Raw genomic sequence first — 131,803 nt, forward strand, 5'->3', positions numbered from 1 at the left:
TAGAAGACCACAGGTAAAGTACCATTTTCATCACATCATATCCAGGGTTTGTACTGTTAAACTGACTTATCACTGTTGATGTTGAACTTGGTCACCAGGCTCTAGATGTCTGTCAGATTTCTAAAGTTACTTTATTCACCCTCCCCTTCCACACTGTTTTCTTTGGAAGAGTTACTCATGCACAGCCCACACTTAATAAAGAGATGGAATATCATTTTTACTTGAAAAAACTGATAAATTGTGATAATGCAGACTTGTGTATTTGGCAGGGATTTTCCTAAAAACGAACCAACTGAGCCTTGGCTGGGTGGCTCAGTTGATTGAAGCGTAGTCTTGTACACCAAAAGGTTGTGGGTTTGATTCCCAGTCAGGGCACATATCTAGGTGGCAGGTTCCATCCTCAGTTTGGGGTACATGTGGGGGAAACTGATTGATGTTTCTCACTCTTGTCCCTCCCTCTCTCTCTCTCTCTCAAAAAAAAAAGGAAAAATCAGTAAAACATACTCTTGGGTGAGAGTTTAAAAAACAAAAATTGCTTTAAAAAGAATAAATTGAGCCTGTCACTTCAAGGATAACAACTGACAGTACTGTTTGCCAATGGCAAAATTTGAGCTTTCAAGCAAAATATTAAAAATTTCAAAACCTACCCTCGCTGGTGTGGCTCAGTGGATTGAGTACCAGCTTTGAACCAAAGGGTCACTAGTTTGATTTCCAGTCAGGGCACATGCCTGGGTTGCAGGCCGACTCCCCAGTTAGGGGTGCACAAGAGGCAACCACATACTGATGTTTGTCCCCCTATTTCTCCCTCCCCTACCCTCTAAAAATATATCTCTAAAAGGGGGAAAAGAAAAAAACTATCTCTTGTTGAGTTTTGGTCTTGAATCAGAGAATATCCACAATAATTTGAAAATATCGAAACATTTCTGCATTTTCAAGTATGGGATAACTGAGGGTAGGTTCTCTCCTTATAATTCAGCCGAATCACACTGGAACAGATTTAATACAGAAGCAGATGAGACTCCAGATATCTTCTAAGCCATACATTTCGGACTTGCAAAAATGTACAATGTTATTCTCACTGCGTTTTGTTTGGAAAATAGGCATCCCACCCCCCAAAAAAAAGTGTTAACATGTAATGGGTTTACCATATTTAAAACAATTACTATTTTTCAGTCTTTCCATTTTAATTTCCAAGTATGGTATCAGTAGATATACCCACTTGAACAAAAGCTCTTTGGGGTCCCCAATGTTTCGAGTACAGTGATCCTGACACCAAGAAAGTTGAGAATTGCTGACCTAGAGCAGCCACAAAATAATACAATTAAAGCCAATAAGTAAAACACAAGAAATATAGGTAGAAAGCAGTACACAAACAGAACAATGCTTGGATGTTGTTACACAAGACATAATGAAGCCATCAGGTGTCAGCTCCCATGAATAGAATCACTGTGAATGTGACCATATAAAAACTCTTCAGCCCTGGCTGGTGTAGCTCAGTGGACTGAGCGCGGGCCTGCAAACCACAGGATCGTGGTTCGATTCCCAGTCAGGGCACATGCCTGGGTTGCAAACCAGTTCCCAGCAGGGGACTCATGAGAGGCAACCATACATTAATATTTCTCTCCTTCTCTCCTTCCCTTCCCCTCTAAAGATAAATAAATAAATAAAATCTGGAAAAAAAAACCCTTCAACACAAAGGGGCTGTAGTAATGATCCACATTTAAGTGGCACTGCCACCAGTTAATTTAGAACTGGTTAAAAATTCTAACCCAAACGCAGTTCAAACTTCTCTCAACTTAGTCACATTCCTGGCAAAATGACTACCCAAAATGTGCAAAGTAAAATGCAACGTGGTATCCTGGACTGGATCCTATTAACAGAAAAGGACAATAGTGGAAAAACCAAGTAACTGTCATTTAATAGTAACATACCAATGTTTGTGAGGACTGACAAATGCAGTGGTTATGTAAAGATGTTATCTAACATCTTCGCAACTTTCCTGTAGGTATAAAATTACCCAAAAGTGTATTTTATACACCGTTAAGCAACGGTTGATAAAGGCAAAAAAAATCCTCACTAACACCAATGATCTGGTGGGACTTTTTAAGGCTGCACAATTCTGGGGCTGGGAGGGCCGTTTCACACCTTCTCAACATCCAACACACCTGGTTCCTGCCTTGTACATGTTGGTGGGTCTCCTATCATTCGTGACAACTTAGAATGCCCACCAAGAGGCACCATCACTGTTTTATACTGTCTTAACAATATACTTAGGGTGTTGCTTACCCAAGGAAGATTTAGAAATTCTAATTAGATCTTGATCTGGAATTAAACGTTTTAAAGTTAAAATAAAAATCAAGTACCTTTCAGGTTTTGTTGTTAATAACCAGAAAAAAAAACCCCAAAATCAGAACTTGAGTGGTTAAGTGTGGCTTTCCTCATTGGACCATGACCTCCATGAAAACAGGGACAATTTAAGTTTTCCAAGTTTGCACTAATCAATATGGCAGCCCCAGAACCATCAGACTATGGGAATGTGGAGTGAAACTATAAATCCAGTTCTTGTTGGTCAGTGTGGTCCAATACACCAAGGTTACAAGTTTGATCCCTGGTCAGGGAACATACAATAACCAACCAATGAATGCATAAATATGTGGAACAGCCCTAACCAGTGTGGCTCCGTTAAGTGGGCATCATCCAACAAAGCCAAGGTTCACCAGTTTGATTCGAGGTCAGGGCACAAGCCTGGGTTTTGGTCCTTGGCTGGGGCATGTTCAGGAGGCAACAGATGTTTCTCTCCCTCTTTCTTCCTTCCCCTATCTGAAAATAAAATCTTTAAAAAAGTAGAACAAATCTGTTTCTCTAAAATGAGTACACAAAAACTTTTAAAATTTTAGTTCCTTGGCTGCACTGGTCCCATTTCAAGCACTCTCTAGCCACATGGGGCCAGCAGCTCACCCCTCTACAGAGTGGACAGGTGACATTGGTCTACCATCACAGCAGTTAAGTTCCATTAGAAGGCCCTTGGGTGGTCTGACATTTGAACTGACACTTCAGTTAAATTTTCTTTTAGATTTTACTTATTTTTAGAGAGACAGGAAGGGAAACATTGACGTGCAAGAGAAACATCAACTAATTGCCTCTCACATGCACCCTATTGGGGACCTGGTTGGCAGCCCAGACATGTGGCCTAACCAGAATTGTACCAGCAACCTTTCAGTTCACAGCCCAGTGCTCAATCCACTAAGCCTTACCAGCCAGGGATAAGGTTAAACTTCCTTTAAAAAACTTTTACTGGCCCTGGCTGGTGTAGCTCAGTGAATTGAGTGCGGGCCTGCGAACCAGACAATCGCGGTTTGATTCCCAGTCAGGGCACATGCCTGGGTTGCAGGCCAGTTTCCCACAGGAACCAGTTCCCAGCAGGGGATGCACGAAAAGCAACCATACATTGATGTTTCTCTCCCTCTCTCCTTCCCTTCCCCTCTAATGATAAAAAAAAACCTTTTACTTAACCCTGGTTGGTGTAGCTCAGTGGATTGAGCACAGGCTACAAACCAAAGGGTCACCAGTTCAATTGCCAATCAGGGCACATGCCTGGATTGCAGGCCAGGTCCCCAACACGGGCCATGTGAGAGGCAACCACACGTTAATGTCTTTCTCCTTCCCTTCCCATCTATAAAAATCTTAAAAAAAAAAAACAAAAAACTTTTACTTACTGACTTTAGATAGAGGAAAGAAAGAGAAACATCAATTTTTGGTTCCAATTCTTCATTCACTGGTTGCTTCCTGCATGCAGCTAAACGGGGGATTGAACCCACAATGTTGGTGTATCAGGTCAGCACTCTAAGCAACTTAGCTATCTGGCCAGGGCTGCGCTAACATTTTGTACCTCAGTATTACCTTTGGTCATGTGTAAGCCCATCCCAGCCTGAATAAACTGAAAAGGAAGTCACGTGGACACACAGTCACCACCATAATCAAATTTATTATTCCAATGGCACTAATACAGCTGGAGGTGCTCATGGTGACATTGCACAAGATTTCCTGCTTTCTAGCTTCTGTCCAAACAGAAATGTCTACCTGCTTGCTCCTTCCCCGATTCTGGGGGAAAATCCACTATGGGCCATTTACCCAAATAAACTTCTTAATGCGTTTAGTTCTTTTTTTTGACATTTAAGTTTCCCTCAAAAATGGAAAAAAATAAAAGTGTTGAGTGTCCCATCCCACCTCCCCCACAGCCAAATAAGTCCCTGTGGCCAGGGCATTCCTGTTGCCTCTGAAATCTTGAAATAAATATTGAACGAAACAGCATCAAGTGTTCATGTTGAGTGATGGCATGGAGTGGCCCCAGAACCTGCCAGGCGAGCAGCCCTGTGTCTGGACAGTCTTGAGGTGCTGGAGAATGAGGGCTTGTTGTGGTTGATCGTGAGCCAGTGTGGGGGGCGGCACCTGGGTGGCAGGCTGCAGGGAGGGCAACCTACAATTTGTCCAGGAAGTTGTCCAGGGCCGGGATGCCTTCCTTCAGGCCTTTGCGCTTGCGTGTCTCGGCCACCACCTGGCTGGGGCGGCTAGTGTTGTCAAAGGGGTCCCCGGGTAGGATCTGCCAGTGGTCAAACACACACTGTGGGAAGGCCTGGCCACCTGTGTTGGACCTCAGGTCAGCGGTGAAGCCTGTGAGGAGAAGCAGGTACAGGGCTCACTGGGCAGCCTGGCTCAGTGCCTTGGCCAATCCCTGAAGGTGGGGTCACTCAAACACACCAGAAGTCAGAGTCCAGACAACCCAGGTCTGATCAGATGTTAAACCACCAACCCTGCTCCTCACCCCAGCCTTAGCAAATGAAGCAATGCTGCCCTAGCTAAGTCTCCACCTGCTCACCCTCAGGATGAGCCTGACCTACTTACTTCTCTGCCAGCCTCAATCTTAACTATCTCATTGAGTCACACACCTGAGATCCTGCTTCGCCCCAAATTCAGTGATTCAGTGATTTAGTGATTTCAGAGGAAATGGACCAAATGCACAGGGGAAGGGAAGGAGTTTGTAGATAATATCCACAGCTTTCATCAGACTCACTTTGGGCCTTGCAAAAGGGGGCAGGAACTGAATCTGTCGTAGACCAGGCTGGCTATAGCGCCAGCAGAGAACAGGTGTTTGAGAGCTACTTAGGGGACACTTACCAAAAGACTCATTAACGGGCAGGTAGGCCTTTACCACAAACATAGGGGTGCCAGCCACCTGGGACTCCTCGAAGACATGGCCCCGCTTTCTGTTCAGGACGCCATAGATACCACCAACCACCTGCTCTGGACACTGTCAGGCAATGAAAGACCATCAGCAGCTGCTAGGCGACACAGGGATCAGTTGCACCAGGATGGCCAGGCCTACCTAACCTACCTGGATTTCCACAAGGTAGATGGGCTCCATGAGCCGGGGCTGGGCTGTCAGCACACTGGCATACAGGCAGCGCCGGGCTGTGGGGATGATCTGGCCACCTCCACGGTGGATGGCGTCAGCATGCAGTGTCACATCGTGGACATCGAAGCGTACGCCCCGCATGTTCTCCTCACACAGTGCCCCCTGCACAGGAAGTGGGCCAAAACATCCATCAAGCTCCTGCTTCTACTGCAGTCCCCCAAGAGGGGCAACATACCAGTCACACAGCTATGCCTATGCCAGCCACCAAGTCTCTGACCGCAGGGACCTAGCATGTTGCCTTGCTCAGCCTTCCCAGGGTACCTATCCCAGGAGAACCATTGGCCTCACTTTGCTAACACAAAAATGAGGATAGGTGATCCCAAGGATCCCCCCAAGTCTGCACAGTGGTGCCCAGACCTGCCAGGACCCCACCGACGAACTCTGACGCTAATGATCTATCATCTGGACAGCCAAGTGACCTCTCACCTCCTTTGTGGCCCACTGGAAGCCAGCCACTACACTGTCCTTGATCTCGTTGAGGTACTGTACACCCTTGGTGATGTCAGTGAGGATATTGGGCCCAGTGCCATCGGGCCCAAAGCACCAAATCTTGCGGGCCTCAGCCACATCCCATTCGTACTTCTCAGCCAGGTATCGGGCCCGCTGCTTGAGCTCCTGGCGGGCCGACACTTCACCCTTGTCAATGTCCTCAGCCAGGCCATCGGGGAAGGGCCGCGCCTTCATGTACAGCCGGTTGTGCTTATTGGGAGACTTGGACAGGCAGAGCACATTCGACTCCTCGCTGACCGTCTCACGGTAGGAGACAACTGGGTCGGATTTCTGCAAAAGGAACATGAGGGTCAGACCCACCTGCAGGAGGTGGTGGCCACCCAGGAAAGGGGTCTCCCACAGAGACTTGAGAAACAGACTGGTAGTGGGCAGTCTGATAAACATCACAACCATTGGCTTGGGTTGGTGACACAAAGCCATGCATGTCTAACTTAGGCACAAATATAAGTTGTGCAAGCCCTTCCCTTGAAAGGGGCTACCCATTGCTAATAGGACTATGAAATCACCCATCTTGTGAAATTCTACGCAGTATTAACTAGAAAAAAAGCAACATGCTAATAGCAGACACTGGCCTGATCCAATTTTGTCATATTTACATAACTTTGTTACATAAACACATAAAAAAGCCATTAACTGAAAACAGACTTCTATGAGAGAAACAAAAAGTTTAAGAGGCTTAACAAGGAGAAAACACATAATGAAGGCCAAAAAAAGGGAAACTTGAGCTCCGTGGAAAAGCAGAGAATGAAAACCAGAGTGCCAGCAACTGAGCCTAAGGCTGCTAAAGGCCCGCACCCTTCAGAAGGTTCTGTGTTTAGAGCATTTGGAAAGCAAATTCCTCACACTCCAACCTCAACACTGTCAAAGATGTGTGAACTGCTGGTTTCCTAGGGAAGTCACCTCATCTGGCAGGCAAGGGGGGAGATGAACGAGGGAATTCTTAGGCCAGCCAGGACATGGGGCCCTGCCAACTCTACACATCCCCCCCACCCTTGGTAATGGGGACATGCCTCACCTTGATAGGAATGCAGGCGTGGTCCTCCTCCAGGTCCTTCAGGCAGATCTCCAAGTGCAGCTCACCAGCCCCAGCAATGATGTGCTCCCCTGACTCCTCAATGATGCACTGAAAGGGGCCGCACATTAGCCCCTAGGCATCCAATTCAGAGAACCACTTGGGGAACCCAGGGGATTGGGAGGGGGAGAGTAGCAAGCTCCAAGCATGCCTTCTAGCTGGAGATTTGGGGGGAAGTTTTCAGGGCCCGTGGGAGGAAGCAAGGGGTCCTGTGAAGCTTTTTGCTGGTTTTCAGCATTACCAACCTACAAAAGAGACCCGTAGTCTATAGCCATCCTGTAGAAACCCAAGACCAGCATTCTGGGACAGTAAACTGCCATTTAAAAGGGCAGCAGCACTGTAAGGGAAAGTATGCACCTAACACACCTGACTTTACCCAGTTTCCATGGGAAATCCCCACTTTTACGAGAGGCCACCCCATCTTTCCAGCTCAGCCACCAACTAATCAATCCTGCAGGTGGTGGTGGTGCCTCCTGCCAGGGTGCTGCCCACCTGCACCATGGGATCTGACTTGGCCAGCCGCTTTAAGCCCTCCACCAGCTTGGGCAGGTCAGCCGGGTTTTTGGCCTCCACGGCAACCCTGACAACAGGGCTCACGCTGAACTTCATCACTCGCATGTTGTGGGCGTGCTCGAAGGTGGTGATGGTGCCTGTTTTCACCAAGAACTGGTCCACACCCACCAAGCCCACAATGTTACCGCAAGGCACATCCTCGATGGGCTCCACGTAACGGCCCATCATCAAGATCGTTCTGAGGGAGACACAAAATGCACCACTGTGATGCCAAGTCCCCGACTGCCTGGAAGACAAGCTCCCTTCCGTCTAGAGTCTGTGGCCATCCCCTCCTGCATTGAGTGGTGGTGTCAAGTCCTCAGGGCGTCAGGCCTTGGCTCTACCCTATAACCCAAGTAACTGTCCCAGTAAGAATCCCAGCTCCTGTGTACCAAAGACAGAATGCCACCGACCCTTCCTACACCTACCCATGCAAGGTTCCACACCCCTGACCCACAGCTATGAAAAGGCAGTAGGTGTGGGCAACCACAGTTCCTGCCTCCTCTCCCTGAGGAGCTGGGGAAGATGCAAGTTCTGTCTTCCCCAGATTAAGGTTGGAGGTGGTGACTGACACAGAACTGATTTTTCTGGGATCAGCACCTGCTGTGTTGTGACAAACCCTGTTGCCACTGCTGGGAATTCAGAAACACCTGCATCCAACTCAGATCTAGGGTTCTACCCTGAGTCTCAGCTGGGGTAGAAAGAGGAATAGTGCCCTGTTTCCTGATGTGCCTCATCCACACAAGCCTCCCTGGGTTGTAAGGGCAAAAGGAGGTGGCTGGGGAGCTCAGCACTATGTCCTGGTAGCACTTCACGTTAACACTCTGAACTCTTATTCCTCCTGCAACTTGGAGCAGGGGAGGGAGGGCTGGGACCAATCCTGGGTCACAAGTGACCAGCCAAGCACTTCACCTCTGGATTGGCTTCAGGTATAGGTCCTCCTTCTTTCCGGGTGTGTAGTTGGGCCCCATGATTCTGACCTTCAGGCCAGTGGACACCAGCCCTGAGAAAACACGGCCGAAGGCGTAGAACCGGCCTTTGTCGGAGGTCGGCACCATTTTGGAAATGTACATCATAAGTGGCCCTTTAGGGTCACAACTTTTAATGCCTGGAAAGAAAGAAAAGAACCTATCAAAGAAGAAACGATGATTCTTTTGGGGGTTCAGCTTTGCAGAATTCTGAAACCCTCAGCTCAACAATGAGCAGTATCCCAGCCATACAGTCAATGGCTGCTCACGGCCCTCTCTGGGGTTCAGGTGAACCTTACATACCCATAGCTGCCTCGTCATCGGGGGGCCCCTCATACAAAAGCTCACAGCGGTACTTCTGCGCTGTCACAGGGGAGGGCAGGTGGATGGTAATCATTTGCAGCAGGGCATCACCAGCAGGCAACCAGCGGCGCATCACAGCCTATAGGAGGGGAGGACACGAGGATCAGCAGAGGGCAGCCTGGGGAAACCCTCGACCCTCAGCATTGCATGCTTATCAAGGTAGCTCAGATGTGTGGTCCTCTAGAAAGGCCATGCAAACACCCAAGGCCTCCTGTCCACCTTTACTGGCAACTGTGCTACAGCTAAGAATGTTTTCAACAGCAGAGGCCGGCCCACCACTGGCAGGGAGCCCCAACAGGGTCTATTGGGAGAACCCCCTGTACTCACCTTTAGAAGTGGTTTGCCTTCTTTGTCCTTATCTTCACTGTCCAACTTGATGTCCAATTTTTCAATCAGTTTTGCTGTCTCCTCTTTGTTGAAAGTCATGATAGCATCAAACACCTGATATTGGGGGGGGAGGGGCAGGGAATAGCAAAGTGGGTTTAGGAACATGCTGTGAAGCCTGAGGCCATGCAGAGCAGAGAGCCACAAGGCCACAAAAATCCTCACCTTACCAGAGAGAACTTGACCCCAAATCAAAGAGTTGGAGACACCTCCCATTAAAATTGAAAAAGCCTATTTTGACTTATTGACCATGAACAAGTTGTAACACACAATCACTTAACTCAGAAGCAGACAATGCAAAGCCCAGACCTTCCTGCCTCAGCTCACCTAACCCACCCCCAGCCTGGGATGCCAATCCCCACTATTGTACTGTCTTGCTTATCTTGTTAGTTGTCAAGGTAAAGCCCTAAGGACTTCACCCTCACTGTTGTGCTGTCTCACCACTTTCCCAACAGTCTCCTTGAACCTGGTCATGCCCAGCCCCACTGTATCTTGCCACAAACAACAGTGGGTCAGGTAGTGGGTCTTCCCAGAGGACACACATCCATCATGCACACGCAGCTGACCTTGAAGATAGGGTCCAGGATAAGTTGGCAGAATGTCCGTGGCAGCTTCTTGCCATCAGGGCTGGTGGCAGACTTGCTGAATTTACCATTGGCTGGATCAAAGTACCTGGTGGGGAAGACCCAACCCAACCAGGTTAGGGGGACCCAGGGTAACCTGGGTAGGCCACAGTAACATGACTAGGCAGACTGACCCCACAGACACTTGGTGGTCCCAAGCCACATCATCAACTCCAAGTCCCTACCCACCCTGCAGGTTTGCTGCAGGAGGCCCTGCTCCCACCCTTTAGGACTCACCGGTCACCCCACAGTTTCTTCATCATGTCCTCTACTTTCTTGGCCCGCTCAGCAGGCCCCAGCTGGCCCTCACCCTTGGCGGCAAATTTGGCCACATACATCTCTGCAAACTGCTTCAGGGTGAAGGCCCAACCATGGAGACCAGACCCAAAGCCAACAGTCCCAAGGACAGGGTCAATCTGAGAGAACAAAAGAAAGCTATCAATGGGGACAGACAGTGAGTGTAGCTACCAAGTCTCTGGGGGCTGTGGGCCTCAGACATCAGATTTCTTCAGCTGCTTTCAGGTCAAAGTGAAGAAATTTTAGTCATCATGTACAGAATGCCCAATTCTGCCTCCATCCCCTCCACCAGCAGGCAGAGCACCCCCACCCCACAGCCTTCCCCAAAAGAGCTAGATAAGGTTGGCTCCAAACACATTCCAGCCCCTTGTCACCTCGACATTCCTGAAAAACCTACTTTCAGGTGGTCCCAAGAAGCCCCAGAAGACCCAACGTGTGGTCCCCCCAGAGCAGCCCCCACTGGAGGTCACAGACTTTCCAGTGTGGGGGAAGAACACAGCCCACCTAGGAGGCAGGATAGGGGGATGCAGTGGGGTGGACAGGAGCTTGTCAAGGGACCCCGACTACAGACGACGGGCAACATACCATGATGTTCCCCATGGGGCCACTCTCGCCCTCTCCGTAAGTGGAGATGATGACGTTGACATTCTCCACAATGCGCTGGAAGGTCTGATAGAGCTCCTCGGGCTCCAGCTGCAGCTCAAGCAGAGCCCGGTCCATCTTGTTCATCATCAGCACAGGCTTGATGCGCTCTGCAATAGCCTGCCTCAGCACCGTCTCTGTCTGCACACACACGCCTGGGGTGAACAGAGGATTTTCATCAGCTAGAGGGAGGACACCCCCAGGTTCCAAACCAGGTGTAAGGAAACCTGCTGCTTACCAGATACACAATCCACTACCACCAAGGCACCATCAGTGACTCGGAGGGCGGCTGTCACCTCTGAAGAAAAGTCCACGTGCCCAGGGGAGTCAATGAGATTGATAAGGAAACCAGAACCATCCTTGCTCTGTTTGATGAAGTTCAAGTCATTCTCTGAGAGCTCATAGAAGAGAGATATGGCCCTAAGAAGATTAGTACAGGTTGGTTGAATGAAAGGCACACCTGTCCCAGTCTCCTAGGCCTGCACTGTCCTCCTGGGATTCCTGCCTAAGGGGATTTAGGAAAGATGCCTGTAACCCCCAAGCAAGGAGGTGATGTGGTTAAAAAAAAAAAAAGACAGACCCACAGTGCCCAGAGTAGACACTGCACTGTCTCCTCTCCCTAGAGGATTGCTCATCCCTAGAGGCAGACATCAGACTACCCATACGAGAGCCATCCCACCCAGAAGCCTCTCTCCACCTTCCACGTACCAGCTGCAAAGGCCCACCTGTCCAGTCCCCCATCTGGATCCACCTAAGCTCAATACACCTGATTTCAAACAGCAACTATGTGACCAGAAACCCAAAACCTTCCCCACCCTTCCCAGCTGAAATGAGTCACAGGGCAGATGAGCAAAGAGAAGCTAAAATTCCCAACTAAAAACAATCAATCAGCAATTCCCATCACTTTGCTTTGGGTACTCACTTCCATTGATAACTGGAGCCAGAAAACTCTCATTGGAAGGGAGAGTGTGCAGGTTAAGAGCATCCTTAGGTGCCAATGGCACCCTCCCAGTCAATGCCAAAAGCCCTTTCCACCCTGGAATGGGTTATCACTAGGTTAAGCCCCCATCACTGTGCATCTCCCACTACCTGCAGAGCTTCCTGTCTCACTGGGTAGAATCGCATCCTTTCACAGTGAAAGTTGAGTCTACTGTCCATTTCTACCCCAGACTCCAGGAGAGCACCTCCCCCCCCCTAGTTCAAAGAGCACTAGGGCTTGCTCACGTTGACTTGATGGTGATGCAACGTTCCTGCTCGTCCTTCCGAGTGTCAGTGAAGCGGGTCTCCCCAGCCCGGGCAGAGGCAATGATACCAGCCTTACACACCAGGGAGTCAGTCAGCGTGGACTTGCCATGGTCCACGTGGGCGATGACTGACATGTTCCGGATGTTGGCTTTCTTGTCCATGATGGCCCGGATCTGATCTACTGTGAAGTTCACCTGGGTGGGAGAGGGGCGCTTGAGGTCCAGAAGGGACCAGGGCTCCAGGAACCGGTTTGGCACTGTGACTTCAACTGCCAGCACCACATCCCGGACTGGGTTAATTCTGGGGCAACCCCAACTCCCCATCTTTCTGCTGACACTTCTTTAAAAATGCAACTTGCCCATCTCTCAAAACCCATACTTTTAATTGTCATTCAGAAGTGACAACCAATTTCCTGTAGATGAGAAACGTGGGCACGCAGCTTAGTAACACAGAAGGTATAAAACTCTCCCCAGCCCCCTCCCTGTTGCCACTGGGATATCACATGCTTTGCCCAACCAAACAGCCCCTTTAAAACCCAAGGTCACCCTTCCACCTGGGGAGGAAGACAAGGCCACCCAACCCTTAAGATTCCTGAATATGTCACCCGGACTGGTGGGAAGCCTGCGTACTGCAAGCGTCCACGTCGTGGCTCCAAGGGCCGGCTTTTCGAAATTGGGCGATACAATAAACAAGCCAGTCAACCGTCAGAAAAAGTACATCTGGGTTGGGCTACCCTCATTTTGCCATTTCTCTATTGCCATGGCCCCCGACAGAAAGTCAAATCCAAACTCCGGGCCGGTGGGTTACGTAAGGCGGCTCCCCGTCTCCCCACTGCTATGGCGGCACCCATTGTCACAGCGTCTGCCACATCATCACACCCCCCAACTCCGCCTCCGCCCCAGCTCCAGCCGAGTCCGGGGGCCCGCAAGGCGGTAGCGTCCCCGGAAGCGAAGAAAAGGCTCCGCAAATACCATGGCGCAGACATGGCGGCCGCCGCTTTCCCCGCCACAGGCCCGCCAGCCCGGCCACCACCAAGTCTCGTTCCTGTCACAGAGGCTCCAGCACTCCAGGCCCGTTCAGCGCCGGCCCGGCAGAGACCCCTCCACCGTTCCAGGCCACCAGCGCGATGGTGTTGCTTACCATGGTGGCGGATGGCGATGGATTCTCCCACGGAGACCCGAAAGATGGGATTCAAGCCCAGGATGCGGCGACAAGGGCGGAAGAGGACGCTGACGTCAACACCCGACATTTTATAGACCGACGCCGGTTGGGCGGATCATATGACTGCGCAGCAGGGGCGGGGCGAAGCATCGCCGCGCGCAAGCGCTTGGGCTTGCTTTCCGAGTTAACTTTTTAGGCGCCGGCGGAGCTGCTCTAGGATACTGACGGAATAGGCATTATGCACCTGGAATTCTGCGGGTCAGAGGACGGCCCGCTATCTGGGGGCATGTCTCTGAGATGCAATACTTAGGTTCACAAAACGAAGAGCGCCGTTTTAGCTGAGAATATTAATCATAGCAACTATACCAGCTTACAAAATGCCAAGCACATTAAAAAGCACATTACAATGTAGATTACCGAAATCAACTTTCTGGTTTTGATATTATATAAAATGATACCACTGGGAGAAGCTGGGGGGAAATTGCTGAAAACCTCTCCAGCAATTTTTGAAACTACCTGTCTATAATTATTTTAAATAATATTTTTAAAAAGCAGCTGCTCGCCCTGGCTGGTGTAGCTCAGTGGATTGAGCACGGGCCTGGGAACCACATGATGGCGGTTCGATTCCCAGTCAGGGCAAGTGCCTGGGTTGCAGGCCAGTTCCCAGCAGGGGACTCATGAGGCAACCATACATTGATATTTCTCTCCTTCTCTCCTTCCCTTCCCTTCTAAAAGATAAATAAGTAAAATCTTTTTTTAAAAAGCAGTTGCTCATTACTCATTATGTCCACAAAGAGCTTGAGTGCCTACTATATACCAGGCAGTGAAATAGGTGCATATATACCTATGCTAGGGGTGAATACATCGGTGAACAAAACATCTTTCTAGTTCCACCACTTTACATGTTCTTACACTAGTTACTCGGGTTTCTCTGTGCCTCAGTTTCATCATCTGCACAATGGGGGTACAGAAAGCAATACTACTTAACTGTTTGGGGAGAATAAAATGAGCTAAATGCAGGTAAAGAGATTAGCACCATGCCCAACTCAGTTCTTAATACACGTCAGCTATTTTAATTAGCTACTATTGCTATTGATAAGACATGTACTTCAGGGGCTGGTTTACCAAGTCTCAGGCACAAGAAGGGCTTTCTTTCCAGTGGTGCAACTTCTCTGTCCATTTCACTTCTTCTCCAGGGGGAGGCGCAGGAAGACTGTTCTGCATTTGTGTCCTCATCTGACCCTAAGAAAAGGTTGTATTTTAGATCTTTGGCTGGAGGGAACAAATCGAATTCAACTCTGTTATCTTTATTCTTTGTAAAGAGCTCAGCTCAATGCCTGGTACACAGTAGGCGCTCAGTAAGTACTTCTTACATCAATAAATAATATTCTCATTAGCTCAAATAAAGCTCTTTGGGTGAATCTTCCCCTAAATTCACTGTCAAAAGGAGAGGGACTGCAGTGCTTTTCCTTTGCTGGGAAAAGGGGAGATGTGCGTCAGCAAGAAAAAAAAAGGGATGCAAATTCAGGTCTGGACACTATAATAAACCTCTGCATTCCTCCCACTCCTCCACCCTCGCAAATGCTTTGCGCATTTTGCTTTGTAAAGTGATGTCCCAGCCCTGATTTCCCTTAATTAAAGACTGCGCCCTGATCCCTGTGGTTCAGTTGGTTGAGCATCGCCGGGCAAAGCAAAAGGTCGCCGATTCCATTCCAGGTCAGGGCACACACCTGACTCATAGGAGAGGCAACAGATGGGTGTTTCTCTCTGACATCGACATTTCTCTCGCTTTCTCCCTCTCCAAATAAATAAAATCTTTAAAAAAAAAAGATTGCTGTCTTCATCCTGCATTTAATACAGAGGGAACAATTTTAGGAGCTTCTCAGTGAGGGGTTTTTGAGGGGTTGGGCTCAGAGTGGTGAAAGGAGTGGCAGCAGACATCAGTCCCACAGACCCGACCTGGGGTCTGTATTTATTTATTTCTATGGACTGATTTGGAGAGAAAGGGAGAGGCTGATCTGTTGTGGCACTTATGCATCCATTGATTGAATGAATGCGCCCTGACCTGGTATCCACCTGCATCCTTGGCGAATGGGGAAGACGCTCTAACCACTGAACTACCTGGCCACAGCCTCAATCTGGGGTCTTTAATCACCGACATCTGTGTTCCTAAAATTTTTTGTGTTAATTTTACAAGGTTAGCACTTGCGCCATTTGATTAGTTTTCAGCAATAGGTATCCAATTTCTCTTTCTTAATAAATTTCTTTCACCTTAAAATTATTTTTAATCTTTAAATGCACCGAGCACCTACTGTGTGTGCTGGACTCCATATTAGGCACTTGACAGCAAATTGGGGCATTTCCGAAAAGAAAGAAAAAAGAAAAGAGGTTTTCATTAAGAGGAGGTTGAATTTCCTCTCAAATGAATAGATTACTTACTGAGAGTATTTAATTTAGTGTAAGTTGCAGAAGCCGGGGACAATTTTAGGGGGAATAGGGAAATTTAAGTCTCACCCCACCACACACAATTACCCTTCATGGAAAGGTGTTCAGGCCCATTGCCACAGGGAGGAGCCAGATGTTGGCTGAGGACCTCTCCCCACCGCCATCCCCAGACCCACATTCAGCAGAAGCCTGGGGAAGGCGCGGGACTTCAGCGGAGTGCAAAAGCAGCCACAGCCTGGTTCAGGGTCTGCAATAGTAAGTACAGGCGGGATGACGGGGTGCGGTGGTAAGAAGGGCGGGGAAGAATCAAGCGAAAAAGTAACCTCTGCAGGGAGGCTCGGCTGCGCATGTGCTTCCTGCGGCCAGGGAGGGCTCAGAAGCGGCTACAGCGGCCCCTACTGACTAGCTGCAGTCACTGCAGCCTCCTGGATTAGATTCGGCCACCACCCTTAAAATCAATTAATTCACTAAACCTCCCTACACCGTGGGCTTTGGGTGGGCTTATTTATGGAGGAGAAAACTGGGGCTCAGAGAAGTTATGTGATTTGCTCAAGGCTACCCAGCTAAGAAGAGCCAGAAACCAGTGACTCAAAAAGGCATGGTTTAGAGGTAATATGTACAGTGGAATTTATTCAGCCTTGAAAAGGAGAAATTCAGACATGCTACAACATGGATGAACCTTGACGGATGTAATGCCCAAAGAAATAAGCCAGTCACAGAAGGACAAATACTGTGTGATTCCACTTATAAGCGGTCCCTAGAGGAGTCAAACTCAGGAGACAGAAAGTAGATGGTGAGTGCCAGGGGTTGGGGGAGGAGGAATGGGCAGTTAATCTTTAATGGGAACAGTTTCAGTTTGGGAAGATGAGAAAGTTCTGGAAGATGAGAAAGTGGAGACAGTTGCACAAAAATTTGAATGTACTTAATACACTAAAATTGTAAACTTAAAGTGGTTAAAATGAAAATTTTTATGTTAAACATATTTTACCACAATAAAAAGGGCATGGTTTAATCAGGGAGTAACTCTGCTTCATTGCTAGTTCCTACATGTATTTCTGATTTTGTTGACCCAAACCAGACTACCTGAGTTTAAATTCTGGTTCTTCCCTCACTGGTTGTGTGACCTTGGGCAAGTTACACAACCTTTATAGCCTCAGATTCTGCATTTAAAATATTCAAGAGAATACCACAAGTGGTGTCAGTAATGCTAAAAGCCCATGATGCCAAATCTAGACTTAATACCTGATCTAATTGAGTTTCAGCCTTTCCCAGAAATGTAATTTTAATCAACCAGCCTGGAATTTCCTGGTCAAGCACTGTAAGGTAATCTTTCATGAGCCCTCTCCATTCCACATAAAAAGAAGAGGCAATCTGCATGGTAAAAATGTTTCCCCTTTTCTTCCTCCTCCAAAAAATGTCCCAGCCCAAAATAATCCTTCCTTTTTGTTTGTGAATATCCCTTGCTCCATCCTTCCTCCTATAAAACTTTCCATTTAAACATTTAAAATTTTAATTTGCTTTAGAGAGAGAGGAGGGGAAGGGGGCGAGAGAGATCCATTTCTTGTTCCACATATTTCATACATGTATTGGTTGATTCGTGTATGGGCCCAGAGATTAAACTTACAACCTTGGTGTATCTGGACAACGCTCTAACCAACTGAGCTACCTGGCAGAGGCAAAACCTTCCATTTTGCACATCAACCTCAAAGCACCCTTTGAAGCACCCTTTTACTTGCTAAACGGAGTGCTTCCTGATTCATGAATCACTTAATGGAGCCAATTTGGTCTTCAAATTTACTCAGTTGAATTCTACTTTTTAACAAAAATACTGAATAATACTTTTCCCTGTGCATACAGGAGTGAGGAGTGGAGATCCCAATAAAAAGAACTCCTGATGCATCCTGCTGTAAGCTTTGCCCTACATCAGTGGATCTCACTTGGAGTGACCCTGCCCCCAGTAGACACTGGGTGGTGTCTGGGGACACCTGTGGTTGTCACAAAGGGAGTACTCCTGGTATAAAGTGGGCAGAAATTAGAGAGACTGCTCAACACCCTACAGTGCCTGGGCTGCACCCCCCTCACAGAGAATAATCTTGCCCTGAATGTCCATGGTGCTGAGGTTGAGAAAAAGCCCATATGTGTTTATTTCTTTGAAATAATATGCTCACCCTGGAGGGTGTAGTTCAGTGGGTGAAGCATCAGCCTGCAAACCAAGAGGTCACTGGTTTGATTTCCAGTTGGGCACATGCCTAGGTTTTGGGCCAAGTTCCCAGCTGAGGGCATGTGAGAGGCAATCAGTCTATGTTTCTCTCACACATCAATGTTTTTCTATCTCTCTTTCTCCCTTTCTCCCTCCCTTCCCTTGTCTCTAAAAATAAATAAAATATTTTTAAAATAAAAATAAAATAATATGCTCAAATTTTTGACAGTGTGGATGGTATTCATTCGCCCAGCACATTTAATGTGCACCTCCTGTCTGCCGCCACACATTGACTGAGGTGCTAGAGACACAGGACAAGCTTCTCTATCCTGCTAGAGGCAGGACCATGCCTGCAGAGTTGGAGAAATAAGAAGGGTGCCCCTATGATTGCAAAGAGTGGGAGTGACAGAGTAAGCAAGGGCAGAGAGGGACTTGGGCATGTGTTGTAGAAACTGCGGGCTTTGGAAAGACTTTGGCTTTTAACCCAGGGAGGTGAGACCTGTAGAGCTGTGGTTAGAGGAGGGTGAGACATAAGGTGCTCCCAGACACCCTCTGGTGGCTGTTTCTAAGACTGTCTGTGGGGCAAGTACAGAAGGGACTGTGCCGGTCCAGGTGGGAGATGATGGCACCTGGACCCAGGTGGCCCTCATGGAGCAGGTAAGAAGTGGGCTGATTTACAAAAGATTTTGAACGATGGAACAGACAGGTTTGGCTGATGTGTTGGATGTGAGGGTTGAGAGGAGAAGTCTAAGCTGACTTCAAGATTTTGGCCCAAAGAAGGTGAAGGATGGAGCTTTCATCAGCTGAGATGGCGAAAGGAGCAGGTTTGGCAGGGAAGATGGAAAGAAGGCTCAGTAGTAGCATGAATGTGAAACAGGGTGAAGAGCCCACATGCAGATACAAGGGCAGCTAGACAAGGAGTCCAGAGCTGACAGGGAGGCCAGGTGCTGCAGGCGTAGATTTCTCCGTCATGTTAGGATTGCAGGAGATGGAATACATGTTGCAGGAGTCCATTTACATGAAATGTGCAGAACCGCCAAATCTTTAGAGACAGACTGGATTTGGGGTTGCCAGGAGCTGGGAAGGGGGTTAGAGAATTACTGCTAAGGGGGATGGCGTTTCCTTTTGGGGTGACTGAAATGTTTTAAAATTAGAATGCGGTGCCCTGACCAGTGTGGCTCAGTTGCTTGGACATTGTCCCACAAAGTGAAAGGCTGTGGGTTTGATTCCCAGTCAGGGATTATGCCTGGGTTGTGGGTTCTATCCCAAGCAAGGCATGCCCAAGAAGCAACCAATCACTTTCCTCTCTCACATGTTTCTCACCCTCTCTTTCTCCCTCCCTTCCTCTCTAAAAATAAATACATAAAACAAAACAAAAATAAAAATAAAAACATAAAATATTTTTAAAATTTCAAATGTGGTCCTATCAAAATTCTTTATGTGAATATCAAATTAAAACCTCTTGGCCTTGGCTGGTTTGGCTCAGTGGATTGAGCGGGGGCTGCAGACCGGGGAGTGGGAGGGTCTCACCAGTTCAATTCCCAGTCAGGGCACATGCCTGGGTTGAAGGCCTGGTTAAGGGGTGTGCAAGGGGCAACCACACATTGATATTTCTCTCCTTCTCTTCCTCTCTCTCTAAAAATGAATAAATAAAATCTTTTAAAAAACACACACACAGGAAACAAACCTCTTGCCCTTGCCAGTGTGGCTCAGTTGTTTGGAGTGTCGTCCCATAACTGAAAGGTTGCAAGTTCCATTCCCAGTCAGGGCACATATCTAGGTTGCAGGTTCGATCCCTGGTTGGGGTGAGTACTGGAGGCAACCAATTGGTGTTTCTCACATCGATGTTTTTCTCTCTCCTTTCCTCTTTCTCTAAAAGCAATGAAGGTGGGGGGAGGGAGGTGTAAGGGAACTAAATGTAATGAAAAAATACAATAAAGATTAAACTTTTAAAAAAGCAATAAAGGTGCCCTGGCCAGTGTAGCTCAGTGGATTGAGCATGGGCCTGCAAACCACACGATTGCGGTTCGATTCCCAGTCAGGGCACATGCCTGGGTTGCAGGCCAGTTCCCAGCAGGGGACACACGAGAGGCAACCATACACTGATATTTCTCTCCCTCTCTCCTTCCCTTCTCCTCTAAAGATAAATAAATAAAATCTTTAAAAAAATAAAATATTTAAAAAAGCAATAAAGGTGTTTTGGATATTTAAATTGGTGGACAGTTAAGTAAAATAGGTTGCCCTCCCTAATGTGGGTGGGCCTCATCTAATCAGTTGAAGGCCTCAATAGAACAAAAAGACTGACTTCTTCCAGCAAGATGAAACTCTGCTAGCAGATGGCCTTCAGACTTGAACTGCAACTTCAGCTGTTCCCTGGGTTTGCATATGCAGGTGCATGTCTTTTTATGTACTTGTTCTAGTAAATAAATAAACTTGGCAAGTCACTTAACCACCCAAGACCTCAGTTTTCTCATATGTAAATTGGAACCAAGAATAGTACCTATTTCTTGGGGTTCGCTGTCATGAGAGTGAAATGGTAACATGTTAAGTGCTTAAAACAGGGCATGACAGTATTAGCTAGTATTATTATCATCACTCTTACTGTTATTTCCTTGGGAAGTGGAATTGGTGGGTTAAAGGCTGACATCCTTTTTCTAAACGGCAATCAACCCAGCCATTTTCTACATCAGCTCCTTTACATACTTTCTGTATATCTTTGTCACTTAAAAAAAAGAAAAGCTAATCACCTGGAACAAGTAGAATATTTGAGCTCCGCTGCCCGTGGGCAGTGGGGAGCCACAGAGAGCTCTTAAGCAGGACTAGGTTCCCGTTACTGAAGATTCCAAAAGGTTACTGTGGCTGAGAAGGCAGATAGCGGCGGGGTGGAGGACGCCGCACGCAAGGTTGAGGGATGTAGGAACTCCAGAGGTCCCACACTTCTCCTCCTGGGGCCAGCCAGTGGGTGCAAACCTGGATCTCTCTGCCGCGTCAGGACCCGGATGTGCAGTGCGCGGGGCTTGCTGCCCGCCAAAGCAGCACCGCGCCTCGCTGCAAGGCGCCGCACTGCACTCACTGGCGGCCGCAGTGCTGGGTTAACGGGCTCCGCCCCCTACGCTGCCCGCCGGGCATCCTGGAACACACTTGGCGATCGCTTCACCTAAGGGTCCACGGCTCCTGGCTGCACTGTGGTGGCCGCCCCGCTCCTTCTCTCCTTCCCTCCCTCCCTCCCTCCCTCCTTCTACAAGACCCAGCACTCGTCCCTAGTAATGCTAGGTTCATACCTCTTTAAGAAGCTAGACGCGACCAGGGGTGGGCGTGGTGGCCGCTAGCGAAAGGGGGCACCGTCGGGCCGCCCAGATTGGCCCAAGGCCCGGGCGGCGGCTAGGGGCCTGCGCAGTACGCAGCGGCGCGCGCTGTCGGGGAGGGGAAGAAGGGCGTGCGGGTGCTAATTGGCTGCGGCGACCGCCCCGCCCGCGAGTGGCGGGCGGTCACGTGACGCGACGGCTGGGGGCTCCCGGCGCGGGGGACGCTGGTGGCCAAGATGGCGGCGGAGCTGGTTGAGGCCAAAGTGAGTGAGCGGCAGCGGTGCCGGTCTGGGCGGGCGGGCGAGGGGGCGGGAGCCGAGCGGCGAGCCGAGGTCTGCGCGTTCCGCTTGGGATCCCACGGCGCCGCCCGCCCGCAGCTCGGCTCCCAGCCCCCTCTCTCGCCCCCGGCCCCGGGGCTCCGGGTGTGGGAGGGGGGCGGGGAATTCGGGGGGCGGGGCCCCCAAACCTCACCCCAGTCTGTGCTCCTGGGATCGGCCCCGGCTTGAGGCGGGGTTCTTCCCACTCCAGCTTGAGCCGTTAGGGTCTGGGTCTCTCTAGACACGAGCATTGGGCCGCGCCTCCCAGCTTGAAGCACAATCTCCCGGGACAGCATGATGGGTTGGGCTCCTTGTCCCCTCTTCTCCCATAGCTGGGGTCCGTGGTCTTTGGCCTGGGGGAGTGTCTTCGCCTCACCGCCCCTCGTGGTTCAGAGAGCTGGCATCTGGGTCTCAGCTTCCCCGTCCTGCAGGCCAAGCTGAGGTTGGCGATTCCTTGCTCAGAAGGGTCTCCTGACCCTTTTACCACCGCTCCCACCATCTGGGGTAATGACCCAGGGTCCTGAACCGCCCCCAAACACAACGTGTGCTCTTCGGGTCTCTACCCCAGGCTGGAATTTAGTGCCCCTGTTAGGATCCCGAGTGTGTCCCAGAGCCCCGCCCCCTCTTCTCGCCCCGGGAGTGGACGCGGTGTTAACTGAGCTTGCCCTGCTCCCCGGGACGGAGTCCTTATCCCTGTTCTCAGTCCAGAGTCTTCCTAACTCCCATCTCTTCGTCTTGGGTACCAAGCGCTGCCTTATTCCTCCCTCTTTCCTCTCAGGACACCATCTCTGGTGTCCTGCTTCTCTGAGGTTTTGGGCTCTGTCCTGAGGAAACCAAATCTCACACCCGCAGTATCAGACGCCAGTTTGAAATCTTCGATTCTTCTGATGCTTCTGTATATTCTGCTCCCAAGTGAGTCTACTTCTCGGATGAGGCGCCCTCCCCACACTGGTTCCAGAACCTCTGTTTTAGATCCCTTTATGCACCCAGCTCTGGCTTCTGAGCCCTTCTCTTCTTTTCTCTGGTCTCTTGTATTGATTTTTGGAGGGTCCCGGCTGGTTCCAGGGTAGGCAGGTCTGTTTCTGCAGGATAGCTCCTGGTGCCTCTCCCTATACTCCAGTTTAGGGTCCAGGTTTCACATCCCACAGCTACCATCCTTTCTTTTAGCTTGGGATCCCTTTTAACTCTCTTGGGACTGAGCTGGGATCATCCCAACCCCAGGCATGAGTCTTCTTTCAGATGCCTCCCCTAGGTCAGGCTTCAGAACCCTTGCCCCAACTAGATTAGGGTTTTTCCAGTTCTTCCCTGAGAAGTCAAGGACAGTTATCCCAGGGGAGTTCTTCACAGGTCGGAGGCACTGCCCCCAACGGCTTTCTGGTCTCCCCTACCCACGGTCCTGACCTGTGTTTTTCTCTCACTCCTCCCTCTCCTGACATCTCCCTTCTGGAATCTGAAATACAGTCCTCTAGGTTCTATGATTATAGGGTATTACCCTTCCTTCACTCCAGAGTGCCCCCATACCTATGCCACCCACACCTCTTCCCTTCTCTGGGGTTTGGAGAAATTGAGACTTGTCCTGGAGATGTGGAGGTCTAAACTTGGCAAGTCTAAGGTGGCAACCTGTAGGCCTGAACTTCTCTGGAGCCCCAAAACATAACCTTGAGAGGCTATCACTGTGACTCTGTCCCACGCTCCTCTCCCCAGCCAGAGGGTAGGGTCTGAAATCTTTTTTATACATCCAGGGCCTTGAAATACGATCTGATGAACTCTACTTGACCCTCTGGTGGCTTGGGGCCCCCCACCCTTAAATAGTCAATTAAATTAAGTGGATTCTTTTTCCAGATTCTCTAAAACACTAGCCTCTGGTCAGGGGGGCAGGTGGGGCTTGAGGCTGCAGCACCACTTGCTCCACCCTAGGGAGTTTTCTATCTTTTCAGTCTCTTGCTGTCACTGTGGCGCACCTTCCATACAATTGAAATGCGCACACACCCCTTCCCCTTTCAGGTGCTTTCCTAACTTTCCATATTAAGAGCTGGAGATTTTGTCTTTTGGGATGCAAAGCAGGCTGGTCCTAGGGGAAAATGTGGGATTATTGATAAACTTGGAAATCTGAGACTCTTAACCCAACCTCCCAGAGACAGGTGAAGAGGTGGTGTCAGCTGGTGAACTCCTGGAGATACCATGTAGCATTTTGTACCCATCTTCCATTTCCTGGAGAGAGCGGTAGGTCTTAACTTTCCTCTTGCGCTTATGCTTGAGAGGAGTTAAGCTAAGCTCAGCGTCTCTATCTAGGTTGATCTCTCTCTGTGCAGCTAGTTGTGACTCTGGCAGCCCTTGGGGCCTGGTGCTGTTTATAAACACAGATCTGAGGAAGTGATTTGCAAGTGCTTGGGGCTTCTTCCTGAGTGCTTATGCCCCTCTTGCAACCCCCCTCACTCCCAAATGTTAAGAGCAGGTTCCTCCGTGGTGGCAGCTGCTGAGAAATTCTAGCGGCAGCTTGAGGGGTGTGTTCCAGACTGGTGGTGCCACAGCTCCAGATATCCGGTCTGATGAAAGAGACTAGGCCTCTGGTGGTGGTGACTACAGGGTTGCGGGGGCGGGGGGGGGGGGGGCTTCCAGGGGCAGTATGGCATCAGGAGATGTGGTGTGGTCAGACTTGGCAAGGCCTAGCCCACCTGCCTGTGGCTCCACAGCAGGCCATCAGCTTCCACAAGACAGCGCCTCTCCCCTCGCAGGCCTTGGGCCTCTTCCAGAAGAAACATCTTTGCAAGCCTTTTTTTCTCTGCTCAAGGTAGGACGTCAGGCTGAGGGAGGTGAAGCCTCTATGTTTCAAAGCATTCCGGGCACTCTGAGGGCCAGCAGGCTGCTTAGGTCCTGAGGTTGGGTTGTGTTAAGGAGTGAGGGTCCTCCCAGCCCTCCACATAGCTGGGTGTGAGTGGAAGTTCCAAATGCCAGCCCTGTCATTGCCACACAGAGAGGCCTTGGGCCAGCCACTTCCCAGTGAGAGCCTCAGTTTTCTCACCTGCATAATATTCACAGGTCCTTGTGAAATAAATGACCTCGAAAGGCCCTTGTGGTACTTGGCACATAGTAGACATTCCACGGCTGTAGTGCAGGAGTAAGATAAAGACCCTGCATCAGGAAAATGCTCCCCCTGAGATTTTGCAAGCAGGACAGGACAACCACATCTACCATAAGCAGGGGCCTGGTGATATACCCCTAGAAGGATCTTAGAGATGACAGATGGGAGCCCGAAACACAGAAAGGCCTGACAGCAGGCCCCAGGTCGCCTGGAACCTAGTGTGGAAACTGGATTTGAACCCAGGGCTCCTGATTCAGATTCCACACCTCACCCTTAAATAGCCAGGACGTGGGAAACACCAGAGCCTCCTGGCATCGAGGCTGCTGCATAAACTTCTGCAGGGTTCCCACCCACCTCCGACAGTCAAAATTTCTCAGATTGAATATGAGCGATTTATTGGTTTCTTGAGGTGCTGTCCTGCGGCATGCTCGCCAGCTTTTCATATTCACTCTTGTCACTTATACTGTTTTTTCCCTTGCCCTCCAGAAGTGTCTTTTTCCAACTACATTTCATTCATCACAGGCCAGCTTCAGGGCCCAGCGTGGGTGGTCTGAAACCCTTTTGGCCCATCCCTCGGGGACACTTTGCTTATGAACCATATTGGGGAATTCTCATTGGTGTTCCAGAGTTTCACAGAGGGAATGGCGATTCCCTGCTCAGAAGGGTCTCCTGACCCTTTTACCATTGCTCCCACCATCTGGGGTGATGGCACCTCCAGGCAGCCCCAAAGAGAATATGGGGATCAGCTGAGCTCTCGTGTGTGGTTTGATTTAGTTGGGACCCTGCCAGACCTCATTCATCACTTTGCCACAGCTCAGTTAAAAGCTTCTCCAGCTGCTGGATTCCAAGAGCCTTCTTCTCAGACCCATGGTTTTTGGGGGGGTTTTGTTTGCTTTCATTGGTTATTTAGAGAGAGAGAAACATTGATTTATTGTTCCACTTATGCATTCATTGGTTGCTTCTTATATGTGCCCTCACCAGAGATCTCACCCACAGCCTTGGCGTATGGGGACGACACTCTAACCAACTGAGCTACCTGGCCAAGGCAGACCAATGGTTTTTAATCAGCGCTGATCCCGCCCCCAGTGAATACTGGAAGATGCTGTTTATGATCATCATAACTGGGTTTTGGGGATGCTCCTGGCATCAAGTGGGTGGGGACCAGGGATGCTGCTTAACACCCCACAATGTCCAGGACACCCCCACAGGAACATTCCAGCTTCCATGTCCACATTGCTCAGGTAGAGAATGCCTGCCAGAATGGTCAGCTAAGGTGCTCAGCTGTAGGTCAGTGCAGGGGCAGTATAGGAGAGGAACAGCCCCTGGCATCAGAGTCGGGCCTGAGTTTGAATGTAACATGAAGTAACGTGAAGCTCTCACCAACCTGGCAGGGGTGTTTTAAGGGTCAAAATATATAATGACATGTCCAGCTTAGTCCCTCCCCAGGTGATTGGTATTGAGCTGTGACTGTCATCCTCTAGCAAAGAGAAAACGTGTCTGTGTCGGACATTGGTTGCGTGTTTATTCTACTTTACATGAGTTAATTCATCAGATCCTCCCATATCCTGATGAAGTGGTTCCTGTCATCCTCCCCAGAGAACAGGCTGAGGGTCAGAAAGGCCGTGTATTCTCTGTTAGGGACACTGTTGAGCTGTTTACGGGTAAAGCAAGATTCCCAGTTCCTGCCTTAGGGATGCTTTTAGGCCTGAAGATGTGAAAAGAGAACCTAAAATAGAAGGTGGTGGGGGGCAGTCAGGAACTTCTGCTGTGTTGGCGGTGCTGAAGGAGGTTGGAGGAGGAGGAGGAGGGCAGCAGGGCTGAGCTGGGAGGTGGCATCATGGGAAAGGTGAGCTGGTAGTGGAGGTGGGTCCAAGCCCAGGACAATGAGGCTGATGCCAAAGCCACCTCCTCCTTGCTTCCCACCCCTCCCAGCCAAAAAGAAGGGGGCAGAGGGAGGGTGGGATCTTGTGGCAGCCAACAAGGTCTCAAACTGTTATCCCCCCCACTCTGGGCCCAGGCAGCTCCAGGGAAGCCCCACACCTTGATGGTGGCCCCTGACTCTGGTGGCCTTTGCCTCTGAGCATGTGTGTCTGGTTGCTCTTCTTAGAACATGGTGATGAGCTTCCGAGTCTCCGACCTTCAGATGCTCCTGGGTTTCGTCGGCAGGAGTAAGAGTGGACTTAAACACGAACTTGTCACCCGGGCCCTTCAGCTGGTCCAGTTTGACTGTAGCCCTGAGCTGTTCAAGAAGATTAAGGAGCTCTATGAGACACGCTATGCCAAGAAGAGCTCGGAGCCCGTATCCCAGCCCCACCGGCCCCTGGACCCCCTGACCATGCACTCGACCTACGACCGGGCCAGCACAGTGCCCAGGACTCCCCTCACAGGCCCCAACATTGACTACCCTGTGCTCTATGGGAAGTACTTAAATGGACTCGGACGGTTACCTGCCAAGACCCTCAAGCCAGAAGTGCGCCTGGTAAAGCTGCCCTTCTTTAACATGCTAGATGAATTGCTGAAGCCCACCGAACTGGGTGAGTCCATCACCTCCCTTGGGGGTCCTGCCTTCCAAGTTCTCCTGTTGCCTGTGGCCAGCCACGTGACCAACCTGGAGTATTTTCTGAAAAGCAGCAAGGGCCAAGGGGCAGCAGAAGTCTTGTCCCTCCTAGGAACCACAGGTGCCACCTTTGGGTCTTTAGATTAGTGACCTAGAGCCACATAACAAATTTCCCAGATACCAGCAGCTTAAAACAACCAAGGGTCCCAGTTTCCAAGAGTCAGAACTCTGGGGTGCCCTAGCTGGGTGTTTCTGACTCATAGCCCCTCATAAGGTGTCATCCAGGGCTGGGGAGTGAGTGTTGGCCTCAGGTGCTGTCTGAGCTCAGGCTGGAAAAGGCTGGCCAGCCACAGCTTCCTAAGCCTCCAGGGCTCCAAACGGAATGCCCTCAGCCTGTGATTAACACTCAGATTGTCCTTGAGACCCCTGCATTCATTCACTCACTCATTCGTTTACTTGCTCACTCACACAGTGTATATTTGAACTCCCTCTTCCCCATAAATAATGCGGAGCAGACAAAGCCTCCCTGCCCTGTAGAGGTTCTCTTGTCAGGGTGCCCGAGCCTGTGCCACCACTATAGGTCCTGTCACCCCCTGCACCTGATCCTGTTCAACCCGTACATCTTTACTCACCACCTACTGCATGCCAGGAGCAGGCGAGCAGGCACTGGTCGTGAGTTGGTCCCTGGGTGCTGTCGCAGAGGTTGTGATCCCTTTACACCTCTGCCCCTCATGCCCCTGGCTGCTTGGTTCATTCCCCTCTACCCTGCTGACCTAGCATTCTCCCTTGCTCAGCCAGGGGGCACCTCTGGGGAGAGGGGAGGGGATGAAGGTGCCTCTCTCCTCCGACTTACAGACCTTGGGCTTTGTGAAGTTGGGCCAGAGGGTCTGTGGTTCTAAGTGAGGCCACAGGAGGTGGAAGAAGGAGTTGCTGGGGGACCCGGCCCTAGGGTCTGAGGCATTCCACTGCTTTCTCTCTGATGTGAGGAGGTGTTTCTCGATAGGCCCCCAGATGGGGACCAGGTTGGCCCAGCAGCACCTATCATGGGGTTGATGTAGTAGTGCTGGACCTAAGGCCCCTTCCTGAGTTCCCCCAGAACAACTTCCCCTGTTTCTATTCTTCGACCGCTCCCTAGATGCTGGAGCCTACCCACCACCACACTAGTGGGTTCTCTGTAAGGTTTTGGAGTCCTGAAAACTGGCTGGCTAGCTGATCCTAAAGGTTAAGCTGACATTTCAGACTCTAGAATGATCTTCGTAATGGGGAGGCTGGGTTTTCACTGGAAAGCTGCAGGGCAGGCTTGGCACTGGGGGGGGGGGATGGGACTGGAGGTGACTTTGAACTTAGGCTGGCTGGCGGCCTCTCATCCCCTGCCTGGACCATGCATGAGCTTCCTTCCTGTACTGCAAGCCTGCAGTCACTCCCACCCCACAATGCACTGCTTTGCCCTGAGCCCCCTGGGACCCCAGTCACCTGATCTCCGGGAGAGTCTGCTCCCCTGTCTACATCAGAAATTACTCTGCTGGTGGCTCAGAACAAAGAGGCCGACCCCGCCCTGCCTCTGCTTCTACCCACTCACCTGCCCCTGTCCCAGGGTGTACCTGTTTCTTGGAGTCCCATTTTCTCAGGGACCTTAGGGGCTGCTTGGATTCCTAGGGAGAGGCCTCACGGAGCACAGGCCCTGGTCCTGAAGCACTCTGGTCCCCTCTGTCCCCAGACCAGTAGTAGTCCACTCACCTTACACCTTGGTGCCTCCCCATGTGAATTCTGCCGCACTGGCCTTGCCCCAGAACCATTTCAGGGGCTGTGGCTCCGCCAGCTTCCTTTTACCCCTAGCCACCACCTGCCAGCCACAACAAGGCCCACATACTCTGGTCTGTTCCCCCAGAAGAGCTGCCGAAATGGCTCCTAATGGAGCCTGTGCCAGGACAGTAGACATAAATCCCAGGGAGTGGAATGTTCGGAGTGGGTAGTAGGAGGGTAAGAATAGAGCCACAGCCCTGGCTGGTGTGGGTCAGTGGATTGAGTGCCGGCCTGCAAGCCAAAGAGTTGCCGGTTTGATTCCCAGTCAGGGCACATGCCTGGGTCGCAGGCCAGGTCCCCAGATGGGGGCGTGCAAGAGGCAACCAAACATTGCCTCTCTTTCTGCCTCCCTTCCCCTCTCTTTTATAAATAGTTACTTATTTATCCTTATTATAAGAATAAATAAATAAGAATAGAGATTTTATTTATTATAAGAATAAATAAATAAAATCTGAAAAAGAAAAAAAAAAGAATGGAGCCACAGACCCGGAGCTGGGAGAATCTGAGGAGACAGATGATCCACTCCAGTGGGGGCAGGGGCTGGTGCCAGAAAGGTCAGGAGACTGGCCCAGGGTCACACAGCATTGCTTGGAAGGGGCTCTGGGGCTGTGTACTCAACCATCTTCCTATGTCTCACCCTTCCCTGCACCATCGGTGCATTTCTGCAAGGAGGAACCTGTTCTGAACCACACAAAGGTTCAGGACCTCAGGCCTCCTGTCTGCATGAGGGGCCCATTTGTCTTCCCCTTCCTAACTGGACAGGTTGGTGGCCAGGCTCCCAGGGCAGGGGCACTTGCTTCCAGACTGCAACAGAGTTCATAGAGACCAGGAACACGGTTCCGAGTCATGCTGTTTCAGCTTGGGATTCATTAGGCATCTTCTGGCCTAATGGTCCCCCTAGCCCAGCCACTGGGATATCTGGCCAGAGTCTGACTAGGAAGGCCCAGACCTCCCCATCAGGGTTGGGGGGTGTAGGGAGGCCATCAGGAGACTTTCAGGCAGAAGGGAGGCTCCCCAGCCTCACTGTGTGGGCCACTCAGCCTGCCCCCATTGCCACCTGGTGTCCTGACAACTCCAGGTGCTCCCTAGATGTGGTCAGCGCACAAGTGGCTGAGAGCTGCTGGTCTGGGACCAACCCCATTGTTTAGGGCAGTGGCCTCCAACCTTTTTTGGCACCAGGGACCAGGTTCATGGAAGACAATTTTTCCATGGTCCAGGGTGGCAGGCATGGTTTCAGGATGACTCAAGGACATTACATTAAAGCTCACCTTCTGCTGGGTAGCCTGGTCCCTAACAGACCAAGACTAGTACCAGTCCATGGCCTGGAGCTTCAGGGACCTCTGGTTTAGGGCACACAGATGTCCTTCATCCAGCCTGAGCCCTTTGGCCAGCATTGCCTAACCAACAAAAAAGTAGTGAGGTCTCTGGCCTGGCACATTTTGCAAGGAAGCTGCATTAGGGGGGATTAAATGGTGCTGGGTGCAGAATGTTCTGATTGGGGAATGCAGGGTCTTTAGGGGGCTGTCAGTATCAGGAGTCCCTTACTGTGCATTTGTGGAGAGGTTGCCATCAGGAAGGCTTCCTGGAGGAGGTGGCATCTCTCTCCATACCTGAGGGGTGAGTAGTAATAAACTGGACAAAGAAAGGAGCATGGGAGTATGTTCCAGTCAGAGGCCCAGTGATGAGAGAAGGCTTGTGAATGGAGGCCATTGTGACTAGAAAGTGATGTGGCAGAGGAGGGAGGGAGGGCAAACAGAGGCCAAAAAACATGAGAAGGTTGGGCCAGCGGGAAGCGTGGGGACCATCCCGAGGCGAGGGCTTTGGACTTGGTGAAGGTCTCATGAGATTTTCCTGGGTCTTGTTTTCTCAAGTCCTTTCTGAGGCAGGTATGATGATCCCTGAGGCGCAAGGCCTGCCTGCCATCCCACAGCCAGCTGTGGGGCCCATCCTGTACCGTGGGAGCTGAGACCTTCGCAGGGCATGTTCCCAGTCCTAGGCTTCCCACACACAGGCCTCCAGCCAGTGAGATGGGAGACCAGTCCCATTTATTTATTGATTTTTTAGAGGGGAGAAGAAGAGAGACAGAGAAACGTTGATTTGTTGCTCCATTTATTTATGCATTCATGGGTTGATTCTTGTATGTGCCCTGACCGGGGATTAAATCTTCAACTCGGTGTATTGAGATGATGCTCTGACCACCTGAGCTATACAGCAGAGCAAACTTTTCTTTTTATTTAAAGTTTTGTAAAATTCTACGTTCACCATAGAAAACATGGGGTAAGAGCAGAGACACCCACTGTGGCTGAGCCCACTGGAGCATCCCTGCTGGTGCTATAGGCTTGCCGCCACCTTCTCTCCACAGCGCGATCCTGCAAAGACGTGACTGCACCGTGCTGCTGTTTTATTGCACTCCTCACCCCAGTCCATGGTGGGCCTCTGCTCAAGTCCTAAAGGATTTTTTGCTGATGCAGCATGCAAGGCTGTCTGGCAGCCTGGGGTGGAGGTGGATGGCATGGACTTGGTTGGTCCATGTCTCCAGTCTAGCCCAGGGGCTGGTTCCCAGAGTAGTTGGAGTAGGGGGTTCCTTCCCTTTAGTTGGGGGTTGGGAGGGGGGCGGCAGTGCAGAGGCTTGTGGGCCTGGGAGGGGATGTGCATCCGCAGCTACCCAGCTTACAGCAGTGTGGGTAAGCACTTGTTGGTTCAGTTGGTGTCCATAATGCACCAAGATACCTGCACATTGTGTTGATTCTTATGAGGTAGAGGTTTTGGAGAAAAATGGAGGAGGGAAGGAAGTGGGAAGCACCAGAATTTTGAGGGTAGGGTATGGGGTGGCATTTGTGCAAATCTAAAAGGTACCAAGGAAAAAAGAAACACCAAGAAAGTGGAAATCATTAAGGAAGGGATGGTCTAGAAGAAGGGATGGTGCATGCAGAGACCCCAGGGCATGTACTTGGCAGGTGGGACAATAAGGAGGAGGTCATCGTAGCCCCTGTGGAATCCCACAGGGGTGGGCAGAACACCCTCCTGAGACCCTGTGCAGCAGATGGTGAGCCCCAGAGCCTGGAGACAGTGAGGGGAATTTATGCTGATCACAGCGGGCAGCCCTGGCTGGTGGCTCAGCTGGTTGGAGTGTCCTGTGCACCAGAAGGCTGTGAATTCGATTCCTGGTCAGGGCACATACCCAGGTTTTGGGTCCAATCCCTGGTGGGAGTGTGTATGGAAGGCAACCGATTGATGCCTCTCTTTTCTCCTCCCCTTTTCTTTCTCTCTCTTAAGAACAATAAGCATGTCCTCCGGTGAGGGTTAAAAAAAGGAGAATAGATGGTGGCGGGGGAAGGGAGAGCACCGACAGGACTAGCTGAGGAGTTGATGGGTGCGAGGACGTGACAAGAGTTGTGGATGCTGCCCACATCTCAGCCCTGAATGGCAGAAAGTGGGGCTGGTGAAGGCCCAGGTTTGGGGGCCCCTCAGCCTCCTCCAATGGTGTGGGATGTGCCTTATCCCAGCTGAGGTGGCAGCTCACCCCCCTCCTGGCTTCCTGGGGAAGCAGTCAGCCGCCCCAGGCCAGTGACAAAGCTGAAAGACAGCATGCAATCCTCACAGCTGCCTCAACTAGAAACAGAAGGCCTTCCAGGAGAGGGACCCTGGATTCTGGTCTTTCCACCACCAGCTTGTTGCCTTATTTTCAGACCTCCCTGGCCAGTGGGTGGCTCCTAAGAAGTTTGCTGGGGTCCTTTTCCCTTCCTTCTTGGGGAACACTGTAAGGTGGGGTCTGGTATCATTGACTTTTCCACCTAGCCTTGGCAGCCTAGCTCAGATATTGTGAGCCATCCCCCATAAATAATTGCCCCTAGGCTCTTTGGACAGTTCTGAGGTGTCTGCAGGTGACCTGCCAGCATCCTCATAGCCAATTAGGTGGCCCTCTTCAGGGTCCCAACTAGGGCCCACAACAGACAAGCATGAATGGCCTCAGTGTGGCAGTTGCAGCAGCCATGGCCTTGGCTGTGCCCCTTGAGAAGTGGGCCCTGTGCACGAAGAACACTTCTAGGCTTGGGCCTGGATGGGGCTGCGTGGTCCCTCGCAGCTGGGGTGCAAACCCAGGTGGTCTGGCTTCTAAACTGGAACTTGTTTTAAGTTTGAATCATATTTGCTTAAATGAGTTGCCTGATGTAGTTTAGAATTCAGAAGGTTCTGAGGCAGGGGTTGGCTCCCACCTAGGGTCTAAATCTAAAAGGTACCAAGGGGGTGGCTCCCACCACCTAGGGTGGGAGCCAACCCCACTGACTGCCTTTTTTCTGAAAGCAAGTTGTATTGGTGCCTGGCCGTGCTCATTTGTACATTTCTGGCCTCTGGCAGCTTCCATGGTACGAAGCAGAGTAGAGACATCAAGGCAGAGAACTTGTGGCTCAAAAAAGCGAAAAATATTTAGACTCCAGCTCTTTATAGAACAGTCTGCCCACTCCTGTTCTGAAGGATTTGCTGTACAAATTTTAAAAGCTCCTTCTTACCTTTCCCAACCACTCTGAGGCTACAGTGGTGGCCAGTTCTCACACCCCCTCCTTCAGAGATGTCTCTTGCACAGATAAGCCAGTGTGCACTTGCACAGACCCCCTTTCTCTGGTTGCACAAGTAGCAGCGTGATAAGCACACGGTTCTACTGCTGCTGTTTTCACATTACCAAAGCACTTTTGAGGTTACTCCTTATCACAATACGGAGCGGTAATCCTTTGCTGTGCGTTTTTACAGTTGCATAGTATTCCTTTGTATGAGACACCCCCCCCCCGCCCCCCCCCCCCNCCCCCCCCCCCCCCCCCCCCCCCCCCCCGGCCAAGCATATCCTAACCATACCACATGAGCAGGCATTTAGGTGGTTAACAGCCTTCTGCTGATGGAACCATTCTGAGTAATGTATGACTGGGAGCATTTGTTACCAGGTGGATGTGGGTGTGTCCACACTGATGAGCACATGCTCACTGGATGTGCCAGAACAGCTGTTTGAGGTAGAGGCAGAGTTGTTTCTTGCCGGTGTCTTACAGACCCGAGAACAGGCTGGTCCAAGGGCATGTGTCCTGTCTGTGCTGTACCCTCCCATCCCAACACAGTTCTTCTGCCCTAGTCAAGCAGTTCTCAGGTTTCCCAAATAGACCCCTGGACCCCACAGGGATGAGAAGGCCACCTGAGAGTGGCCCTTAGTGGAGGAGACGGGGTGAATGGGAAGTGTTCCCTGAACCATAGGCTGCCAAACAGGGGCAGGACCCCTCTCATCCTTACCCCTGGTGGCTCTGCCTGGTCAGAACTCAGCCTCCCATTTCCTGCTTCTCAGCCTGAAGAGGGCTCGGCAGTAGAAAGGACCGTGTCTGTGGCTGGCACTCTCAACAGGGACCACGTGTGCCCCTGACCCCGTGTTTATCTTCAGTCCCACAGAACAATGAGAAGCTTCAAGAGAGCCCGTGCATCTTCGCACTGACGCCCAGACAGGTGGAGCTGATCAGGAACTCCAGGTGCTCTGGGCCCCACCCTCTGCTGACCTCCAGGGCTAAGTAGTGGTGGGTGTGGTCTCAGGTGGCCTACACAAGCATTTAGCCAGATCTGGGGCAGACCCTGGGTTCCCACCCTACCCCACTCCCGATCCCTGTGCACAGTCAGCATACTTACCACTTTTGGCCCACAGTCCCAAGAGGTGGGCCAGTGTCCCTTTCAACAAGGTCTGTCCTTTCAGCAATGCTGACCTCAGGACCAGGTCAGTCTCTGAGGGGGGGCGTCCCAGGCACTGCCGGTGGCTAAGCAATTTCCCTGGCCCCTACTTACTTGGTGCCAGGAGCACCCCCAGTTATGGTGACCACAGATGTCCTCAGATTTGGCCAGTGTCCCCTGGGGCAGTCACACAGGTAAGGACACTGGGCTGTCCCCAGGTCTCCAGCTCCTCTCTCTGAGGCTCTCTGTCTCCAGCTGAGACCGCGGTCACCTGCGGAGCAGCTGCTCATCGGGCACTCGGCATATACCAGGCCTGTGCTCACCAGCTTGCTTAATACCCACACCAGACCCCACCTTGTCCAGAGAGAGGGACTCAATGCCCCAAGTTACCAGTGAGTAAATGGCAGGAGAGAACATTCTGGGTGGCACCTGCTGGCCTTCAGTTGTCAAGGGAGGTAGCAGATTAGGTTGCCTAGGTAGCAGGTTAGGCTGACTGGCTAGCCCAAGAGAGGCCAGAGGTCAGCTGGGTAAAAGGTTGGCGTGGCGTGCTAGGCTCACTCCCACCTCACTGATCCCTCCTTTCCTCTCCTTCCCCGTGGTTTCCTTGGGGCACAGAGAACTGCAGCCTGGGGTCAAGGCCGTGCAGGTCGTTCTAAGGTAAGCGCAGGTGTGCCAGCCTCCAAGGGAACCCTTGGCCACTTCCCCCCCTGCTCGATGGCTATAGCCCTGCCATGTCCTACCCCAAGTGTGTCTCAGCCAGGCCCCCCTCCCTCGTAACAGTCCTTCTGAGACTCCTGGCTAGAAGTGGAGTCTCTTTTTCCCTTCTTGCTGGCTGGGCAAGCCTGTGGACATACCACCATTCTTTCCCACTCAGGCCAGACACGGAGCCCTGAGACCCCCACGTGTATAGCCCAGCATTGTGATCTACCCCTTAGGCCAGACATGGCCCCAGTCTGTCATCCCGCCTCTCTCAGGGACCCTTTTCCTGTCCTCGGCCCCCATGGTCCCCATTGTCATTGCAGAATCTGTTACTCAGACACCAGCAGCCCTCAGGAGGACCAGTACCCGCCCAACATTGCTGTGAAGGTCAACCACAGCTACTGTTCAGTCCCGGTGAGCGGGCTCCCCGGGCCGTTCCAAATCTACTGTGAGGGGTAGCGCGCGTGGAGGGAGGGCCAGGGACACCGACCATCTGTGGTGGCTGAGCCTCCATCTGCTCCCAGGGCTACTACCCCTCGAATAAGCCTGGAGTGGAACCCAAAAGGCCCTGCCGCCCCATCAACCTCACCCACCTCATGTACCTGTCCTCAGCCACCAACCGAATCACCGTCACCTGGGGGAACTATGGCAAGGTGAGTGGGGCGGGTGCTGCCCACTTGCTCACCCCTCAGTCCTGCCACTCCTACCAGCCTCTGCTCATTCTGCCTGTCCCACGCAACCCTGATGCCCCTCGCACTCTACTCTCAGAGTTACTCGGTGGCCTTATATTTGGTGCGGCAACTGACCTCCTCAGAGCTGCTGCAGAGGTTGAAAACCGTCGGGGTCAAGCATCCGGAGCTGTGCAAGGCGCTGGGTGAGAACGGTGGCGCCTTCCCCTTGGTGACCCAGGGTGGCGGTCTGGGCTCTGTCACGGCCGGCCCTCCCTTTGCTGGCTGGACGTGAGAAGTTTGTTGTCTTGTGGCCCTTTGCTGGCACGGAGACAGGGAGCAGAGAGTGGATTCATGGTTGGAGGTACGTGGGGGGCGACTCAGGGCTGACCAGGAATGCTGAGACCAATCGTTTTTCCTTTAACATCAAAAAATGTAGACCTGGCTAGTGTGGCTCAGTGGATTGAGCACTGGCCTGCGAATCAAAAGGTCACTGGTTTGACTCCTGGTCAGAGCACACGCCTGGGTTACGGGCCAGCTCCCCAGTTGGGGCGTGTGTGAGAGGTGACCAATCTATTTATCTCTCGCATGTTTCTCTTTTTCTTGCTCTCACCTTCTCTCTCTAAATGTAAATAAATATTTTTCTTAACTGTGTGGAGGGACGGACATACAGCATTAAATAAAACCACGATCAAAACTGGCAGCCACATCCCAGAGCTGGTTCTGTCTCTTCCTGTGTCCCTGCGCCAAGGGCTGCCCAGCCCATGGCTTGTGCTCGCTCAGGAATTCCTCCACTCAGTAGCTTTGTGGTGTCAGGCAAGTCACTGGCTCTCTGATCACTGTGATGACTTCTAACTGATGCTATCTGAGTAGTGGGGACACTGAGGAACAGAGTCAGGGCTTTATTACCCCAAGGCCTCAGTCTGTGCACCCTGCTCTGTCACCTTTCTCTTCCCTCAAAGGGCCTGCCCTTCAACCCCCAGGCCCACCTGCTGTGTCTCCCTGTGGAGACAATGGCCAGCTTGATCAGAGTGCCTTTGGGCCAGGGGCAGGGCTCATACTGCTCCAGCGACCCACAGGGTAGGGCACTTAGAGGCCTGGCTTGACTCCTCAGTGAGGAGCCAGGAGCCTTGCAGCACTGCGGGCCAGAGGGGCGGATGCGCTAGCCCAGGCCCCTGACCAGCAGATTTTCTCCCTGGAGGAAGCCCCTGGCTTCCCTCCCATGGCCAGCCCCCAAGCTGGGCACCATCACAGCGGTGCTTCTAGTCACAACTGGCAAGTCCTGGGGTTATTTTTGTTGTGGTGTTTTTTTAATCTCATTTGAACTCTTTCTTATGCACACACCCTCTCTCCGTCGGGAGCAGCCAAGCCTTGCTTCAAAATCCAGTGCACACTGCATCCATTTTAGTTGCCCAGGGTCTTTTTAATGAGGCTGAGGCCTCTGCACCCACCATTAGAACTTGTTAACCAGAGACAGAACGTTGTGGGGGAATTTAAGCTGAGATGTGATTGGCTATGTGCTCACCCCTAGCCCCAGCCTCCTGTGGCAGGGGAGAGGAGGCCTAGAGGAAGGGACAAAGGAGTCACCATGTGCGGAGCAGTTCTGGTTCAAGCAGGGCAGCTTCCACTCTGCGGGACTCAGGGTCCATTTGCCCGGAGCTGTCTGGGGACAGAGTCTAACTGCATGTACCCCTGAGGTTTGTCCACCTGTCTCCCTGCCTTTGAAAGCAAACCATGCAAGGAAAGGAAAGGAGGGAGACTGAGCACCCCATGCAGGCTGGTCCCAGGCCTGCGCTGGGTGCATTTCCTTTCAGTCTTTTTTCCAGCATCACATTCATCACATTCATCACATTCATGACATTCATGAAGGGGGCTTTGAGTGCTGTCGTGAGCATGTTTCCGTATTGTATGTGGCTTTGTGGTAGCACCTCAATGTTTTCCTTTATAAGAGAAGTAACATTTGGTTGTTCAGGGGAAGCTGTCTGTTGCTCTTCCACTTGTAGGGCTCATGGTGGGTGCCCTTGGCCCGGGATGTTGGTGCTCCTTAGTGGGCACTGCCTCAGGACAGGAGCCCTGCCCCCCCACCTAGGCTTTAGGGATGTTTTTCATCGGAATTAACAGAGGCACAGTGGGCAGCCCTGTTGGTGGTTGTGTGTTGCCTGGATCTTTCCAGAAAAGATCTTTCCTGTGGGTTGTAAAAAGCCCCAGCAGGGTGGGCTTATTGGGGAGTTGGTGTCTCAGGGGTGTGCCCAGGTTGTTGTATCAGGAATAACTGTGGCTTCTACCCAGGTTGCCTCCCCACTGGCTCCACAGGTGCCTCTGCCCCTTCCCCACTAACACTAGCTGCCCCTCCTCCACAGTCAAAGAGAAGCTTCGCCTGGACCCTGACAGTGAGATTGCCACCACCGGTGTGCGGGTCTCCCTTATCTGCCCCGTGAGTCATTGTGATGGTCTCCCTTCCCTCACTGCGCATTATGTGGGGGCTGCCTGGGGTGGGTGGTGCCTGGCTAGGCAGCCAGCTCACACCCCCTTCCCCTTGCCCCAGCTGGTAAAGATGCGGCTGTCTGTGCCCTGCCGGGCGGAGACCTGTGCCCACCTGCAGTGCTTCGACGCCGTCTTCTACCTCCAGATGAACGAGAAGAAGCCTACTTGGATGTGCCCAGTGTGCGACAAACCAGCCCCTTATGACCAGCTCATCATAGACGGGTGAGTTGCTGAGGCACAGGGGAACCGCACTACCTGCTGGGCTGCACTGGATTCGCCCTTTGCAGCTCTGGGCCTCTGGAGTAATGAGCAGCACAGCCGTGCAACTTAGAAGCCTCTGTACCTTTTGGCAGCTTCCAAAGTCCCAGGTTGCAAAGAAAGGTAGGACTTTCAGGGCTTTTGCTGTGCAGGTGGCAGCAGTATAGCTTAGGGTTCAGGTGTGGGGCTCTGGATCCAGGAGGTCCACTCTTCCCAGGGTGACCTTGTGTTCTTGGAGGCTGTTGGCCCCACATGATACAGGGGTCTAAGAACCCTCACCTCCAGGCTGATGCACGATTCAGGGTGTGCTTCCTGAAGTTTGTTCAGTGCAACCTTGGTCATGTCCTCTGTAGAAAGGTGAAAAGGGCACGTGTCTTCCCCCAAATCTGGTTACATCCCACTTGTTCCCTTTCTGGATGTCACTGGTGTGTGGCCAGGCTATCCCCCAGCCTAACAGGCAAGCCCTCCCCATGCCACAAGGGGACAAGGGGCAAAAGGCCATTCTCCCCAAAAGGGAAACTTCACTTAGGTCTTAAGTTTCCAGAAACCGAGCCCAGCACCTGACTGAGCAGCTCCTGCCAGGACCTGGCCACACCCACCCGTCCCCAGAGTCCGGAGTGGGTAGGGAGAGGTGGCAACCTAGATAGGAGCTGGTGTGCTGGCACCCACCTTTGGACCCACCAGCCCTTGAAGGTTGAGATACATAGCTTGGGGGTGTGTGCACACATTAGGGATGGGAATGATACCCCTTGACCTACAAGGGCTGGGCACAAATTTGTACCCACATTTAAGCACTCATCTCTGGTCACCATGCTCAGGGTCTTGCCAGCCCTCCCAACTGTCCCAGGAGGTGGGCCTTGATCATCCCCACCTTACAGGTAGAGAAACTGAGGCTCAGGGAGGGAGTGCAGCTGCTGGCTTGGGACCTGCAGGTAGCCAGGCCAGGACTCCAACCCAGGTCCAGCCAACTCTGAGCCTGGGTCCCATCCCCGGAGGGGCCAAGCCACAGCCTCCTATGCTGTCCAGCCTCAGTGGAATGAGGAGGCCCTTGGGGCTGGGCATAAGGACTGGGCCTGAATAGCAGCTCTGTTTCCAGCCTGGCAGCTGTGCAGCCCAGCACTTGCCTTCCCTCCCCCAACAGGCCTGAGTGGGTCACTCAGGCTCGGGTGGTGGCAGCTCTGGCAGGGCCAGGGACAGTGGCTCTGCCCGAAACAGACCATGATCCCAGCAAGCCCGGGGGGCCTGGTGCAGCTTGAGAGCCTTGCTGGAGGGTTTTGGTTTGTGTAATTATTTTTTTAGACTGCTACCTGTCCCTCCCTGGCCCTGAAAGAGGTGATATGGCCCCCAAAAGACTTCGTCTCTCATACTTACCTGGCAGGGGAGATACCATGATCACAAAGACTTCGCCTCAGACCCTGTCATTAGGGAACTTCCACCTGAGTGGGGGGGATGGGAGGAACTGAGCCGGACACATACAGTTCTGTTGTTTATATTCTGCCTGGAGGAGGAAGAGGAGCTATAGAGTAGGGCTTTGGGGAGTGAGTAGGAGTTCCAGGTAGAGCGGTGCATTGCAGGTGACCCTGGGGTGGTGAGTCTGTGAGCATGGCGATGGAAAGGAGGCCTCAGGGTAGGGGTGGCAAGGACCCCATCAGCCCCAGAGGGTGTCCTGGAGCAGGATAGCCTTCCTCCTGTGTGACTATGACCTAGGTGGTCAAATTCACTTGGAAACAGGTACATCTTTGACACTGAACGAATGCTGAGGGCCGTGGCAGCCCATTGCCACTGCAGCCTGTGCATTCCCTGCACCCGGCCTAGCCTGGGCATTAGCTATTCCGCAGGTCCTCCCAGCTGCTGCTGGTGGTGGGTGCTATGCCTACTTCATCCTGCCTTGGGGGTAGGGAGGGGAGACCAAGGCCCTGTAGCCAGGAAGTGGCAGGGATCAGGACTGGGACCCAGGATTGTTGCCACCTGGTCTTACGACCTCAGGGAACTCACTTGCCTTCCCCCAGTTTCTCAATCTATAAAATTGGCCTGGCTGTCAGTACCTTAGCAGCCACTACCCGGAGACACATCACACCTTGCCAAGCCTGGCTCACGGCGTGCTCTGGGAGACGCTGTTGTCTGTGGAGTGAGGAGGCCCCACTTCTGCCCCTGCTCTGCCCACAGCCTCTCCTGGGGGCTTTGAGCAGCATGTACTGCCTTCCAGACTTCATTTTTCTTATCTGTAAAAATGAGGGCAGCACAGAATCAGGGCGTGAGAGTGGGGATCACTCAGCTAGAGGGCCAAATGGGTAAGACCCTGCTGCTGCCAGTCCCCCCAGCCCCATGCTCTTAAGGAATTGGAGGGTGCGCTGTCCCCATGCCATGAGTGAGCCACTGAAGGCCCTCAAGCAATTTGGCAGATCCTCCCAGAGGGCCCAGCTTATACATGCCCATGTAGCTGAGAGGCCAGGTGGCCCCCCTCCCTAGGACGTCAAGGCACTGGGTCCTGGCTGGTGCTTTTCTGAAGCCACTGGCAAAGCCAGAAGTGGCTTAGCAAGCATCCCGCCAGAATCCAGGGGAGCAGTGACGAGAGCAGGGTGTGGCTCAGCCAGCCTAGGAATCACCCCTGCTTTGTCTCCCCTTGCTCCCGCCCAGGCTCCTCTCCAAGATCTTGAGTGAGTGCGAGGATGCAGACGAGATCGAGTACCTGGTGGACGGCTCGTGGTGCCCAATCCGCGCCGAGAAGGAGCGTAGCTGCAGCCCCCAGTGCCCCATCCTCGTGCTTGGTGAGTCCCTGGCCCAGGCCCCCAGCCACCCCGTTGTTTGCCACAATCTCTATTCTGGGGATTTGGTGATTTCTGAGTTTGACTTGTGTCCTGCCATGTGGCATTTTCATCTAAAACACAGTCACCCCAGCCCTTCCTGGCGTGTGTGGCTCAGTGGCTTGAGTGCTGTCCCACAAACCAAAGGGTCTCTGGTTCTGTTCCCAGCCAGGGCACATGCCCGGGTTTTGGGCCAGGTCCCCATTTGGGTATGTGCACGAGGCAGCTAATCAATTTTCTCTCACACACTAATGTTTCTTTTCTTCTCTTTCTCCCTCTCTTCCTCCTTTCAAAAAATAATTATATTATAAAGTCTTTTTATAAGTAATAAATAAATAAAATAACAGCCACCCAAATGAAGAAAGACAAAGGAGAAAGGAAACCAAAAAGGAAAAGCAAATCACCCTGGCCTGGTAGTTAGGTTGGTTGGAGCATTGTCCAGATACACCAAGGTTTCGGGTTCAGTCCCTGGTTGGAGCACATACAGGAAGCAGCCAATGAATGCATAGATGGAACAGCAAATTGAAGTTTTCCTTTCTTTTTCCCATCCCCCTCTTCTCCCTCTAAAATCAATAAATAAAATAAAAATAAACCCAGTAGTATAAAAAATAAAAATAAAAGGAAAAAACCACAGCCGGCCTGGTGGAGTTGACCCCCAGAGTGTAACAGGCCAGGGCTCAGAACCGTGCACTGCAGGCAGCACGCAGCTACTGAACGCCTGCTGTGTGCCGGCTCCTCTACAGGGCACGCCCCGAAGTTGGGGCCTCTATGTGGGGCAACAGTGGCATCCCAGGAGGGGTCCCTGTCCCTTGCCACCGTGTTTCCCCATTCCAGGGTCAGCAGTTGTCCTGAGCATCTGTTCCTGTCTCCCTCAGGCACCTCAGATGCCAATGGGCTGCTGTCCAGCCCCAACGTCAACGGTGGCAGTGGCAGCATGCTCGGGGGCTCTGGTGGTGGAGGCAGCACGGTGGGCACCGCTGAGAATGGGAAACCGGGAGCTGACGTGGTGGACCTCACGCTGGATAGCTCCTCATCCTCAGAGGAAGAGGAGGACGAGGAGGAAGATGAGGAGGATGAGGACGAGGATGGCCCCCGGCCCAAGCGCCGCTGCCCTTTCCAGAAGGGCCTGGTGTCGGCCTGCTGACCACTCACCACCACCAACTGGCTGGATACTCAACTTTCCTGGTGCTTACCATGCAGAGGGGGCACAGGCGGGCCTTGGGGTGCAGAGGGAGGAGTGATTTTTTCCTTTTTATTGTTCATATGGTTTTCCACCCCTTTCCCTGGACCCTGGCACCTGTACCTCTGGACTCTCCTATTGGAGGATTAAAAAGTAAAATCAAAAAAAAATGTAGAAAAAAGAAAAATTAACTCCCCCCCACAAACTCTTACAAACAAGGTAAGGCACCCACCCGTACAGCTGCTTCCCCAGCTGGAGTCAGAGCCCATAAAAGGGGTGGGCAGGACACTGCACCCTCTTGGGTGCCCCGCCTTTTCGATGACCATTCCAGCTGGTGCAGAGGGACCTGGGGTTGGTGGGGCAGCAGGGAGGACTGAGGTGGCAGCCGCAACTTGGACATTCATCTCTTTCTTTGCTTTTCTTCTTTCTGCGAACTGTCCTCTTGCCCAGAGACCCTGCAATGGGCCTCTGAGCAGTGAGCTTTTTAGCCAAGAAGCCATGGAGTGGGTTGGGGTGGGGAGAGGGGTGGTGGGGGCATGGGCTGGTGGGTGGGGTCTCGGGCGGGCTAGGGAGGGTTTAGCCACAGATGTGTTGTATTTTTGAAAGTGCAATAACTTGGTATTTTGAAGACCCAGCATGTGGCCAGGACCCCCTTCAAGGTGGGGGCTTCAGGGTGTGGCACCGTGTGGCGTGGGGGGGTCTCAGTTTTTTAGCCAGCTACCTCTGTATCTCCAATTCAGGTTAACTTCCCTACGGAACAGCTCAGATGTCCACAGGTGCCGCCGCCGGGAAGGTGGCCACCTCCAAGGGGCAGCAGGAACTCCTGCCCCGTCCTCTTGATTTTGGGGTGGTTCCTTCCCCTCTTCTTGCTCTTGGGTTTTCCGACGGGTACGAGGCCTGCCCTGCACCCCCATCCCCTCGCTCCCGGAGCCTCATACTCGTCTTCCAACAGGACTGGGCTGAGGGCCACCCTTCAGCAGTCTGATTGGCCTCGGGGGTCCAGCAACCACAGGGCTTCTGTAGCCCACCCCAGATGCCTCCAGGCACTCACGGCTGGGTGCTTGCCCTACCACCCAACATCCTTGCCCCGTTGGAGGCCACGCTTCCCCAGACCACCTCTACCTGCCCTCCCCCCTCCTCCCTCCCCCCTCCCCAGCCCTTGAATAATTTTCCTTTGTGTAAACAGAACTCTACTAGTCAGGAAGCAATATCATTTCAGGTCTGAAGACAAAAGGGACATAAATCTGGTTGAGGGCAAATTCAGTTTTACTGTATAAACTCAGTTGCGCAGTCCAGCCCCTCTCCATCAGCACTGGCAACTGAGGGCCGCTGTTTTCTAATATTTGTATTCTAATTTAATTGTTTTTTAAAAACACAAATAAAATGGTCAAGGTGAAGCCACCGAGGCATCCACTTCTCTGTGCGTCTGAGGTGTCAGCTGGGGATGAGGGGACCAAAGGGCCAAAATACCTCCCGTCCACAGTTCCCTTGTGCTGTGTGATGTTTAGGGTTCAACAGGTGCCATGTTTAGTCAGATGAGGGAGATTACACTTCAAACCGCCTGGCCCAGTGTCCTCCTACTGGGCCTGGCAAGGCAGGCAGCTCCTAAAAAAATGCTCCATGTCATATCACCAGAGAAATGCAAATCACAACCACTAGGAGAGCTAGAATCAAGGACAGTGAAGGACCAGTGCTGGCAAGGACAAGGAGGACCTGGGACCACAGGATGGTGCAGCTGCTGTGGTAACAGTTGGGCAGTTCCAAAAACTCAGGTGTGGCCTCACCTTCCGACCCCACAGTTCCACCCAAGGGAAATGTGAAAACCTGTCTTCTCATGAGAAGTGCAGGAGTCATCCCAGCAGCTTTACAATAGCTAGAAGGTGGGAACAAGCCCAGTGTCCGATCAATTAAAAAGTGGATAAAATGTGGCCTGTCTATGCACTGAAATATTACTCAGAGGTAAAGGAGTGGAAAGGCCGTAAAAAGCACACTCGCTGCAGTGTGATGGACCTTGAAAACACAATGGTCAGTGAGAGGAGCCAGACATAAACAGCCACACTGGTCCAATGTATGTGACCTGTGAACAGGTGAGTCCACAGACAGGAAGTGGGTCAGTGAATGTCAGGGGCTGGGGGAGGCGGGGGAGGAGGGACTGCTGATGGAGATGGGGCTTGTTTTGGCGGTGGAGTGTCCTGAAACGAGACGGTGACCGTGGCTGTACTACTCTTCAGTGTGCTACCGCTTCCGGTGTTACGGAGTGAATAGTATTATTATGCAGGTTAACTCAGACACCGAGGCCTCTCCCTCAGGGGCAGGGATGAGGGAGTGTGAGTGAGGAGGCCTCACAAACACAGTGGCTGCTGGACCTTCTTCCATTGCTGTCCTGATCAGAGGCCTCCATTCTCCCTGTGGCTGCTCAGGTCCCTGTGGTGCCTGGCTGTGGAACCACTGGTCCCCTACCCCCACTCAGCCTGAATTGGAGACCTGGGTTCCCATGTCTGTCATGTGATCCCGTAAGGTCAGACCTTGCCACTGAAGGAGGACACCCGGAGCCTGTACCAAACCCTCCCCAAACCCTGCACTCGGCAGTGTTTCCTGCCCAGGACCAGGCAGGGCCCCACACCTTCCCTGTGGCTGCTATGGAAGAGCCCACTTCCCGGAGAGTCATGCTTGTCCTCTCCCAGGCCATTACCAATGGTCATCTGTGTGCTTTTTGTGCCCTTCTGTCACCCGCCCCAACTCTGGGAGGCCTCGCTGACCTGAGCTCGACTGGGCAATAAGAGGGAAGAGGTCCCTCTTCTCATGGCCCTGGAAATGGCTATGTTGGTGACCCCAACCCAGAGATGGGGGGCTGCAGCCCACAACTTTCCTCCCCAGTGTGTGAGCTCCAACCTGGGTATGTAGGGGAGCAGCCTGCTTAGTTTCTTGATCAGGTCACTGAGGCCCAATGTGGGACTGTACCTTGGAGGTCTCTGGCAGACTTGGGGTTCCCCAGTGAAGGTCACCCTGCCCAAGGCCTCTAGCAACCTTGTAGTTGGAGGTGACCAAGGAACCCACCCAGCAAGTTCTCCTTGTCTGTCCTTACCATGCCTCAGCCCCTTCCTGGAGCCACCTGCCCTTGTCTGAGGGTGTTACCTCCTCTGTAGGGGTGCAGGCCCCAGCACTGCCAGACACCTACCCCACCCTGGAGCCCAGAGGCTCAGTCACTGTATCCAGGCCCCTCCCTTCCCTGCTCCACCCCCAGGGCTGACAGGAAGGGTGAAGCTGATGAGCACTGGGTCCTCTGAAACCCAAGTTGGGGGCCCCCAAGTGATGTAAACCAGATGTCCAACCCACGTGGAAGGGGCCCCTAAACCCTCCATCCCCACTCCCCAGGTTCCCTCCAACAAAACACAGAACATCAAAATCAGGCAAATGAGGCAGCAGCGGTCGTAACAGGCTGCGTTTAGTGGTTTTTTTATGTACAAGAAAAATGATTTTTATGTCCGGTTTTTCATCATCTTTTGTCTTTGTTTTTATTACCTTTAAAGCTTCTCCCCCCACCCCCCAAAAGTGCATTTTTATCATTTTTTTAAATCTCCCACATTTTATAAAGACTCTCAAATACAGTCTATGGAATGTCTGTGCTCTGTGCCCGTGACCCCCCATTCACCAGGCCTGGTCCCCCAAAGTCCAAGGCACCTTGTGTCTGGGCCTGGGTGGGGTTGGAGGGTACCTGGGCATCAGGACCCCTGGCTGTGGCCTCCAGGCAGCCACAGCCATGGGGTGGGGGTCTCCCCAGCCCCCTCACCTCCTGGTCCTGCCCCCTACCCCACTATGAAAATTTATATATTTAGTGCGAGCCAGTCTTAACTCTGAGGTTACGACTCCTAGGCGCCCAGGCCCCCTGGCCCTGACCCGCCCCGCGCCGGCCAACACCGCCACTCCAGGAAGGCTGCTTCCTCAGCTTAAATAACTTTTTAAAATAAAACTGCAAATATAAATATCTTTCTTTCTCAAAAAATAGGATTTTTGCTTTTTTTGTTGGTTTTTTAATTTTTTTTTTCTTTTCACTCTCTCTGTCTCACCTCCTACAATCCTGGCCACCTGGATGGCCTCGGCTCTGGAGGGCCCTGGCCTCTGCCTCAGTCCCCCATGTGCGACACAGATGACGGGTCTCAGTAGTGCAGGCTCCCCAGAAGACCCTGGATGGGACTGGAGGACCCTCCCTTCCCACCTGAGACCCCTCTCAGAAAGAAGCAGAGGGACAGCCCTGTAAAAACAGGGCAACAAGACGAGGTGGCCACATGGGGTTCCTGGGCGGGCCGCCCAAGGGGGCAGACTTTGGTATGGCCCGTGGAGCCTGGCTGGACACAGGCCCACACCCACGCCAGGCTGGGCCTCGTCCAGCACTTTACATTCACTGGTTTTTAAATTATTATTTTTTTTTGGCCTTTTTTTTCTTTTAATCTCAAAAGGCGGGGTCAGGGTCAGGGTCAGGGTCGTGGTCAGGGTAGGGGGGCTAGGCAGGGAGCAGCAGCAAGGATGTTCACCTTCCCCTCCAGGTCCTGCAGGCTGGAGAGCACCCCAGGTGGGGGCTCCAGGCCCCATCCTGCCAGGCCCACCACCCCCGCTGCAGAGCTCGCCCCGGAGCCTCCACCTGAGCCCCCCAGCCTGGACCTCATTCTCACACACACGCGCGCACACATCCACGCAACTTCACCAAGATGATGGAAAGAACAATTTCACTTTCTTTTTTCTTTTTTGTACCAGGCAGTTAAAAAACACCCCGAAAAAAAGAAAACACAAAAAAACCCCAAACAACCAAACAAAAAAACTGCTTGCTGTGTCCTTTCCGACCAGTCAGCACGTTCCCCCTCAGATATTGTTTTGTTTCCTGAAACGTGAGAATTCAGCAGTATCTTTGGCAACACTTTATCACAACCTTAATTTAAAGAATAAAAATAAAATCGATCCACATCTATATACAGTATGTGATTGCGCGGAATTGAAGGCTGGGCTGGGCAGGTAGGGGTCCCAGTTCTGGGCCCATGCAGATGCTGTGGCCCCTGGGACAGGCTGGCGGGCAGCAGAAGAGGGGTTAAGGCGGAGTGGGTGGGCAGGGCTGCGGAAGCTGGGGTTTAGTGCAATTCCCAAGGAGCTTTGTGTTAAAGTGTGCTCGGCGGGGTTCAGCCCATGCCCCCACCATAGTCCCAGAGGCCTCGACTCCCCCAAGTCCAGTCACCCCCACTGGCCAGGACGACAGCTGTAGTTTTTCAGTTGGTTTTATTGCAAGGAGGTGTGTGGGTAGGAGGAGAGGGCTATCCCCTCAGGGTACCTCTCTGGGAGCTGGGGTAGGGTGGGGGGGGGGCCCTGGCTTGGGTGCTTGAGCTCTGTGCTTGACCTCCACAGACGGTCCTCTGAAAAGAGCTCTCCCCGTGATGCTGGGGTGTGAATGAGGCCACGCGGCCCTGGGCTCCCTTGCCACCCCCCTCAGGCGGGGGGGTTCCTGAGACATTTTTGTGGGGCTGAAGGGCTGGGGGAGGCCGGGAGTAGACGAAAACTATCCTGTAGAAACAATGATGAATGTTGCCTTCTTAAAAAGCTTCCCTTTAAAAAAAGAAAATGAAATAGATGAGAAGACTGGGTTTGTCACAGAGCAAAGGGGCACCAGGAGACAGACCAGCGACTAGAGGGGGGGAGCAGGGGCACCCTCCCCACCTCGGGCTTTGACGAGGAAGATCTCAGCTCAGCAGGATGTGCCTATGTACAGGGTCCCAGACTAGGCGTTGCATATGCAGAAGGGGCGAAGGTGCCCTGGCCTCTGGCAACATAGTCTCCCCTGCCCTGGCCCCAGTCCGTGGCCTGTGGCTCGGTGAACACCGGGCCTTTGGGGAGCCAGAGGCTGGGGGAGGGAGGTGCCAGCCCCCAGATGACAGTCAGTGCCTTTGAGTAAAAAGAGGGGTGCCCGGGGGGTGTAAGGCCCTGGAGGAGGGGCCCCCGTCACCAACCTCGACAGGGATGGCATACCCAAGATGGCAGCTTTTCGGTGGCCACGAGGAAAGGTGGCCATGTTGGAAGGCGGAAAGCCAGGAAGCAGCGAGGGTAAGGGGAGAGCAAGGTTGGGGGTCAAGTGCAGGGCTGGGGAGACTGGGTTGCTCTGGCTGGTTGGAAGGCCAGCCCTTTCTTGGGCCCATCCCTGAGCTAGGGAATCAGTAAGGAGGGTCCCCGCAAACACGGGTGGCCATTGTATGGCTAGTGGGTAACGAGACATCTCTAATCAGAACCAAAAAGGGGGCAGAATGGGAGGGAACAAGGGACATGGCAGAAACACAACCCCCCGCAGCCCCGCCTGCCAGGCAGAGACCCGTGGTGAAGCACGGGCTCCCTCAGAGGACCTTGCCCTCGCCCACGGCCTTCCTGACTTTTCTCACCTCGGGGGACAGAAGTGGGTTCTACATCTGGTGGTGGGGTTTTTGTTATTTTGTACAAAAATAAATCAGCTTTTAGGAATTTCTTTTTGCTCGCTCTCTCTCTCTCTCTCTCTCTCTCTCATTTTTTTTGTCTTTTCAACTTTTCATAGAAGTTGGTTGCAACTTGTAAACATGTTTTTAAATTAAGATATAGTACCCGTTCTGTTACAAAGTGCCGAGACTTCTATCTGTGGTTGGTTGTTTTTTTTTTTTCCTTTCATTTTGTAAAATCTTTTTATTGCTTTTGTGACACTGGAACTTCTGGACTCCTCCCCCCCCATCCCTGCCACCGTAAGGCCCTGGGCTCCCTCTGCCCTTGGCTGTCTCACCCCACACCTGCTCCTCTGAGAAAAAGTATATATTTTAATATATATATCTCTCTCTATATATATAAATTTTGTTTTTAAGGAGGAAAAGAGGGAAAAACAACCTAAAAAGTGCTTTAAAAAATTGGGAGAGGGTTCAAGGGAGAGGTGAGGAGAGGAGAGGGTAAAGACAAGTTCTGAATCTCCAAACTCTGCGTGGGGATCTAGGTGGCCTGGTCAGGGGGGACACAGATGGAGGTGGTCGGGGCACTCTAAGCTGTGGCTTCCAGGTGCCCCACTGGTTTTAAGTGCCACGGAAGAAGGTAGCAGGAGCCCCTGGGAGCCACCTGGTGCCCCCTCTTCCCTCGTCTTCTCCCCTTTCCCCACACCTGGAAATAAATAGATTTCTGTCGCAGTGGCCAGGAGATAGAGGAGACCACAGGCAAGGATAGGAGGTGACGAGACCATAGGGGAGATCACGGGGAAGACCCCCACTTATTAAGTGCCCTGAGGAAGGAGGGTGGGGGGAAGGGCGGGGACCGATTTAACGTCCACTCACAGCAGACAGAAATCATTTAAGGTCTTATCTGAAAGACTCATAAAAACCAGCAAGGGGAAAAAAACTAAAGCCCACCCTGGCCCCACCCTCCCCACCCCCTACAGCAGCCCAATTCCCTGCCTGGGGCCTGGGGCCCTGCCCAGGTCTCGGATGGGACCCCAGACCCCATGCTGGGGGCACCTGGGGGGAGGAGGGAACTCAGAACCCTCGTGTCCCATAAACTCCAAACCAAGCCCCAAAACCCACTGATGGGATAGGGGGAAGGGGAGCTGGGAGGTGGAGGGCAAGAGTCCCCGTGAAGGGAGAGAACATCATGAAAGAGAAAAATCTGAGAAAAGCACTATCCTAGATTCTGTGACGCTTCATATATATATATATATATATATATATATATATATATATATATCTGTATATATATATATATCTCGATATAGATATCTGCATATAGATAGATTTTCTTTTTGTATGTTTTTTAGGGGGTGGTGGGTGATTTCTCTCTCTTTCTCTTTCTTTCTGTCTCTTGGGTTTCTGTTTTTTCTTTTTGGTTTTCAGGCGAGTCCAGCCGCAAAGCTGCCATCAGCAGGGGTCCCAGTGGCCCCGTCGCCACCCCCTCTGCCAGCGCCTGCTACATTCAACCTGCCCAGGCCATCAGGGCTGGCCTCCTCCTCGTCCTCGTCCTCGTCCTTAAAGTGCTTCTCCTGGCCATTGCGCCGGGCCTCAGGGGAGCCGGGTGGGGCAGGGGCACTGGGCAGCGCAGTGGCCCCAGGGCTGGGGTCAGGTCCCCCCAGCCCCCCGCTTCGGACACGGGGCTTGCGGCCACGGCGCGAAGGAACACCATTGCAGCCGTCCTTCTTGAGGTGTCTGTGCAGGTGGTCGGAGCGGACGAAGGTCTTGCAGCAGCTGTCACACTGGTAGGGCCGCAGGCCCGTATGTACGCGCATGTGGTTTTTCAGGTCGTAGTTGTGGGCGAAGGCCGCCCCGCACTGCTGGCACAGGTACGGCTTCTCACCTGTGTGCTTCCTCATGTGCACCTTGAGCTTGTCCTGCCTGTGGATGGGGTGAGGGTCAGCGGGCACTGGGCCATGCCCCCTCCCGAGACAACCCCTTGACCCCTGCTGGCCTTGAGGTTGATACTGTGACTCTTTCAGAAAGGCAGGCTGTGGCTAGGGGCAGTCCTGAGAGACCCCCTCAGGGGGTCTGAAAAGGGCCTTGGACCCTGCCTGCTGTGGGACCTTGGACCCTGCTTGCTGTGTGGCCTTGGGCAAAAGGCTAAACCTCTCTGAATTCCTCTTCTTATCCATAGAAGGAAGAAGAAAACAGGCCTCCTGCCTGGGGCTCTGCCAAGTCTCCCAGGGGCCCTGCCCAGACCACTGCATGGGGCCAGGTCACAGAGAGGACGGCAGGGACTCTGACAGTGCCAAGCACTACACAGAGATGTCCCAGTTGAGGCTCAGAGAGGGGAAGTGACTTGCACTGAGCTGCACAGTGGGTCAGGGGCTGTGCCAAGTTGGGGTGGAGGTGGAATCAACTCCGGTTTCGTCACCCCAAGCCCCGGCCCGGGTAATTATAGCCCCTGCCACCACAGGCCCCGCTTACTCAACTCTCTAGTGTGACTCAGAGGGGCCCCTGGGCCTGGAGGAAGGGGTGGGGGCTGGGGACCTAGGCCAGGGACAGAAAGAAGCCAGGTGGGCCTGTGGGAGAAGACAGACCTGGCCTGGTGTCTCTCTCTCTCTGTGCCTCAGTTTCCCTGACTTGCAAATGGGATCAGCCCTGGGTTAGGACTGGTGTGGCCAAGAGAACTCCAGGTCAGAGTGAAACAGCCTGAGGCCCATGGTGGGGGGTCACAGGTCAGCCTGTTCCCCTCTCCAGATCCTGGCTTGCTGTGCCCTCACCAAGCTGTTCCTCACAGGACAGGGACCCCTGAGGGCAAAGCCTACAGTCAACTCCATACCCCCATCTGGAAGAGGGCCCCCCCACAAACTACCAGAACCACAATCTCACCAAAGCAGTGGGCCAGGCCACCAACTGCACTGCCTGCATTCCGGGTGGTGTCCTTTGCCCCCGCCTGGCACTCTAGATCCCTAGAATCCAGGCCACACCCTCCTTGCCTGGCCTGCTGGGGAAGGGTCTAGGGGTCAGCCCCCAGTCCTGTCCCCATGGGGCAGAACTAGGAAGCTGGGACAATGGCTTCTTTCTTCAGTATGGGTAGGTGTGGCTGGGGGAACCCCAGGGTGGGTGGGGGTAGGGGGTGGTGCTTAGTCACCCAGCCTGGACAGGCCCCTACACGTCAGCCCCCTGCCCCCACTAGGCTGGCCCACAAGGCCCAGCCGGCTACCTCTGGACTTCTAAGACGGAATCACAAATTTCCTCCAGCCTAGCCCAGCCTCAAACTCCTGCCCCAGGACCAAGCCCTGTGGCTCTTCTGCCAATTCCCCTCCCCTGGCCACAGTGATCCTCCAAGCTCAACTGGTCTCAGAACCTTTGCACTGGCTGTTCTTCTGCCCTTCCCTTTCCCCACAACTCTCTCCCTCCCCTCCTTCAGGTCTCAGCTCTGCTCACAGCAGCACCCACGGCCAACCCCCTTGTTCTCGTTCTCTTCCTCCCTAGCGTGTTCCACCAGCTAGTGTTATCAATTCTGAGGTTATATCTCACACATGCTCCGTCGGCCCCATGGGGATTTTCGGCCTGTCTCTATTTTTGCATCCCTAGCATCTAGATCAGGGCCTGGCACCTGGCAGGTGCATACATGTTGGCCGAATGAAGCTAGTTCCCAGGCTCACAGGAGATGTAAAGTGACTCAAACCACCAGAGCTCTCTGCTTCCTATTTGGCTGTGGGCCTCTCCCAAGGCAAAAATTCGCCCCCAGTCTGAAGAACTGTCCATGGAAAAAGAAGGGTGAATGCTGGTGTTCTTCATTCCAGCCTCCTGCAGCACCACCTGGCACGTTTTAGATTCTGTGCGGTCATCTGGTTTAGTGCCTGCACTCTCCCCACCCAAAGGCTGCTCTCGAGGGGCACATGGGGGATGTCCTGAAATGAAGGTGTCATTCCAGGGCAGGGCAGCACTGCCTTTGTCCACAGAAGCAGAGAGAGAGAGAGAGAGGGAGGGAGGGAGGGAATGTGTGTGTGTGTACAGGAGGGAGCTCGCACATGGCTGCAGTTTGGGCAGAGAACCCAGCAAACCCACCACCACTCTCAGTCCCCTGCCACAGTGGCACAGGCTCACCTGGTGAACCGGACCTTGCAGATGTTGCACTCATAGGGCTTCTCACCAGTGTGGGTCCGGATATGCCGTGGCAGCTTGCCAGCGCCCTGGATGACCTTCTCACAGATGGGGCACTTCTGGAAGGCCTTGGCCCGGATCTTCTTCTCCACCTTCTGCGACCACGCTGGGTAGACGTCGCTGTCGTGGGTACTGCTGAAGTACTTCAGGTAGTAGTCCACGACCCCCTTATCATCTGCCCTCGATTCCTCATCACTGTCCCCCGCGGCTGCCGACCCTGCCCGTCCCACCGACGACATCATCTGCTGTAGCAGTGTGCTGGCCGCAAGCCCATCTGCATCAGTCCCATCGCCGTCCTCCCCCTCGGCTGTTCCCGACAGGAAGCCGGGAGAGTCTCCTGGCTCCGGGGCTGCCTCTGACAGAGAGGCCACCTCCTCCTCCCCACCCCGGCCATAGTGACCGTTCTGCGTGGCAGCAGCCGTTGGGGCCACAGGGGGTGGAAAGAGGCCCCCAGCTGGGTTGTCTTCATCCCGCTCTGGCCACAGACCTGGGTTGCTGTCGCCCTCGTCTCCATCCCCAGCTGGAGGACGTTCAGCTGGGGGGCCAGGCCCATAGAAGTCCAAGCCATTGCAGTCACCTGCAGCCACAGCAGCCACAGCGGCGGCCATAGCCTCCTTGGTGGCATCCAGGTCATCATCGGATGTGCCAAAGGCAGACCACGGGAAGTTGGCAGCGGCGGCAGCTGCAGAGGGGGGCAGACTGTTCATGGGGTTACTCTGGAAGAACTCGAGGTACTCCTTGGCACGGAGGAGATTTCGCTGATCAATTTGATCTACCATGTCCAGCTGCCCGGTGTCAGTGCCCACATCGGCCGCCAGGATCTGCCTGTCAAGGAGGTCAGCACAGACGTGGCTCACAGCAGGGATCTCCAACAATCGGGCGGCACTGAGGATGTCACCCACGTTGGCTGTGCTGACAGTCAGCGTGGCCGTATAGGCAAAGTCCATGAGGGCTGTGAGTGCCTCGGCACTGACAAAGTCGATCTCGTACACGTTTTGCTGGTCTACCACAGCGCCCGATGTGAACAGCTTCTTAAAGTACTGGCTACAGGCTGCCAGCACTGAGCGGTGTGTGGGAAACTCTCGGCCCTCCACCAGGATCACCACGTCACACAGCAGGCCTTGCGTCCGCTGCTCGTTGAGCCCACTCAGAATGTCACTGCTGTGGTCGGGGAACGGAATCCCAATGGGGCCGTCCACGCCGCCAGCCATCTTCTGTGCCGAGACCTGCAGCACCGAGGAAGAAGGGGTGGTTGAGTATGCAGGGCCACTACCAGTGTTTGAGACCCTCAGGGTAGTGCCCCACCTTGCCCTCCCAGCCTCAGTTTCTCCAGGTGTGCACCAGGGCAGTCCATGTCTAGTTCTACATTAGATTGCAGAATGTAAGATTACGCTGGCGAAACCCACAGTGGGTGCTTAAGAGATGAACGCTGGCACCTACTCCTCCACTAGAGGGCTCAAAGAAGTGCCCATCCAAAGGGAAATTTGAGGTGATAAAGGAACATACAGTAGGTGCTCAATAAAAGCCCCAACACAGGCTGTTTCTTAGTGAATCTGAGCTCAGCCTTCTACCCATGCCCCCTAAGCTAGTACCCCCTAAGAGGCCACGGTGGTGATCTTAACAAGGCTCTCATGGTGTGCTGTCATGCCAAGCCCCCTGCATTCCCACAGGCAGCACAGTCTCTACTGAAGAAGAAGACAAGGCTCAGGGAGAGCAGCCCATGTACCCAAGGCCCCGTAGTGGTGCCCCAGCTAAACCCAGGGCATCTGACCTGAGAGCTAGTACCCAACCAGCCTGTCCATCCCCACCAGGCCTGACGCACACTGCAGCCTCAGGGTGAGATCTAGTTCTCTGGGGGGGGGGGGGGGGCTCTTGAGACAGTAGGAAGAGGCAAGAACCCCGCTGGTGTCATTGGGACTATGGGTTTGCCTTGGCGTGGTGTGGCAATGACTCTGAAGGACAAACCCCTTTCTATCCCACTGGAGCCCCCAGGACTCGTCTTGGCCCTGGAAAGGAGTAATGCGGGGAAGCAGGCTACCAACTGATGCTCCCTCCCCTGCTACCCCTGCTGACTCTGTCAAGAAGCTTCCTGCTTGTCCAGCACTCTCCAATTATCAGCACCCTTCTCCACTGCACAGCCAGGACAAGGCCCTGCCACTTTCCAGGCCTCAATCTCCCCATCTGTCAAATGGGCAGAGACCTTTGGAAGAGCCAGGCCGCTGAGAACTGTCTGTCCCACCCCTCTCCCCGCCCCTCCTTTTTTCCGCCTTCTCCTGGGTTGTGACTCATCCACCCACTGGGCGCTTGTGCAACCCTCTGGCTCCTGTCCCCACCCCTCCACCCTCTCTGGGGAGCCCCCAGTCGTCCCAAGCCACCCAACACAACCCACATTCCTCCAGGCCCAGCCAGTCAGCTCTCGGGCCAGAGCTCCTGGAAGGCACAGAGCAAGCTGAGTTGGGTCTTCCTTAGCCTCCCAAGGACCCCAGGACATCCCCCCTCAACCCCTCCCAGCCAAGTGGCCCAGCCCAGCACAAGGCCAGGACAGGACTGTGCAGACCCAGGGCTGTCCTGCTGAGAGTGGGATTCAGGTAGTCAGCCTGGCACGTGAGCCCAGGGTTGGTGCAGCCCAGCACAAGGCCAGGATGGGAGTGTGCCGACTGAAGGCCACCCTGGGAGTGGGATCCAGGCCTTTGGGCTGACACAGAGGCCTTTGTGCAGTGGGGCGGGCAGGCAGGCACTACACTTCCCAGGATGTCTCTCTCTAAGGCCTGCCCTCTTTCCCGGAGACTGCACCAGCTGCTCCACTCCTGGCGGCTCACCCCTCTGTTCCACCAGCCCTTGGTGGTGGCAGTGGTGGTGTGTGTGCACGCGCACGCATGTACATGCAAGGAGTGGGGGTCAGCGCAGCTGTGGCTGCTGGGAGCAGGAGGATGGAGGTCAACCCTCCTTGAGGCTCTGCCATCAAGGAGCCCCCTGTGGTAGCTTCCACCCCCTGCCACCATCTGCCGTCTGGTCCCTGGCTCTGGGGAGTAAGTGGGCAGATGGGGCTCTGGATCAGACAGGCCTCGGCCCCTCCTCATCTGCCCCTCCCCATCCAGGCCACCAATGCAACAAGATGGTTAGCCTGGCCCTGCTTGCCATTGCTCCCCAGGTGCCCCTAAGTTCCCCTTGGACCTTGAGCTGTCTCCAGCTGCCTCAAGGTTGGGACCTGAAATAGTTCAGGTGATTCACCCCCTCCCATGAGCAACTGAGAGCACCAGGCCAGGGGGCTGGCACAGCCCTACTTTAAGTGTTAAGATGCCCAGGCTTCCACTTTGCCAGAAGAAAAGGAGCAAGCTTGGTCTTTGAGCCTGACATGGGGCACTGGTCTCCACCAGCTGGGTACAGTGTACCATGTGCAAAAGACCTGAGTGTCCATGTCCCTGTCTTCTCCCAGGAGACTCTATTTCTCCAGATAATCAATAGACTCCCTCCTCAAAGGACAAGGTCTGGGGATGCGCCAGCTAAGAAAAGTCCCCATGAGAGAAGCAGGAGTCCCTATTTTACAGATGAGAAAACCAAGGCTCAGAGACTTATGGAATCCCACCCAAGGGTACTATCAAGGTTGATCCATGGGTTCTGGGGTCCAGGAGCTGGTAAGAGGTGAGAGGCTGGCCCCCAACCCACCCTTGCCATGGAAACTAAACTGGCTCTGCAGACACTTAACCCACATTCTCCCCAGGAACATATCCCATCTGCCTGCCAGGCCCAGGGCCACCACCCACCAGCGTCTCTCAAGCCTCTCCCTCTAATAAGAAGGCAGAAGAGCCTATTAGATGGGAAAAGGAATAGGGCTGAACCCTCTTGGTGGGTCAGGTGGGGCCGGCCTGGAAGTAAAACACTGAGTGCCCTGGCACCAGACACCTAGCACGTATCCCATAAGTAGTGGTTTCCTTGGTATTGACAATCCAACAAAACTTCTCCAGAAAGCCCCTCCCCCTCAACAGCCAGTGCTAGGGTCTCCTGAGCTCAGGCCCACACCCACCTGTGCTCATCACAACTCCATCTCCCAGATCACCTGCCCTGGGGCCTCTGAGTTGATCTGACAGGCCTAGGGGCAGGCCTCAGCAGGCTCCTCCTGAGCTGGAGGTGGGGTGCCCTCCTCCCTATGGGCCACCCCTAGGCCCTCCTGCTGGGCCCTCCCCTGGGTGGCGCGTAGTAGGAACACAGCATTCAACCAGATGAAAGCTACGGCGGGAGAGAACCCACACCCAGCCCCACCCACTGCCAGACAACACATGCAGGACCACGGGACACTGCTGGTCCCACCTCCCAACGAACTTAGGATCACTCACTGAAGCTTCTTTCCAAGGATGGCCAGGACCCAGGCTGGCTTTCAGCCCTCCACGGGGGCCTCCTCTGTACCTGGGAATTTTCAGGAGCTAACCAGGCACTTTCATTTTATCCTCTCCACTATAAAACTCTGGGCTTTACAGACGAGAGGCTTGGAGAGATGACCAGACCAGCTGGTGGGGACTTAAGACTCTCTGACTTGAAGCAGCCTCAGCTGCTGCCACTCAACTGCTGGGCCACTGGGGTGAGGTCAAGAATGCCTTGACCTGGTACCAGAAGCAGCAGGTGCCACCCAGGAAGGACCCCAAGATCGCAGGAAGGTGATCCTAGGCATTGGAACGGCAAAGGCAAAGACCTGATGGCGGGTACCTGGGAGAAGGGACCCAAGGAAGGAGTAGACTTTCCAAGGTCAGGCACAAGGTGAGGGTTGGGACTGGGCCTCCTCCACCCACCCACACTCCTCAGGTAATCGCCACCCAAAGCCTTTCTGGAGGAATGTCTATGACAGGGATAGCTTCACAAGGGGTCAAGACCCCTGTACCCATAAAGAATATGAAAAGAAACCAAAAAGACATTAAATACCAACTATGTGTCATGCATGGGCAGCCCAGATCCAAACCCCAGCTCCTCCACTTCCGAGCTGGGGTGACCTTGGGCAAGAGGGAGCGCCTCTCTGTGCCTCAGTTTCCTCGGGGGTTGTTACAGTGGCAAGGGGGTTGGAGGTGCTTTAAGTCCAGAGTCCCACTCTTACACATTCAGCAAATGTTGCCTGGGGACCTACTGTGTGCTAGTGTCCCCAACAAGGCTGTTCACCTCCCCCCTTGTGGATGAGGGGTTTTTTGAACTTCACCACCTACTGTGCCAAGAAGTGGGTTGTGGTGTACGAGGAAGAAGCCAGGGGAGTGAAACCAGGCCCAGAGAGGGTGGGCAGCTGGCCCAAGGTCACACAGCAAGTCTGGTATCCAGGTTCAGCTGCCAGGCCCACACCCAGCTGCCCCCGTCACCTCCCAGGCACACAGCCTGTGTTGCAAGGTTGGTCCTGACGGGTTACCCTACCCTGACTTGGTGCCAATCCCCGCCTGGCCCAATATCTGGACAAGGGTTTAATGAGACAGGAATTCAGTGTCCCAACTGGGGGGTGGGCACCAAAGGCTCAGGGTGGCTGCTGGCTGCCCATCGCCAGCCCTCCCCCTGTCCTCACAGGCCTCCCTCTGGCCAGAAATCAGCAAACAGGCCCTCGGCCATTTTATGTGTCCATTTATTGCCCTAAATGGGGAGGGGCTTCCTGCCCCAGCCTTAAAGGGCCAGAGGCAGGAAGATTGCAGGTCCAGTGGGAAGTGTGTGTGCTGGGGAGCGGGTGAGGATGAGGTCATGGGGACCCCGCTGACCCCCAACTCATGGGTGGGACTCAGGCTCACCCTGTTCCCACGCTTTGAGTGCTGTCATGCGCCAGGAAGTACAGCCCAAGAATGGGTTCCATGAGGAAGCCCCAGGAAGAGAGCCATTCAGGGTGAGGTGGAAGGAATGAGCTTCCCGTCACTGAAGTAAGCAAAGCCAGGATTCAAAGAATCCCATCACTGTCTACCCTGCCCTTGCTCAGGCTGCACCTGCTTATCCTGCTTATCCCAGATGACCATGGGAAGTTGGGCGACCTCTAGGAGTCCTGCTCCTCTCTGCCTCCAGGCCTCTCCCTCCCTCCCCTAAGGCCTGCTTGTCACCTGGAACACTGGCACAAACCCTACCTCCACCCCCAGCCTGAGTAGGTGCAGGGCTCTGACTGGAAACTACAAAGGGGTGCTCAGCCTCTTGGGGCCCCAGTGTCCTATGCCCATAAATCCGGCCCATTCCCTCACATCAAACATCCTGATGGGAGATGGGACCAGGCCTTATTTTCCAGTTAAACCAGAAAGATGTGGGTGGGGATGCTTCTACTCAGTGGCCATCCAGCCTGCTGGGAGGACAGATGGAGGTGCTGGTCCTTTGGCCACGCTCCTCAGAAGTGCCAGATTCTCCAGGTGGCACCTACACTTTGGTGCTCCAAGCTTGGGCCTCGAGCCCTAAGGGCAACAGAGGTCTGACCTCAATCATCTCCACATCCCTTCTCACAGCTCTGAGAGCAGGGTCTGTAATGGAGGCGCCATGTTACAGGTCAGAAAACTAAGGGAAAGTGACTCGCCCAGGCTTACACAGCAGAGCTAGATTTGAACACAGGCCACCTGGCTCCGTCCTGCCTAACTAGTCCTCCCAGGGCTCCTTCCCCTTCCCCCACACACTGCCCCCAGGTACCAGCAGGTGACTAAATCCCCCACCCTGGGGACCTTGAAGCTGAGGACAGCTTATTCCCACACCCCCTCAGAGCTGCCTTATGATGGCCTAAAAAAGGGAGAGGCTTGCCAGAGGTCACACAGGCCGCCTGGGGCAGGGCTGGAGTCCAGCCAACACCTATGAATTCAGGGAAGGGGCCCTGACCCCAAGGGGCACCAGCACAGGAATGCAGGAGGGGCTCCCACAGGCCCTGACTCTGCACTGCAGTGGCTCAACAAACGTTCCTGAGGAATCACTGAGGAAATCCTGACAATGACATTTCTAGGCTGAAGATAATCTCCCCATTGTGCTGATGGGAAAATTCAAGGTGGCAGGGCAAAGTGACCTCCCTCGGTGGACCTCAGGTACAGCCAAGGGCAGGGCTAGGACTGAACCACAGTGGCCCCCACCCAAGCTTGTTCCTCTGGTCCCCCTCTGCCCAGGGCTACTGCAGAGCAATCCATGGTCTCTCAGGTACCCAGCCTGCACATACTCCCAACAGAATCCCTGCCGCACCCTGAGCGGACCTAGGTGTTTCCTCCATGAGAGGAAAGAAAACAGGCAGATCTGCAGGCACCACCTGGGGGGACCCTACAACAAGCCCATGTTACAGGGGAAGCGGGAGACAACACTAGGGCTTCAAGAGGCCAACAGGCATATCCAAGGTCACGAAGCAAGTGCCCTGGCACTGGAAAGCCCAGCAGCTACCCTCCTAGGACTGGCTCAGCTTCAGAGGGACTGGCCCTGAGTCCTACCCTCTTGTGAGGTGACCTCCTCAGGTGTAATGGGTCATAAAACCCAGAGCCCTGCCCATCTCCGGTGGCCAAGGTGCCAAGGTGCAGGGCTGTGGCTTGGGGGGAGCAAGAAAGGGCCTAGAAGGTCTTAAAGGTGCCTACCAGGGAAGGCTGGGAAACAGAACTGTAACTCATGCTGTGTGACCTTGGGCACCTCAGGCCCTCTCTGAGCCCCATTATTCTCTTTGGACAAAGAGTTTAATAAGTTCCAGGGAGGCTCTGTTTGGCCAACAGGTACCTGCTGTCAAACTCCGGGCCCTGTGGAAGACAGGTGGGCAGGTGCCTCTTGGGTAGGGCACAGGGAGGACTTTGAACAAGGCCACATGGGAAGGCAGACCACAGGGGTCAGGCGCAGCTTTAGCTGGGTGACCTTGGGCTGCTCTCTGCTTCCCCCAGGGCCTGTCTCCCCTGCTGAACAAGGCATCCTCTCTGAGGTTTGCTTTAAGTCCCCAAGTTCCAACACTCATGTTCGGCCTCCCCTCTAGGCCTCAGTTTCCTCAAATGTTGATGGGGACTGCCACCAGCCTGACCCAGCTGCGGGTCAGAGGGCCCCAGGAAAAGAAGGGAAGTGAAAAAGCAAACACAAGACTTGCTGCTGCCCTGGAACCTTCCCCACCGGACAAAGGCTGAGCTCTGCTGGGTCTCAGTCTCCCACACAGAGAAAGGGATGCATGGACTCCCTGCAGCCACCCAGGCAGCTTCTCCTAGGGCCTCTGCTGAGAGTTGTGTGGCTCCTGGCACAGCCTGGGTGCTGACTGGCCACTCGGCAGCCAATCAGAATTGAACAATAAATACCCCCCCAAAGTGGCCCACGAATTAAAATTTCAGTGTCCCCGATGGCTCCTCTTTCTTCATTAGGCATGCGGATCCCAGGGCTTCGCTCTTCCAGCCACCGGCTCCTGCCCCCCCCCCCTTTATCCCCCAGGCTCTCGTCTCCACAGCGATGGCTGGCGGTAAACAGAGACCCGAGCCCAGCTGATAAGTGCCTGGCATGCTCTAGGGGGCATGGTCTAGAGGCCCCACCCAAAGTGGTCCTGGGGGGCAAAGTCCTCCCCCACCCCCGCCCTGGCCTGGAGCAGCAGGGCCCAGCCTGGACTACCAGGACCTCTCCCAAGACCAGCTCTGCCAATAGGAAGTAACTGGCTGGTCCTGGGGAGGCCCCCACCCCAGTGTGGGAGCGGCACACTCTGGGTTACGCCCTGGCCCTGTTGGGTGGGTAGGGTGGGGGGGATTTATGGAATCCTAGACCTCCTCTCCCTCTCTTAGGCCAACCTGCCAGGCAGCTGGCAGGGAAAGGGGAAGCAAACCAGGCCTGCCACCCATGGGTGAGCCAGGTGGGCACACCCGGGGAAGGGGCGCCAACAGCTCTCTCACTTCCGCCACCTGGCTGGGGGGAAAGAGGAGTTGCCGATCTCCCAACTGCTGGCTGCATTCCCCAAACATTTAGTGGGTGCCCACTGGGTGCCCCGGCCTGGTTGGACAGTAGTCTCTTGCTGCGGTCCACCAGGCTACCCGGCAAGCGCGGGCAGTGCCTCCCAGAACCCGCAAAGGCCTGATCCCAGGGGTGCGGGGGGGCACCTAGCTCCAGCACTTGGCTCAGGCCCCTGACTGGTTCCCAGGCCCCTCGCTGGGGGAGGGGGCTGGTTCCTAGACTGGAGAGGCAGGTAGAGAGGGAGGGAGCTAGATCCCACCAGCTCACCCCTCCTCTGCCCGGGCTCAGGGTTCGCACGTGGTGGTGGCGTCAAGGGAAAGGAGGGGGGTCCGGGCCAGAGGAGACAGGGTCACGCGCTTTGGGGGCGCGGGCGGTGCATAGGCGTGCTTTCTGTCCCCTTTCCCAGGGCCGGGGCAGTGCAGCGGCGCGGGCAGGCCGAGGGGCCAAGCCGGTCCCCCCACCCAGGGATGAGTCAGGCCCGGGCAGGAGCAGGAAGCGGCCCCCTCCCCCGCGCCGGCCGCAGCGCGCGGCCCCCGCCCCAGCCTGCGGGCCCCCGCCGCACCGCCCGAGCAGGGGGTTCCTACCTCCTTCCCAGGTCAGCGGCGAGGGGGCCCGGCCCCGGCGGCGGCGGTGGCGGCGGCTGGGCAAGCTTCCTCCGAGGGGCCGGGAGACGGCAGTGAGCCTGGCCCCGCGCCACCCCCCGCCGCCGGCGGCCAATCCCCACCCGGACTGGGGGGAGGGTGATGCAAATTACCCCGGATCTGGGTCCGCCCGCCCGCCTCCCCCACGCATGGGCCCAGCCTGCACTAGGCCGCGCATCCCCGGGCTCGCCTGCGCCGCGCGGCCACCACGGCCGCCGCCCTCCCCGGGGAACACCGGGTGGGTGACTCCCCCCTCACCGGGGTAGGGGGCCGAGGGGGGGGCTGGGGACGGTTACACAACCAGGCAGGGAGGGGCCCCGGGGCGGGAAGGGGGCCGGCCCGCGGGCCGCGCAGCCGGAAGCCGGGGACAGCCACCGGCCCCCGGCAAGGGGAGCCTGGCTTCAGGCCCCGCCCCGGAGCCTGCTGGGTCTGCCCCAGCGCCGCACCGCGCAATCCGCCAGCGTCCATTGGCTCGCCGGCCCGCCGCTCACCGCCCCTCCTCCGCACCGCCCCTACCCGCGGGCCGCGGCCGGCCGCCGGCGCAGCGCGCCCTGGGACTTGTAGTACGAGCCGCCTACCACCTACCTGCCACAAGTAGCAGGAAGACTACGACACCCAGAAGACCCTGCGGACGCGCCCGCCCACCCGGACACCCCACCCCTCCCCCCTCCTCAGCAAGCCCCCCTCCCTGTTTTTCAGCCCCCTCCCCCCGTACCCCATGGAGCTCAATCCTAGCCAACTCCAACGTATAGACGCAGCATGGAATAGGCCCCTGGGCCGGGGAGAGCGCCCCCAGTACCCAGCAACAAACTTAGCACGCGACGCGCCCCCCTTCTCCCCACGCCGGCTCCCCCCACCCTCAATGCAGCCCCGCTTCCCCTCCCCCGCTCTCCGCGCGCCTGGGAGCCCCGAAAAGCCATGCACCCGGGGTGGTGGGGGTAGGCGGTTGGCGCACAAGCCCATGCACTTCGCCCCCAATTCCCCATCCCGGGCGGCGCCCCCTCCCCGGGTTCGGGATCCAGGGCGCCTGGAGCCTCCAAGCAGCTGCCAACCACCCCCTCCTCTGAAACTTGCGGAACGTCCCTGGCTCCTCGGATCTCCCCTTCCCGAGAGGGCAGGGGTGGGCGCAGAGCCCCCGGCTTGTCCCCACCCTATACTCTGTGCTGGGGGCCGCGCCTGGCGCTGACTTACCTCGCGGGGCCGGGCCGGGCCGGGGCGCACGGGGCCGGGGCTCGGAGTTCGGACTAGGCTCCTCAGCCACTCGCCTCCGGGGTCCGCGTCTCGCTCTCCCCCTCGCTCGCCCTCCCCTCGTCTCTCCCTCGCTCCGGCGGCGGCGGCGTCACTGCCCCTACAGTAACTGTACAGTACAGCCAAAGCCCCGTATGATGCTCGCGACTCCCTTCCTGGTTTCTCCGAGGGCAAGAGGGGTCCTCCCTTGTCTTAAAGGTGCCGCAGCCGCCGGCCCCCCGCCCCCCCGCGCCCAGCCCGCACCACCCCCCCCCCGGCTTCGGAGGCCAGAACAGGCTCGGCAGGTCCCCTCTTGCCACGTCTCTGCCCTCCCGTGGGGTTTCGCCCGCTGCGCTGGGGAGACCGGGTTGTTATTAGGTTTTGTCAAGTTGGGGGGGGGGTCCAGCCCGCCCCCAACGCGCCCCCCTCCTCTGACCTCTCCGCCCCACTGCGCGGCGCCGTGCCAGCTTGCCAGCTTATCTGGCCCCAGAGCTCCCCGGGGCGCGGGGGGAGCGGGCCCCCCGGGGTGGAGGGGGGTGGGGGCCTCCAGATAAACAGGCCCCCAGCCTCTGCGCAGGGGAGGGTGCGGGGGGGGCGCGGGCTTTGCCCCCGACGCCTGGGGCGTGGCAGGCTGGCAGCGGGGGTGGGGAGGGCTGTGCGCACTGCTAGGACGGACACCGGCGTGGGTCGCGGCTGCCCCGGCAGCTGGGGTTGAGTGGGGGGCGGCAGGGTGGGGATTCTGGGCCGGCTCCTGGCCCTCCCCGGGCCTCGTTTTGCCCAACCGTAGAAGGGACCCGGGGCGGGCTTTTGGGTGACAGCTCGGGTCCGCCAGGCTCCTGGGTCCCTAAATGAAATAGTCAACCTGCCCGCCCGCGATTATATAAAGGAGTTGCCTCCGCCCGCTGCGCCAGAGGCGTAGCGGGGGAAAGGGTTGGCGAGGGGCGGGTTGGACGGTTGTTTTCCAGGCTTTCCGAGTTCCCCCACCCAACTGTGGGCTGCTGGGCGGGACAGGGACCCGGCACCGGACGCCTGGGTTCTGCGTGCTGCTCCCGAAAGGGTCTGCGTGGCTCCGGAGGGGCGGAGGTGGGGAGTGGGGAGGCGTTGGCTTAGCCAACTTTTTTTTCCCCTATTTCTCCCACTTCCTCCCTGGTCGTGGGAGAGGTCTGGCGGGGGAGGGGGGAGGGGTAGGAGGGGACAGTGGTGAGAACAGTCTGACCCGGCCCGGCCGCTGCCCACTACACACAGTAGGCTCCCGAGGAAGGGGCTGGCTGTTGTGATCAGCAGCTTGGGGGGCTTCGGGCCTCAGTTTCCCTTTCCTCATTCCCTCGGACTGAGAGGGTTAGCACCTGCTTTATAGCTGCCGTTTACTGAGCGCTTCTGGAATGGCTGGCTCTGTCCGGGATTCCTTTACCTCCATTCTAACATCTAACCGCATTATCATTATCACTAGTTATTATCATTATTACCACCATTAACTTACAGGCAGGAAACTTCCACTAACCGAAGGTGAAATGGACCCAGTCTCACCTTCTCTGACTTCAAAGTTTTCGTCCCCCACCCCACCCAGCACTTTATTGCCTCTTCATACAAGGTGTTAAAAAGCGCCTTTAAACTCCCAAAAAGGTTGAAATGGCTTTTGTAATAATTTGGCTTCAAGGAGAACCCCATGAGCACCCCCCCCCCAGAAGAAGTAATAGCCCCGCGACTGGAAGCCTTAAACCAGCCCCAATTAGATGGGAAGGCACTGAGGGAGGGGCCGGCGGACACAGGGAGAGGGTGGAACTGAAGGACTTTGCTCTAACGACCCTGCTCGGCTTGTAAGTCCTGCTTCCTTCCTTAAACCACCCTGCTATCACCCTCGGGACTAAAAGGGCCAAGTAGAAACATTATTTGCAGGTCTCAGGATTGCGCTTGGACTCCTGCAGATAACCCAAGCTCAGGCCTTAGTCCAAAATGGTCTTACTCCCCTGTTATAAGCTCTTAGGAGGGGGCCAGTTGCCCCAGGACCACCACCCAACCTCAGGCACCTTGCATTGGTTCTCCACACTTGATAACCTAACTCAGAAAGGGGAGGGAACTCCTGGGTAAAGTTGACATTGAATCTTGATTACACCCTGGGGAAAAAGCAGGGGTCTTAGGATTTCTACCGTACATTTGAGGAAACTGAGGCCCAGAGAGGGACCATGAGCAAGGACATTGGAACCTGAATTGACCTGGCTCTGGACCCTGCCAGAGGGGCTTGGGGGTGAGTCCTTCAGGAAAGGCCAGGATGGCGAACCCCTACTCCATGCCCACTCCTGCCGGGCAGTTAAAACAAAAGGAGGGAGGGAGGTAAAGATTCGTCCTGACACCCATGCCTCAGTCCCTACTCCCCCCACCCACAAAAAAAGATCAAGTGGATACTATTTTACAACCTAGTAAGGTATAAAAGTTTGAGTTACTGTGTGACCTAGGACAGGTTACATAGCCTCTCTTATTTTCAGCCTTTTGGAGACAGTAATGGTAGAGACTTCCTAGGGTTGTAAGAAGGGAGAAACAAGATAGTACGTGTAACATAATTGAATAGCACAGTACCTACAGGAGGGAAGTCCTCGATACATAATAGATATGAGTATGTTGTCATTGTTATTGTTACAATTACTATCTGAGCAGACATGAAAACATTTCCAAAAATGGAAAATTGACACACACCCAAGGCATTTTGACCTCCTCAGCAGACCCTATAAGATGCTTGGCTACAGGTACCTGGAATGTGTCAGGACCAGCTCCATCTTAGCAAGAAAGCAATATAAAAATTGACAACCACTTGAAATTTGTCTCCAAACAGATTTATTCCAGGGTGAGTAGTATCTCCAGCTCTCATTTGCTGAGTTCCACTTTTTCGTGTTACATTAGTCCGTTTGTGTAGCTCAGGTTATCATCCCTGATGCACAAATGAAGACACGGAGGCTCAAAGAGAATGCACAACCAAAAACACACAGCATGCAAGTAGAAAAACTTGAATTCGAGTTATGTTGGCTATGTTGCAGTTATATACTATTTTTATCACTTTATTTTATAAAGATTTTATTTATTTTTGGAGGGGGGAGGGAGAAAGAGAGGGAGAGAAACCAATGTGCGAGAAAGATACATCATTTGGTGTGTTATCCCTTGCACACCCCCAGCGAGGGACCTGGCCCCCAATTAGGGGCCTGGCCCGCAACCCAGGCATGTGCCCTGACTGGGAATTGAACCAGCAACCCTTTCAGTTCACAGGCCAGCACCCAGTCCACTACTAAGCCACATCAGCCAGGGGTTGATATATAATGTTTAAACAGATAATTCTTGTCACCATAAACAGGAGTTGCTTCTGTAGTAATGAAACAGAGGGCATAGGGAGCAGGGTGGGAGAGCTTTGAATTTTGTATCATGCATGCATTACTTATAATAAAATAAAATATCATTAAAGTAGCATTCCTTAACTTGTGTGCTTCAAAGGTCACCATCAAGAAAGTGAAAGAAAACCCCACAGAATGGGAGAAAATATTTGCAAATCATAGATCTGATAAGGGTATACTACTTAGAATATATAAAGAAATCCTGTGTCCTAACCACTATGCTATATACCTGAAACTAATACAAAATAATATTGGCTGTAAACTGTAATTGAAAAAATAAAATTTAAAAAAGAAACCTTGAACTCAACAATAAAAACACAACCAAAAATTTTTAAATATAGTTTATTGATTATGCCATTACAGTTGTCCCATTTTCCCCCCTTTACTCCCCTCTACCCTGTACACCCCCTCCCACCCACATTCTCCTCCTTTAGTTCATATGCATGGGTTGTGCATATAAATTCTTTGGCTTCTACATTTCCTATACTATACTTACCCTCACCCTGTCTATTTTCTACCTATCATCTATGCTACTTATTCTCTGTACCTTTTCCCTCTCTCTCCTCCCCCCACTCCCCTGTTGCTAAACCTCTATGTGATCTCCATTTCTGTGGTTCTGTTCCTGTTCTAATTGTTTGCTTAGTTGCTTTTCTTTTTGTTTTAGGTGTGGTTGTTAGTAATTGTGAATATGCTGTCATTTTACTGTACATGTTTTTTATCTTCTTTTTCCAAATTTTTTTAAGCTTTTATTTATTTTTAGAGACAGGGAAGAGAGGGAGAAAGAGAGGGAGAGAAACATCAATGTGTGGTTGCCTCTTGCATGCTCCCTACTGGGACCTGGCCCACAACCCAGGCATGTGCCCTGAGTGGGAATTGAACCCGAGACCTGAGGCCCACACTCAGTACACTGAACTACACCAGCTAAAAAATTTAGGGCACAACCAAAATTTTTTAAATGGGCAAAGGATTTGAATAGACTCTATTTCCAAAAAATGCAAGTTGCCAATAAAGCTCGTAAAAAGTTGCCCAACATCTTTAGTCATTAGGGAAACGCAAATCAAACCAGGAGGAGACACCACTTGTACCCTACTAAGGCAGCTGGAATAAAAAAGATAGACACTAACAAGTGTTGGTGAGGATGGGGAGGGGCTGGAGCCCCTGCACACACCTAGTGGGGATGGAAAAAGATGCAGGTGCTGTGGAAAACAGTCTGGCGGTTCCTCAGGAGGTGAACCGGGGTGATCATCTGACTCAGAAACCCCACTCCTAGGTACCCACTAACCCAAGAGAAATGAAAACATCTGTCTGCACAAAACGTACATAAGGCACACGTATAAAGGACTCATGGACGAAGACAATGGGGAGGGGTGGGTAGGATGGTGGAGAGTAATTGGGGGGGTAAAAAATGGGGACAACTGTGCCCTGGCTGGTGTGGCTCAGTGGATTGAGCGCAGGCCTGCGAGCCACACGATCGCGGTTCGATTCCCAGTCAGGGCACGTGCCTGGGTTGCGGGCCGGTTCCCAGTGGGGGACTCACCAGGGGCAACCATGCATTGATGTTTCTCTCCTTCTCTCCTTCCTTTCCTCTCTAAAGATAAGTAAATAAAATCTTTAAAAAAAATGGGGACAACTGTAATTGAACACAATAAAAAGAAAGAAAGGAAAAAAACTTTCTACATAAAAAAACTTTCTACATAAGTATCCATAACAGTACTATCCATAATAGCCAAAAATTAGAAACAGTCCAAATGTCTGTTCATCAACGAATGCATGTATAAACAGAATGTGGCCCATCCGTATGTTGGAATATTACTCAGCCATTTACTCAGCCATGAAGAGGAGCAGCACTCACTACAACATGGGTGGGCCTTGAAAACATAATTCTCAGTGAGAGGAACCAGACAGAAAAGTCACACAGTGTGCGATTCCATGTATGTGAAACGTCCAGAACAGGCACATCCACAGAGACAGGGTGTGGATCAGTGGTTGCTAGGAAGCTGAGAGGTGTTGGGAGGGGAAATGGGGTGACTGCTACTGATCGTGAAGTTTACTTTTGGGGTGTTAAAGATGCTCTGATGTTAGATGGCAGTGGTGGTTGCACAACGTTGTGAATACACTACAAACCACTGAATTAGACACTTTAACATGGTGGATTGTACAGCATGCGAATTATATTTCAATTAAAAATTATATAAAACATTACTACTTTTTGACTTGCAGCTTGCAACACTCGTATCTTCACTGTCTTATTTAATTTTCAAAATTCCTAAGCTACTTTAAGAACTTTATGAGTCAAAGTTACTACAGAGGATCACGTAGATGCTGGCACTGCAGATGGGTCTGAAACCCAGGTCTCCTGGAGTGGATGTGTTTGCTGCACACACACACAATCCTGCTTTTGTCATTTAGCCCTCCGTCAAAACGCTGAAGATGGGGGTAGTTTTTAGAGGTTTCAGCCACTGGTGTAGCTCTGAATTGAGCACGGGCTGCGAACCAAAGGGTCGCCGGTTTGATTCCCAGCCAGGGCACAGGCCTGGGTTGCACACCAGGTCCCCAGTGGGAACCATGTGAGAGGCAACCACACACTAATGTTTTTCTCCCTCTCTTTCTCCCTCCCTTCCCCTCTGTCTAAAAATAAATAAATAAAATTTAAAAAAATATTGCTTTGAAAAAATAAAGTTTTCAAACTTCTTGGATGATCCAGGTTGACTTCCCGAGAGTCCCTCCCTCTGTGGGGATCACCTGGAAGGAACTCCCAGTGATCTCTGGGCAGGAGAGAGTTCACGTTGCTCCAGACCTGAGGCTCCCAGCTGAGTTTGCAAGGGGGACCCTGCTATTTTCCTTCCTAGACTTCAGCACCCCCACAGTCTAAGAATTTTCAATGCTCCCATACATGCTGGTATTTCTTAAAACCAGTTCTTTTCTTCTAATCCTGCTGCCCAGGTTCCTCTCTGGGTCCAGACCTCAGTGGCTGGTGCCACATCCCCTTCTCATGCGTACAGAGCAGCCCCAGAACAAGGGCAAAGTGTCCTTGAGCACTTGGACCCAATGTCTTTAGGGTTTTCAATGGGTATTGACAGTTCTCTCAACGGCGGCTGGAGAGGGGATCGGGGAAGGGGCCTCTTCTGGCTGCTGTGGCTAAAGGTCCAGGGGGCTCACAGCTCAAGGTGTTCAAAGCACTGGGGCAAGGGCCCAGGGGAGCCTGCTCAGTGGTATTCCTGGAGGACGTTCGGAGAAAGGGAGCTGAGGGTAAGTGTTCCAGTTTTGAAAAAGGGAGGGACACAGGCAGGTTCTAGAACCCAGGGATGTGGACCCCATGATCATTCTAGAACATTCTATTCAGCAGTTGGTCTGGCTAGAAGACCACATAGCCAGCCCTGAGCACCTCCTACAGGCTATGTCCCTGGTCTTCAGCTTCCATTCTAGTAGAAGATAAAGATAATAAACAAAGAGACAAATAAAATAATTTCAGACAATTATCAGTGAGTGAAATGACAGCAGTTAACCAGAAGCATTGAACAGACAGTGAGCAGGGCCTGGAGACTGTCCTTTTAATTTTAATTTTTTTAATGAACATGTGTCAAAATATTTTATCTCACTCAATATTTATTTATTAATGAGGGGACAAGTAAGATGCTACAAAAGGTTCAAATGAAAGTTCTAAGAACGTATACAGGCAGATGAGGAATGCTGGAATGAATTTACAAACAGAAGCAAAACGCGACTGTGCACATTTCATCTGTATTTCTGTGGGCAAGAATGATGGTCATTGTCACTATTTTTCTACAAGTTACACAATTGAAAAATGGCTCAGAGACCCCGCAGAATCAGACATCTAGTTTTGTCTAGGGGCTAGATCTTTTAAAAAAAAATGGTCACCAGGGACAATTCTTCAAGGAGCTGGTATTTGAGCATAGACCTGAATGAGAATCTGGGGACAGGTTCCCAGGTGTGAGGAACCAGGAGGGTAAAGGCCTGAAGCGGGACTGAGCTTGGTGAGGGAAAATCAGCCAGGAGGCCAATTCGGCTGCTGCAGCAGGGGATTCACGGGGCAGTGCACGGGCAGCTGCTGCAGGCCTGGCAAGTGCCTGGGGCTTTTTATGAAGTGTCATGGAGTCAGCCTTGAAAAGGATAGACTGGCTGACACGATGTGGATGAACCTTGAGGACGTTATGCTCAGGGAAAGGCAGTCACAGAAGGGCAATACCATTTGATTCCACTCACGTGAGGTCCCTAGAGGAGTCAGATCCCTAGGGACAAGAAGTAGATGGTGGGGGGCCAGGGACAGGGAGAGGGGATGGGAGTAAGTATGTAATGGGAGCAGAGTGTCAGTTTGGGAAGGTGAGAAAGTTCTGGAGACAGACGGGGGTGGGGGTGGCAGGGCGAGGGATGACGGTGTGAGTGCACCCAGTGCCAGGGAATGGTGTACATAAGAATGGGTAAGCCCTGACTGGTGTAGCTCAGTTTGTTGGGAGTTGTCCCCCAAAGGTCTCTGGTTTGACTCCTGGTCAGGGCACATGCCTGGGTTGTGGGGCCAATGTCCAGTCAGAGCGTGTGGGAGAAGCAGCTGATCAATGATCCTCTCATACATCTCTCTTCTCTTTTTCCCTCTCCTAAAAAAAAAAGTAAATAAATAAAATCTTCTAAAAGTGGTTAAGATGGTGAATTTTATGCATAATTTACCAAAATAAAAAATTAGGGTTCTAATTAAAAAAAAGACTAAAAGAAAAGAAAAGAAACCACATCAGGTCGGTGTTTTTCACTTGGCAAGTGAAGGTGCGAGGAAGAAAGGAACACACAGCCGACCTACCACCCACAGCAGCAGGAGCAAGTGGCTGCCCGCTCAGCCTCTGGCGTCAGACCCTTCAAATCCTGTTGTGACCACTTATAGGTGAATCGCTGATTTGGTGGGCAGGAACTCTGCAGGTGGCAGATGTCCAATAAACCTGGAATTTGTGCACAGGTACAAAGGAGGCCAGGTGAGGTGCCGGAAGCCCCTCTGATTTTCCTTTCAGTAGAAACCTCCTCCCATCCAGGCCCCTCCCAGGTCCTGGGGCTCTTTCCAAAATGTGCTCTCAGGCAGAGCCAGCACTCCCCGGGGTGGCCAAACCAGGTGTGCAAGTATTGAAATCCTTCAGTGCTCCTTGGCAAATCGCAGCTATACGGAGCATCTGAGTGCCACCCTGAGCCCTACCCTGGGACACCCTCTGAGCATCCCAGGAAAGATATTCTCTGAGAAGCAGACACTTTGTGCAGCCTCTGAACGCACAGTGGTTGGGTAGATGCCTGGTCTACCGGGGGGTGGGGGTGGGGGTGGCACGCCTCACTTCAGAGGCTACTCAGACTTGTCCAGAAGGTGGAAGAAGGCAGAGCTATTCTGGTGCTGTGGCTGCCCCTGACTGCAACAACAGCTCAGAATTCCCACCCATGCAATGGGCTCTTCCAGCCTGAAGCTGGCAGTTCCCACCTAGTTCAGGCCCCTCTCTCCATCTTTGCACTGTAATCTGGGACCCCACCTCCCACCCAACTTCCAGGATGGACAGTGGCTCTCAGGGGTCTCTCAGAACCTCAGGAGTCCTCCAAAGGTAGGGGGCCAGCCTGCCTACCTTTGGGGCCTGGCTCAGAGCTCTGTCCCCACTACAATCTCTGTGACCTTACCCTACACTACAGAAATTTGCTGAGGGCAGTGGGTTGTCAGGACTGGGGGTGCTCCTGGCATCAAGTGGATGGAGGTCAGGGATGTTCCTCAACACCCCACAGTGTCCAGGATGGCCCAACCCCAGAGAATGATCCGGTCCCAGATGTCCAAAGGAGAACTATGGCATGAGTCTAACTTCAATCCTGCCTGCTGCAAACCATGCCTGCTTGCTTCCCCCCTCTCTGTGCTCTGAGAGGAAGAAAACTGCTGCCTGGGGTCCTCTGCACAACCCAGCATTGGAGCCATCGAGCTGCCTTACCCATCCCCCCCCCCTCAGTGGCCTGTCTCCACTCTAGAAGGGCCTTGGCTTGCCATCTGTGCAATGGGCCCTTATAGCCTGAAGCTGGGTAACCAGTAGAGATGGCCCCTGGTTGTCTTCACCCAGAGAGACCCCAAATGAACAAGTCCACTGTCCCATTGCTATTCATAAATGGCATATCCCGGTGACACTCAGAATGGTGGGGACCCACAACCAGGAAAGGCAGTGGGAAAAGTGGAAGGGGTAATGTGGAAGCACTTCTGGTCCACCCGCCCGCCCCCGCCTGGTCCTCTCTTTGTTCTCAAACCACTGAAATTTAAAAAGCAACTCCTCCCCCCCACCTCCCGCCCCCCCCCCCCNCCCCCCCCCCCCCCCCCCCCCCCCCCCCCCCCCCGCCCTCCATCCCACTGCCTGCCGCGTGGCTGGCCGGAGGAGTGCATGCTCTCTCCTTCTCCCTCCCCTGCAGGCGGCAGCCAGGCAGCAGCTTCAGTTTCACTTTGGTGTCACCGGTTTCACTGTCAGGCCCAGGAGAGAAAGAAGGAAGGGGGGGCAGGCTGTGTCAGGTGCAGCCTCCATCCACCCCAGTTCCCTTAGGGCCACTTACTTCCTTTCTTGACCTTCCTCTGGCCTGGGCATTCATGGAGTCAAGGTCAAGTTCACTTTGCATGCTCTTGGTCGGGGCAAATAACGTCTTGGTTTAGGCTCCTTTTCCTGTGCTCCATGCCCCTCACAAAAATGGAGCTGAGAATCATGTAGAGGTGCTGGGAAGATCAAAGTCTTACTGACTAGGGCCAGAGAATGTCAAGAACAGTCCCAAAATGTACCCAGTGGAAGGGGGCGGAGCAAGGTCCAAGGCTGAACAGGATGTCAGCTTCATTTACCCAGCGAGGGACCCTTGGCCTAGAAACCACCAGGAAGGAGCTTCATGTGTCCTGAGTCTAGGGCCTGGGTTCCAGTGACAGTGCGCCTTGAGGCTGCCTGCCGTGGCTTGGGGCTCTGCAGTCTGGCAGAGACTCCGGCTAGAAGCCCAGCTGCTGTGCCAGCTTCCCAGCACACCCGCTTGTCTCTGTGTTTTCACCTGTGTGATGGGTGCGGCCTTGCTCCCCTGCCCCACCCCGACCTGGGCCCTACAGGACGGGGGTCTACAGCCTGGTAGACAGATCCACTGCCATCTAAGCCTGCCTGAGAGCTACGTAAGGGCAGGAACCAGGTCCATTCACACCTCTCCGTTGCACGCAGCTCAGGACCTGATTAAGGGCTAGCCAGACAGGACTGGAGAGTCATCACCCTGAGGATGTCAATCAGCTCCTGGGGGACAGTGTGTGTGTGTACATACATGAGAGGGTGGTTTTGGGTTTTTTTAATAATACCTTTCTTACGGGCCTGCGAACCAGAGGATCGAGGTTCGATTCCCAGTCAGGGCACATGCCTGGGTTGCAGGCTGGTTCCCTGCAGGCCAACTCCCAGCAGGGGACGCACGAAAGGCAACCATACATTGATGTTCTTTCCCTCTCCTTCTCCTCTAAAGATAAATAAATAAATAAATAAAATCTTTAAAAAAAAAGAGGACACTCTTAACCAACTGAGCCACAAATTTGAAAAAAAAAAACCTTTCTTGAGATATTATTCCCATACTAGACAGTTCACACACTTAAAGTTTGCAATTCAGTGGTTTTCAGCACATTCACAGCATTGTGTAACCATCACCACTGTCTAATGCCAGAAGATTCTCGTTTCACCAAAAGAAGCCCTATCCCCATCAGCAGTCACTCCCAGTCCCCCCTGCACAGCTCCTGGCAACCTGGAATCCACTTCCTGTCTCCATGGATGATGTGCCTGTCCTGGGTGTGTCACAGGTACGGAGTCACACACTGTGTGGCCTTTTGTGGCTGGCTTCTCTCACTGCGAGTTAAGTGTCCAAGGTCCATCTACGGTGCCGCGAGTGTCAGCTCCACTTCTTTCCATGGCTGAGTGCTATCCCCGCCTGTGGATGTTTTGTTAATTCATTCATCCGTCGGTGGACACAGGTTGTTCCCAGTTTGGGCTACTGTGAATCATGCCGCCATGAGGGCGGGCTTTAAGGGAACAAAAACAGGTATTGATCAGCGCACATCCACACACAAACGATGTATGTACAGTATTTTCCAGGGGCAAGAGGAGTACCCAGCAGAGGCAGCGTGGCACCAGCCTCTCAGAGTCTCTGCTGGGCTCTAGGAAAACCCTACCCCCACTTCCAACCAGGTTGGCCCAACTGTGAGCCTGGGAATTCCAAACACAAGACTGAGGGCTTCCAGAAGCTCCACGGAAGGACCAGTAGGGCTGGGAGCTCGGCTCTGGAAAATGGCCCCACCCCTTTAAAGAGGAGGATCGCTGGGCTGGGGGTGGGCAAGCCAAAGGGCTTGCCCTTTGAAAAGGGGAGGAGAAGGAAGGGGAGGGAACAGATGAGAAAATAGGGGAAGGGAGAGGAGAGAGTGGGAGGGGAAGGAGGGCAGGGGAGAGGCTGCCTCCAAATCCCAGGTGGGCGGGCAGCCTTCCTGCACCTGTGCCTCTGGTCTCCCGCCTCCCCTTGGGCGGGGAGCCCCCTGGGCAGGGGAGGAGAAAGGGGAGTCGCACAGGATCCGATACTGTCACCCCAGAGTCACTTCCTGCTCTTTAATGTGAGGGTGAAGACAGGAGACAGAGCACCTCGGGGTTTAGGCATCCCTCCCGCCGTGGGAGGTGGGGCCGCCCCAGCCCCGCCCCACGGAGCTTCACCCCACCCCGCCCCCGTCTTGGGACCTCAGGCCACATCCTTGCTAACTCATCTCCTTGCCCCGGGGCTCTGAGCATCCCTGCGTAGTCCCCAACACTTTACGGGCCAGCCAGACCCCAGGAATTCTGATTCCCGTAGCGCGCCCCGCCCACCCCCCACCCCCACCCCCCCGCCCCAGCTCTAGGTGCCGTCCCTGGAGGAGACTGTGTCCAGCTTCTCCTCCTGTGCTCACTGGCCATTTGCGTGTCACGGTTAGGGAGATGCCCATTCACATCCACTGCCCACTTTTTAATTGGGGCGATTGGTTGCCAGGTCCTCCCAAACAGGATTTGCAAGTATTTTCTCTCACCGTGTGGGGTGTCTTTTCACTCTCTTGTTGCACCCAAGTTTTTTTTGTTTGTTTGAAAGATTTTACTTATTTATTTTTAGGGAGAGGGGAAGGGAGGGAGAAAGAGAGGGAAAGAAACATTGATGTGGGAGAGGCACATCCATCAGTTGCCTCCCTCAGGCCCCCAGCTGGGGACCTGGCCTGCAACCCAGGCATGTGCCCAGACTGGGAATTGAACTGGTGACTTTTCAATTTGCAGACTAGCACTCAATTCACTGAGCCCCACCAGTCAGGGCACACTCAAGTTTTAAATTTTGACTAAGCCCAAGTTCACCGTTTTTTTTTTTTTTTTCATTTGCTGCTTATTCCTCTGTATCATGTTGAAGAACCACTGCCAAGTTTAAGGCCATGAGACTAAGACTATGGGGGAAAGTTAGAGCGGCAGCTGTGATGAGGGTTTACTGTGGAGGTCTGGCAGCCTTTGGCATTCCAAAGTGGAGAATATTTGTCCTGAGCCTGAGGTTTGAGCAGGAGTTGGGGTAGGATGCAAGAGAGCACCTTCTAGAACTGGGAATAGCAGGTGCAAAGACAGGAAGGCAAGAGTAGGTGAAAGGCTTGTATTTCCCCCTCCCTCTGCTTCTTCCCAAGGACCCCTGGGCAACCCCTACCCCACCCTGGGTCCCCACGGAGGTGGGAAGGAGATCTGAGTAAGGGGGGAGGGGTAGGCCATTACTGGGAGGACAGCAAATGCCAGCCATCCCCTTTAGTCTGTGATAACCTCTGTGGCAGAGCAGGGTGCTGAGGCCCATGGGGGCGTGAGTTCCCTAAGCTGCAGAGCCAGGGGGCAACGTCGATGCTAGACCAGGCGGTCTAGCTCCTGCTACCTGGGGTGGGTATCATGGGGGAGGAGACAGGCCGAGTCCCTCTCTCACCTGAGGCCTCTCTGATTCTCCAGGTGCTTCTCTGTGGGCCTCCCTCTGTCCCTTGGGAAGCCTGGGCAGAAACCTGAAACTCAGGCCTCCATTTAGACTGCCGTGAGGCCCAGGCCTCTCCCTTCCAACCTCCTTCCTCCTCCAGAGCCTCCCTATTGTTTCCATGGGGACTGCAGAACAAGCAGGTCCTCCACCTACCTGGCCAGTAGTTCAAGGTTTGGCTTCCAGCCTTGGGTGGCCTGCCTGGGGCTCATACACCTGGCCAGCTACCAGCCCGGAGGGGCAGAGAAGGGGGCTGGAGGCCCCACTGGCTTCGGACTTCCTTCCCCTTCCTCACACCAGCACCCCCTCAAACCCAGCTTTCTGGGAAACACTGTCACAGCTTCCTCTGAACCCTGTTAACCTGCGGGCACAGAGCAGGAGAGGGAGGCCCAGTTCTGCCTCCCCTACCAAAGGCTTCCTGTCCTACTCAGCACTCACCTCCTCCCCTGTGGCCAGCTGAGCACAGTCTCCCAACTGCCCACCTTGGAGAAGATTCTGGGATGTCCCTGCCCACACCCTCCTGCCACATGGTGTCCTAGGGTGTAGACACAGAAAGCCCGGTGGCTTCCAGCAGGGCTGCCCCAGAGACACACAAGGTAGGGTCCGACTTCTGCTTCTGCGTGACTGTGCCCTCCTACAGCATCACATTTGAAAAGCCGTTCAAATGCCTGGCGAAACCAGGCATTCTCTCCTGAGCGCCGTGGGCACTGGGCCGGGCCACTTTCTGTAGAGGGCTGTGCCTGGCACTGTGGGGTGTGGAGCAGCATCCCTGGCCCCCAGCCACCTGATGCCAGGAGCACCCCAAGTCATGACAGCCACAGATGTCCCCAGACATCACCCAGTGTCTGGGTGAAGAGGGTAGGATTCATCCCCACTGAGACCCTGTGGGCCAATGACAGCTGGGAGAAGACAGAGCACAGAAAGGATGCACACGTGGCCACATGTGCCACTGGAGATGTGGTGGGTCCAAACACATGTACTATGAGGGCAAAACCTCCTATTACAGGCTTCGTAATAAAGAAAACCAGCCCTGGCTGGTGGGGCTCAGTGGATTGAGCACTGGCCTCTGAGCCAAAGGGGTCGCTGGTTCAATTCCCAGTCAGGGCACCTGCCTGGGTGGTGGGCCAGGTCCCTAGTAGGGGGCACAGGAGAGGCAACCACACGTTAATTTTTCTCTCCTTCTCTTTCCCCCTCCCTCCTCCTCTCTCTAAAAATAAAATCTTTACTGAAAAGAATAAGTGAGAACTTATTCTTAAAAACAAAGTATCACAGTTTTCACATGGATTACAGGGTGAAAGTGGTTATACCTTGGCTCTGTGGGTTAAAGAGAGCACACCACCAAATTACCTTCCCCTGTTTCTTTCTGCTGCAGCTGCTAGAAAACTGAAATTGCCGAAACTGCATGGATCAGTCCACTGGTTCTGCAGCCCTTTTCCTCATGATTTTCCCCACTCTGCTCTACCCTGTAACATTTGTTATGCTCACAGAAGAAAATGCAACCCACCCAGGGGCTGGGCTGAACTAGCCTGAGAATTCCACAGGATGAAGGTGGTGGCATCACTTAATAAATCAACTATTTGGATAGATTGGCCCCGTCACATCTAATGGAGCCAAGTGATCAGCCATTCTGTGGATCACCACTGGGCTGTTGCAGCGACTACTCATGGTTGTAAGGCACAAGCACCACAGAAAGGAACCATGTGGGGACACAGGGGTCAGCACATGGTCATGTAAAGTACTGCCAAGCTGCACTCTTGTATCCACAACACACTTGAGACTTTCTTCTTGCAAATCAAGCACCAAAACCTTCCCATGTAAAACAACGAAATAAATTTTAAAAACCCATTATGCAAGATTCTAAAGCTTACCAATCTGTTCCCTTATTTTTTACTTTTGGACAGAGGTCACACAGAGGGGTGCTGAGGGTCATAGGGGTTGCCACGTCCACGCACCTTCCCCAACATGGTGGTTGTGTCATCTCTTGTACTTGGCTGTCCTGGGGTTATTTATTTTTAAAGATTTTGTTTATTTTTAAAGACGGGAAGGGAGGGAGAGAGGGAGAGAAATATCAATGTGTGGTTGCCTCTTGTGTGCCCCACACTGGGGATCTGGCCTGCCACCTAGGCAGGTGCCCTGACTGGGAATTGAACCAGCAACGCTTTGGTTTGCAGGCCAGCACTCAACCCACTAATCCACACTAGCCACGGCTATCCTGGGTTTTTAAAGAACAGCCATGAGAAATCTCAACACAGGCACACATTCGTTCACTCCTGAGAACCAGGGCAGAGGCCTGATGACAACTTCTGCCTGGACCCCTACATGTCAAGAGACCCCACAACCAAGGGCAGTCACGAGTTCTACGAAAGAGCTTGCCTTCTTGCAAGAGAACCCATGGCTTACACTGCTGGGACGGGGTGCGGGTCCCGGGTCTGCAGCCACCTGTGGCCAGGCAGCTGGGGGCAGCCAGGCCTGGGCTGAGAACTGCGGCGGCTGTGCTGTCAAACCAGAGGGTGCCAAAGTCTGGGGCTGTTCCCAGGGAAAGGGGGGCAAGACACCCGGAAACCCATCTGGCAGTGACTCAGACACACTCTGGTGTGACCCCCACTCTCCAGGAGCCTGGTTCCAATGCAGAGCAGCAAGAGAAAGAGCTTGCTTCTGTCCAGACCCTTCCAGACATGCCAGCAGATCCTGGCAAAAGCAACAGTACAGCACAGAGCAGAGCGGCCCGTGTCATTGGGGGTTGAGGGTCTTGGTGGCAGCGCCTAGATCTCTCAATGCTTATGGAGGTACCCACTTTCAAACCATCCCCCTCCAATCTCTACTAACCCCGAATCTCATCCCTAGCTTCCTTCCAACCCCCATCAATGTGGCCTATTACTCCTTGTAAATGGTAGCTGGTTCCACACTAATGGCCTGAGGTGGACAGGACAGGCCCAAAGATGTGACCATCTGTGACCACCAGCTCCAGGCAGCCTCAGGCCAAGACTGAGTCGAGGCTCACACATCAGGGCCCCTTTCCCCTTCTGAGGATGGCCACAAGGGAGCTGGGTTACTCACAGAGCAACACCTTCATAACTTTCGGTTACCTTTTTATTCTTTTCTAAGTCAGGTGAGACTTTGGGGAGAACACTATGAAGTGGCAGAACCCGGGAAAACTGGTTGAAAGAACCACCAACTTGCCTTTTCTTTGGTGTCCACAGGGAAAAAAATGGGGGACTAGGCAGTCTCCTTAAGAAAAGGGTCCAGCAGTTCCCACAGGGCCACAAGCCCCTGCCCTCTGCAGCACCTTCTCCAGAAAGCCCGGGCCAGCTTGGATCGCCCACAACCTGCTCAGTGGGCCCTTCCCCTAAGACCTGCCACAGATAAGTATCAGCTTGTTTCACGCCATCAGGAAGTATTGAGGGGGCGGCAGACAGCTTTAACATCTTCAGTTCGGAGGGGAACCTGGCCTCCCCAACTTCCTACTGTCTGAGCCCTGAAGGCAGAAAGGCTGACCACCCCACCAGACACGGGACCAAGACAACCTCCTGCCACTGTTTTACTTACAACCAGCTATGCACGAACAGTTCAAGGGCCCAGAAGAGTGACATGCTCTGGGTGGTCACTCTTGGTTCACTCCAGGGGAGCAGAGTTGACGGAGGGTGCCACCCGCCCACATCTGCAGGCGAGGGGAGCACAGGCCTTATCTACCGGATCAGCTGGGGGTTTCAACCACACCAACAGCTTGGAAACCCAACACTTCCTTTCTGCTGAGTCGAGTGGCAGCTTTGCCGCCACTATGAGGACTTGAATTGACTGTTCCTAAGGCACAGGAGAGGACAGGGACCCCTCTGGGGCAGGTCATACCCTGCTGATGACAGGCAGGGTTGCCTGTACCAGGCTGTATGACAGGAGGCAGCAGTGCCCGGGGGGAAGTGGACCTCATGACAACCAACCAGCTGACTGCTCTTTGGGGCTGCTGAGGGGCACCTTTCAGGGGGCAGGTGTCAGGAAAGGGGGTGACACACAGAAACACAAGGCAGGGCTTCCTGTTTTGTTGAAAGATGTCAATGTCTTGGGGTTCCCTCTGAGGCTTCGTCCCTTTGCAAAAAGGGCGAAGCCAGTTCCCGACGCCACCCCGACCCCAATTTCTCTGTGGCCCGGCTGGCTGGGGGCGAGGGCTGCCTCAAGGGACAGTGTTCTTCCTGGGGTGGGACCAGAGGCTGACACCCAAAGAACAAATGGAACAAGTACAGTGGGCTTGGTTTGCGTTTTCTTTCCCTGTTTTGTTTTGTGTTTTTAAACCTAAGTAAGCAGGTTCTGTGAGACAACATGGGCAGTGTCACCCTTCCCCCGAGAGCAGAGGGCCCTCGGCTGGGACAGGTAGAAGTGAATGTGCCGCTGTGTGCACGTCGTCTCCTCCAAGGCTTGGCAGGAGAGGGCAGGGAGGAGCCAGTCTGTCCTGGGCGGGAGGGAAGTAGACAGGATTCGGACAGATTGCCTGCTGCACCCATCACACGGCAGTACGCGTAGGCGTGCTGGGCTGGTTCAGACGCAGCGTTTTACACAACCAGCCAGCAAAATCCACTTCTTCCACCTCGGACCGTTTGATGAAGCCATGATTCTGAAAGGGAAAAAGAGGTGTTGTGAACAGCCCCGTGTCTGCAGGGAGGGGGAAGGGACCAGGCTTCTGCTCAGACCTGGCAGGCCATCTGAGACTAAAACCCCAAAAGCCAAAGAAAAAAGTCCTCCAGTGCAGGGGGACACACTTGAGACACAGAGAGAAAGCAAACCCAGAGCAGGGAGGTGCCGTGCCCGAAGCCACCCAGATGTAGCACAGGGTCTCAGGAGAGAGGGAGACTGCCACTAGCCCCTTGGAACCCAGGTCTCTGCCTCAGCACTACTGTCACTGGGGCCAGGTGAGTCCCTGTGGGGGGCTGTCCTAGGTATTCTGGAGTGGCCACCCAGCATGTCTGGCCCCCACCCACTCAATAACAGGAGTATCCCTAGTTGTGACAAACACAGATGTCAACAGACATGACCTAGTGTCCCCTGCAGGCAGAATCGCTCCAGATTGAGACCATATGATCTGGAATGGAACTGCCTGTGAGGGTCCAAGTCCTTGCAAGTACCATCCAGTATGGCTGCCCCAGCCACAAGAGGCTCCTGGGCCCTTTAAATATGGCTCGTGAGGCTAAAGGATGGGTTTGTGCATCCATTTCGTTTTAAGTCATTTAATTTTGGGGGTCCTAGCAGGAACAGCAGAACACTAGAGCTTCTTGGTGGTGGGATGGGTAGGGCGAGTGGAGGCTTTCCTGACCAGGGTGAGCCTGGAGGGGTGGCCCAGGGCAGGAGGGCAGGGCTCCGGAGTCCATGGAGGTAGTCTTCCCACGTGACATCAAGACCTCTACTGCTGCCTGCATTTTTTTTTTTAATTAAAAAAAAAAATCCTGCCCTGGCTGGTATGGCTCAGTGGATTAAGCATCGACCTGTAAACCATAGGGCCACTGGTTTGATTCCCAGTCAGAGCACATGCTTGGGTTGCAAGCCAGGTCCCCACTAGGGGATACATGAGAGGCAACCACACATTGATTGATGTTTCTCTCCTTTTCTTTCTTCCACTCTTCCCCTCTGTCTAAAAATAAATAAATAAAATCTTTATAAAATAAAAAATCCTCATCGAGGACATATTTTTATTGATTTTTAGATTAAGGAGAGAAAGAAAAAGAGAGAAACATTGATCAGTTGTCTCCCATACATCCCTCAACTCTATACATAACCCATAACCTAGTTATATGCCCAGACTGGGAATCAAACCCACAACCTTTTGATGTATGGGATGATGCTCCAATCAGCTGAGGCACCTCGCCAGGGCCCCAACTGCTGCCTCTTATGTAAAGTGGGGGCAGGCAAGACCACCCTCGTCTTCCTGAAGGTTGGTCCAGGTTTGGGTGAAAAGCCAAAGGAGGGAACAGAACTCCTGTGGCCTCTAGGGCAACAGGAACAGTGGGTGCAAAGCTGGCCCCAAGCAGCAGAGTTTCCTCAGGCACAGAGATACCTGGAAGGCTGCCCTGCACAGCGCAAAGGGGAAAGCTGGGGAGGGGAAGCACTAAGCACTAGTGGGGATTTCAACATGAACATGTTTCTCTATTTCGTGTTTGTATCTTTTACAGTGGCCGTGGGTTTCTTGTGTCACGCACACCCCTCCCTCAAAGTGCTCCTGGTTAGGCTTCCTATCCTGACCACGGCAAAACAGTGACAACAACAACAAAACAGTGACAACTTAGCCTGTTGCACAACTAACATCGCGGTGGGATTAGACGCGGTGCCGGGCCTTCTCAGAGGAGGTGCTGCAGGCAAGCCTGAAGAGGGGCAGGAAGCGTCCCCTAGGGAGAAGCAGCAACCTGTGCAAAGGTCCTGAGAGGGGGAGGTGAGTTTCAGTGGCCAACTTGGTTTTCAAGGACACTGAAAGGTGTGGGACGTGAATGGAAGGCACCAACGCTATGGCCTCCCTGACCTGTGGGGGACTTTACAAGCCCACGGTGGGAGTGGCCCAGGAGACTTAGAGCCCATCATTTTCCAGAAACAATCCCACCCAGGCATCGCTGAAGTCCTTATGTTCCCCTAAGGGCTGAGGGGGCAGAGACTGCTCTGGATCATCCCCACTGTGGACAAGGAGGCTCACGGGGTCCTCCAGCACCCCATGGCAAAAGCTGGGTCAGGAGGCCCAGCCAGGGTCTTCCTTTCCTGAGGAAGTGGAAGGAGCCCTGGGTGGCAGCCCGCACCCCCAGTGATCCCAGAATCCGAAGCATCACTCACCATGAGCATCTTCAGATCCGCTCGCTCGGCTGGGTTCTTAATGAGGCTAGTGGTTCCATGAGGCGGGGCAACAAGATGGAACATGGGGAGACAAGACAGAGCAGTTATTTGGTGGCCATGGGGACCTGATGTCACTCTGCTGCCTGGTCTCCAGGGGCGAGGGCTCCAGCACTGCCCTGTGGCGTAAGGGCAGGACGCCTTAGGCAGGGGTCTGAGGCCAGGACAAGAGGGAAAGGGGGTGAAGGTGGGGAAACCCCCAGCTGCTGCTAAGTCAGAGGCCCAGCAGCAACCGCAGCTCCGTTTCCAGTAAAACCCCCAAAGTCTGGGAGTCCGATCATCAAAATGGAACTTTTTCCTCCAAAAAAGCAGAACTGCCTAAATGCAGCTGCTCAAAGCAGCTTGGGTGAATGGTAGTTCTTCAAACACAGAGAAAACCTTGCGTGGATATAGAAATGTTCACACGGATAAAGGATAACTGGATCTGGGCCACATGGCACTGGCCAGAGGTCATACAAAACGCCAGTAGCACCTTCACCACCAGGCAGGTTTGCAGCTGCGAGTCATGCAGTCCCCAGATGGCAGCCAGCCCTGACAGGCTGGATGGCCCTAAAGGTAAGTAGGGTGGTCCTGGCCCCTCTCTCCTGGTCTCTGGCCCGAGGCCTTTCTTCAGAGGGTGGGATCATCCAGAGCAGATGACCATTTCCCAGAATCTGGCTAAAAAGGTTCATCTAGAAGCTGGTGGGCAGCAGGACTTGAGGGCTTAGGGGAGTGTGCTGGCCCAAGATGGGAACAGGTTTACTTCCAAAGTGCCTGTGATGCCGGTTCACTCTGGGAGGGGGATGAGCTGGAGATGGCCACTGAATAGTGACTCAGCAGCCTTAGAAAGGGAATCTGGGCTCTCAGGTAACCACAGGTGTCCTACCGGATGCTGCCACCCACCCAGCATTCCTGAGGCTTGGAAGAGGGGTCTGGCTGGGGCCGCTTAGGAAGAATGCATATAGGTTGATGGCCGGGAGTGTTGGTGGCCCTCCCACCCCTCCCACTCCAGGGGGCAGAGGGACTTCTGAGAAATTGGCACCCAGCCTGCCCACCCAAGACTGCACTGAAGGCTGTGGCACGTTACCATTTATTCACAAACTCCTGGAAGTCCTGGGTGAAGACACCACTGGGCAGCTTAGGAGGGGGCTGTGGGAGAGAGCAGACAGGTGGGAGTCAGATGCTCACGATGACCCTGGAGCCGCAGAGCAGACTTCCCAGCCCTGTGTATGAGGGCAGCATGGCACTCAGGGACCCTCAGGACATGCCTCTCCCAACACGTCCCTTCACCCTGCAAGAGGTGGAGGGGGCACCCATCTCCTCTGCCACCAGCTCTAACCTGACCTGCCACCAGCTCTAACCGGGCAGTCCAACCAGGTTAGACTCTCCTAGGGTTTTTTTTTTTTTTTAAACTACACCATTCATTCTTTATTCTTTTTTTTTAAAGATTTTATTTATTTATTTATATTTAGAGGGGAAGGAGAGAGGGAGAGAAACATCAATGTATGGTTGCCTTTCGTGCGTCCCCTGCTGGGAGTTGGCCTGCAGGGAACTGGCCTGCAACCCAGGCATGTGCCCTGACTGGGAATCGAACCGCGATCATCTGGTTCACAGGTCCGTGCTCAATCCACTGAGCTACACCAGCCAGGGCTCCTAGGGTTTTCTTTGGAATGCTCTCATTTGGGGGTCACACTGGTTCCACAGCGAAGGAGAGCAGGGCTCCCCCTTATTTTATGGACGAGAGTGCTCTCACACTGTCTGAGCCACCTACCTCTGTGTGTGCCCTTTTTTTTTTAATCCTCACCCAAGGAAATTGTTTTTTGCTTCTAGAGAGACGAGAAAGGAAGGTACAAAGAGATAGTGGGGGAGGTGGGGGGCAGAGAGAGGGACAGAGAGACACTGATGTAAAAGAGGAATGCTCATTTGTTGCCTTCCTGTAGCCCCCTGACCAGGTGGGCAAACCCTCAGCCTGGGCATGTGCCCTGACTAGGAGTTGAACCCATGACATTTGGTCTACAAGACAACCCTACAACTAAGTGAGCCACACCGGCCCTAGCCTGTGGGTATCTGAATGAGATGTGGGTCTAGACCCAGAGGGTAGCTAGTTACAGGGTTTTGGGCCTGAAAGCTGGGGGAGCCTACGGAGCCTGGCCTGCCACACACGTCCCAGGGTGGGGACAGTCAGGGGCAGGACCAGGACCCTGTCGGAGAGGCCGTGGGCAGAGACCATCTGAGTGAAAACCACAGGGCCTCCTCCTTAGCAGCGTCCACCTCCCCAGTCCCAGCACCCAGCCGTCCCACTCAGGGGGGGAGGCACTCACTGGGTGGCACTGTCAGGTACAGGCAGAGCTGTCACCAGGTACCCCACCCTGTCCTATCTCCACTGAAGGCTCGCCTTGACAGTCTCAGGCCAAGCCCCACAGCATGGGCAGCCTGGCCGCCCTACTTCTCTGCCCTGACTCAGAGGGCCACTGAAAACACATGTCAGCCCAGCAGCCCAAAGGAGATGACCAGACCTCGCCGAGAGGGAGGCTTCAGGGCAAGGCCCTGCTCTGCCTCCTCCATCCTAGCTGTAAATCGCTAAGGGGCTATCTCCACCCTCAAGCCTCAACTTACCCGTCAGTACAATGGTACTATTCACACCACCCCTCCAGGTGCTCTGTGCTTCCTTCCCAGAGGGGAGGGCACACCCTGACTTTCCTTGAGGAAGTAGGACTGACTATTTACGACTTCACCCACATGGGCTCCAAGATGCTCAGAGATGCTGTCTCAGGGTGACAGCACTCTGGGAGCGGCCCAGCTCCTTGGCCCAAACCCTTGGTACTGGCCTTGGAGGGGGCTGTGGTGGGAATTCTGGCTTCATCTCTAAAAACACAAAAACTTGTCCATAAGGGAAGGGTGGATTTCTGAAGTATGGCCAGAAGTAAGGCCATGTGTTTTTACACCTGATAACCTCCTACTGAAAAAGAACGGTCTCCACCCTGGCTGGTGTGGCTCAGTGGATTGAGCACGGACTGCGAACCAAAGGGTGGCAGGTTCGATTCCCAGTCAGGGAACATGCCTGGGTTGCAGGCCAGGTCTCCAGTATGGGGCATTCGAGAGGCAACCACACATTAATGTTTCTCTCCCTCTTTCTCCCTCCCTTCCCCTCTAAAAACAAACTTGTTTTAAAAAAAAGAACTGTCTGACTCTCCCTATGGCTCCCTTCCCAACAAAATCCAGTCTATACATTCTCCTCTTTTTGGGAATGCATTCCTGCAGGAACAGTGTAATTCTGTCCGCACGATGACATGCTTTCAGTACTCACCTCATTCACAATATAGTCCAGCAGTTCGAAGATAGCCATAGCTGGCCGGCTGTCCACCCCATGACCTGCCCAGGGGAGAAAAAGAAATGGGGGTGAGATGGGCAAGTGGCTGGCGTGTTTCCGTTGGGCATTAAGGTCTGAGCATGCGGAATAAGCCAGGTACTCTTCTGCCCACACTGACCTCAACTGGGGAAGGCTCCCCTGGCCTGGCTACGAAGTTCACTTTCTGGGAAAGTAACTTCACTCCTAATGAATTAAAAAACAAAATAAAGCACCAAAATGAAGAGGCACATTATCTGAGCAGCCAGACATTTGGCATGGTGCTGTGTCCAGGTTGTGTCAACGTCACAGCCCTGTGCTTAGCGGCACATAGGCGCAGCGCTCGGTGGTGGTGGTTTACTGATTGCAAGCAGCGTGGCCCTGTACAGGTGGTACAGAGCACCAGGTGTCGACAGCAATCGCTCTAGACGCACCCCAGGAGGGGTGGTGGGCTGGGGGTGGCTGACCTGTCCTAGACTCGGCTGGCCAGGTCTGGGTTTGGCATTTGGACTTTTGCCTTCTGTCCTGTCCTAAAATGGGCATGAGGGCTGGGGCAGGGGCTGAAGAAGGTACTGGCAGGTCAAGGTGGCTGGGCATGACCCACTTGTCTCAGCTGGGAAGGGGCTGGAGGAGAACACCAAGGAGGCCATTTGAGAATTGGATGGGGAGGCACAGAGGCAAAGCCTAAGCACACCAATGGGGGCAAGATTCTCCCCCACAGAGGAAATCAAGCCACCCTGGCAATCTGAGTGTGGCCCCAGTAAAGGGGAAGGTCTGGATCTGAAAATACCGTGAACATCATCATCTGACAGTGCAGGTGTCCCTTAATGGTGAAAGGACACAAAACGTGGTCCATCCATACAGAGGAGTCTTATTTGGCCATGAAAAGCAGTGAAGCACTCACTGCCTTAGCTGGTGTGGCTCAGTGGACTGACCACCAGCCTTAGAACCAATGGGTCACCTGTTCGATTCCCAGTCAGGGCACAGGAGAAGCAATCACAGCTAATGTTTATCTCCCTCTCTTTCTCCCTCCCTTCCCCTCTCTCTAAAAATAAATAAATAAAATATTTAAAAAATATGTTTTGTTTAAAAAAGGAGTGAAGCACTGACACTTGCTAGAACATGGATGAACCCTGAAAACATGATGCTCGCCCTGGCGATGTGGCTGAGTGGATTGAGCATTCATTGGTCTGCAAAACTGAAAGGTTGCCGGTTCAATTCCCGGTCAGGACAAGAGGCATCCAATCGATGTCTCTTCCACTCTTTCTTCCCCTTTCTCTAAAAATAAATAAGTAACATCTTCAAAAGAAAAAGAAAAAACAATGCTCAGTGAGAGAAGCCAGACACAAAGGCCCACACACTGCAGGACTCCGTTTACGTGACTCCGTTTACGAAAGACATCCAGAACTCAGAGACAGCAAGTAGACCTGTGGCTGCCAGGGGTGGAGGGGGGTAGAGATGGGGTTTCCTTTTGGGGTGATGGGGAATATTCTGGAATTAGATAGAGGTGATGGTTGGATAACCTCCATGGGGATATCAAAATCCACTGAATTATATAATTATATGCTTGAAAAGAGTGAATCATATGCTACTTTATTCTATCTCAATAAAACTGTTATGAAACCAACTGAGCACAGTCCATTGTATGTTCTTTTGGACTCTCATTTAACTTGACTCCCTTCCTGTCAAGTGTTGTTCCCAGGTTACGGCTGATCTGTGGCCCCCCCTACCCCCCTACTCAAAGTGACGGAAGCACCAGAGCATCAGCCTGCACTCCTTAGCCCGCTGCCTCACTGGTGGCTACCCCTTAGCTACTGCCTTACAGCTGGCCACTGAGAACTGTTTGGGAGTCCAGTGCCCCCTCTAGCCTCCTGTTCCTTCCCATGCTGTGCTGCCTGTGTGTCCAACAAACCATCCAAGGAAATTCTGAGTCAAGTTCCCTTCAATTTTGGGTCTCGCAGGAAAGCTTGGCCCAAACACAGCAGAATGTTCCGGGCAGCAGCTAGGCAGTGGGCATACATTCATTCATTGGACAAGCCTTTTGGCCTTTCTGTACGCTTGGATATTTTTGTAATAAAATGTTGGAAAAACCAACCCAACCAGTGGCTTGGCTGAGGGGCTGGTTTCTAGATCCCACCAGCTGGTAACAACAGGTGCAGCTGTCCCAGATGGCACAGGTCAGGAGTGCTGCTTCCAGCACGTCCCTAAAAGCCTTGGGACTATCTAAGGACTGCTGACTGCAGTTAGCAAGACCCAGGGGTCAGGTGGTGCCAAGAGGGGCCAGAGGGGAGGCAGCTGCCATGGCATTCCCTGCACAGGTCACTGCCCATCCAAACTGGAAAGGCCAGACTTAGGCCGTACCACTGATGGGGCGTCCGGGGGGTCTTGGGCGTGGTGAGATGCTGTGAGGCTCTCCTTCTGCCCCATCAACCATGGGCCGGCCAAATATGGCCTCCAGCTCCTTGGCATCCGGCGGGGGGATGGGGTACCTTCCGATGGACAACTCTACCAGGGACAGGCCCATGCTCCAGATGTCCGACTGCACCGAGTAGTGCGTGCCTTGCAACCGCTCCGGCTGTCGGGTAAGACAGGGAAGAAAGGTCCAAAAGGAGAGAGGTGAACACTGCCACCTGCGGTGGCTCACTGGGCCAGGGGTGGCATCTGAGTGTCTCTCTACTGCCCCCTCTCAGCCCATCCTGACCCCTGCCACCCCCACAGAGACCAGAGCGATTCTGTTTCCTCCCTCCACCCACCTTGGGAGACAGAAGCTTCCATCTGGGACTGGAAGCAGCCCTTAAAACCCCCACACAAACCCTTGGCACTTTTGGAAAAGGATGACTGTCCCAAGAAAGACAGAAATTCCAAGACTAGAGTCTTTTTTTCAAAAATTCCAAGACTAAATTTCAGAATTTGCTCCAATCATCACCCAGATGTGTCCTAAAATGTGTCCCCTGAGGGCTAGTTTCTCGGCTCGGAAGTTAACTGACTACTCTCCTTGACTGGATTTCTATTACCAGTGGGAAGGAGCCAGGTAGGCATTCCCAGAGACAAACCTGGGTGAGAACATGGTGGAAATGACAATTTTGGAGAGAAGAAATCCAGCAAAGAAAGAAGACAGTATATCATGAGGACATGCAGGCTTTTGGAAAAGCTTCTGGAAAATGGGGAAGAGCCAATGGGAGAGGGAGGAAGATGTAGCAGGCAATGTTAAAATGCCTCTCGGAGGACTTACAGACATGTAGGATCGAGTTCCCACGAAGGAGTTAGCCATGGAGTCGATGAGCTGCCCGCTCACCCCAAAATCACACAGCTTGATCTCCCCTCTGGAGTTGACGAGGATGTTAGACGGTTTCACATCTGAGAGCAGAGCTAATGGTGAGGCATGGCTCAGGCCCACCCGCCGACTCCAGTGCCCAGGAGGGGCTCCTGTGCATCTTACCTCGGTGCATGATTTGGTGCTTTTCCCGGAGATACGCCAGGCCCCGGAGAACCTGCCAGGGGGTCACAGGGTAGGAGGTCAGCAGGGCGAGCACTGTGGGGGAGCCTCCTTGGACAGGCCTATGGGCCAGGTCTGAGCAGTGACAGAGTGTGGGATGAGCTCAGAGAACCCGTTTCCAGACGGGGACAAGCAAGAGAAGAGGCAAAGTGATGGCAGTGCCACCCGAACTGGTGGGTACAGATGCCGACCTCACTGATTCTCACACAACTGCCTGCCTACCCACCCACTCACGAAGCAGCCACTGCCATCCCCTCCACGTCCGGGGAGGGGCTGAGGCCCAGGGAAGCCGAGACAAGACCTGACACACTGTTAGGTTGTGTGTATCCAGCTAGCCACCCTGCCTCACAAGGGGGGCCCCACCCAATACGCATCATCTGTCGAGTGCTTTGGTATCAGGGCTGTGCTGAGGACCTTCCCCAGACTGACAGAGTAAAGGGTGTGGTGGCTGTCACCAAGTCAGAGAGGAAACACTCAAGATACTGCTCTGGGGGATGCTGTGTGCCTGGGATAACACTAGGGTCCTGGCACCTATATGGGGCAGGAAAGCATTGCTCCTATTTTATGGGCAAAGGGATGCCCCTGTTCAGTACCATAACTGGTGGAGACTGGCGTCAGCACTGTCCTTCTTTGCAGGAGGTGAGGTGACACACACCACCGGCCTCGTGGAGAGGGCAGAACAAGAATAAAGCAACCTAGCACGGGGTTAGGAGCACATGCCCGCTCCCAGTGCTGCGCTGGCTAGGGGAATGGCGCCTGCACACTCACCGCAATGCTGACCTTCCCCAGGATCTCTTCTGGAATTCTCTTGGCTTCTTTCAATACCTGGTCCAGAGAGCCGCCATCCTGGGGGCAGCACATGAGAAAGAAAGCAAGTGCTTTGAGCAGGCGGCCGGGTGGGACCACTGCAGAGATGAATCCCAGAGGGATGCTCAAGTGACAGGTAGAAAGACGCAGCATTTCCTTGGTTCCCGGAGAGCTGACGCCTGACTTGCTCCACGGGAAACAGGGGCCAGACCACAGCTAAAGGCAACCCTTGGCCTCAGGACAGCGTGTCTAGTACAGAAGAGGAAAGAGTACCTGCATGCTCCTCGTGACTCAGCTATCCTGAGGTTGCCACTACGGCAGCAGGCCCAGCCACCAGGCTTGCAAAGGAAACCACCTCAAGGGTGTATGAGATAGACCTATCAACTTCTGGGCCTGGGTTCTTGTCACAGCCCCAAGTGGGACAGGGACTGAGAGCAAAGGTGATGCCCACAAGCGCCCACCATAGGAGAAAGGCAGCCAAGCAGACTGGCCTTTCCCCTGCCACCCCCCCTGCCTAGTTAGGAAGGGACCTGCTGTCTCGGGGGCACAGAGGACACCTGGGGATGATAGCTCTGCCCCTTTCCTTAGGTCTTCTCCTGTGCTTGCCACCATCACGCAGGGGACTGATCTGTAAAGGACCTGACACAGGTCATCCCAGTTGCTCCTCCCCCCGACCTCACCCTGGGCGTAGCCCCTAATCCACCTGACAATGAGGAAATAACAGAAATAACAGTCTTGTGAAAGGCTGCCTGGCAACAAATCTGGAGACCAAAACTCAGGGTGTTGCTGGCGCTGGCTGGATGCCTCCTCAGAGGTGGGGCTCTGAGGATACGCCTGCCAGGCCCCCTAGGACTTTAGGTGGACATGGCCAAACTCCGACATGGTGCCAGGGCCTGCCTTGTTCTCCTCCGCACTCCAGAGAGGAAAGGAGAGCCTAGGCTCAGGGGTTAAGCAAGGACATCACTTGAACTGGCAGACAAGTGGCCGCAGAACCTGCATCCCCTCTACTGCGCTGCTCTAGGAGCCCCACAGGTGCCACTTCTTTGGGATACCTTCTGTTTCCCTTGGGGGCGGGGAGAAGCCTCTGAGACACCCCAGTCTACCCTCTCTGGCACTCTAGCTGTGCCCGTGGTGGACAGATCCAGAAAACCCAATGCACTTTGAAGCTTCAAGAATGTGTGACTCTGTCAACAAGTAAGGGACCCAAATTTGTAGAGGGTGGGTGTGGTCGAGGAGGGACCCAGGAAGGTGAGCCTCCTCTGACCAGGGTGCCCAGCCCGCTCCGCTCTACCTGCAGGGCGAGACGGAAATTCCTTCTATTCTTCTCATTTCTTGTTTTATCAATCAACCTTAAAAGAATTAAAAAAGATTTTTAAACTGGAATCCCTGTTCCTTAACACAGATCCTTTCGTTCTGCATTTTCATAGGTGTGTGACGCTCACTGAATAAGGGCTCGCAGGGAGGACATTGCCAGGGAGGCTACGGTGGGCCAGGCAGCGGGCCGGGGTCTCAGGAGTTAACACAAAGCATCTCCGTGAAGGACACTACTGCTCACTCTACAGGTGTCCCCCTTGGCACTGTGAACCCTGGGGCTGGGCCATTATCTGTAGGGGTTGTCCTGGATCCTGTGGGGTGTCAAGCAGCATCCCTGACCTCCACCAACATCTCCCTAGTTGTGACAATGTCCCCAGGCCCCCTGGTCTACAGCTAAGAAGGTAACTCATTCACTCAAGTCACATGCACAGGATGTGGTGCAGGAGATGTCACAACTAGGTCTTTTTGACCCCAAATCTATCTTTGTGCATGACCAGACAGTTTCACTTTGTGTACATGTGTTTTAAATGTTCTTAAAATCTTACTTTTATCAAGCAGGTGGTACATGAATGTGTATTTTAATAAAAATTTAAGTGTAACTAAGTGACACTCTGATCCCCCAGTGACTCCACTTGCCTCCCCCAAAGTGTGACTTACAGTGTTCCAGATCCTTCTGCACATTTGCATACACATCCATATGCACATAGAAACAGAGTTTTAAATATATACGTAAGTGGGTTCATATCATGCATCTTTTCCCGGTTGGGGATTTTCTAATTTGGTTCACATGGGCTGATTTTGTTTCTACTGCAGAGCGGCCCAGTGGCATTCCTTTGCTGTCCCCTACTGATGATGGGTTTGATATTTCATTATTACAGAAAGAGGGGCCACATTCTTCAGTGGGTTTGACTAGAGCCCCTTAGTGGTAAGCAGCTCCCCAGTTACTCTGCCCTGAGATACCTGCTGTCCCCTGGGTCTATGCCTGAGCTTCCCCGCTAAGACTCAGGCCACCCGGAAACTGCCAGCCCTGCTGTCCCCAAGCCCCAAAGGCCAACGCACTCTGGCTAGATGAGGCATAATGTTCTCTGCTGAATCTGGGCTTTATTATCAATGAGGGATCTTTTCTCGAAATCTGCCACTGGAACCTGCCCAAGGATAAACAAGCGCAAACTCCCACATGGCCCTGGGCAGACATGGAGCCTTGGCCTCCACCCGGGAATGGTTCCACAACGTGGGATACTGATCAGGTGGGATGTCACCATGGTGAAAAAAGAGAAATGAAAGTGACAGAAAAAAATGGAAAAATGACCCCAGTGACAATGGTGGTATTTACTCAACATCCAGTGTGACCAGGACCAGGGGAAGGCACTACCTCCACCTTTCGCTTGATGGGCAAGAAGGGGTGAGAATCCCATCCAGAGCCACGTGCTGAGAGGTGGGCAGTGGGGCTCAGGCCTTACACCAGGGTGCTGTCTCCACCGCCATGTGGAGTGCCCCACAATGTGGCACAGGAACACACGAAGAAATGTCCCACCAAGAGAGAAAACCTACCACACACGTATCAATTCTGGACGGGTTTATTTGATGTGAAAATACTAAGGAGTATTGATAGCAAAGGCCCTTCCTGCCTTCCTCACCAAGCCCCCCTCTTTAAGCTCATCTCAACCCTGAAAATCAGTGACCTCCGAGTTTTGTGGAGCATAACTCCGATCAGGGGAGAGCACAGGCCTCGACTTAGCTTGTCTTTTCACTGAGGCATTATATAGTTGTTCTGTCCTGGTACGCTTGGTACAAAAGTGAACAAAAAAAAATCCAACTAGGAACTTTTAAAGGATGAGCACAATAAATAAACAGAATGGCTAGTACCAGCCCTCTGCCTCCTGGTGGCTCGGACTGAGTGCTGCTGGGGTACGTTCACCAAGAACAGAAGCGGGAACAGGGGCTGCCAAACTGTGCCACTCCCCCTTTTATGCAGGAAAGAGGTCCCTTCAAATTCTTTCTCTCTCTCTCTTTTAAGGATTTTATTTGCTTACTTTTAGAGAGAGGGGAAGAGAGAAAGAGAGGGAGAGAACATCAGTGTATGAGAGACACAGGTTGCCTCTCACAGGGCCCCCAACCATAGACCTGGCTTGCAACCCAGGCATATGCCCTGACTGGGAATTGAACCAGCAACCTTTCAGTTCACAGGCTGGTGCTCAGTCCACTGAACCACACCAGCCAGGGCTCAAATTCTCATGATGTTCAGGGAGACTAGGCAGGGGTGGCCAAGAGCACAGGAGAGAAGAGAAGGAGGGGGAGAGGGAGAGCAGGAAGGGGAGGAAGGAGGAGGAGTTACAGTAGAGAGGCTCCCAACAGACCACAGAGTGACTTCCGTCCTTTCCCTACTTGATTCTTGTCTGCACAGTGACTTTGCCCTGCAGACAGGCAGATAGAATCTCCCTCTCCCAGGTGAGGAATGGGGCTCCTGCAGGCCTGGTGGGGATCTTGAGGCTGGGTAGGGGCAAAGCAGGAGGACAAGGAGTGCCTTCTAGCGGGCACTCCCTCCCAGCTGTCAGCCGTTACCCCATTAAGCCCCCTCACAATGCATTTGCGCAGGTACTTGCTCAAATTTGTTTCCTGCCTTCATTACAAAACTGTCACGGGTAGCACATTTGCAAGACATAACCGAAGCTGTCACTGAAGCTATGGTCCCTAAAGCCATGCTGCATCCTGGTTTTGCAAGGGCTCTGCCAGGCTGGAGCCCGTCATCCAGCGAGGGAGCAGGCAGTCTGGTACCCGATCAACTGGGCTCTGCAGAGGGTCAGAGGCATTTCCCCTCGAGGCCTTCAGCCCTGACCACTTCTGCTTTTGTTACAACCAATCCCACCCATTTTCGAGCTTCAAGACCAGAGTTTCTTAACCAGGGGGTGCAGCTGACTTCACTCTGGTGGTTTGAAAAAAAGATGGGTGCCTACACTCCACCCCAGAGCTTCTAATTCCACAGATCTGAGCTAGATGTAAACCCAGGCTTTATCTTTAAAACAGCTCCATGGCCCTGGCTGGGTATCTCAGTTGGTTAGAGTGTTGTCCTGATAGACCACAGTCACGGGTTTGATGGCCAGGCAGGACATATACAAGAAGCAACCAAGGAATGCACAAATAAGTGGAATGACAAATCGATGTCTGTCTCTGTCTTTCTCCCCCTTCTCTAAACACAAAATGAAATACCCCCAGCTCCCAAACAGCTGTACACATACTCTCTTCAGAAGGCATTTTGGAGACATTGATCAAAATTTCAATTGCATGCATCCCTGGGCCCTACAGTTCCACTGGTACCACTTTATCTCTCAGGGATGTTTGCTTCTGCGCAAGAACATTTGAGGCATCATCATTCCAAATGGGATAGGAACTTCAGTGTCCACAAATAAAAGAGCTTATTAATAAATTCCCTTACAGGTATATGTGGGTGCCAGAACACTAAACAGTAGCAAAAAAGAGCTAGCCAGCTCTCTATATGCCGATAGGAAAGGATTTGCACCTTGTACCCAATGAAGGAGGGAAGCTGGGAGGAGGGCGTCTGGTGTGTAAGAGCAAAGGACTCTATACATATATTTAACCTGCCACTGACTAGCTCCAGGAGGATTGCCCTGGAAAGAGGGGCGCTGTGGTCTCTGAGGACAGAACTCTGAGGAACACAGGCAGGGGAATCTCCTTTCACAGGCTGCCTTCTCATTCTACGTGAACCATTTATCCTGTCACGCCTCCCTGGCTGTAAGCCCAGGTGGCTCTGGGAACAGCGGTTTGGCTCTGGGAACAGTGGCTAGGCCCTGGGTACAGGGTGCCCCACTGCACTCACCATGTGCTCCATGCAGATGCTAATCTCCCCATCGCTGTAGAAGGACCCATAGAAGCCCACGATGTACGGGGAGTTACACTCGTGCAGCACCTGCAGCTCACGGATGATCTGGTTCCGGATGGCGGGCTTGATCTCCAGATGAATCAGCTGTAAGGAAATGGGGAGCGGGTTTAGGAGCAGGCTGCTGAGTAGTACTAGGGAGGGAGAGGGGGCACTTCAGCTCTCTGCCCTTGAGNTAATCTCCCCATCGCTGTAGAAGGACCCATAGAAGCCCACGATGTACGGGGAGTTACACTCGTGCAGCACCTGCAGCTCACGGATGATCTGGTTCCGGATGGCGGGCTTGATCTCCAGATGAATCAGCTGTAAGGAAATGGGGAGCGGGTTTAGGAGCAGGCTGCTGAGGGGTACTAGGGAGGGAGAGGGGGCACTTCAGCTCTCTGCCCTTGAGGTGCTCATAACCACATTAAAGATCAATCAGCAAACCACTTATAGGTATCTATCTACCTAGGAGAACTGAAAGCACATATCCATGCACACACTTGTACGTGTGTTCACAGCACTGTGATTCACAACTGCTAATATATGGAAGCAATACAAGTGTCCACAAACTGGTGAATAAACAAACAAAATGTGGGCCATCTACACACTGGAATATTACTCAACCATGAAAAAGAGGGCACTGACACCTGCTGCAAGGTGGATGGACCTTGAAAACATGCTCAGTGAGAGAAGCCAGACACAGAAGACCACAGAGAGTGTGATTCTGCTTATGTGAATTGTCCACAACAGGCAGATCCAGGGACAGGAAGTAGATTTACGGTTGCTAGGGGCTGGGGCTTCTTTTAAGGAGTGATGGAAACGTTCTAAAACTGGTCCTGGAAATGAATGTGCAATGCTGTGAATATACTAAAAACACTAAATTATATACTCTAAAAGGCTAAATGTTCTATTAAGTGAATTACATCTCAATAAAGCTGTTAAAAACAAACAAATAAACCATCAACAGAGCAAACATTTTTCAATTAGTTACAGGGGAAGCTCTGTTCAGAGTTTTCTTCCCACCAAATCTTTTGAAGGGCTAGCCTTTCCCAGGACCAAGCCCAGGGAATGGAATGGCAAGGGACTACTTCACCTCTGCTCAGTCCCTCATTCAAGGGTGGGTTTCTCTGGAGCCCTTCCCACCTCCAGGCTACAGACAAAGGCAGAGAGCCTCTGGTCACCTCCAGAGGATCCTAGCTTCCCTTCCACCTGAGTTCAAGCCTGCAGCCAGGATTGTCACCAAATTCATTACATCTCAAAAGGCGAGAAATAAAAGGACCACCTGGAGACATTCAGAAAAGGCAGTGGACAAAATGCCAAGAGCAGCACTTAACTACAAACCCTAAGCAAGCCAAGATCCACCGCCCAGCAAAACAGAGTGAAGGCTGAGGGTCTAGGTCCTGGCTACTTAGAGTCCTTGATGTATCATTGGCCACTGTGATGAGAAAAAGGGGTGATTTATACCCTTTTGTCAGAGAGGCGAGCCCATCACAGGCATCTGGAAATGACTGCCATCAATTCAACAGACATTTATATAGTTGGTTACAAGGGTCAGTGATGAGGAGAAAGATGGCAGAGATGACCCTGGTCAGAGACACACCAGCAGGAGGTAAGAGAGGCAGGTGACACAAGCCCAGTTATGGTAAGGTGCCCCAATGGAGGAATCATGGAGAGGTGATCTAAGACTCAGGTGACACAGGGACCAGTGCTCCAGAAAGAGGGACAAAGAGTTGGCTGTTTGAGGGCACAACGGGGTGTGTACCAAGTTTGGGAACGGGGGCAGCAAAGGGTATTATGTGGGGAGCTCCACCTGCTCATAGACCCATGCCAATGACCCCTGCAACCTTGAGAACTGTAGGTCCTAGAAGCAGGGTGCCTGGTGGCCCGGCCATGCCCAGGCAGTGCCTCCTTGACTGGGGCCCTCCAGCCCTCAGGGCCTGTCAGGCATTTGCTTATTTACCCAACCCTAGCCCGCAGAGCCCAGCCTGCAGAGCCCAGCCCTGGCTATGCTCCCTGGGACACTGCACACCCCCCATGGCCACCCCCAGGGCAGCAATCACACCAGAAGTCCAGCACACTCTCTCCTCCAGTGGGACCGCACCTGCGAGATGCCCGACATGCGTATGTACACATGCTTTGAGAAGGTGAGATGCTGGATCTGAAAATGAAGTTCTGAGGTTTGTGTGGAAGGTGGGAGGCTGATGGATGGGCAGTGCAGGATGATGGAACTCTGTGCTGTCCAACAGAAATACACCATGAGCCACACATGTAATTTAAGAATCCTTTAGTTGCCCTGGCTGGTGTGGCTCAGTGGATTGAGCAGGGGCCTGAGAACCACATGATCACGGTTTGATTCCCAGTCGGGGCGCATGCCTGGGTTGCGGGCCAGTCCCCAGCAGGGGACTCACGAGAGGCAACCATACGTTGATGTTTCTCTCCTTCCCTTCCCCTCTAAAAATAAATAAATAAAACATTAAAAAAAAAAGGAATCCTTTAGTTGCCCTGGCTGGTGTAGCTCAGTGGATTGAGCGTGGGCCTGTGAACCAGGGAATTGTGGTTCGATTCCAAGTCAAGGCACATGCCTGGGTTGCAGGCCAGTTCCCAGCAGGGGACACACCAGAGACAACCATACACTGATATTTCTCTCCCTCTCTCTTTCCCTTCCCCTCTAAAGATAAATAAATAAAATCTTTAAAAAAAAAAAGAATCCTTTAGTTGCCATATTAATAAAGTAAAAAGAAGCAGGTGAAATGAAGTTTTCATGTCTTTTAACTCAATGCAACACATCAAAGGAATAATGACATATAATCAACATAAAATATTAATGAGTTGTGGTTTCTTTGGCACACATATAGCATGCCTTGATTCAAACAAAACTGCATTTCAGGGGCTCAGTAGCTGTTCTCGATCAAGAACTTGAAAGGTGCCAGAGATGAATCAGTAGCAGAAGAGTGAGCACCCACCAGGCTTTTAGAGGAGAAGAGGAAGGGGTTGACAAAACTGGGCAGAACTGGACGGGATCCCAGAGGTCCTGGAAGCCTGGCGTTGGGTGAATGTGAAATAAGGCCCCGAGGCTTTTGGGAAAGATGTGGTAGAGAGGGAACGTGAGGGTTGCTGCTATGTGGTCTATTTCAATGGGTCCACCACATTTGGGGCTTATAAAGCAAAGCTTCTGGATCGAACAGGAGCCACCCCTGGGAGTGTGCAAAGAAAGAGTAGGAATGGGAAGATAGGGGCACGTTTCTGAGCACGTGTGTCACAATCTACCCTGATGATAACCCTGGTGTGTGTGTGGGGCGGCAGTAACGGCCCTCCCTGCACTGATTAGCAAGTTCAGGTTCTGAGACACTGAATTTTGATCCCAGGGACACACAGCTGGTGAACGGTCAGGTCAGGACTGGGCCTGACCCTATGCTCTTTCACTGCACCATTCCAGGGCCAAGCGAGCCCCAGCTGCTGGTTAAATCAGAATGGTGTTGGGAGTTCAAACCAAACACCAAGACTGTCTAGGAGTTTAAGGCAGTTTCTATAGCAGGATAGGGGATCTGAGCTAGGAACAGGGGTGGGGGGAACAAACTAGGCCAAGAGAGACAGCGGTTCTGGAGGCAAAGCCCTGACAGCTTCCACAGGGTCAGAGTCAGCCACAAAGGTTCAAACCCAATTCAGATAAGACGCAACCCAACCTCAGTTTTCTCACCTGTAAAATGAAGCGGTTGCTCCACTTATTTATTTGGTTGCCCCATTTACATGAGAACACGTGTCAAGGTTCTAGAGCTGGCTTTGATACAGGGCAATCACTTGAAAGACGGTAGCTAGTATTATTATGTGGCCTTGGGCGGGTCACATGACCTTCACGATAGAAGCAAGCGCACATTCCTCTGCTCTAAGTAGAGGGCAGGGTGGTCAAGGGAGCCATGTGTATGTAACAAACATGTGAAACTCTGTGAAAATCTCCCCTGGCCCAAGCCATCACACAGAAGTTTTGTTCCTAGGGCCCTCAGAAGGACATACAAGTAGGAGAGCCGTGCTGAGTACAGAAAACATTCATGAACAAGCCTGACTGTAGAAATAGACCGGTTTTCTCAGGGCCTTACCGAACTGGTCTTGCTGCTTCCCCGGCCCGCCCTACTGGTTAGGATGATCCTTTGACAATCACAAAGGCTGGAGGGACGCTGGCCCACAGAACAGGAGTCCCACAGAGCAGGAGTCATATGGGCATCCAGGAGCTCCACCCAGACTTCACCCTCACACCTGCTGGCAGGCCGCCTTCAGAGATCTGATAATCCTACACACTCACAATGTGTGGAATTCATCCCAGTCTTCCTGGGAAATTCGTAATTCCAACCAGGGTGGCAGAGAAAAGACCGAGGCCACTGTTTCTAAAAAACCATTTTGTCTCATCAGTTTTGCCATGTGCCCTCAGGTGAATAAAGGCAACAAGCCTCACGAGTGCACTGGCACTTCAGATGGATTAAAAGGAGCCTCGGACCCCCAGAGACCAGTCCAGGGCTCCTGAGCCACAGGGAATTACAGCCTGGGACCACCAATCGCCGAGATAGCCTTCTTGTTCAATGTTATTTGCCAAATGCCTGCAACCGCTCATGTTGTTCAAAATAAACTAAGAAAGTTTATTTTGAAAGAATTAAAGCAGCACAGGAAAGTTGCAAAAACTGTAGAGTCTCACATGATCTTCACCCAGTCCCTCCCAAGAGCAACATCTTCCGCGACTGAAGGGCCATACCAGAAGCTGGCATGGGGACAGCACTGCTCCCTCAACTGCAGAACTCGTCTGTCCCCTTTTTAAACTCCTAAGTCTTACTTTGCAGGCTGTCATAAAGCTGTAGACAGACTCTTGGGCTCATGTTTGTACAGGGCACATCGGGACGCCTAAAACACCTCAGCTGGGCCAAGAGAGCCCCTAGGTCCCAGATATAAACTCTGACCAGTACTCTTCTCAAGTCCCTCCTCCCTGTCACAGTCAGAACCTCACATCTGCCTTTTATTCCTGGTGCTTCAGGCAATGGCAGACCAGAGCCTTCTGGGGCTGCTCTGGTTTTGAAAAGGCTGCCTGCATTAAGGGGACAGAAATAGGTTCCAGGAGGGAGGGCAGTGCTCTAGCGGCAGGAGAAATAGCTACAGAGCTAAGTCCCAATGGAAACCAAGCACACCATTCCCAGGAAAGGTGGAACTCGTGCTGATCCACTGGGCCTGGGGTGGTCAGGTTTCCGAGAATACAATTGGGAAATGACAGGACAGTGGGCTTCCAGGAAGAGGCGGCTTTCTAAGTCTGAAAGAACGTGACTGTATGACCTAAACAATTTATCAACATGAAGTTCCCTCAGTTATGTGTTTAGGAGCCTGTGTCCTCAGAAGGTCACACCCTCCCCTTCTCACTCCATACATCTTCCCAGGGTTATTCCCGAATGTTTAGTAGGACACTGCATCAGGCACCCAGACAAGGCAGGCCAAAGCCTGGTCTGGTCAAACACAAGTCTAGATGTCACTGTGAAGGTATTTTTTAGATGTAATTTAACAGGGAAATCCTAAGAATCCAAGAGAGGCAGGTGACCCTCCCAGAAGTGGGCAGCCTCATCCAATCAGTTGAAGGCCTGAAGAAAAATGACAGAGGTCATTCTGCCTCCAGCTGGCCTTTGGACTTGAGCTGCAACATCAGCTCTTCCCTGGGTCTCCAGCCTGCTGGCCTGCCCTGCACATTTCACACTTGCCATGATCGAACAAGCCAGTCCCTTAACATGGCTCCCCCCAACACTGCCTCCGTACCCTCGAGGTTCTGCTTATCTGCAGAACTCTGACTCATACAGGTGGTTTAGTTACCCCACTGCCCAGGGACCATCGCAGTGAAGGCCCTGCCCTGGGCCTGCAGTCCTTCCTCCTGGTTGTGAATTGAGGGTGACGCCAACTCTAAGGGGACTTGAATCTCCCCCCTTCTTTCCAAAAATTCCACTCACTTTCTGGGAATCTGAATTCAAGCCATCCCCAAAGGCAAAAGTCAGTGATGGAAGGGAAGAGCTGCTTGAGGCAAGCCAGCAATGCCACATTCTAATTAGAAGCTGAGCTCATTTTTGGGATCGAGAACCCACCGCTGATGGGAGGGCTTCTGAGCCCAGGAGCCAGTCAGAAGACAGAGGCTGGCACCTTTCAAGCTGCTCTCGTTTCTAGGGGGACCTGCCCCCGCCAGATGCTGCCCACAGAGCACAGGGACAGAATGCCTGCCTTGCCACTGGCCACCTCTCACCTTTCTTGCCATGATGAGGCCTGAAGGTCTGTGCTGGACCTTGGTGACGACTCCACCGTTCCCGGCTCCCAGCTCTGAGATCCTTTCGAAGTCATCATCCTTGAGCTCCCCAACCTTGGCCTTCTGGGTGAGGAAGGCTTCTAGCCGCTTCTTCTGCTGCTCGTCAAGCTCTAGCTCCTCTAGCTTCTTCTGGAGGTCCACCAAGTTTGCTCTGCAGAGACCAAGAACATGGGTTAGTGAAGAGCGTCCGAGTTGCTGAAATGACTCAACCTGAGCTAAGGCTACCGTGTGGTCGCTGAGTGCCAGGCCCTGCATTTGCAACCAGGAGGATGCAGAGATGAATCAGACTTGATTCTTGGGCTTGAGAGGTTGATGATCTAGCAGAAAAGACAGACCACCTGCAGATACACAGCTGCCCAGAGGAGAAGGCTGACTCCCCGAGAATTGAGGATACCACCTCTTTCTCTGCTCACAAAGGTTAGGAGACCTCAGATCCTGGAGGACCAGCTCTGGTTCAATGGCTTTGGTATCAGACTGAGGAGCCCTCCTTCCTGATGGAAGGGCTCCCAACCACACTGGAAGGAGACACGGAACTGGGGAAAAAATGAACGGGCATCAGGTGAGTGAAGGCCCAGGCCAGGATACCTGTCTTCACGAGGATAAGAGGGCAAACTCATGTTTTAAATTATATTTTATTGTCTAGCCCTGGCTGGTGTAGTTCAGTGGATTGATCGAGGTTCGATTCCCAGTTAGGGCATATGCCTGGGTTGTGGGCCAGTTCCCAGCAGGGGACTCACGAGAGGCAACCATACATTGATGTTTCTCTCCTTCTCTCCTTTCTAAAGATAAATAAATAAAATCTTTAAAAAAATTATATTTTATTGTCTAAGCTAAATACAGCTGTCTGAATTCCCCCCCCCCTTTACACCCCCATTAGGAAGAACAACCTCATTTTCAGTGGTCTCAGAGCAAAGAGCAAAGAGCAAGAACCAATGGGCAGAAGATAGAAGTTGTAATTTACATGAATTATGCATGGACTCTGGGGAAGAAAAAGAGGGGCCTGATTTAAACAGTGTAGATAATTCCAGAGCATTCCACTCAACCAGCACACTCTTGTTATACCCTGAGCACTACTATACTACACATTAGGCATTCACACACACACGCATTCCTGGGCCTAGTTATTTTAAAACCCACATGTACACTGCACTTTACCGAGTGATTCAAGGAACTTTGAAAGGAAATTTCAACAATCAGCTATTTTCACTAGTGCCTTGAGTTTGAGACAAATCCTGGAGTAAAACACAGCTCCCTGCAACAAGCAGGTGGACTTTTGCTCAATGAACACAAGAACTAACCCAGTGTTATCTAAAAGCTAGGACAACAATGTGCAATTTAAAATTTACAGCCACGTTAAAAAAAATATACAAGTGAAATTATTTAAATATATTTGATTTGACCCATCAAAAATATAATAAATTTCCATATGCAATAAATATAAACAAATGACAAATATTTACTTTACTTTTTTTCATATTAAGTCTCTGAAATCGAGGATGTATGTTATACTTACAGCTGCCCTGAATTTGGACAAGCCACATTTCAAGTGGCTACTGTGCCAGAGAGTGAGTGCAGCTCTGAGAAAAGTCTCTATAGGAGAATGGGCCACCTTGGACGGTCCTCGGCCAGCAATTCCTTAGGGTGACTGCCCACCCAGGGAATATCTCATACTGGAGACCTAAGCAAGGGACTGAAGGGGGAGCCTGGATGTTCTCTCAGGAACTTTCCAATCCTAAAGTGACTGTAACTTGCCTACAATTTAAAGAGGTTCAAGCAAAGGGGCACACAGGCCAGGAACTAGATGACCTGCCATTGGGTGATGTCAACTGGGCTGCTACTGCAAAGAGGTGGCTGAGGCAGTGGGTGGGTGTCATTTCCTAAGCAAGTACCAGAGCTTTGTAAATACCATCACACCATCTTGTTTAATTCTCAGGATCCCCCTGGGAGGTGGATCTCTTGTAGACCCAGCCCACATATATGGGAATAGGTCCAGAGAGGTTAAGTAACTAGCCTGAGGGTCACAGTGCAAGGAAGTGGCAGTGTCTAGAATCAAACCTGTATCCTCCCTGATTGCACAGTGTGTGCTCATAGCCTCTGCTCTTCACAGTGTCCCCCTGAGCCAAGAATGAGGGCCTAGTAGGTGTTCCCTAAATGCCTGCTGAACTGAGACCTCGACGAAAAAGGAATGAGAAGGACACTGATGGACGGAAGAGGGAAGGCGAAGAATGAATGGATGCGACACAGCTCCCTTCACTGGAGGGTTGAGAGACGACTTTTGAGACCAGACTCTGGAAGGTCTCCAGCACTGCCCTATGACATCCACAATGTATTCTAGAGTCAGCTGATTAATCCATTTTAAATTTAATGGCAAGTCAACTGTGGTTATAAAAAACCCTGGAATCCCAATGGCTGGCTTCCTCCACTAGGGAAATTCTTAAAGGGATGGAAATCAGACACCAGATAGAAAAGAATATGAAGAAAGAACGACCTTGTAAGAAGAAGAGTAGACTTTTGAATATAAGGAACACGTCCCCACATTGAATTATGTGCTTGGAGACAGAAAGACATCAATACGCACAGCAAGGCTCACCTCCTATCCCTTGCCCAGGCTGCAGAAGGTCAAGCCCCTGGAGAGGCACCAGACACTTACCATTTGCCCATCACAACTGGTTCTCATGGTGGTCACACCACAAATACAGCAAAGGGACCCCAGCCAGGGGCCTCTGGGACTGTCCTGCTCTGCTCCACCAGGCAGAACAGGAAAGGGGAGGCTACAGGGATTTCTGGGGCCAAGCAGTCACCCTAGCATGACCTCGTTTTCCCTGACGGTAAGGTTCTGCTGTCATGTAACCTCACCACCCTGGGATGCTCCTTTCTCTGTCCCCTTCCCCACAGATCCTCCTGTCTCCCTTAGTTGTTTCAGAGCCTCAAATCTCTTGCACTTCTCCAGCCCCTGGAAGTTTTGCTGATCCATTCAATCCAGAATCTCCGCTTATCTGCTGTCTGGGGTCCCAGCAGGCTCCCAATTCTTTCCTCTGCATCTCCTATTTACCCCTACATCCCTATCCCCCAAATTCTCCTCACTCCCTGCTTCCCCAGGCCTCTGGGTTTCCTCACCACTCTCCCCAGCTTCAGGGGCTTCTCCCCTGCCCCCAACTAGCAGGATCTTCTCAGGCTTCCTTCCCCCCAAATTCCTTCAGAGCTCCCCACCCCACTCCTCAGGGATCCCTTCCACATCTTCGTCTCTCAGGCAAACCTTTGCCTTCATCTTGTGTGGACTTCCTCACCCCAGGGACCTCATTCACCCTGCCCTGAGAATGCAAGGACCCCCTCCCTCCACCTCACCGTTCAGGGACTCCGGGCCTTTGATTTCACTACCAGGGACCGCTTGACCCACCCTCTCTCCTCAGGAGCCCTCCTCCCAATCACTACCCTGAATTCATTACTTAGGGACACCGAACTCCATTCTCACTGCTCAGAGGCCCCACACCCCATTTTTTCTACAGGGACCTCATTTCACCCCCATTCACTACTCAGGGACCCCCTCACCAAAATTTCACTATTTAGGGCCCTTCACCCCCTCTTTTCCCCACAGGAACCTCCCCTCACTCCGACCTCACTACCAGGACTACCCCTCCCCCCGCACTTCATCACTCAAGAACTCCACCTCTTCCACTCCAACCTCTCCCCTCTCAGACCCTCTCCACCCCACGTCACCACCAAAGGGGGCCCGCCCCTCCCCCGTCCTCACCCCGCCCTGGCTCACTCACTCGGACGCGCCCTCGCTGGTGGGGGACGGGCCCTCGGCGATGGTGGGGTTGATGGTGAGCGCCGGCAGCACCGGCTTCCTCCGGGCCAGCATCGGGGCTCCGCGAGCCGGCGGCAGCGGCGCCTCTAGCCGGGGCCCATAGGGGGCGGGCCGGGAGCGGGCGGCGCCGACAGGATACTGGAGCTGAGGCCGCGGCCTAGGCTGGCGCCGAGGCAGCGAGGGCCGAAGGCGTTGCTGACGAGGGCCGACAGGCACCAAGGAGCGCTGGGGCTGAGGCCGACGAGCCGAAGCCTGTGCCGAGGCCCGACCGAAGCTGACGCTGCAGCGGAGCTCGGGAGGCGGACCTTGGGGAAGGGGAGCGACGAGATCGCGGGCCGTCCTCTCGCGAGACCCGAGGCCAGGAGCCGCTCAGGGCCCGCCCAGTCCTTCGCCAGGCTTAGCAGTACTAGCGCGAAGCCGCCTTCCCGAAGGGAAAAGGGGAGGAGACCTACGGAGGCTGTGCGGGGAGCCTGCGCGCTCGCTAGCCTCTCACCGCCCCGTGCGCGTGCCCCTGGGGTGCTGGGCGGGGCGGAGGGGCCTCAGGTGAAGGCGAGGTGAAAAGGCGGCGGTGGGGGGTGAAGAGCTCAAGCAGGTGAGTGGGGCAGCGGTTCCACCCTCAGGTCCGAGTGGGTGCCGGGTCAGAACTACAGGAGCCACGAGAAGCTCCACAAGTTGTGGGAGACCCGGAGTCAACTGAAGTCTTTTTGGGCCAATTATGGGCACATACACACAATGCCCACTAAATCGTAATTAATCCCATTCATTTGTGGAAGGTGTTTTTAAAACATTTTTTTCCATTTTTATTTTTAAAAGTATTTAGCCCTGGCTGGTGTAGCTCAGTGGATTGAGCACGGGCCTGCAAACCAGAGGATTGCGGTTCGATTCCCAGTCAGGGCACATGCCTGGGTTGCAGGCCGGTTCCTTGCAGGCCAACTACCAGCAGAGGATGCACGAAAGGCAACCATACATTGGTGTTTCTCTCCCTCTCTCCTTCCCCTCTACATATAAATAAATAAATAAAATCTTTTTAAAAATATTTATTTATTTATTTATTTATTTATAGAGGGGAAGGGAAGAAGAAAGGGAGAGAAATATCAATGTATGGTTGCCTCTCGTGAGTCCCCTGCTGGACACTGGCTTGCAACCCAGGCCTGTGCCCTGACTGGGAATCAAACTGTGATCATGTGGTTCGCAGGCCTGTGCTTAATCCACTGAGCTACACCAGCCAGGGCTTAAAACATTTTTATTATGGTAAAATATGTAACATAAAATTGAACATTTTAAATCATTTTAAAAGATTTTTTTATTTATTTTTAGAGAGAGGGGAAGAGAAGGAGAAAGAGGGAGAGAAATCTCAGTGTGTGGTTGCCTCTTGCCCGCCGTTACTGAAGACCTGGCCTGCAACAAAGGCATGTGCCCTGACTGGGAATCAACTGCGATCCTTTGGTTTGCAACCTGTCCTCACTCCACCTAGTACACCAGCCAGGGCCATTTTAAATCATTTTTAAACCTACAGTTCAGTGGCATTAAGCTCATTCACATTGTTGTGCAAACATCACCATCATCAACTTCCAGAACTTTTCCATCTTCCTAAACTGCCACTCTTCCCCCATTAAACACACTGCCCCCAGCCCCCTGGCGCTCACCTTCTTTCTGTCTCTATGAATCTCTTCTAGGGACCTCATAAAACTGGAGTCACCCACTATCTGTCCTGTTGTGACTGGTTTATTTCACTCAGCATATGTCCTCAAGGACATATGTCCTCAATGTCCTCAAGGTTCCTCCACAGGGTTGTAGCAGGTGTCAGAGTTTCCTTCCTTTTTAAGACTGAATAGTATTCCATTGTATGGATGGACCCCAATCTGTTGATTTATTCATCCTTTGGTAGACCTTTGAGGTTTCCCACCTTTTGGCTATTGTGAATAATGCTATGAACATGAGTGTACAAATATCTGTTCAAATCCCTGCTTTCAATTCATTTGGGTATCTCTCTAGAAATGGAATTGCTAGATCATATGGTAATTCTATATTTAATTTTTTTTTAAAGATTTTATTTATTTATCTTTAGAGAGGAAGGGAAGGAGAGAAGGAGAGAAATATCAATGTATGGTTGCCTCTTGTGTGTCCCCTGCTGGGAACTGGCCTGCAACCCAGGCCTGTGCCCTGACTGGGAATCGAACCTTGGTCATGTGGTTCGCAGGCCCGAGCTCAATCCACTGAGCTACACCAGCCAGGGCTATATTTAATTTTTAAAGGAACCACTATACTGTTTCCCACAGTGGCTGCACCATTGCATGAGAAAGATTATTTTTAACACTAATTTTTAAAAAGATTTTATTTACCTTTAGAGGGGAAGGGAAGGATAGAGGGAGAGAAATGTCAATGTATGGTTGCCTCTCATGAGTCCTTTGCTGGGAACTGGCCCGCAACCCAGGCATGTGCCCTGACTGGGAATCGAACCGGGATCGTCTTGTTCGCAGGCCTGTGCTCAATCCACTGAGCTACGCCAGCCAGGGGTTAGCACTAATTTTTTAAGAGAATGAAGTTTGTGGCACAGAATAAAGGACAGTCATTTAAATGGGGAAAAAAAGTTGACTTTATGTAAAATCGACCACATTGCTTTTCTTTTGTCATGTCTCTGGCATCAGTGTATATTTTATGGTGGGTTGTATCTTTGGGAACCACGTGGGAAAAACGAAAGGAAAACTCAGTCAACAGTCTCTTCCAAGGTCCAGCCCAGGTCCCCTGGTCTCCCTGGCTCAGCCCTGCTCACTCTCTGTCCAGCTGCCCCTCAGTTATTCTTTTACCAGTTAATTTGCAGTGTCCTTTATGTGCTAGATACTGTGCTGGGCACCAGAGATACAATGTTTAAAAAACAGATATACAATATACATACACTTAGTTGCAAAATGTGATAATGCTCTAAAAATGCAAAGATGTAACCATAGCTCTTCCCTAATTAAAACTGCTCCCAGACATGCCTATTGCTTTGCTTCTATAATCCAAGCCTTTTTAGTTTTGCCTCTCACTGTTTCCCTGCACCCAAAATTTGGGAGGAGGCTCAGCTGGCTTCATGCCATGACCTTTCCCAGCTCTGGGCATTTCCACTTCCCTTCTGTTGTATAAATTGATCTCTCCAGCCTATTTCATTGTAGGCTATAAATGTATATAGTCTTTTTTTATTTTGTATTATATAAATTTTATTTATTTTTAAATCCTCACCTAAGGATATGTTTAGAGAGAGAGAGAACAATGTGAGAGAGTAACACCAGCCCTGACCAAAATCAAACCCGCAACCTTTAGATGTATGGGATGATGCTCTAACCAACTGAGCCACCGAGCCAGGGCACATATAATCTTTTTATTGGGCTATAGCCTACATATAATAAATGCACAGTTCTTGAGTGTTCAATTTCTTGATCTTGGAAACAAGGAGGAGAACATTTACATCACTCCAGAGTTTCCTCAGTGCCCTGTTCAGAATTCCCCTTGCCCCACCTAGCTGTGGTTTGCTGGTAAATGTTTAACAGTGGACTTTTGCTAGAGGGGGGGGGGGTGGAGAGGGAGAGAGGGAGGGAGGGAGGGAGGGAGAGAGGGAGGGAGGGAGAGAGGGAGGGAAGGGAGAGAGAGAGAGAGAATGAACTGTAATTTGTAACATTACACTATTTTTGTGGTATAAATATTTTCACCACAACCAATTATCATGGAATTAGAAAGATTGTTAACAATGAGCACCTGTGAACCAGGAGCAACTAGCATATCGCTACCCAGAGACAGGCAGATTCTGATTTCTGTCCCCATAGAGTCCATTTGTAGGTTCTAGTACTCTTTGGTGCCTCAGGTTTTTTTGTTTGTTTGTTTGTTTTGGGTTGTTTTTTTATTTTTTTGATCCACACAGTATATTTGAGATTCACCCAAGTGGTTGCATCTACCAGGAATTTGTTCTTACCCCTTGCTATGTGATATTCCACAGTGTATAACTGGGGATTGCCCTTCCCAGAGAACCTTCTTCAGGAGGCTAAAGAGATCGGGTCTTTCCCAATAATCAGACTTTTTAGTTCTTGATTCCTACTTAACGATTCTCCTACTTCTTGCTACTTCCTTACTTCTTGGCATTCCCAGTGCACCCTCCTTATTTTTGGTTGGTGGCTCTTGCTGCATTTTGATTCACCTCCCTGCTCTTCCATTTTGCCTTTCCTACTAGTTATGAATGTTTTGAGGGCATGAAGATGTTGGATTTGTCTCTTTCTCTCTCTGTCCAGCTTCCTGGAGTTGAAGCCTCACACATAGGTGCTCCTTGAATAAATGAAACTGGTGTTCCTGCCCTTGGGAAGATGCATTTCCAGCTACATTACCTGATTCTCAGAACTTAGTATGAAACACGCGGTTTTATTATTGAGGTTACAGTACAGATGTATGCCTTCCACCTCCTCCTCTGTCTTTATTAGTGAGCACATTTTGCTCTATAACTTCTCCGTTACATATCTCTCTACTTATCATTGCTTCCAATCATGCCACACTTAGTACATCTGTTCCTTGATCCCAGAGACTGGGGTGGCTCCTAAATCACTCCTCCCACTCCCAGGGGATAAGTTTCTAATAGCTTTGTTGATAGATTCAATCCAAGGTGACATTTATCTTGTGAAGCACTATCTAGCATTAATGTCACTTGTGTACATGCCATCTGTCTGCACCTGCACCCTGACCTTTATCTCTCCCATCTGTGTGATGGAGTAACTGAAAGAACGGCTGGCCCCACGCATTTGGGAAACAGTTGAACAATTTAGCACTATCTGGAATGCCCTGTGACCCAGGAATTCTTCTCTTAGTCATATAACCTAGGAAACTCTTGATCTTGTATAACCAGGACGAGCACACACACACACACACCATTTTTGATGGCACAAATCTGGGAATTACACAAATACCCATCAAAGGAAAAATGGAAAAATATGTTTTAGTGTAGTCTCATAAAGAAATAATGAGGGGGTGGAAATGGGAGGGAGGTGGGGAGAACTGGGGGAGTGGGCTGGGATGGGGGTAAAAGACAGAAAACTGTACTTGAACAGCAATGAAAATAAAATAAATGACATTTAAAAGAAAAGAAAAATATTGAGCAGCAGAAGATTTACAAAGGACAACAATATAAAAGTCTTAGAAATACAAAGTGATGGAAGACTATGACACCAGGTGTATAAGCTGAATGTGGCTGAGCATCATGAGGCTTTGGCGTACTGCGGGTTCTGTTATTCATTGGTAATTGGAGGGAGAGAGACAAAGGGAAGGAGGGAGGGAGGGGAGGGAGTGGCAGAGACAGAGAAACATCTATTTGTTGTTCCACTTAATGATGCATTCATTGCTTCTTGTGTGTGCTCTGACCGAAGATCAAACTCTCAATTTTGGCATATCAGGACAATGCTGTAACCAACTGAGCTAGCTGGCCAGGGATGGGAAATGCAAATTTTAAAATAAAGCTGAGTCCTGGCTGGTGTAGCTCAGTGGATTGAGCGTGGGCCTGCAAACCACACGATTGCGGTTCGATTCCCAGTCAGGGCACATGCCTGGGTTGCAGGCCAGTTCTTAGCAGGAGACTCATGAGAGGCAACCATACATTGATATTTCTCTCCTCTCCTTCCCTTCCCCTCTAAAAATAAATAAGTAAATGAAATTAAAAAAAAATAAAGCTGAGAAAGGCTGATAATATCAAGTGTTAGCAAGGATGCTGAGCAACTGGGACTCTCTTATGTTGTTGGTGGGGAGGCAAAAATGGTACAGCCCCTTCAAAAAATGATTTGGCAATTTCTTAGAAAGTGAAACACACACTTACTGTGTGACCCAGCAGTCCACTCCTGGGTGTTTACCCCAGAGAAATGAACTCACAGGTTCACACAAAAACCCAAACATCAATGTTCATAAAGCTTTGTTTGTAGAGGCCCCAAACTGGAAACAACCCAAATGTTCTTCAGTGGGTGAATTAATAAACAAATTCAGGAGAAGTGTTAGCTTCATACAATGGAATACTACTCAGTAAAAAGGAACAAACTATGTATATATGAACCAGCTTGGGTAAAGCTCAAAGGCACCATGCTGCATGAAAGAAGACAGTCTCAAAAAGTTACATAGTAACTTGATTCCACTTACATGACATTCTTTTTTTTATAAAAATGATCTCACCTGACGATATGTTTATTGACTTTAGAGAGAGAGCAATGGGGAGAGAGAGAGATACATGAGGTGAGAGAGAAACATTGCTCGGTTGCCTCCTCTGTGTGCTCTGATCAGGGATTGAACCTGAAACCTAGGTATGTGCCCTGACTGGGAATCAAACCCACAACCTTTTGTACAGGATGATGCTCCAGTGAACTGAGCCACCCAACCAAGGCATTGCATTTTTCTTTTCTTTTTCACATTGTTTATACATTTAAAATGTTTTNGATACATGAGGTGAGAGAGAAACATTGCTCGGTTGCCTCCTCTGTGTGCTCTGATCAGGGATTGAACCTGAAACCTAGGTATGTGCCCTGACTGGGAATCAAACCCACAACCTTTTGTACAGGATGATGCTCCAGTGAACTGAGCCACCCAACCAAGGCATTGCATTTTTTCTTTTCTTTTTCACATTGTTTATACATTTAAAATGTTTTTATTTATTTTTAGAGAGAGGGGTAGGGAGGGAGAAAGAGAAAGAGAGAAACATCCATCAATTGCCTCTCATATGCACCCCAGCCTGGGAGGAACCCGTAGTCCAGGCTTGTTTCCTGACCTGGGACTGAGCTGGTAACCTTTCCCTTTGCAGAACGATGCTCAACCAACTGAGCCACACTGGTCAGGGCACTCTGTACTATTTATTTTTTTACACTTTTATATGAGCTTAAAGTGATTTCAAAATAAAAAGTTAAGGAAAAAACAAGGGTGACATGGCAGTTTCTCAAAAAATTAGAACTACCACGTGATCCAGCAATTTCGCTTCTCAGTACAGACTCAAGCGAACTGAAAGCAAGGACTCAGACAGATACTAACACTCAGGTTCCCAGCAGCACGATTCGCAGTAATCAAAAGGTGGAAAGAATCCACGTGTCCATCAACAGATGAACAAGACGTGGCCCGCCCAGATGGTGGAATGCTACTCAGCCTTTAAAAAGGAAGGAAATTCTGACCCCTGCTGCAACGTGGATGAACCTGGATGACAATACGCTCAGTGAAACAAGACAGTCACAAAAGGACAGTTGTGTGATTCCCCTAGGAGGTCCCGAGAGGAGTCATCCACGAAGACAGAAAGTAGACGGTGGCTGCCAGGGGCTGGGGAGGGCAATGGGGGACAATTAATTCAGAGGTACTGGGTTTCCTTCTTCGAAACCGTGTTCAATGACAGTGTTTGAAACCACGTAGAGCTGGTGGTCACAAAACATTGAGAATGTGCTAAATGCGACTGAATTTTTCATTATGCATGCTTTTGATTTTATTTTACTTTCATGAATTTTTGTTAACTTTGTTATTGTATCTGTTTGGTGGAAACGGTATATGATGAGGACTATTTAATGCATATCTTTTCAACTTTGTGTCATTGACGCCACCCTGGCAGCTTAAAATGGTCCACGATGGAGGTGTTGACCCCGTGGAAATTGGCACGTGCTCCAAAGGGGGCTCAGTTTATTGTGTTTTTGATTGTCTATCGGGGTGTCCAACCTGTGGCCCATGGGCCGCATGTGGCTCAGGGTGGCTATGAATGAGGCCCAACACAAAGTGGTAAATTTACTTAAAACATTGTGAGATTTTTTTTGTGATTACGTGTTGCAATATGTTTAAAGTGTGGCCCAGGACAACTCTTCTTCTTCCAGTGTGGCCCAGAGATGCCAAAAGGTTTAGATCAAGGCTCAGAAAATCCTTTTTTTGGTAAAGGATCAGGTAGTACATTTTTCTGACTTGTGAGCCCTTTATTGCATCTACCCAACACTGTGGGCAGAGTGAGAAAGCAGCCCCAGACAACACTAACCGAATGGGCGTGTCCTGTGCAATAAAACTTTATTTACACAAATAGGTGGAGGGCCATCACGTACCAACCCCTGGTTTAGGCTTTGAAAAGCAATGTAGAAAATTTAATAATAATGTAGATCAATCTCTAAAATATGTTATGGTGTCTACAGTTGCTAGACTGTGAATAGCACCGAAAGATGAGAAAATATTATTTCCAGTACTCACAAACTATTATCTGATTTATCAAAGAAGATGTTCATGTTGTTGATGAACAAGTGAAATTGCAACATATCTTCCTATGTCTTCACTCTTACATTACTTATTAATGTAAATGAAAATATCACCCACGTTCCTGTTGGAACTACCCTTGTTTTATTATCTGCAACCAGCTATGGATTCAAGAGTTAGCAAAAATCAACAAAAACATATTTTGAGATTCAAGTGGCTATGTGGAATTCACAATAGAGTATTGAATATTTCCTTATTACTTGTAAATTGCACATTATACATTCATGTCAGTGGCATTTGTAGTCTGTATATTCGTCATTTAATGCATACTATACATCTATCTGTAGAGATGGATAAAATGCCCTCCGCAGACAGCTGGCCCTTGAACACCGCAGCCTTTACACGTGGAGAGCTGAGATATTTCTCCTCCAACACGGCAGGCATTCGTTCAGCTAATATTTATTCAGCGTCCACTCTCTGCCAGGCAGAGACATATGCTAGGTAATGTGAACATTCACTGATTATTTAATTCAACAAAAGTGTTTTGCGCTCCTTCCCTGCATCAGCATAGGTCCAGGTACTTAGCTGGCCAGGCGGAGGAGGGTGTGGGGTGGGAGAGAGCGCCCCAGTGACCTAGCAGCGTGTGCCGGAGCACAGAGGCCCATCTCTAGGTTGCCATCTGGAATTCCTTTTTTAAAAAAAGTTTAAAAATTTGAGAGATAATTGACATATAATTGACATATACCAAACATTATATCAGTCTTAGGTACTTAACGTAATGATTTATTTTCTGTATATTCTGTGAAATGACCACCACAATAAATCTAGTCAACATCCATCACCCACATGGTTACAATTTTTTTCTTGTGATGAGAGCTTTTACAAATTACTCACTTGCCCTGGCCAGGTAGCTCAGTTGGTTAGAGCATCATCTCAGTACATGGAGGTTTCTGGTTCGATCCCCTCTCAGGGTACACACAAGAAGCAACCAAAGAATGCATAAATAAGTAGAATGACAAAATTAATGTTTCTGTCTCTTTCCCCATCTCCCTTCCTTCCTTTCTCCCTCTAAAATCAGTAAATAAAAACAAATACTCTCTTAGCAACTTTCAAATACACAGTACAGTATTATTACCTATAGTCATCCCAGGACTTAATTATTTTATAACTGAAATTTGGTACCTTTTGACTCCCTCCACCCATTTTTCCCACTCTCCACCCCTAGAGGTTTTTTTTAAATGATTCTGTACTGTGCCCAGACCAACGGATGGGTCACGTTGGTATCTATTTTATAGCTGTGCAACACAGGGCTGTGCAAATGAACAGGAACCAGGAGGGAAAGTTGAAAATGAAAGGAACTTGACCAGGGGAAGGGAGGGTAGTAGGTGAAGTTTATTTTTTGCTTTCCCACTTATTTATGTCATAGCACTATTATTTAGTAATAAACACATGTTTGGTGTCTTGTTAAATGTAATTTTTATTGAGACATAATGCATGTAATGTAAAATCTACCCTTTCAAGTGCAGAATCCAGTGGTTTTCAGTGTGTTTTTGGGGCTGTGCAACCATCACCAGCAATTCCAGATTGTTCTCTTCATTCCTGAGAGAAACTCCACCCTCGGGAGCAGTCCCTCCCGGCCTCTGCCCCAGCCCCCAGCCACCGGGAAGCGGCTCTTCGTCTCCTCGGATGAGCCTGGCTTTTGCCGCCGACTTGTGGTTGCGCCGATAAAGAGCCTCCCAAAGGGGTGGAGTCAAAGGGGGCTGCAGTGCGCTGTTGTAATTACTCCAATCAAAGTCCACACTCAAGGTTTCTAGAAAGAACATGACTTTTTTTTTTTTTTTTTAAGCAGGGGCCGTTGAAAGTCTCCTGGGCTTAGCAAAATCACAAGGGTGTGTGCAGACTTCTGTCTCAAAGTCGGTAGCCCAGATGGCCTTCGGTTCATGGAGGTCTTTGTCAGTGCCCTTGCCGTTCCCTCCTAAGTCCAGGAGATACTGTTTGGAGAACTTGGCAAGTGAAAAGCCCTTCAGAAATGCGGGGCCTTGAAAAACTCGTTTTCATTTTCTGGCTCTTAGTTTTCCCTTTGGCAACACGATTTTCTCCTTTGATAGTAGAACAGAACTTGGCACAGTTTCTCCGAAAAAGATCAGATAGTACATATTTTCAGCTGTGATGGTTGGTCGGACAGTTTCTGTTGCAACTGACTACTCTGCCTTTGTGGCAGAAAAGCAGCCACTGATGCCGTGTGACAAATGGGTGTGGCCGTGTCCCAGTAAAACTGTTTGTGGACCCTGAGATTTGAATTTCGTATCATTTTCAGTGTCAAAATATTCTTAAAATTTTTTTCAACCAGTTAAAAAGTATAAAATTTACTCTTAACTCACAGGCTGCACAAAACCAGGCGTGAGCTGGATTTGGCCCATGGGTGGTATGTTGCCAACCACTGACCTGAGATATCCTTTATGCTGGAAGGTGTTTGGGGTGCAAACATGCCCACGGAGAAAGGCAAAGCAAAACCACCGTGAGATGTCGCCTCACCTGTCAGAATGGCTGTTATCAATAAAATAAAAGATAACAAGTGTTGGCACGGATGTGGAGAAAAGGGAACCTCCATTCACAGCTGGTGGGATTGTAAATTGGAGCCGGCACTGTAGAGAACAGTATGAGTGTTCCTCAAACAATTTAAGAGTACATATATCATGTGACCCAGCAATTCCAAAGAAAATGAAAACACTAATTTGAAAAGATAGTCACACCCCTATGTTCATTGCAGCATTATTTACAACAGTCAAGGCATGGAAGCAGCCATCATCAGACAAGTGGATAAAGAAGATGTGGTTCATACACACAGTGGAATATTATACAGCCATAAAAAACGAAGTCTTGCCATTTGCAACACCATGGGTGGGCCCAGAGGGCATTAGGCTAAATGAAATAAGTCAGACAGAGAAAGGCAAAGACCATATGATTTCACTTACATGTGAAATCTAAAAAAACAACAAACAAAACACACAAATAGACTCATACATACAGAGAACAAACTGGTGGTTGCCAGGGGGAAGGAAGGTGGGGAGGATGAGCAGAATTAAGGAAGGGGATTGAGAGGTACAGACTTCCAGTCATAAAATAAATCCATCACAGGGATGTAATGTTCATCATAGTGAATACGATCAACAATGTAATAACTTTATGTGGTGGGAGATGGTAACTAAGACTAATGATCATTTCATAATATATAAAAACATTGAATCACTATGTTATACACCTAAAAGTAGTATAATATTATATGCCAATATATAATTTAATTGAAAAAATATGTTCATGGTCTCTAGTCTCAAGCTAAGGTAAATCCTTTCTCTCGAGTTTCTTTTTTAAAAAAATTTATTGATTGATTTTATTTTATTTTATTTTTTAAAAATATAAGACCTTTTTTAAAATTTTTATTTATTTATCTTTAGAGAGGAAGGGAAGGAGAGAAGGAGAGAAATATCAATGTACGGTTGCCTCTCATGAGTCCCCTGCCGGGAACCGGCCTGCAACCCAGGCATGTGCCCTGACTGGGAATCGAACCGTGATCGTGTGGATCACAGGCCTGCGCTCAGTTCACTGAGCTACACCAGCCAGGGCTTATTGATTGATTTTAAAGAGAGAGGAAGGAGAGGGGAGAGAGAGAAACATCAACTTGTTTTTCCATTTATTTCTTCACTCATTGGTTGATTCTTCTTTGTGTCCTGAGTGGAGATCCAGCCCACAACCTTGGTGTATTGGGATGATGCTGTAGCAACTTAGCTACCCTGCCAGGGCCTTGAGTTGCAGCCATTCACCTAATCTGTACCGAGCCCCAATGCACCAAGCACTGGCCTCTTTACAAAGTGAGGTAGACACAGCGCCTGCGTGGAGCTCCCAGTCTGGTGGGGGAGAGACAGGGCACATTCAGTAAAATAAGCGTGTTTCCAATGTTGGTGAGTACCTCGAAGAAAGATAAAGCATGGGGGGGGGGAGAGCAAGGCAAAAATGGGGGAAAGGTTGCAGCTTTAAATAGAATGTCAGGAAAGAAGGGGAAGGGCCTAGTTAAAGAACAAATGTAAGTGACCCGTGGGCAGGGACAACAGGGTGGGGACTGACTGTGGGGGTGGGGTGGGGTGGGGGAAAGCAACGGGGAAAAATTGGGATGGCTGTCATAGAACAACAATAAATAGAATGTCAGGGAAGGTCTCACTGAGAAGATGGCATTTGGGTGAACAGCATAATCAAGAAATAATTTTTCTGAAGCTGGGAGTGTGCCCCACCCTATAGATATCTGGGGGAATGCTTTAAAATTTTATTTATTATTTATTTATTTAATTCTTACTCAAGGATATGTTTATTGATATTGGAGAGACAGGAAGGGGGAGAGAGAGAGAGAAACATAAACATCAGTGTGGGAGAGAAACATCGATTGCTTGCCTCCTATATGCACCCCGACAGGGGAATCAAAAGCACAACCTAAGTATGTGCCCTGACCAGGAATTGAACTCATAATCTTTCTGTGTACAGGATGATGCTCCAAACAACAGAGCTGCTCAGCTGGGGCTGAGGGAAGGGTTTTGAGGTAGAGGAAATGACGGTGCAAAGGCCCTGGGGCAGGTCTGTGCCTGGTGTGTTGGATGAACAGTGCCGAGGCCATGTGGCTGGAGCAGAGGGAGCAAGGCAGAGTCTGTAAGACTGCCGGTGCTGGATGTGGAGTGGGAGAGCAGGAGAAAATTCAAGGACTGCCCAATGTTTTGACCTGAGTACCTGGAAGGATGGAGCCTCTTATTAGTAAAACAGGAGCAACAGCAGGAGGAGCAGGTCTGGGAGAAGAGCAGGAGCTCAGTCAGCAGCGTGGTGTTGGAGATGCTCGTAAGACCCCCATGTGGAGACATCAAAAAGGCAATTGGATAGACATGTCATTTTCAACTGTCAGCAGTCACCTCCGAAAACAAGGTTGGGCTTCTAGGAACGATGGATATAGCAGCAGAACTTGCTGCATTTGCAGTAGGAACTGAGATAGTTCATTTTGAATTTATTTATTTATTTATTTAAAGATTTTATTTATTTATCTTTAGAGAGGAAAGGAAGGAGAGAAATATCGATGTGTGGTTGCCTCTCGTTAGTCCCCTGCTGGGAACTGGCCTGCAACCCAGGCATGTGCCCTGACTGGGAGTCGAACCATGATCGTATGGTTCCCAGGCCTGCGCTCAATCCACTGGGCTACACCAGCCAGGGCCATTTTGAATTTAATATCTCATATCTGACGTCTTAGGTGGCATTGGACATAAATAATTACTTTTTTGCAGGGAGGAAGGTTCAAGCATCATTCTAATATCTGTGAAGAAATAGACAAAAGCTTACTATGTAAAGTGTTTGATAAATAGTATTTGGTAGAGGAAATGAATGAATGAATAAATGAATGAATGATGAATGAAGGCTCTGAAAGGTAGTGACTTATCTTCCAATGTCCCTGGCACAGCTGGCATGGGTATGTTCTCCAGGAGAACTGTCCTTTTCTCTGGCTGAGAAACTGTCCGTTTCTCTGCTACGTTTTTGAGATTCTGCTCACATCCCCAAACCCAGTGGTCACACTTTCCTCCTTTGATCCACAAAGAGTATATTGTTTCTGTTTTATAGGGGGGAAAAAAGACCAGGAGAGGCAGCGTGAAGTTATCGAGTGCTAGATTGAAACTTGACCCAGCTCCATGCTCATAGGCCACGCTGTTCTAACAAGAGAAACCCCTTTAAGATGCTATGCAGAAGCAAGCGAGGCGAGGTATTTGGAACAGGCAGCAGAATCAGATCAGATCAAGGAAGCTGGAGTCTGCTGAGTGGGCTGGTTAATGTATGACAGGAAGTTCCCCTGAGGTGGGAAACCCCTAATTTATAGCATTTGCCAATTCCTGTGGTGTGAATACCCCCACAGTGGCCATCAAGCTTCCCACATGATGTCATTAAATCTCACCAGCCAGAGCCAGCACACTACTATACTTTGAGTCTTCTCTGTTTTGGCTCAATATTCTGTTAGTCTAAACATAAATACTACTTACCCTCTCTGTCCTATTTCCTTACTGTGAAATGCCAGTCCCTGCGGGTATCAAATGAAATGATGCAGGTCAAAACTTCTGGGGGGCGGGGACAAAGAATGGCGTGCTATACAAATGCAAGGCATGTATACAGATGAAAGCACAAATTAAGAGGCACAGTTACATATAAGATTGGACTTTGGAAAGTAATACTGCTATTCAAGTATGTTGACATCCTTGACACTGGCCAAGTGTGATTCAATTCATTGAGAACCCATTAAATGTGTAAAACATGGTGGCATGGTGGGAATGTGACCCCAGGATGGGGAAGCCCTGGAGGACTTGGCAGGGGGCAGGAGGCAGAATTAGGGCAAGAAGAAGACACCAAGTTAACTTCCTACTTTCCAGGAGACCTTGGGGGGAGGTCCTCAAGGAAGGAGGTTGGGGAGGCAGTTGCTTATGGTGCCCACGAGAGGGCACCAGGTACTGGAAAACCAACCGCACCTCGGACCCTGGGTAGGAAGGGTAGGGGTCCATCTGAGGGTGATCGGGTAAAAAAGCAAGGGCCGGGGATCCTAAGTCTTTGGACCTGGAAGCCCCCTAGTATGCTTCCAGAGTTGAAGGTTAGGAATAGAGGGGTTAGCAAATTAGAGCAGGTGTCTGCAAACTTTTTTCTTAAAGGGCCGCCATATAGCAAACAGTTCAAACACAATGTCTGCCACAGTGAGTCAGCTCTGCGCTTCTGAAAGTGCCCAAACGGCCGGCGACGACACACCCACAAACGGGCCCGGCTGCGCGCCGGTGAAGTCTTATTTTTGGAGGCTGAAATTTGAATTTCGTGTAAACTTCTTGTGTCACAAAATAACTTTTTTCTTTACTTTTGAACTATTAGAAATGCAAAAACTGCTCTTTGCTCTCAGGTATAGCTTGTCAGTGGAGCATCCATGATAATAAATGTTTGTTTGATGCCTACTAGGTATCAGGTATTAAAGCTTAAATGCAGGGGCCTCTGTGGCTCATTTAACACCCAGAGCGGATCTTGTTTTAACACCCACTCCTCTCTGAGAGACAAAGTTTCAGAAATGAAGAGCAACAAATAATACTCATTGCTGGGAAAGCAATAGAGCAAGTGAAATATTTCTTTTATTGAACATCATGTATGTAAGCACACCAGTAACATACAGAATATAGATCTCACAGCCCAATCAAGGGAAAAATAATGAATGAATACTATTTAATTCCATTAATTAATTATTTTATTTTTAAATATTTTTTATTTAAAAAGATTTTTTAGAGAGAGGGGAAGGGAGGGAGAAAGAGAGGGAAAGAAACATCAATGGTGGTTGCCTCTCATGTGCCCCCCCCACCGCCCCCAGGACCTGGCTTGTAACCCAGTCATGTGTCCTGACTGGGAATCGAACTGGTGACCCTGTGGTTCACAGCCCACGTTCAATCCATTAAACTACACCAGCCAGGTCATTGATTAATTTTTTAAAGCAAAACTTGTCTTTACATACTGGTCTATCACAGTAATGAATAATAACACGACAATTTAATAAATAAATAAGCAATAAGAATAACAGTTTAAAGGAAGAAGACATTTCCACTTAAAAGGTATGGCTTGCCCTGGCCAGGTAACTTACGTGGTTAGAGTGTCGTCTGTGCACACCAAGGTCGCAGTTTCCGTCCCTGGTCAGGACACACGCAGGAATCAACCAGTGAACGCGTCAATAAGTAGAACAATAAATCAATGTCTCTCTCTCTCTCTCCCCCCTTCCCTACCTCTCTCTCTGCAAAACTCACTAACTGAGTAAAATTTTAAAAAGTAAATAAAAGATATGGGGCAAATCCAGAAAAGATTTTTGTATTTGAACTAAGATTTGAGCTTACCAAATACAAGTAACTTGCAGTTTGGCTCACTGTTTAAAATTTCCAGACAAATAGAACCTTCAAGTGGTCATAAAGAATAAAGGATGTGAAATTGCTCAAACTCAATTTCTTTGCACTTGAAATCACTGGGCTCTCATTGCTTGTTTAGAATCTACTGCGTAACACAAGAATGTGTGACACTGTAAGGTAGAAATGTGACCTGTGCCCAAAAGATTTAGAATTGTTAAAAGTTAACTGTCAAAAAAAGCCAAACAAACAAAAAAAAGCCCTGGCTGGTGTAGCTCAGTGGATTGAGCGCGAGCCTGTGAACCACAAGATCACAGTTTGATTCCCAGTCAGGGCACATGCCTGGGTTGTAGGCCAGTTCCCAGCAGGGGATGCATGAGAGGCAACCATGCATTGATATTTCTCTCCCTCTCTCTTTCCCTTCCCCTCTAAAGATAAATAAATAAAATCTTTAAAAACAAATAAAAAAGTTAACTGTCAAAATGAACGTGTGTAGCCACTGTGTATGTCCAAGTGTTTGACACGGTGTGCTCCAAGTTCACGTCCTTGTAGAATGCAAAGTTTATTAAAGGGTAAGTCATAAAGTATTTGAAGCTTGCTAAACATCCACAGTAACCACAGCGATTGTTGAGACCAGTGATCTGCAACTGGTGAGCCGCAAGAACTTTTAAAACGTGCAGTACCTGACTATTTAGTCAGGAGCACCGACCTCCTCTTAGATGGTCAGATTAAAAAATGCCAAGAGCTAACACAACAATAGCCATCTGGTGTGAACGAGTTAAAATTATCCCTATTTTGGGGGTCAGATCAGCCAAAGTATATATATTTTTTGTGTGCTGAAGAATTTTAGTAATTAGCTCATGTGTGCCATGAGACAAAAAATGTTGAAAATCACTGGTTTAGACCAGGAGTTGACAAACCATGGCTTTCTGGCCAAATCCAGCCCAATATCTCTTTCTGTAGGAGCTAAAGATGGTTTTTGAACTGATTGGGAAAAAACCAACAGGAGAATAATATTTCATAATGCGCCAGGGCAGGGGATTTGGATGTCGGCACCCACGTCCCCGGGTGACTGGCACACAGCACAGTCATTCACTCACAAATTGTCCACAGTGGCCCTCAGGCTGCGCCTGCGTGCTGCTCAGTCGCCATCTGGCCCTCACAGCTGAAAATATTTACTATCTGGCTCTTTACAGAAAAAGTTTGTTGACCTCTGGTTTAGACCAATAAAAGATTTCTTAGGCGGAGAGTATTTTATCACTGATGTTGTTTAGAATGTCCTATGCACAGTGATAATAGAAAAGCGACTAATAAAATAGGGGTTATTATCCTTTTTGAAATTTCAAAAGACAATGGTCCCCTTCATTGGCAGCACCTGGGTTGGGCTTCCTCCCTCACCCAATCCTTGGTACACCACTGCTTACCTATAGGAGCTAACTGGCTCTTTTTTTTTTTTAAGATTATATTTATTTATTTTAGGCAGACTGGGAGGGGAGAAAAAGAGGGAGAGAAACATCAATGTGTGGTGGCCTCTCGTGCGCCCTCTACTGGGGACCTGACCTGGTCCACAACCCAGCTATGTGCCCTGCCTGGGAATCGAATCAGAGACCCTTTGGTTCACAGGCCCATGCTCAAGCCACTGAGCCACACTAGCAAGGGCCTCACTCTTTATTATTATCATCTCCATTTTGGAGAGGAGGAAGCTGGGGGCACAGAGAGGCCAAGTAACTTGCCCAAGGTCGCACAGCTTGCAAGGTGGGGCTTGGACTGAACTCAGAGTGTTGTGACCATGGCGTTCGCTGTGTGCTTGAGCGTGCGGCAGATCATCCTGCCTGGCACTGCAGTAAGCGCACCCACCCAGGGGCACGTCTGGCTTTACATCACTGCCTTGAGTTTCAGCATTGCTGCTCACAAGCCGATGAAGACACCTCTCCTCCCTGAGCCTCCACGTCCTCACCTATGAAATGGTCATAACAAACCCCCTACTCCCTGGCAGTTTTGGAGGATGCACGTACTCAGCGCAGTGCCTGGCACAGTGAGCGATCAACATGTACTAGCTGTGGTTTTGCCTAGACCTGGAAGCCGGGCCTAGGAGGAATGGCATTGTTTTTCCTGGAGAGGAAAGTCCAGACGAGTGAGGTGTTGAGAGGATTCGACACACAAAGCGAGTTTTCCAGGCATGCTTGCGTGTAGGAAATACCATCCACCAGTAAAAAGAAACTGATGACAGGTAAGACGTCACCTCCTTGTCAGTTCTCTTGTAAGCCTTCTAATTAAATAAGAAAAGTACTTGGTTGGGTGCTGCTGCGTCTTCAACACTTATTTGCTGAATTTGTTTTAACAGAGTCACCCAGTCCAGAACCTCCCACAGGCAACGGTAGGTGCCTAGCATTTGTTAATATTGTTTATTTTCCGTTGCCTCTGTTTTAGGTACTTAGTACTAGTTTTTTATTTACCATAGTGTTATAATAGTTCCTTTTAAGATAAAATTTTAAAAGATTTTATTTATTTATTTTTAGAAAGAGGGCAAGGGAAGGAGAAAGAGAGGGAGAGAAACATCGATGTGTGGTTGCCTCTCATGTGCCCCCAACTGGGAATCAAACCCGAGACCCTTCGGTTCACAGGCCCACAATTAATCCACTGAGCCACACCAGCCAGGGCTTAAGATAAATTTTTTGAACAAAAAATTTTTTTGAACAAATAAATTTTTTGAACAAAAAATTGGACTAAAAAGCTTAGTCCAATCTTTAGCATTATTATCATCTTTACTTTTTTCCTTTAATAAATTTTAGAAAGAGCCCTGGCTGGTGTCGCTCAGTGGATTGAGCACAGGCCTGCAAACCAAAGGATCGCAGTTGATTCCCAGTCAGGGCACAGGCCTGGGTTGCAGGCCAGGTCCCAGCAGGGGACGAAAGAGAGGTAACCACACATTGATGTTTCTCTCCCTCTCTTTCTCTTTCCTGTCCCCTCTCTCTAAAAATAAATGTATAAAAAAAAGAAACGCAATGTAAAAATAAATGTTATTAAGTTCTGCCAAGGCTCGTCCTATCCCGGCTGGTGACCTCGCAGGCCTTCTCTAACCTGGAGTCTCTGGTGGACATCTGAGCATCTCTAGGTTCTGCTGGTGCGGGGCTGACACTCTGGGCTGAGGAACCAAGGCTCAGCCCTTCTTCCACTCTCAGCTCCGCCAGCCTCGCTCACGTGGGGTGGGGGCCTCTCCACATACACCCGACACACCTTGGCCCACAACTCAATCCAACTTCGCTCCTGATCAGATTTTCCCTGGGATTAAACGTTAATCTGATGTTCCACCTTTCTACGACCTTTAGATCAACTGTCACATTTTACAGATAGGAAAACAGAGTCTCAGAGGGGAGAAGTGACTCTGTGGTGTCGCAGCCAGTTTGTTGCTGAGCTGGGGACAGGACGTTGGTTTCTTGGCACCAAGTCCAGAAAGTAATTCTGCAGAAGACAGGGGATTTATGAATTGATTAGAGACAAGGCTGACATTTCAACTTGGCCATGAGCAGGCCCATTTCTCTTGGGATCCACAGTGCACATCGAGTATGGGGTTCATCCCACAAACACGTGAGAGCCACGCTGATGGTGTGAGATTGTTTTCAGGGCCGTGGGAACAGGGACAGGTTCCTGTCTTCTCCCCACCCCACCCCACCCCAAATTCATCTGTTGAAGTCCCAACCCCTGGGACCTCAGAATGTGATGGTGTTTGGAAACGATAATGGTAGTTGGACAGAGGTAACCACAATGAAATGAGGTCATTCCGGTAGTCCGAATGCATATGACTAGACTGGAGTCCTTGTAAGAAGAGGACATTTGAACACAGAGACCCAGGGAGAAGACAGCATCTACAAACCAAGGACATAGGCCTCAGAAGGAGTGAACCCTGCCCACACCTTGATCTTGGACTTGCAGTCTCCACAAGTGGGAGATACTAAATTTCTGCTGTTTCAGTGACCCCGTCTGTGGCACTTCCCATTCAGTGCCTGGACACACAGCGATGCCTGCCACCCCACCCTGTGGCCGCCTTCCCTGCGTCCCCGGGGTGGAACTGGAGGACACACTCTCTGTCTCCACCCCCACAACAGGAAGGAAGCTGAGATGACCACACCTGAAGCCACTGGGGGCCTCCTTTTCCTGGTAAGAGTTGCCCTGCAACCCTTGGACCCATCAGCCATAAAGCAATCACCAGGATGAGATGATGGCTAGACAGGGAGGGAGGAGTGGGGACAGGAGATGAGCGGGAGGCCACCCAGTCTGTGGGTCTAGGCTCAGGGCGCTCATGGGGCACTGCCCCAGGGACTGCCCATTTGCCTGAAGCTGGGGGACCACATTCCTGTGGATGGCTAAAAGTGAGCCCTGAGCACCAGACTTGGAGAACAGGTTCCCTGAAACCCAGGTCTCCTAGCTCTGTCCGCACACATGTCCCACCCAGCCCCTTCTAGAAACTTCTAGAGCCACCACAGGACTGACCATCAGCCTTCTCACCCTGGAACAAGACCCTCAGTCCCCTCCTGCCTTCACCTCCCCTTTGCCAACTCTGCCCCAACCCCAAGCTCATCCTTGCAGTTCCTGGCACCTCAGGGCCTTTACACTGGCTGTTCTGTTCTCTCTACTCTCCACCCTCTTCCCAGGTTCCCACCTGACCACCTTATCTAAAATCACAAGTCACCACCACACGTCCCATCTCTCTTTCCTGCTTTGTTTTTCTACATGTAGTCTCTTAATGATACGTATTTTCTTGCATATGCAGAAATGATTTTATTTAGCATCTGTCCCCCCATTGAAACATTAGCTCCACAGGGACACGGCGTGGGGAACAATGTTCCCCACGCCGTGTCCCCAACACCTGGCACACAGTATGTGATCAAAAAATAATGGTCACAGGAACGAGTGAATAAATTCCTGGGCGTAACATTCTTCCCTTTTTAGGAGGAGCAGAGGGAGCCCATCTCCCACCAAGCTTTCCTTCCTCGTGGTGTTCAGAGACCCTGATTCAAGCCTTGTTCTGACCACTCCCAAGCACCCAGAACTTTCTGTACCTGCTGCAGTGTGTGATGTAAAAGGAGAGAGAACTGGGTAGCCCCAAGGATCGGGTGCTATCAGTTCGCATTGCCGGAGAGGCAGAACAGAGTCCCCTCACGCCCCCAGCCCTTGGCTGGCCCCTGCCACACCCATGTCACGAGGATGTTACTCACTCCCTGATGGAGTCCTATCCCATGGGAGGGACCCAGAGGAGGAGGGGAAAGGGGAGGAGTTGGTCAGGGAGCTGCTCCTCCCAGACCCCCTGGCCTCTTCCCCCCAAAACTGACCTTAAACGGAAGTGTGGAGAGGAGCCAAACAACACAGGGAGGTGGCGTGGTGACAAGGGGCAAGCGCCAGTCTGGAGCAGGGGACCTGGGCGTTGTCTCAACTGTGGCTGACTCATGGAGTGGCCACAGTGAGTCATAGCCCCTTATTAGCCCCTCTGTCCTCCTGTGCAAAATGGGGACTGTCGTGACGACCAACCTCGTGCTTTGGCCAAAGGGCTGAGGCCACCAGAAAGTGACAGGCAGGCGGGCATCTGCTGAGCATCTCAGGACCGGAGCGCAACACAGTTCTCATAGAGACGCATCCTAGTGAGGATGTTAACAGCCGTGATGAGTGCTGGGTGTCCAGACCTGGCTGTGTGGAGGTCCTTTCTACACTTTTCCTGTTTTTCTCTTTCTTTTTTTTTTTAATTATCTTATTGATTTATTTTTAGAGAAAGGCAAAGGGAGGGAGAAAGAGAGGAAGAGAAATGTCGATGTGTGGTTGACTCTGGCCCGCCCCCACTGGGGACCTGGCCCACAACCCAGGCATGTGTCCCGACCGGGAATCGAACCGGCGACCCTTTGCTTCATAGGCCCATGGTCAATCCACTGAGCCACACCAGCCAGGGCTAAAGTTTCATCTTAATACAGTAAAAAATGTAGATTCATGTTCTGGCTGATGTGGCTCAGTGGACTGAGTGCTGGCCTGTGAACCAAAGGATCACAGTTTCAATTCCTGGTCAGGGCACGTGCCTGGGTTGCGGTCTGGGTCCCCAGTTGGGGGCGTATGAGAGGCAACCACACATTGATGTTTCTTTCCCTCTTTTTCTCCCTCCCCTCCTCTCTCTCTAAAAATAAATAAATAAATAAATAGATATTTGTTTAAAAAGGTAGATTCACAAACCCCTGTTGTTCCACGTGCACTCAAACTTATTCATGAACTGATATGAGTATTGGTTTTAAATTTCAGATTAATGAAAATGATACAGCATTTGAGATTTAGGTACTCGGTCACACTCTTTATACTTCCAGTGGCCCTTGGCCCCTGTTCTGGGCAGAAAGTCTAGCCCCCCAAACCCGTGGATTCCAGAGAACTGTTTCTGAAGAGGGCCAGATGGTACATGTTTTAGGCAGCAGGATCTCTGTTGCAACTACCCAACTCAGCCATTGTATCGAGAGCAGCCACAGACAGTATGTAAAGAAGGGGGTATGGTCATGTGCCAATAAAGATTTATTTACAAAAACAGAGAGCCAGAACTGGCTTACAGGCTGTAGTTTGTCCAGTTACACACTAAACTCAACAACTATATTTATACATGTCCAGTCGTTCCTTCTGTGAGTATCGATTGGGCAGCTCCTGCGTGGCAGGCACCGTCCAGGCACGGAGGACACCGCACACAGCCCTTGTCATGACCGTCCCTAGTTTACAGGGGAGTCCTCGCTGAGGGCTCTAGCTCTTCACCCCACACCCCTTCCTCTCTCTGACGAGCTAAACCACTGGACCAGTATTGATGAAGGGAAGGAGCAAAAGACATTTTGTTGCCTGACACAGAATAGATACTCAAGAAACGTGTGTTGGACAAATGCACACCCCAATAAATAAATAAAATATATGGTACATCAATAAAATATATGGTACATCGATATTTTCAATATCGCCCCCTTTCAGTACATGCAAATAATCCTTATTCATTTTCACAGCTACATAATATTCCATTACGTGAATGCATCCAATTCTATGAATCAATGCCCTGTTGGTGGCTGTATTGGTTGTTTCTAATGTTTTACATACATGGTTGTTCACTGTATATTTTGCATAGCTTTTATAGGGGTAGAATTAATTCTCAACAATAACGCACGTCTTAGGTGTATTCAGTTCGACGGGTGCGGGCCGAAGTTGTCCTGTGTGGCCTGGATGCACTGACTGGTTGATCTCTGCCCCTGTCGGGCATTCGCATGTTTCCCGCGGGGGCAGTTGTGAATAGAGCTGTCATAAACACTCGTGTGCAAGTCTTTTCAGGAACATGCATTTGCATTTGTCTTAGGTAAACACCCCGGAGTGACATCGCCAAGTCAAGCAGTAAATAAATGTTTAACTTTGTGAGGGACTGCTCCATTTTCCAAAGTTTACAAAGTGGATGGAGCATTCTGGTGCCCAAAAACAGTGGGTTAAGAGTTCCAGTTGCTCCGTGGTGTCAGCCACCAACATCTGGTGTTATTCATCTGTTTTAGTCACTCCAGTTGGTGTCTTTCAATGTTTCCATATGTCAGAAAGGGTTCAGGATAAATCAAATACAAATTAAAACCAAAACATGGCTGTGTACAGTCACGCTTGTAAACTGCTACACACTCTTTCCCCTCTGGGAGCACAAAGGCTCTGAGAAGTCTCGCACAGCCATTCACTGATGCGGGGTTCCGGAGCCTTGTTGGACCACGGCATCCTTGGGGGCTGCGTTTCACACGTAAACTGTTATGGGATTTTTACTTCAGGTTCAAACTTAGTGTGGCTTTGAAGTAGGTGGTTGTGTTTAGTCAATGAGACAATGTGAAGTCAAGGGCATCAGAAAGTTCTGTGCCTCAGATGTTTGTCCTTATCCTATGTGTTTGCATAGCACCTCACTGGGGTGCATAAATGCCTCCTGAAGTCTGTGATTTCAAAAATTTAAAGAAGTACAAATATCTTGAGCAGGGGGAGGGACTAGGAGGGCCTTAATCAATGTGAAGGTGTGAATGAGTAATGCCACCTCCTTTTTCCCCAGTAGGTCTCAGAGGAGAAGGGAGAATTCTACCCCAAGGGAACTGGGGCTTCTGGTCATGGCCAGGGTGAGGGGAGGCGGAGAGAAGTCCAGAAACCAGATCGTACCTCTCAGGTGCACCTGCCGTGACTGGCCTGGCCTAGTGCCTCCTCGGAGAAGGCTGAGTAAATATTATGATCAGATCACTAAAGAGGAGCCAAAGCAAATAAACCCCTAAAAGATCCACCCCAGAGGGTTTAGAAAGGAAATAAGAAAAATCTGCAGGCCATGGACAAGATAACGATACCGGCATCCAGAGGGGACAG

The 131,803-nt window shown here is 51.6% G+C and overlaps 4 protein-coding genes and 1 non-coding gene across 8 annotated transcripts; 1 reads left to right on the forward strand and 4 right to left on the reverse strand.

Annotated features, from left to right (window-relative positions):
- Nucleotides 1-3,965: 3,965 nt before the first annotated feature.
- Nucleotides 3,966-13,385, reverse strand: EEF2 (eukaryotic translation elongation factor 2). Its single transcript, XM_037042558.1, has 15 exons — nt 13,270-13,385; nt 12,109-12,323; nt 11,123-11,304; nt 10,828-11,039; nt 10,183-10,361; nt 9,889-9,994; nt 9,266-9,379; nt 8,879-9,017; nt 8,520-8,715; nt 7,548-7,806; nt 6,999-7,106; nt 5,900-6,253; nt 5,393-5,575; nt 5,176-5,308; nt 3,966-4,671 (listed from the first exon to the last, which is right to left on the reverse strand). Exons 1-15 carry the CDS (start codon nt 13,270-13,272, stop codon nt 4,478-4,480), a joined length of 2,577 nt encoding a protein of 858 aa, XP_036898453.1. The 5' UTR covers nt 13,273-13,385; the 3' UTR covers nt 3,966-4,477.
- Nucleotides 10,435-10,499, reverse strand: LOC118984667 (small nucleolar RNA SNORD37). The gene has a single exon (XR_005065963.1). It is a non-coding gene; the product is annotated as a small nucleolar RNA SNORD37 (small nucleolar RNA).
- Nucleotides 13,386-21,422: 8,037 nt separating the features above from the next.
- PIAS4 (protein inhibitor of activated STAT 4) lies at nt 21,423-42,979 on the forward strand. Of its 2 annotated transcripts, none has more exons than XM_037042559.1 (11): nt 21,423-21,503; nt 26,747-27,173; nt 34,416-34,500; nt 35,309-35,350; nt 35,716-35,806; nt 35,917-36,045; nt 36,161-36,266; nt 38,421-38,494; nt 38,606-38,766; nt 41,440-41,570; nt 42,482-42,979. In XM_037042559.1, the coding sequence occupies exons 1-11, from the start codon at nt 21,477-21,479 to the stop codon at nt 42,748-42,750; spliced, it is 1,542 nt and encodes a 513-aa protein (XP_036898454.1). In that variant the 5' UTR covers nt 21,423-21,476; the 3' UTR covers nt 42,751-42,979. The 2 variants fall into 2 exon arrangements, with proteins under 2 accessions (XP_036898454.1, XP_036898455.1); XM_037042560.1 differs by lacking the exon at nt 21,423-21,503 and adding an exon at nt 24,295-24,348.
- Nucleotides 42,980-46,801: 3,822 nt separating this feature from the next.
- ZBTB7A (zinc finger and BTB domain containing 7A) lies at nt 46,802-64,326 on the reverse strand. Of its 2 annotated transcripts, none has more exons than XM_037042563.1 (3): nt 64,079-64,326; nt 53,328-54,610; nt 46,802-51,149 (listed from the first exon to the last, which is right to left on the reverse strand). In XM_037042563.1, the coding sequence occupies exons 2-3, from the start codon at nt 54,593-54,595 to the stop codon at nt 50,651-50,653; spliced, it is 1,767 nt and encodes a 588-aa protein (XP_036898458.1). In that variant the 5' UTR covers nt 54,596-54,610; nt 64,079-64,326; the 3' UTR covers nt 46,802-50,650. The 2 variants fall into 2 exon arrangements, with proteins under 2 accessions (XP_036898458.1, XP_036898456.1); XM_037042561.1 differs by lacking the exon at nt 64,079-64,326 and adding an exon at nt 62,831-63,236.
- Nucleotides 64,327-81,737: 17,411 nt separating this feature from the next.
- Nucleotides 81,738-107,666, reverse strand: MAP2K2 (mitogen-activated protein kinase kinase 2). Of its 2 annotated transcripts, XM_037042564.1 has the most exons (12): nt 107,263-107,665; nt 103,433-103,643; nt 97,414-97,497; nt 97,135-97,197; nt 91,947-92,024; nt 91,122-91,173; nt 90,915-91,039; nt 90,044-90,257; nt 87,644-87,708; nt 85,424-85,485; nt 84,301-84,346; nt 81,738-82,105 (listed from the first exon to the last, which is right to left on the reverse strand). In XM_037042564.1, the coding sequence occupies exons 1-12, from the start codon at nt 107,352-107,354 to the stop codon at nt 81,995-81,997; spliced, it is 1,203 nt and encodes a 400-aa protein (XP_036898459.1). In that variant the 5' UTR covers nt 107,355-107,665; the 3' UTR covers nt 81,738-81,994. The 2 variants fall into 2 exon arrangements, with proteins under 2 accessions (XP_036898459.1, XP_036898460.1); XM_037042565.1 differs by lacking the exon at nt 97,414-97,497 and having other exon boundaries at nt 97,135-97,281; nt 107,263-107,666.
- Between the last annotated feature and the right edge of the window lie 24,137 nt (nt 107,667-131,803).

This window comes from Sturnira hondurensis, unplaced genomic scaffold, assembly GCF_014824575.4.
Source record: "Sturnira hondurensis isolate 20B ecotype Veracruz unplaced genomic scaffold, ASM1482457v3 Scaffold0003693, whole genome shotgun sequence".
Lineage (NCBI taxonomy): Eukaryota > Metazoa > Chordata > Mammalia > Chiroptera > Phyllostomidae > Sturnira > Sturnira hondurensis.

Bases quoted from the DNA above. Each gene is read 5' to 3' on its own strand.
- EEF2 (XM_037042558.1), bottom strand. The intron at 7,107-7,547 runs GTGGGCAGCACC...GGCCCCTTTCAG, and splicing joins AGTCAGATCCCATGGTGCAG to TGCATCATTGAGGAGTCAGG. The intron at 4,672-5,175 runs GTAAGTGTCCCC...TTCTCCTCACAG, and splicing joins GCCCGTTAATGAGTCTTTTG to GCTTCACCGCTGACCTGAGG.
- PIAS4 (XM_037042559.1), top strand. From the start codon at position 21,477: ATGGCGGCGGAGCTGGTTGAGGCCAAA. The intron at 27,174-34,415 runs GTGAGTCCATCA...GTTTATCTTCAG, and splicing joins GCTGAAGCCCACCGAACTGG to TCCCACAGAACAATGAGAAG. The intron at 35,351-35,715 runs GTAAGCGCAGGT...TTGTCATTGCAG, and splicing joins GCCGTGCAGGTCGTTCTAAG to AATCTGTTACTCAGACACCA.
- ZBTB7A (XM_037042563.1), bottom strand. From the start codon at position 54,595: ATGGCTGGCGGCGTGGACGGCCCCATTGGGATTCCGTTCCCCGACCAC. The intron at 51,150-53,327 runs GTGAGCCTGTGC...CCCCATCCACAG, and splicing joins TGCAAGGTCCGGTTCACCAG to GCAGGACAAGCTCAAGGTGC.
- MAP2K2 (XM_037042565.1), bottom strand. From the start codon at position 107,354: ATGCTGGCCCGGAGGAAGCCGGTGCTGCCGGCGCTCACCATCAACCCC. The intron at 85,486-87,643 runs GTGAGTACTGAA...TCTCTCCCACAG, and splicing joins TGGACTATATTGTGAATGAG to CCCCCTCCTAAGCTGCCCAG. The intron at 82,106-84,300 runs GTGAGTGATGCT...TTTCCCTTTCAG, and splicing joins CGGATCTGAAGATGCTCATG to AATCATGGCTTCATCAAACG.